Here is a 144,179-nt window from a genome sequence, read left to right as displayed (position 1 = left end):
AGCCCTCTGAGGTCTTCATAGTGTTTACAATCATAGACTATGTGGCTCCAGCTTTCACTTTCCCCACATATGCAGTTGGGGTCCTCAACGAGTCCAAAGCCAAACAGCTTCTCCTTGTAGGGTCCATGTCCGGTTAATAGTGTTGTCATATGGTACCCTGGAAAGTACCACGGTGGCTGCTTTGGGTATATTTTCCGGAGGTCTGGCAGAAATCTTTTTGTCACTTCGCCTTTTGTAGTCTCTGTCCACCTTCTCTGCCAAAGATCTAGGAAGTGAGTCTGTAGCCTAATTTTTTCATATTTTAGGTTGCCCCCCGAGTCAGTTGTGTATCCTTGGTGGGTAGCGACCACACCCCTGGCCAGCAAAAACAGTAGCCCCGCCCGAACTGCCTCCAGGTCCAGAGGGAGCGCTCCAGCAAGTACCTGCAATGCTGGGGTACTTACCGTGCTGCAAGCGCGCGTTGTTGATAGCAGTATGGTCCTTTGGGTCATTTCTAGTGTTCTTTTGTTGACTACCAGTGTCGTTTTTGGATACCACACCGCTGCTGCGTAGGTGATTGCTGGCAGGAAGGTTGTTTTATAGTAAAGCATCAGTGTTTTTTTCTTGAGTCCCCAATCTTTCCTTGTGATTCTGGTTACCAGTCCAGAGTATCCTCTGATTTTTCTTCTTATGTATTTCAGATGCTGCTGGAACGTCAGGTTTTTATCTAGGATAACGTCCAGATACTTCAGTTGGCTCACAAATTTGATTCTTGCATTGTTGATTTTAATTTGCGGGGGTCGTCGTAGTTGTAGAGTCCCCTTCAGGAGGATCGATGAGGTCTTGTCTGACGATATTTTCAGCTGGTTCTTTGATGCCCATTGCTGCAGCCGCTGCAGTGCCTGATTTGCCAGCGTTTCCAATTGGGCCCTTGGAGTCCGCCTCTACCGTCAATGTCAAGTCGTCCGCGAAGGCGTGTGCTGCCACACAACCCAGGTCCGTCGTCAGGAATTCATCGAGGACCATTGTCCACAGGAGCGGCCCGAGCACCAACCCCTGAGGTCATCCTCTGTGCACCTCTCTTGTTATTTTTTGATAGTGTACGTTGATTTCCACTCTTCTTTGCGTTAAATAGCTTCCAATTACTTTGTAAAGGTTAAGAGGCACCTCAGCCTCCCCCAACCTTGCCAGGACGCTTGGCCACCAAAGTGAATCAAACGCCCCAGCAAAGTCAACAGAGATGAGCAGCAGATACTTTCGTCTACAATCCTGGAATATCCTTAGCAAGTTTCCCAGTGCGTCCACAGTTGAGGATTCTGGTCTGAAGCCATACTGATTTCTGGCATGTAGGCCTGCCGCTTCATAGTGTTTTATAACTCTCACATGGAGTAATCTTTCAAACAATTTGCTTGCCACTGGGAGCAGTGCGATGGGTCGATATGAATCCGGGAATTCTGGATTTTTGGTAGGATTTTTCAGTATTAGTTTTAAATTTGCTGTTTTCCATGCAGTTGGGAAATGCCCTGTTTCCAAGCATCTATTGTATAGTGTGACGAGTAGGTGCGGCTGGTATTCCGCGGTTTCCTTGAGTATTTCAGGCTCAATAAGATCGAGGCCCGGGCATTTTCTATTTCTGACCCTACTAGCGGCCACGCTAAGTTCATCCAGGGTGAAGGGGGGGCTCAATCGCCTGGTTTCTGTAGTTATCGTTTCTTTCGCATATCTGTTGCTGAGCTGGCATAGTTAGCATATCTGGTTTTTGATATATTGTGTCCAGTATGTTATTCATCGACTGCTCCCAGGTTGTGGTGAGATCTCCCTGCCGAGTCCTAGTTGTAGCAATCACCTCCTCCCTAGGCAGTCTATTGGTTGTTACCTTGTAAACAATGCCCCAGGGGTCATTGTTCCCTGCTGTGGAGACCAAGGACTCCCAAGAGCTTCTTTTACTTGTCTTTATGGCGTCAGTGTACCGGTTTCTTATTTGTCTATATCTTTGCCTCAGGGCTTCAACCTCATTTGCTGGCCATGTTCTTCGGGCCCTCTGGAAGTCCTTCCTACTCTTGTTCATTTCTCGCCGGAGCATGGCAATGTCCCGTGTCCACCAGGGGACTGCGCCCAGCCGGGGGTGTTTCTTCCTGATAGTTTGGTTGCTGATGTCTATCATCAATTCAGTAGTTGCCTTCTGCAGTTCGTTCGGATTATTCTGTGGATCTAGGGACGGAGGTTTGTTGTTAACCGCTGTAGTTAGTAGCTCTTTGTATTGGGGCCAATCTGCCTTGGCAACTGCGTATCTGTGGGGTGTTTGTATATTTGCTGTTATTCTTGGCAGCGTTCTTGTTACTTTGTAGGTGATGACCCGATGGTCTGAGGTGGTCCAAGCGTCTTCCACCCTCCAGTCGGTCACGTGGTTCGCCAGGTTCCTAGTTGCTAGGGTGATATCGATGGTGGCCTCCCAAAGGGTGTTGCAGAATGTGAAATGGTGAATGTGTCATCCACGTATCTTTCCCCTTAAGCATAGGAAACTCCAATCCTTCAAAAATCCTGTACTCTAATTCCTCCATGGCTAGATTCGCCACAATAACGCTGATAGGAGAACCCATAGCTGTGCCGTGAACCTGTTTGTACATCACCCCTTGAAATAACATAGTAGTACTTGTAATTACTACAAGTACTAGTATTTGTAGTAATTCTATACCACAACAAATATCTTCAATATTTAAATGAGACCTGGCACTTAAAGTGTCATCTTTCTGTAGGGCCATTTTAACACATTGAACCCCATGTGTTATAGGAATACATGTAAACAATGACACCACATCCAACGACATCATAATCTCATTCACCCCTATAGTCTGACTCTTCACAAATCCCACGAATTCCTTACTATCTTTAACAACGAATACAGACTGTCCCACTATGGGGGCAATCAGCTTTGTCAAAAATCTATACATAGCATATGTAGGGCTACCAATAAAAGAAACAATGTGTCGTAAAGGGACCCCCTACTTTATGTGTTTTTGGTAGCCCATAAAACCTGGGAAGCTGGCACCCCGTTGCATGCATAGACCAAAACATTTCCTTAGAGATCTTCCCTGTCTTCAACCAGAGTTGCAAAACCTTGTTGACACGCCGTTATAGACCAGCTAATGGATTCCTCCGAATGATCTTATATGTGGCACTATCTTGTAACAAATCTAACGCTTTCTTATGATAATCTTTTCTTAATACTACTGTTGATCTAACTTTATCCGCCGGTACCACTATAATTTCATCATCTCGTTTAAGCTCCTTCAATGCTCTTCTCTGATTAATATTAAGGTTAGGAGCCACCGTTTTTGCCTGGCATAGAATGGCAGAAGTCTTTGTACGAATTTGATTAGCTATAGACTCCGGTAATTTATTAATTGCCCTTTCTATGCCCATAGCTATCTCAGCAAACGGTGGTTTGGAGGGTAAAAGGACAAACTTGGGTCCTAACTCCAAAACGCCCTCTTGTGTTTTAGTTTAAGGTTTGCCACTAAGATTATGTAAAAAGTTAGTACCACTGTCCCTGGATATAACTGCCTGTTCCTCTAATAATCTATTAAACTTACTAATATGTCTCTGCCTACAGATATAAGCGATCCTATTAACTCTATCCAAAACTAACCTCCTAACTAATAATAAGTGAGCAGGGAATAATCTACTACTAATATAGCCTAAAGATACACCAATAAATCTCCTTCTACACCTCAAATCGTCATGCAGCGTCTGTATCGAAACATCCAAAACCTTCTTCTGATACCATGCAATAACCCTCGCCATCCGAATGTCCTTGAACGGTGATTTAATCCTGAAACCCCGGGGTATAAGTCCATGCGTCCTGCAACGATATGCAAATCTTAGGTGTTGCTTTTGCTTGGTCTCTCCTATATTATACTTTTGAAACTGCCGGATATGCTGCAATACAGAATGGCCATAAACGTTACCCATGTCTTCAAAAAGGCCTCTGAGGTTGGAAAAGTTCATATTCACGATATTACATTAATACACCAACCGTTGAGTTAAAAAAATTTTAAAATATAAATACAGAGGATACTGTAACCTAATCTATTTACAATAACTGATTGTGAATAAATCCTAATAATAAAATAAAATATATAGGGTTAATAGCGTTAAAACTGTTAACCCTATATATTTTATTTTATTATTAGGATTTATTCACAATCAGTTATTGTAAATAGATTAGGTTACAGTATCCTCTGTATTTATATTTTTAAATTTTTTTAACTCAACGGTTGGTGTATTAATGTAATATCGTGAATATAATTACTAGCCCAACCAGAGGTAATAGCACACTCGGCATAATCTTGACAGCATCTCTATGATCACCTCTTTTAAATTCTACTCTGACCACAATCCTATCACATGTGAAATCGCCTTACAAAAAAATCACAATCGTCATTTGCCCAGGAAAGAAAACCAACCTGAGAGAGAACTAATCTTTTCCACAAATTTCCTGAAGCCACAAATCATCCTCAGACGACTCGGATATTCAACTGGACACATCTGTTTACTATTCCTCCTGAAGTAGCCCTAAACCACCTAGCCGAAGAGCTTTATGGAATAGCCAAAGAGCTGCAAAATAAATACGTATAACCTACAGAACTTCTGTATGGTCAAACCTTCAATATCACCCCTAACCATAACCCGAAGCCATCTGATGGAGATCGTCAAAAAACTACCACTGAAAGCTGTAGTGGGTCCGGACCGGTTTCCTCTCTTTCTAATCAAAATCTGTAGTCATTATTATTATTGTTGTTGCTCTTATATTATTTCTCCTTGATTGGAGGATTCCACTCCGTGTCGGGTACTGCTACCAAGTACACAGGGCAGTTGTAATTCTGATGTTAATGTTGGTCGAGAGATTCTCTGACTATCCTACAGGTGTTCACGATTGCGACTTTCTGGAGTTCCTTGTAGGTGTTCGCTGGGAGACCTATTGCTGCTAGGGTGTTATGTAAGGTCTTTGGCACGATGCCTGTGGTTGACACGATGATCGAGATGGTCGTTACTTGTTGCATATGCCACATCTCCTTGACCTTATGTCTCAGGTTCGTGTACTTCCTAATTTTTTCCTCATGGGTTTTCTGGACATTGCTAGTATTGGGCACCGCTATGGCAATCAGGTAGGTAGCATTTTCCATCTTGTCCACAAGGGTTATGTCTGGCATGTTGTGCGGGATGGTCTTATCCGTTATTATGGCGCGGTCCCAGTAGAGCTTGTGGGTTGGGGTCTCTAGTACTGCCTAGGGTTCGTACTTGTAGTATGGTACACTTTCTTTGGTCAACTGGTTTTCCCTCGATAGCTTCTGATGGTCGTGTCTATGAGTGTACTCAGTCTGGGTGATCACCTTGCATCCTCCTGTGTTGTGTTAGATTGTTTCTGAGGCCAGGTGGCATCGTCGACATGTGTCAGTCATCTGACATTCCGGGCTCCTTTGATGTATTTTCTATAGTTTCTAGTGTTGATTACCTGGTCTTGGATGGCCAAGCGGCCTATGACAAAATAGATATAACAGCTCTAAACACCATTCTCCAACATTACTTCAACATCACAGGAAGAACTCTTGGCATCATTAAATCAAACCTGCAGCATAGACATCTCATCATCTGACATTGCAGCTTTCGGACAACATGCATTACTAATAGGGGCGTCCCACAAGGGGGAGTCATATCATCAACCCTTTTTTCCGCAGCGTTGGAGCGCTTCCTGGCATCCTAAACTGACTTCCAATCATAGGCTGATGACCTGAAACTTTACATCACATCTGACCAAACTCAGCTTCTTAGCACTACCTTGAAGGCAAGTAAAAATATTCATAACCTTCAACAATATCTGGCCTCAATCGGATTGCAGATTAATCAAGCAAAGATAGCTCAAATGTCTTTCACCTGGAAGAAGTCACGCAATGATATCAATCTTACCATCAATGGATCACCCATTCAGAAAGTTAAAGCACACAAGGATCGCTGATTAGTATGGGATGAAGGGCTGACATTCCAGGTTCACCTCCTGAACACAAAAACCAAAATGTACTCCGCTATGTGGGCGATTCGCTAGGAACTAACGGGAATTGATGACGCCGAACTGGTAAAAAAATATGCTGTCCGATGTCTCTGTCCCATACCTCTCTATGCAGCAACTATTTGGTCCTCTGCTCCCACAACACACTTCAACAAATTCCTCAGCCTGGAATACTGGCTCCTGAAATGACTCAACTGCCAATACAACAGCAACCAATACACCATTTTTACGGTTCAAATGTACATAAATCTCGAAGTCACCCCATGGAAACAAATTGTCTAGCAAACCTTCTTACACTTACCAGACTAATCACAGGAAGATTCGACGCCTCTGACATCACTGATCTGATAAAATCTCCCCGCATTGCCGGAAGAAATCAAATGGACCCAAGGCTCCCACTCACAATCAGTTTCAACAACCCGAAAGGCTTGAGAAGCATGTTCCTAGGAAACACGGGCAACAATCGGTGATGGACTGCCTTAATCCTTTATCTTGTTGTAAATATTTCTCATGTTTTTGTAATTTACACACTTTTGATAAAATAATATCCTTTAATTTGGGACACTTCGGTATTGCACAACTTTCAAGTATGTAAAATAATTAACACTGTAAGCTCTGTACCTTTCAGGTTACGCATACATGTGCTCCATGTAACCGCCGAACACGTCCCTGCCTTAACCTCTGAATGTAAATATCACCCCCCCCCCTAGCTTACTGCTGTCCAGGGGGTGGCTCTTGAGTAGAGCAATAAACAGATTTAATAAATAAATAAATTAATTAATTAATTAAAGCAGGTGAAGAGGGAAAAACTTTGGACTAAATACAAGTTTATATATAAACTGAGATGAACGTTTCAGCAGTGCGCTGATGGGGTTGTATCTATGATAGTCAGAAATTTTTCCAGCAGACACAAAGAAGGCCTTACTCCCCCTTGTAAAGCGATGGCTAGGTGCAGTTAAGTACTGTTAAGGACTGACTGGAGAATCCAGTCAGTCCTTAACAGTACTTAACTGTTAAGAAGAAGCAGTGAAATCAGTAAATAAATAAATTAATTAATAATCTTTTATGGCACGACCAGATACATTCAAGATAACCTATCCTCACCATTCCCCTGAAGCCTATTCATGGTTGGGATTTTATTTATTTAAAGGTAACAAGATTTTAGAATTCAATTTTTGTTAATTAATTTGAAGCAAAAGATAATTTAAAACAGAACTCAACTCATTACGTAACTTAGCCTCGCTTGAGCAAAATTTTATTTCGATTTTAATCCATCAATCCTGATCAGGCGTGTTACCGTCCCTGCCACTAGGAGGCGGTACTCTACTAGCAAAGCTTGACGCGTCTTCTCTTAAACACTGAATTAATGTAATTATTAAAATATGCGAACAAACATCTGTCAGTGAATAGACCCCATAGTCTCTCTCTTTCTCAAGGGATTCCACAAATCTCTTGAGTTTTGATCTTAAGTCAACATAGTTGACACAGTTAAGCGTAGTATGTTCTGATGTTTCCACGACTCCACATAACCTTGCTCTCGTAACTAAAGTTCATACAATCGATAAGCCAGACCATGTCCGGTTATCAAGAAAGCGACATACAAGTGAAATTGCAGCCCTGGCTTCTTTTTAGTATCTATTACGTATTTCTTTTCAAGGTAGATACATATAAGTTTGTCTCCCTTTACTTGTTTCTTACCAATCTTTTTGCCACATGGTTATTATTTCACCTTTTCCTTTCTTCTTTGAGTTCTATCCTGGTATAAACTTTATCTCCATTTGGGCATGAAGTTAACCCCATATCTGCCTTTCTAATGTTACATTTTGTATAATTAAGAATATCATGCATTGCACAAGAATTCTACCGTATATTACCTGCAAGGCCTCTAAGGAAACGGTTCGATACGGACGGGTCACCCCAAGAAGAGCAAACCTCTGTGCTTGCATTAAATATTTTTGTATGGCTACATTATTTCTCTATGTATTCAAGCTCCAGAAGCATATGGGACAAACAAGCACTCATATAAAATGTTCAAATCTTCTCCTTAGGATTTATTCCGTTATTACAACGGTTCTCCTCAGCGTAACATCGAAAAGTCATTCCTTTATTTATTATTATTTTTTTTTCATTTTCTTCTGTCTTCCCAGTATCCGCCCACCAGTCTTCTATTCATAGCTGCTTTCACACCCTCTATCCACATCCTTCTTGGTCTTCCTCTCTTTTTCTTCTCCATGGCTCCTCTGGGCAATCTGTCGTCCTCCATTCTCTTCACATGACCAAACCACTCCACTCTTTTCTCCTCTGTTTTATCAGTGATGGATTTTTGGACATTCACTGTATTCCTTACGAAGTCATTTCTAACTTTTTCAGTCCTAGACTTTCTTGCCGATCTTCCCCAGAAATCCATCTGAAATATTGGTTGGGGTTGATGCAATGGGCCAGCTACTCATTCATCATAAAACATCCTTTCAATATTGAAGACCTAAAGGACCTAACAGAGAAAAAAAAAATTGGCCTAATCTGCTCTTATTACCCTCTGAAGCTTGGCGTACAGTGCTCTTACTTTATTTTTCAAATATTTCATATGTTCTCTGAAAGAGGCTCCCCCCCCCCACCCTCTAGTTGCAGCCCAAGATACTTAGTCATCTTTACATATCGAACTTAATCGCCACAGACACAATAGGAGTCAATCTACCTCTGAATAGCATTTGTACAGTTTTTTTTTCTCCACAGATCTGTAGTTTATAAGTTCCACTCCATTTATCCAAAGCTTCCATTGCTATTTCAGCTCTTTCCTTTATCCGGGATGGTGAATTTCCATGAATCAGGACCGTAAAGTCGTCTGCTTATGAAATATAATTAATATTTGTGTAGCTAAAAATTCATCAAGTACAATATTCCAAACAAAAGGGCCAATCATCGAACCTTGTGGACATCCTCTCCTCACATTTTTAGTTATTTGCGCATATACAGTTTTTATAATTAGCTTTTTCTATCACAAAAATAGTTTCTGAATACAACTTATTAGAACATTCTGTTTTTCTAATTCTAGCTAGGATGCCCTCTCACCATAGTCGGTCGAAAGCACCCTTGAAATCCACAAATACAGCTAGTACGTATCGAAAACAGCTGCACTTTGCAGTTTGGACCAATCTATATACAGCGTCCTCAGTACATAATCCATTTTTAAAACTATGTTGGCTTTCTGAGAACATACACCTTCAGTATATTTATGATTAAATATACTGAAAGTGCGTTATAAAAAGACACTATCTGTGCCTTTTTATTATCAATTTCAACCATGCTTCTTTCCAATCCTGTGGGAAGACACCTTCTTCTAAAAACTTATACATATTTAAACAAATCCTCGGTATCAACATATAAGATCTCTTTAATACTATTACTTCAGCTTTATCTAGGCCCGGCGATTTGCCATCTTTTGCCAGGTCTATTGCATCAGCTACTTCCTCCACAGTAAAATTTCCTTCAGTATTCTCAGAAGAATATTGGGCATTGCTAGACTCCATTTGCCTTTGTAAGGGAGTATCCTGTACTTCATCATCTCCTGGAAAGAGGTTGTCCAGAATTACTCAAACAACGTGATCATACTAACTGTGCTACCCACCGTCCTCCCACATCGGTGGAAAAGAACTGAGTTCGAATTCCGTCAACGCCGCGACAACATGGGCTATGTTACCGATGCGTCTGAAATCCCACAACAACCAATTTTCACAACAGTAAAAATAATAGTAACTGGGCACAACCCCACCTCTCCATACACTTGGTACGTGTCACGGCAACGCGAACGAGACATTTAAGTAACTCTGAACATGACCAGGAGACTTCGGAAACTGCAACCTTCCTGGGGTTTTTACGTACGATTGTGTATAGGATTGAGAGTAATCCGATAACCAAATAACATCCAGCCAACGGTGGTCCTGTAGTTGGAAAGAGCTGCTCGTTGATGCGAGAGGCTGACAAAGGTTGTGCAGGGTAGAAGGAGTATTTCTTCGTGGTTGCAGTGTGTCCATCTGCCAGTGGATTCTTTCAAAAAGCATAATGCGCCGAGTCAATAGGTCAGAGCTGCACAGAAGTTGTTCCAGGTATCAAGAACATGAGATTCAATTCGGCCTACTGCGGTGACACAGTTTTTCAGATCCCAATCCAATTGAGTTGAGATGGAACGAGCTCTTCGAAGTAGAAACCCATGATCAATGAAATTGCCAAACTGTGGAAAAAATTTTAGTCAGCCTTGGTCAGATCTCTGAGGCACGATTTAGACACCTCGTTGAGTCCACGCCTCAACGAATCCAGGGCTGGTCTCAGGAGGTACCTGACATTGAGCAAACGTTCTTGTCCTTCCGGTAGTGAATTTTGAATCGAAATTATGATCCGTAAAACGTGTCTGCTGTCTTCCTGAGAGTATTTGATCTTTAATTATGGCATCTGGTGTACATATAAAGCGAGAACCAGAATAGTTAATTAATTACTTACAATGATCTAATATGTATTATATCGATGGATAAAAAGCTGAGCATTTTGTTTAAAAAACTAAACGTGTAAGGATTTAAATGTGTTACACTTTGCTTTTTTTCTTTCAGGGTCGACGACCTCTGCATCCACATGGACGGGAATGAGATATCAACCACCGACCTATGACCGCAAAGCTTACCACAGTAGTCCCGCTAGTCGAACTCCCACCTTGCCCCCGGCGACCCCCGTGGACAGCGGGATGAATTCCGTGTCTCAGTTCCTGCCTTCCTACCACGACACTAAATACATACTCTGATCGTGAAAAGTGCTCGCGCCACCAGAGGGAGCTCTAAAAAACGGCCCTGCGGATGACTTTCCACTGTCAACTTCCGACAGCGCCTCCAATGTGATAAAAAAAAAAAAAAAGTTCAAGTGCCTGTCTAGGATTACCCAAAGACACGAACATTCTCAGTTTTTGAGGGGATGGTCTTCCCGAGAAGAAATTTCTGTGAGAACAAAGCCAAATAAAACCTCTCTTTCTCCAGTGATCTTTATTGCTCTGCAGACACACAAACGATGCTTTCAATTTGCACTCAACATTCATCTTTCTACACTGGCGGTACAAAAGTGCGTTTACACTGCGATTGATTCTCAAAAAGCAAAAGAAGGAATGGAGGACACCATTTTCTCTCTCTCCTATTCAGGGATGTCCACTAAGAGGACTGAAAGACAGACCAAATTCTTCATTTGAGACAATCCTCTCTCTCTCTCTCTCTCTCTCTCTCTCTCTCTCTCTCTCTCTCTCTCTCTCTGGATTGTCCTAAATTTATCAAAATAAACCTCCGGATAATTCAGTTTCTGTCAATGAGGGAGAATTGTCCATAGTGAAGGACAAACCAAAGATCCTGATGCAGGACAGCATGGAGGTGTGGGGGTGTCCTGAATGGAGATAAACCCACCGAGGACCTTCTGTTCTTTGTAACTATCCTCACCCCCCCCGTTACCCACGTCATCTACCTCATTCAAGTCGCTAATGTGCGTCGGGTCGAGGTCTCTCCAGTAGCGGGGTCGCATTTCGGTCCACCTGCTGTTAGCAATCACTTTGCGAAAACGAAACCCAACACGGAAACTCCGTGCTCTTTGAATTCGTCGTTTTTACTCTTCGTTCTGTTCTCGGTCGGACATAATTAATTACTAACGAGACGGCGATCACCCTCGTCCGTCTCTGCGTGTCCACGTCATTCGTAATGGGGGTATTGGATGACGGCGCCGAGACGCGCGAGTTTGCTGCTTCGCGTGGGCGGGATCGGACGTTCGTCTCACCTCCTCCGAACGAACAAAAGCGCCACTATCGCTCCCGCTCGATGGGGTTGTGAAAACGCTTTTGTGTGTTCCGCCTCACGTTACGGCGCGAAGTGTGGCAAAGCGGAGACAACGCGGGCACGGGCACAAGTGTTCGGTGAAAGCGCTTCAAAGTGCTGCCTTCATTATTCTCCGCTCAATGACACGTAGAGTGTTAGATTTATGACGGACGCCCCTCTCAGAGGGGGCTCCGTGTCGTCTACAACCGCGTGCTGCTCTTTTTCCCCGTTGGACAAACACTGACTCACGACTACAATGCCGCAACATACCCCCGAATAATTGTTCTGTGTCTAAGGGGACAGTCGCTTTTGTTCCCTGCAGCTGGAGAACAACGAACACATTTCTGCGGTTGTCGGGTTCGTGAAAAATGCCTTTGGCAAAAATACTTCAGCGAGTTGAGTTGGCTTTAGAATTTCAGCGTACAAGACCATGAAGGGTGAGTATGTCGTGTCTGTAAACTGCGTGTGACCTGTTTGCCTGTTTTGAGAAATGAAAAACACAAGCAATCCGAACTGGAACCAACTGCCTTCTCTACGAGTTAGTAATATCAAAGGAATTCCAGAAAAGTGGATTTTCTTTGATATCACTCTTTGAGTGGACCAGGATTGAAGCTCCTGACTGCTAAATACGGTCGATCTGCCAACCCTCACTGGATCAGCGTGGTAGATCATGGTCCAATTCTCTCAATGTGAATCATTGAGGAAGCTTCCTCAAAGATTGTTAATGACTGCAATTTACCTTCCTTTTTTTACCCACAAAAGTAATCCCTTCTACGGCGGGAAGAACAGTAATGTCACCCACTGCCGGCGAGTCGAGGATCTCTTTCAGATCGAGTTCGTCCCATAATGCTCACGTTGGACGGCGACGGAGTCTTCCAAGACGACAGTGCAACAGCCCTCAGAGCCCGCATAATCATCGAACATGAATCCCATCTAGTGCCTATGGGGACTGAGGGCTATGGTCGCGCATGGGAACATTGGCAAACACAATGCGAGATCGAATCTGTACACGGACATCGAAAAATGCACAGTCCATTGTACATTTCTGGAATAAATAAAGAATATTTATCCCCGAAATATACAAAAACAAAAGCAGCAAATCTAGGTCTATTGGTTCCTATTTGAAGAAAAGAAAAAAAAACAAAGAGATGATTCCTCTTGGCTCAATCCAATGCCGTGTCTTGATCACCTGGGACAACCCACAATTTCACAACCCGAAGCCGTAATCCTGTGTTATTATTTGGTAACCTCAGTTGCCAACTTCCGGGTCACTGCGGAGCTCTTTCTGTTCCAGTAGCACGTGCCTTTGTATCTTCCCACAGTGACGGTAAATTAGGCGTGTCTTGCCTCCGCGTCGGCTGTGACATGAGATGTCACATTCCTTTCTAATGGTAGCGACATCTGCCGTCTTTAAGGTTAATTAATCAGCGGATATACACGGCGTTCCCGGGGTGAGCGATGTGGCTTGCCGTGGCACGGGTGGTTATTCCTTCCTCTCAATCACGGTTGATTGAGAGGGCACCGCGCAGAAATTAAGGGTTTATAATTAGCCTTAGGGGAGGAGGAAACAGACGCTTTTTGTGCGCTTAAACAATGCTCATTTGTTGAGGTTACCTCCCACAACTCACTCCGGATTTCCGCGCAAAGTCTCACTTTAAAAATGGTTTAAAAATTGCATCTTCGCAGATCTTGACGGTGTCCTACAGCACCGGAAGTGATGTCACTGCGAGTTAATGACGTTAACTTCTTTCGATATTAAACCCGTTTCTGAAATCCCTTTGCAGCGTAGGAGGGGGAAGTCAAGAAACATGGCCGGATTTAAGATTTGGATGGCTGCCACGCAGAGTACTATTTGAATTGACCTACTGAACTGTTTGCAGTGTCACGCAAATGCTAAATCTACTGATGACGAAGTGGAAATGTTAGCGCTCGCGAGAATGTACTCACGAAATTCAACTTTTTTGGACGATTGGGTAAAACTAAACGAATGAAAAATTGCGAGTCCTGTTTAAGTCTACAGTTCATCGGTGGCACCGACCTCTAGCGTCATATTTCGAATCTTTCGCATAAAATCACAAGATGGCAGCACAATACACAACGATCTCGATGTTTACAAAACGATGTTTCCATGGGAACTAGGCCAGGATGAAACTTGATAAATTTCCTCTGCGGGCTTCCGAGAGGAAGATGGATTGGGGTTATATAGAGGAACTTCGCTACAGTAAACAGAGTTTGCGAAGAATTTTGTTTGTTTTATGAAGGAGGTGGAGGCGGTCAGTGGGCCAAAAGAAATTGAATCCAGCCATAATCATCCCACTCTCAGACCAAACAGATAAATCGTTTCTCGGCCCAAATGAAAAAGCTGTCACTGAAATGGGAATTAGCGTGGCTTGCGACAGTCACGCACGCCACCTTTCCAATTGTCCAATAAAAATTTTCTAGATTAAATCTTCAAGCCGAACGTAAACAAGTTTAACAACTGGAGAAACCCACCGCTAGGCGCGCGCGTGTCACTTGTTAAAAATGAAGCCGCGAACAGAAAAAATAAAATTGTTAAATGTTTATTTATTAAGAACAGAATTACTAAGAGGACATTTCTCCAACTTTATAATTATATTTACGCGCATAGACGACGCACTTGTCTTCAAAAGGACAGATGAACTTCGATCAACCCCGAAGACTCTTTGTACTTCGGGGTCGGTGTACTGAAAAGTTACTTTTAACTACGACGTCTCACACTGACTACTTTCGGATTTCTACTGCATCTGGAGATTCTTCTGTTTGATCCTTGGGAAAGCTACTCCAGTGGATTTTCCTTTTGGACTTGTTTTGTCTGGTGAACTGTTGAAGTCAACTTGGACTTGCTATTGATTGTACAGTGTGTATACATTTGTGAATACTGAATCTTGCTCTATTAATGGAGTGTGATGGGGTGAAATTAAGTCCATGAACTTTGGACTCTTTCCTCAAAGAAGACAGGAATGTGCCTGACGAGCTCTCTTTCTTTACTGATCCTCACATCAAGATGGAATTTTTGATAAGATGCCGGGTCACACGACATAACGGCAGAACAGAGCGGGGGGGAACCCTAGAGTCCGCGACAACTGCACTTAAATGCTTAACTTAACTTTACGTGCGTAGATTTCTAGTTTCCAGTTCAGGATCTCACCAACTCCACAGTTTAAAACAGAGGCAGTGAAATTGTTGATCGCAACGAAACAAAAATATAATTTTCTCGAGAACAAACCAGAAATTTCGTTAATTATTCTGCGAGTTCATTTCAGATTTCCTGATGTTACTTTATAATAAAAATTACAGTTGAAATTACAGTTGAAATAGGGAAAATACTCGCGTATTTTCCCTATTTCATAAACAATTGTGAGAGGTCGATCTCGTGACTCTGTTCATTTTTTAAAAAGTTCATATAGCGGGAAAGGTGGCTGGGTCCGGGTTTAAAATATTGTGACGCGAGATACAAGATACAAGATACTCTTTTTAGAATATATATACAGGATCATAGAGAAGTTTTTGCTGTTTTATTAACTTAAATTGGCTTGAATTGGTATATTAACTTATTTTCCAGAGTAGCTCTATATTCCTAGTTACGATACTTAGTTTAAATTTTAACGTAGATAAAGATTTTGTAGGTTATTAATTATTATCGGTGGGTAAGGGTATCCAATCCACGTGTTTTACAAATTTTGCAGAGCCGGCGAACTCTGTGGTACTACACTGACAATGGTAGAGAACGAAAAGAACCTGGGGGTAATTGTGCGGGCAGATATGAAGTTTTCTGAGCAGTGCAGACGGTCTGCAAGAGTAGCTCATGGTGTCTTGTCAATTTTTCTAGCAGTGATAAGGAGGTGATTATCCCTTGTACAGTATAAGTCAATGGTCAGGCCTCATTTTAAGAAGGATATAGAGCTGTTGGAACGAGTACAGAGAAGGGCAACAAGATTAGTGAATGGAACAAAGGGTTGCTCTGTAAGTGTTGCAAATTACAGAGTCTGGAGACTAGGCACCTGCAAGGTGATCTGATTGAGGAGTATAAAGCCTAGAATGGTTTCAGCATGCTCAGTGCTGATGGGATTCTTCCTCTTGCTCAAAATAATCATTGGAGAGGGCATAAATTCAAATTGAGGAAAGATAGATGTGCGGAATTTGTCCTTAGCCAGCAGGTGGTTGGTGGAACAAACTTCCATCCTTTGTTGTGGAAGTTGATAACCTAAATAAATTTAAAGTTGAGCTGGATAGGTAATTGGAACGAACGAAGGGGTGAAATGTGAGTTTTTTTTTTTTTTTTGGCTGATGCTGAATAAGCTTGCTTTCTTGCATCATATGGCTCTACTAATGCTAATGCTAATGCTAAAGTTGGTTCACGTGTATGCAGCCCAATAGTGCAGCATACGTTAAAAATATATTGACTTTAAATTTTTACTAAATTTAAAGTCAATATCTGACTTTACATTTAGATTCAGGTGTCCAAATTGCATGAGTTACATTATATTTCCGGCGAAAAAATTTAAAAGCTTAAAATTTGTTGTCCAGTGTAACCAGGGCAGAAACTGGAGCCTTACTCGTTGAATTCTTTTAGTCAAAATATCCAAAACTTGTGAACGTCGTACTTTTTATCCACTTCTTGCTCACCCCCAAAACAAATTCCTGGTGAATTGACGACGATTTGACTGTGTAAAGAACATTTAAGAGAAATGTGACAAAGAAATTTGTCACAGTCTTCGAATGCGTTTAAAAGAGGGTGGATTCATAAGTTAAGCTCATGGGAAAACATATAAAACTTGTTATAGGGGTTTAGGCACATCAGCAACGTAAGCCATATTCTGCTGTATATAATGGGCGTTCAAACAGTTTGGAAACATGATTGGTTTATTTGAAGCGTCTGGTAATCTGTGACTTTTCAACACAATCCCCTTTGGAATTAATACACTTTTACCACCGATGCTGCAATATGTTCATTCCAGCGGCGAAGAAAGTTCTCTTGGTCCTGCAGCAATGACGTTACTGTTCATGGGAAAATGGATGTCAGCCATGTATATTTTAAAATTTGGAAATTGATGAAAGTCCGATGGTACTAGATGTGATGGATATAGGCGATGGTCCAAGATTTCAAAGCGGCACTCATGCATTACAACAATGGCAATGACAGACCTGCCCTAGTTGTAATGCATATTACATAGAACTTTTGAGGTTGGGCGAAAACATCAAATGCTGAGGAAACTCAGCAGGGAAGCCTTGTTCCACTAGGACAGCGCCCCTGCCTGGAAATGTCTGGCCTTTCCGAAGGTATTCCGCTAAAAATGAGAGTTATATTATGGATGGATTTGGAAAAGTTCTCTGAACTGCGTAGCCACGTGACTAGGAAACCCATGGTATGCTATCAATGATTTATCAAGGCTATGTAAATTGGAAACGCCCTTCATATTATGTCTGTGTTCTTTGGTTAATTTGCTTGTTTGCATGGTTTTTTCTCCCAGAAAACTGATTTTTCGGGAGAAAAACCACGTTGAGCTCTCCCGAGACCGACTAACTTAGCCACGTTGTGAAAAAAGCCCATAAAAATTGCTCACATCATCCACGGGATTGGATTCGAACTCAGGTGTTTTCTAGCCGGTGTGAGTGTGGAGGGCAGCGATTCTATCAAATGTGCTACTCACAAGGGAGCATATAAATGATGACTACAATTTAAAACAAGAAAAAGATAAATGTTAGTGTAACAATTCAGTCACGGTCACACGAAATGTTATATAATTAATTTTAATAAAAATTTACATAACTCTTAAATTTATGAGAGCCGTCAAGAAGCTCTTGTATTTCACTGGCAGTGGATACGACGAGTTAATTTTCAATTAACTGACAAACATGACTTTCTACTCCACTCATTGAAACAAACCTCTCTCCCTCCCCCTAAAGCGCTAGAGACTCGATACTTGTAAATGAAGGCAATGAGAGCTTTGAGACTAACACTGTTGCTTGTCTGACCAGCAAATGTTTCGAGTGAAGTTTGTTGCTTCCAAAGTTCCACTTAGTGTTAGGTTCGTTCGACAAGTGTTCTTTTATATGAAGTGTGTTCTGTCGTGTGGTAAACGACACTAACAAGTGATTTAAGTAGCTCTCATCACGCGACTTAGCGCCTACTGCTCTTACAATAAATGACCTCGTTCCAAGGGACAAAAAAGGTAACAAAAGAACCAGATGGCGCCACCAGCCTGCAGAATTTGCAAATGCGATCTTATCAACGTCTACTGATTAGTAAGTGTATTTACCCTGTAATAAAGGGGATTTGTGGAATAACTGGTGACCCCCAGCAAATATTTCTTTATTTTTTTTGTAATCCTCGAGCAAATTGCATTTTCACGCTTCACTGCTTGTTGAAACAGTTAGGTTGGATTTTTAAGAATGTGCAGTGCGGCAACTAATGCCACGAGGTGTCAGTAAATCATGTATATAAACTGCACGTATTCAGTGGTCGGTTAGAATAATTTTCAGAATGAAAATCCTTTGTTGTAATGAATCGTTGCTTGAGACCAAATAAGTTTCCCATAGTGTGAAAAACAAAGTTCCTTCCTCTTCATAAATATTTCTCAATCTCAACCAACAAAGGCAAACACAAATAGCAAATACTTCCTTTGGAAACAACTTATTTGATTCTGATACTATCCAATCAAATACTTCTTGCAACTTATTCGATTCGGATACTCGACAAAGGCACAGTTGCTGAGCAGAGATGATACAGTGAAAACCAAGATATCCAGCATCTATAGGGAATGTGGGGTGCTGGTTGCATGAATTTGACAATTGGACGAGTAAATGCAAAATATGATTCTTATAGATGAATGAGTAAATGCAAAGTTAAACTTCTTAGTCATATCGATGCACAACATACACTTGGCGATTACTGAATTATGACCACCTACCTAATAGCATGTTGGGCTACTGTGCGCACGGATAACAGCTGCTATTCACCTAGTAGGCAGCGTGGAAAGCAATGCTGCCTGCATTTTCACAGTGTTGGAATAAATGATTGCATGTCCATAGGCCTCACTTCCCATTCCAAAACATCCCACAGGTGTTCAATAGGAATGAGGCCAAGCAAATTTGGAGGCAAATTAAGAGGTGATATCTTCACTTTGTTCCTTGTGTGTGGTGCATTTTCATCTGAAAGATCCCGTTTCTTAAAAAAAAAAAAAAAAAATGCAACATGGTCTCCTAAGAGCTGCTGGAAGATCTCACCAAAGAACATTGGTCTACATGCACCAGGGGATCCTAGTTCTCGCCAGACAAAACATGCCCCATATTAAACAACCACTGCCACTTTCCTGGATAGTGGGCGCCATGCATGATTGGTCCATGGACTCGTGTTGCTTGTGCCATACACGAAGGTGTCCATTGGTGTACCATGTATCATCCAACCAGCACACTCGTTTCAAGTCTGCTAATATTCAACCAGCATGCCATTGACTCCACAGCATTCACCATTGGCAATGATCAACAGTGAGGAAAGGGTCTCTTGGGTCATCTGCTGTGGAACCCTATACATCTTAGTGTACGACACATCATCATCATTTGGGATACTGTTCTTGCATACCCCATACTATATCGTGATGTCGACTGTCAAAGTGACCTGCCATTGAGCCTGTACAATGTACTGCACCCATCTCTCGCCATGAACATCCACATTGCATAATCCTCTGCAGTTCTGTTGGCGGGAGGTGATTTGACCCATTCAACAGCATTCGTTGTACACTTTAACTACAGTGGACTGTGAGAGACTGACAAGACATGCCGTTTCCAATATGGAAACACCCAACTCACGAGCTCTCCCAATCATGCCCTTTTGAAACTCCACAATGTGTTTACTACATCGTGTAATTGCTACTTTATCACTTTGATTTGCAAATTACCTAGCTGTAGTGCAGGAGGCTTTTTTGCTTTTTATACTGCGGGCTATGCAGATTAGTCGCTTGGGTTGGTCATAATTCAGTGATCATTGTGTGTATGGATTTTTTTAAATTAATTTTAAACTATTTATTGCTGTTTATCATAATTTTTCACAAATTAAACAGTATCTTTAATTTTATAAAATACATTAATATAAACATTCTATCATTTACTATAAAAAATCATTATCAAATAGTTTCTCACATTTCAGCCATTTCATTATGCTGACATATACAGAATTGGCAGCATCAGCTACGGGTTCAAAGACTTCCACATACAAGTCAATAAATTTTCTGATTTCCTGAGGCCCAAAATTAAGGGTCAAGCTGAGTATCCACAGACAGTATTAATCTTTGCTGTAACAAATTAAAAAGTAGAAATGCTTCTTAGGTTAATCAAAAAAAAAAATTCCTTAAAAATGCCTATTTGAACATCTTTGTCTTTCGTATTCAGCATAATCACCCCAAACCAACCCAATCATAATCACATACTATCTCCCTTTGTATATCGTCCATCACTAACATCAACCAGATTTGGTCTGAAAAAATCCAAATGAGATTCTGAATCCCATTTTGGAGTAAATACCATTTTTCTATAATTTTCAGTCAGCTAGTTGTTTGTAAATTTCACCCTTAATATTACCAAGAAATCATTCACTACAAGATAAAACAACTGCAGGCATCTCACTCAGCATCAATCATTTTATCTTCTAGTTCTTGTGAAGTCAACATCTTTTTAACTTGTAGACCAAGATTCACCACATTCACTTTTGCATTAGACATTTTATAAAATAGACTCCATATACACCTTGAGGATCTAATGCTTGAACAAATTGTTTGACCAGTGCTGGAATTATATGGAAAATGCAAGCCCTTCGTTTCTTCAAACCAAGGGATTTTTTGCTACATCGCGTGTGTCAGGTTGCAACTCAATTCTGGCAGGCCATTCTCTGAGACTATAGTGATGATCTACTGCCCCGCTATCCTGGAGCCAAAGGAAGCAAAGAAACTTACTGAAACCCAGCATCCTAAAGTTCTCACAGATATCCCATTTGTGCTGGTCACGCTTTATTTCCTCTGATATGTACTTCACATGAACAGAGTACACAACAAGAACTGATAGATGTATATTCCCACTACGAAACAAAGCAGCTTTCAAAGTTTTACTTAAACATTTTATGAAAAAAAACCCCCACTTTTCCGGATTATGATTATTACCAATTTCAATATAAAGACCAATCAAATCAAAACTATACTACGAGGATTCTGCAAAAGTAACATGTCTTTCTCTGTATATGGAAGTCTTGCAGTTGTGATCCCATAGATTCCAGTCTTTTAAACATAGATGTCAGGAACTCTGCACTGGATATTTCAATTTTTGCTGAATAAAAATATGGCACTCTACTTGGAGAGACTTTTATGGTGTAATCCCAGTTACCCTATTCACCAGATTCTGCATCTAGTTCTGAAAACCCTTCTATGAAAGCTGGATTGAGAATTGACAGGTATTCATGTGGCAGTGTAGCAACAGAGGATGATATGTTGGAGTGCATTACAGTTTTGATCCACAGCTTTTTAAACTTTGATATATCCACCATACAAAAGAAGCAGTCATGATGGTTTGTTGGCTCCTCTCTGTATCTGAGCTAATTACAATTACCATGACTATCCCTCCCTCTAACGTTGACCTGTGGCTACCACAGCAGGAAAGAGACCAACTTCTCTTGATCACTATGCATTCCGGTATAGGCATGCAAAATTTGGGGCAACCAACAATGTTATGCTTTGCCTGCTTTGGATTTATATGAAGTAAAGTGTAAAGTGTAAAGTGTATTCGTGTCAAACGGCACCAGGGGTTTTCCCCCATCTCCGCGTAGTATACATTGTCATGTGAAACAGAACACTGTTGAGCCCAGAGATTTAAAAGTGTGTGGATATTGTACATGTGTACTGTCGTGTACCGTTGTTCATCTGGTCATTTAGCCGCTGGACCCCTACTGAGGCCCAACGTTGCCCACACTTGGCCCCGTGGAGGCAGACCAGGTACACCAGTTTTACAATTATTTACTCTGGCAGGCCCTGCCACCTAATTTCCTGAGATTTCAGTGGCTAGGACCTATGTAAAAAAAAAAAAAAAAAAAAAAAAATGGGGTAGACGCTAGAGGTTTACGTAAGGTCGAGATAGGTTTTAAATGAAGGTTAGGTTAATTTTTTACATTGAAATTTAGCAGCATGCAGTGGGACATTCACGGTCGGTAAAGGTAGAGTGGGGGAAGACTGAAGATTGGGGGGAACAGGTAGAAGTATGGGAACGAAAGAGAAGGCGATCCCAGGAGTGTCAGTGGAGCAAGCCCCACCAGGGAGGAAAGGGGGGACAGGGGAGGGGATGAGACAGAGGCCTATCTCTTCCCCTTCCCTGCCTAGGGATGGGGTTTTAAAAGTGAACTGGGCAAAGGTGCCCAGTTCAGAACGCCAGGCGGTGTGCTGCAGCAGAGCTGCTGTGGTCATGTGGTCCAGTCATTGCGTCGCACATGGGAGAAAGAGTACCGTCCAGAGAGAGATCATTGTCTAGTAGGAGTCCGCATATATGGTGTCGGATCGTCTATCATTTGCAATGGATGTTCAATCCTAGGAGACAGGGAGAGTGAGGTCCCACCATAACGGCCATAGTCTGGTTCAGTTTGGATGCTCATGTGCAGGGAGCCCTGGGCTAATGGCATGCATTATTGATTGCAATTTGTGTTCTCCTTCTTGCAAATAAGTCTTGTGCAAATTTGGCGAGCGCACTATATTCATCGAAGCTGTCCAGGAGATGGTGTTCCTGGTCCTGAGGTAAGTAAGTTAGTCTGGTGATTAGGATTTCACGCAGGTCGTCCTACAGTGGACATTGGTGCATCAAATGTTGCCAGCTCTCGCGTTCCCCACATGGACAATGTGGGTCCTCCACAAGCCGAAAGGCTGCAAGTTTTTCATTGAAAGGTCCGTGACCCGTCAGGAGGTAAGTGGAGTGCAGTCCTGGGTGGAGCCAAGGCGGTGATTTAGGGTACACTTTGTGTATGTCCGGAAGAAATTTCCTTGTCACTTCTCCTTTGGTGCTGTTTGTTCAGCGGGTTTGCCATTCTTGCTTTAGATGCCCTAATAATCGGGTTTTTTCTGTCTTTCTGTCATTTGTAAGTTCGATGGTGTACCCGATGAATGTGACGGGCATCCCTTTAGATAGGTAGTATGACAGGCCACACCTGACAATCTCCAGGTCCAGCGGGAGAACCCCCGCCAGCACCTGGAGCGCATGCGTACTGACAGTCCTGCATGCGCGGGTTATTGTTAGAAGGATTGATCTCTGGATTGAATCAAGAATTCTTTTATTTACGGCCATGGCTGTCTTGTGGAACCAGATTGGAGCAGCATATGAGATTGCTGGTATAAATGTAGCCTTATAGTAGAGAGAGAGTGTTCGCTTTTTCAGGCCCCAGTCACGCCTTGTAACATGGGCTACCAGTGCAGAGTAGTTTCTAATTTTTATTCTTAGTTGCTTGAGATGAGGTTGGAAGGAGAGATTGTTGTCAAGGATGACACCTAGATATTTCATTTGGGTGGTAAACTTTATCGTTTTTCCTTTTATTTTAATTTGCGGGGGTCTTCTGATATTTAATGATCCATTGAGAAGAATCGACGTTGTTTTTGTCGGTTCAATTTGTAGGAAGTTTTCTTCCGCCCATTGTTGTAGGATCTCTAGGGCATGGTTTGCCTGTATCTCCAGTTGGGCCCTGAAGTCTGCAGCCACCATCAGTGCAAGGTCATCTGCGAAGGCTTGACACTTTACTTCTCCCAAGTTGGTGTCAAGGAAGTCGTCGAAGACTATATTCCAAAGCAGGGGGCCAAGAACGGACCCCTGCGGGCATCCTCTATGGATATTTCTTGTTATCCTTTGGAAGGGCGCTATGACTTCAATTCTTCTTTGGGACAGGTAAGCTTTGATAGTATTGTAAAGGTTTATGGGCGTATGCGCTTTGCGGAGTCTGCCAAGGACGCTTGGCCACCAGAGAGAGTCAAACGCCCTAGCAAAATCCACAGCGATCACCAGGAAATATTTACTTTGGCAATAATTGGCAGTATTTATAAGGTTCCTGATGGCTTCGATTGTTGACAGTCCCGGCCTGAAGCCATATTGGTTTGCTGCCTCTAGGTTTGCTATGGAGTAATACTGTTGAATCCGCTTGTATAAAAGTTTTTCATAGAGCTTGCTCAAGACCGACAGCAAAGCAATGGGCCGATAGGAGGTCGAAAGAGTTGGGTTTCTGTTAGGATTTTTTAGGATTAATTTTGTATTGGCAATTTTCCAGTCCTTGGGGAAGTACCCCTGTTTCAGACAACAGTTATAGAGTCGAAGTAGGAGTCCTGGTGTTAAATCCACAACACGCTTAATGATTTCCGGTTCAAGCATATCCTTGCCCGGGCATTTTCTAGTTTTTATCTGCGCAGCAGCGCTCTGAAGCTCTTCCTGAGTGAACGGCTGTTCCTGGTTGTCAGTGGCGTAGTCATCGTTTTCTTTACAAAGCTTGCATTGTGCTTGGGACTGCGGGTAAACCTGCTCCTTGAAGATCGAGTTGAGGATGTTTTCAATCGACTGCTCTCACGATGTTGTAAGCAGTCCCTGCGGTGTTCTGGTAGTAGTAAGGATTTCCCCCCTGGGGAGTTTGTTGGTGGTAACTTTATATACCACCCCCCAGGGATCTGTGTTTCCCATGTTGGAGACGAGTTGCTCCCAGGAGTTTCGTTTGCTTCTTCTGATCGAGTCCGTATACAAGTTTCTGGCAGCCTTGTAGCGCTGTCTCATGACTTCTACTTCAGCTTCTGGCCAAGAGCGCAGGGCTCTTTGAAATTCTTTCCTGCGCATGATGACCTCCTTCCGCAGTGACTGCAGATCCCGATTCCACCAAGGCACTGCCCCTGGGGATGGAATTTTCTTCTTAATTGCTATCTTGCTGACTTTGGTGATGAGTTCCGTAATCTTTCGTTGAAGGAGGTCCGGATCCTCTTCCAGCACCAGGTCCTGCTCTCCAGCATTTACTGCTGTGAGGAGCTTCTCAGCAAACAGATTCCAGTCTGCTTTGTTTATTGCATATCGGTTGTCCAGTTGTCTTGGGATCGGAGTTCTGGTTAGTGTCCTAGAGATTTTCAGCGTGATGACACGGTGATCGGAGGTTGTCCAGGAGTTTTCTACCCTCCAGTCAGAGACGTGGGCGGCCGTGTTGGTGGACGCAAGTGAGATATCAATTGTTGCTTCCCACAGTGTATTGCAAAAGGTGGGGAGTTGGTGCGGCTGGTTGAGTATGGCTAGGGGTGACCCCGCAAGGAAGTTTTCCAAGAGCTGGCCATTATTTGTTCCTCTTCTATCTTCGGTTGCACTATGCCAGGCAGGCGAGCGGATTTATATGAAGTGTGGCTATTAAATAACGAGACTGGGCATGCATAGTGGCATAGTATTTTGGGTCAGGCGCCACCGGTGGTTTCCCACATCTGCGCCATATGTACTCTGTGATGGAATGCAGAACAACTGCAAAGGCCAGAAAAAAGTGTAATGTCTGGTTTATGAAGTACTGTGTTTTGTTCTGTTGTCGTTGTTGTGTCTCTGGCTGCTTGGCCGCAGGGCCCCTAGTGGGATCCTACATTGCCCGTCACCACCACTGGGAGATGAGCCAGGCTGCCCGTTATACTCTGGCTGGTCTCTGGCAGGGTCGCCTGGCAGAGACAAGCCAGGGCATGCAGCCACTACACATACCAATTGTGAAACAAAGGCACAGCAGTTGACCAATAGCATTTCCCTAGTTGTCTTCCAAGTCAAATTCCAACGCGCTTATTTACTCTGCAGTGAGACAGGTTTTCATTACCTTGTGTTTTTGCAGTTTGCCTGAAAAATGATGGACAAAAGAATCGAACAACAAATCAACCACCGATTTTTAACAAAATTAAAGAAAACGCCAGCTGAAAGTTATGAGTTGTTAAGATTATGGGGAAGATACTACGCCAAGAGCTCCTGTGTGTGAATGGCAAAAAAGATTTTTAGAAGGAAGAGAGAATGTGGAAGCTGATGAACAACCAGGCCATCTGGTATCCATGAAAATTGATAAAAATGTGCACCGGATAAGGGCATTGATTAGAAGTGATTGTCTTTTAAGCATAAGAATGGTTGCATCAAAATTAAATATGGCCAAAAAAATTTTTCGACAAATTTTAACTGAAAATTTAGGCATAAGAAAAGTGTGTGATAAGATAATGCCAAAGATTTTCAATTAAGATCAAAGAATGAGAAGATTTCAAGTTTGTGAAGTTTGTGGGGGAAAAACTTAAGAACCAAACTTTCTGAGTACTATAATTACTTGCGATGAATTGGTTGGCTTTTCTGCATGACCCATAAATTAAAAGACAATCAATGCAATGGAAGACAAAACAATCCCACAGACCAGAAAAAAAAAAAAAAAAAAATCAGGATGACTCTGTTCCTTGTTATCGGGAAAGTAAGTAGGAACTTCTGTAGTTAGTTTAGCTTCATTTCTGCATTAGAGGTTTGACAGCGTTAGCATTAGCATTAGCATTAGTAGAGGCATTTGATGCAAGAAAGCAAGCTTATGCAGCATCAGCCAAAAAACAAAAAAAAAATTTAAAAAAAAATAAATAAATAAAAAATAACCACTTCCACTTCACCCCTCATTTATTTAGGCTATCAACTTCCACGACAAGGGATGGAAGTCTATTCCACCAACCAACCACCCGCTGGCTAAAGGCAAATTTCCTCACGTCTATCCTACATCTGTCTTTCCTCAATTTGAATTTATGCCCTCTCAGGTGATTATTCTGAGCAAGATGAAGAATCCCATCAGCATTGAGCATGCTCAAACCATTCAAGGCTTTATACACCTCTATCAGATCACCTCGCTGGTGCCTAGTCTCCAGACATTGTAATTTGCAAAACGTAAGCCTTTCTTCGTAAGAGCACCCCTTTGTTCCATTCACTAATCTTGTTGCCCTCCTCTGTACTCGTTCCAGCATCTCTACATCCTTCTTGAAATGAGGCCTCCAGACCTGTATACAGCACTCTAGGTGCGGTCTGACCATTGCCTTATACAAGGGAACAATCACCTCCTTATCCCTGCTAGAAAAATTCCTATATATCATCGACAATACACCATGAGCTACTCTTGCAGCCCGTCTGCACTGCTCAGAAAACTTCATATCTGCCTGCAAAACCACCCCCAGGTCCCTTTCATTCTCTACTACTGTCAGTGTAGTACCACAGAGTTGATACGTTGCTCTGGGGTTGCTGTTTCCCATATGTAGTACTTTACATTTGTCAATGTTAAACTTCATTTGCCACGTCTCAGCCCACCTGCTCAACCTTTCCAGATCCTGTTGCAGTAGCATAGTGTCAGTAGTGTCCTTGACAACCCTGCCAACCTTCGTATCGTCTGCAAACTTGGACATTAAGCTTGATATTTCATCATCAATATCATTTATAAATACAGAAAACAATAATGGACCCAATACTGAACCCTGAGGGACTCCACTAATAATATTAGTCCACGATGAGCAGTGTCCATTGATTACCACTCTCTGTCTTCTCCCCCCCCCAACTACCCCTTTATCCATAGCAGCAATTTGCCTCCAATGCCACACTGCTCCAATTTGTGCAGCAGTCTTCCATGTGCAACAGTATCAAAAGCCTTTCTAAGATCCAAGTATATAATATCAAAGTTATTCCCTGCATCCAGTTCTTTTGTGACTGCATCATAGTATCCAATCAAATTGGTCAGGCAAGACTTCCCCTTAACAAAACCATGCTGTGTCTGAGCTATAACTGAAGTCTTGTCTAGATGATCCTGCAGTGCTTCTTTAACCAGTGCCTCCATTAAATTTCCAGGAACAGAAGTTAAACTAACAGGTCTATAATTACTTGTGTCGCCCTTTGATCCTCCTTTGTGAATTGGGGTCACATTTGCACATCTCCAGTCCATGGGTACTTCCCCTGAGTCCAAGGAAGCTCTCATAATTATGGCTAAGGGTTTGCTTACTTCCTTTGCTGCTTCCTTTAATATAACTGGATAGGTCCCATCCACCCCAGGTGCCTTTCTTGTATTTATCTTCAACAATTTCTCCTCCACTTTACTCTCAGTTATTACAAGATTCTCTAGCTTACTGCCAGAGTTGAATACACCTCTGGCATTCCCCTCGCTGACTAACTCCTCATGTGTGAATGTCGATGCAAATTATTCATTTAGTTTGTTAGCTACCTGAGCAGGATCATCAACAGTTGACCCATCAATATCAAGTGGACCAATCTGATTCATCCCCTTCCTTCTAGAGTTTACATAAGTAAAGAACTCTTTGCTGTTTTTCTTTGCATCCCTTGCCAAAGATTTCTCGTAATCTGCCTTCGCCTGCCTAACCTCCTTTGTAACTTGGTTACAGATCAACTTGTATCTATCATAGGCTTCTGTGTCACGTGTTAATTTGTATGTATCCCATGCATTTTTCTTCTCTGCCATATGTCTCATTAGTTCATCTGACATCCACTTAGGAATACTTTGGAACAATGTGTACAAGAAATTTAAATGATTTATGAATAGTTGTTCACTGACTTGTTTACCAAGAGATGAATGAGGCTGTTATAGAGGTCTTAGCAGAATAAAATAAAACAAATGAAAATACAGAATTAACACTAACAGCATAAAAAACACTTTATTTTCTCCAAAAAGACTATTTTGTTTATAAAATGCAAGGAAGCCCATTTTTAATCACTTCATCAAACATAGAAAATGGAAAACTAGAATTCTAAAACTCATTAACAAAAAAATATTATAATTCACTTCAGTGAAGACATTTTAAAGATTATACAGGGTGGCCACTGAAAAACTGAAGGGTTTGAAAAAGTCATAACTTGTTCATTTTTAATCTTTTTTATTTTCTTTTTTTTACAGATTATAGAGCATCCCTTGGAGATTAAAATGGCTACGTATGACATCCAGCAACGAGTAAAACTCGTTGGCTTTTTCTATTCCAGTGAAAGATCAATTATTGCAACTCAGAGAAAATACCGGCAACATTTTAAAGTCCTCCTAGCGATAACATGATAACATAACCTAATCGCCCGGTTTGAAAGAGCTGGATCAGTCGGCGATCTTCCAGGAAGAGGTTCTAAGCGGACTGACACAGCGGTGGAAGCTGTATGGCAGAGTGCCCTTGAGGATCCATCTGCCTCTACCTGTCGTCGCTCTGCTCAACTAGGCATCGCCAGAACATAGCTTCAGAAGATTCTGAAAGGGTGGTCAGTCTTTCAGTGGCCACATTTTAATCCCCAAGGGATGCTCTATAACCTGCAAAAAAAGAAAATAAAAAAGATTAAAAATGAACAAGTTATGACTTTTTCAAACCCTTGTCTTTCAGTGGCCACCCTATACATATAACCAATAACACTATCCCTATACAGCAGGCCCCGTTATAACGCGGTTCGCTTTACGCTGTTCTTATATTATAACCGTATCTGACTATAACGCTGTCACAGATCACTATAACGCTCTTTTACATATTGCATTTTTGGCATATTTAACGAAATCATTTCATTTGATGGAGTCGATAGCTTGAAAATGGCCGATAAGAATGAAAGAGCAACAACGTCTGGGCGCAGTACGAAGACTATAAATGTAAGAAAAAGACTGAATTTGAAAATTAAATTAGACATTTTGAAGCGAATCGATTCCGGTCAAAGGCAAGCGGATGTGTGCCATAATTTAGGATTTGCAAGTTTAACTGTAAGAACAATTATAAAAAAATAAAGAATTAATTTTAGCAGCGGGAAAGATAGCTGTTCCACTGTAGGCAATTAGGGCTAAGCCAACTATTAGGATTGAAATGGAAAGACATTAACTAATTTTATTGAAGATAATATCCAATGCAGAATTCAGTTAAGTTAAATATTATAAAAGAGAGAGAGAGATTAGCCAATATGATGATCTGAAGAAAACTCACCTAAAAAAAAAAAAAAAATGTGGAACCATTTAAAACTGGTAAGGGCTGGCTGGTTGAATAGATTTAAAATCGAGAGAGAAGCCGCAAGTGTAGATCAAGGAGCTGAAACTTTCAAAAAAGAACTTGTTAAAATTATTGAAGAGGGGTATTGTGATTTATACTTCTCAACAAGTTTTTAACATAGATGAAGCAGGACTTTTGTGGAAACGAATGTCTAAAAGAAGTTTCATATTGAAAGAACAAAAAAAAAAAAAAAAAAAAACATGCCAGGTTTCAAAGCGGTCAAGGATCGGTGACTTTACTGTTGGGTGGTAACGCTGCGGGGGATTTAAAATTAATACTCCTTTTAGTTTATTTAGAAGAGGACCAACCCAAAATCGACACATTTTTCATGATTACATTCATCAATTAAATTAAATCAATTTAGATCAATTCAATTCAATTCATGATTTTAATTGGAATTTTAAGTTTTTGATACGTAAGTAGTTACCACATAATTATATACGTATGTAATGCAGAATATTTTATATGTACAAATATTTGAATATTAAATATTTTGACCGACATTTGTGCATCTTTTCACTACCGTTTATTATTGATTAGGAAATATCCTATGGTACCGACCGCAACTTACAAATACATACGTTACCTTATGGGAATGTGGCGCTCGCTTAGCGCGGATTTTTCCAGAACGAATTATCAGCGTTAAGCGGGGGTCACCTGTACATGTAACCATCTGAGCCTGCTAAAAATGCCTTGCCAGTTTCATATAAGCAATACTCATAGTTTTAATTACAAGCAGATGCACATAATTTTCAGATTATGCATCAGTAATCAATATTCATTAACATTTTACATTGCTTTTGAAGAATGGTCTTCCATTCTGTTATCTATTTATTCCTTCCCCTTCCAGCATTCATTGTCCATTCTCCTTTCACCCATTCTGGTTTTTCATTGTCAAAAGTGGAGTATATTCAAATACTGTAGGTTAATATGTGAAAGAAAAAAGGAGAGTTTAGGAACAATAAAAACATTAAAAAAATATATCAACTTCACTAAAGCTTTTAATGCACCCTTGCATAATCAATGAAAAGCATTATATGACATCTTATGGCAGTAATTAAAAAAGGAGAAAACAATTTTTAATACTTTGTCATTCTATGGCTAACATTACACGGGAGTGAAACAGTTATATACATTTGAGATGACTATGGTTTCAGCCATGTGAGAGTTAAATATAGTATAATGATAAGTAAACATTTCTGACCTATGTGGATGTGCAAGAGTATAAACAATTTTTTTTTTTAATAGTTTTCAGCCTTTTTTGGCCTGATGCATGAGTTGAATGGAAAATTTTGCGAAACTGAATTGCTCATTAATATATTCAGCTGATTTCTAATAATCAAGTATATATGTAACGTTACTGATGCATGCAATAAACAGGTATGGTATTCTACTGTGCTCAATCCATTTCAATCCCCGAAATGAATAGAGTTCTTGTGATCTTTTGTGATGGTGATATTGCAAAGACAGTTGTTACTGAATAAATGGTAAGAAAAATATATCTAAACATTTGCCTCCATGTGTACATATTTCCAAATTGGAAACAAACATAATTAATTTCATTCTGTCAATCATATACAGGATTTTTGCAAGCAGCAATAAGGAGGTGATTATTCCTTGTATAAGGCAATGGTTAGGCCACCCCTTGAGTACTTAGTACAGGTCTGGAAGCCTCATTTTAGGAAGGATGTGTAATTGCTAGAATGAGTACAGAGAAGGGCAACAAGACTGGTGAGGGGAACAAAGGGGTGTTCTTACAAAGAAAGGCTTACAAGACAATCTGATTGAGGTGTATAAGGCCTTGAATGAACTGAGCAGGCTCAATGCTGATAGGATTCTTCCTCTTGCTCAGATTACAAACCTGAGGAGGCATAAACCGAAATTGAGGAAAGACAGTTGTCGAATAATGTGTGGAAATTTGCCTTTAGCCAGCAGGCATTTGATTGCTGGAACAAACTTCCATCTGTTGTTGTTGTGAAAGTTTATAACTTAAATAAATTCAAGGCAGAACTAGACAAGCATTTGGAATGAATGGATGGGTGAAATGGGTTTTTTTTTTTTTTTTTTTTGGATGATGCTGTAAAAGCTTGCTTTCTTGCATGATATGCTTCTACTAATGCTAAAAAAGAACAATTCTTTTAAAATTTTGGTTAAAATAAAAACTCTCACCATGTTTTTGGATGTAAGAAACCAACGTGCAATGAAAAGAAAATATGTCTGATGGACAGGAAAACAAATGGTATCTGTTTTCTATTCTTTCTAATTGGGCCAACATTTGACAGTCTAATTATACACTAAATCAGTTGCAAGATCACATCCAGTAAAGCAAATGCAGCTGTTGTTGCTGCAGGACACTTATTAATTTGGGAAGGACCATCTGGTTGCTTCCCTGCATATATTTTCAGATCAGTGGCATAAAATATTTTTATCTCTGCCAATGCATAAGTTTTAAAATCCATATGTCCCAGATTTGCTGGGTGATATATTGTCAGTTCTCTGTCTCATTAATGGTGCATAGCATATTTGCTGATACTGAACAATTCTGCAGTTTTCAAACGTATCCTGAAATGTACAAACTTGACTGCCATTTTCACCTTTCTCTTGTTGCTATTTTTCACTATTCCTGCAATCTCTGTAATGAATATTTACTAATTTGTGCAGTCAACAATAATTTTCAGAATATTATCAGTGAAGCAACTGCTCCAATGTTCTAAATGCACCCTTATTTTTTTTTTCTTTTTGTTTAGCCCTAAACACCTGGTAAGTGAGTGACTAGAGTATGATACAAATTTATGGTATTTGCTTTTGGCAACTCTGACATCCACTTTGTGTTCATATCTTTTCTGAGAGAGATAATTATGCAGGAAGTAGTTCGTTACATTCTTCAATACAGGAAATTTCTTCAGTATTTGTTTTTTCTTAGCTGGTAAGCACTGAGTTACCAAATAACTATAAGTTCCTCAAAGTATGGCAGTTACACTAACTGAACAGTTGTTCATTTGTGTTAGCCCTTATCCCAGCTTTTGGGCTCATGCCCATATGCAATTAATCTCAGCTGTTAGTGTATCTTAACCATTTCAAGCTTAGTATGTTAGTAGTGTTATACCAAATACAGCAAATCAATTTAAAATGACAATATATAGATAGAATGACCATTTAGCCTGATCAAAGGACAGTGTCTCCACCCTACCATGAGGAGGTAGTTGCCCTATCTAGCATATAAGACTATTTCGACCAGTGCTGAATCCAGGCGGGTGAGTTTCATCCCCAGTGGAATAAACCCCCCCCAAGTGAAAAATAGTAATTTTTATTTTATAAAACACAATTCAATAAATTTATGTCAAATAAACATAACAAGAAAAATCACATCAACTAATGTGGTATTTGTTAGGTGGCAGCAAAAATAAATCAGTAAAATTCAAAAGACATGAAAATTTCCAAATAATTAAATGGGAACTATTTCTGACTGAACAAGTAACTAAAAGCCACTATTTCAAGTGTCCACATTTTCGTTTTATGGTTTTCAGGTTCCCTTTATTTTCACATGAATCATCTCTTGATAGCGTTTTACCCAAACGGTCTACTTGTGACTAATTTGTTTGTATATCACAAACAAGAATGCAGGTGGCAAATAGGTGCGCCTGAATTGGTTCTTGACAGATGCTACTGTAATTGTAATTATAAAGTGTCCCACAGCTTTCAGGGAAGTCTGCAGCCACTAATTCAATCATCAGCAGTTTCGTTTTATGGTTTTCACATTCCCTTTGTTTTTTTCACAGCAAGGGTCTACTTGTGGTTAATTCTTCCTTTGTATACCACAAACAAGACAGTTTGGTTGCAGCCTATAAACAATACATTTTATATCCTTTTTATTATATATTCATCTGTACTGTAATATTGAAAGATTGCATGTAGATAAGCTTAGAGGGCCCAAATGAGTTATCAGAAAAATTAATAAAAGAAGTGATTGATACACATGCAAAGAAAAAAGCAAAGAAGAATGATTATTACAATACAGTACTTGAATGTTTGATTATAATTTGTATAATTTTTTTTTTTGCAAATTTTAATTGATTTTCATATTATTAAACTGTGATTATTGTCAGTAATGTGGTTTTTTTGTGAACTGACTATTAGCATTTAGATTTTAAATAATAAATATTTGCTTTTGATTCGTATTTTGTTTTCTCATATTCTCTTATTAAATAATAATAAAAAATATACTACATGTACCCCCCGAAGTTCACGTTGTCCCCCTGGCACAAACGCTCTGGATTCAACACTGATTTTGATGTACAAATACGCCTTTAATGTACTAGCCAAATCTGCTGAACAGTACCTTTTCTAAACAGAGCTCCACTAATGTGAAGTGGGAGAAAGAGCAAACATACCTCCCTCCAACTTCACTTGGAGATCCAGGTAGTTGGGACAGCTCACCATAATGTGAAGGCCAGTCTCTGACTCCCCACAAAAGCATAGGTCTGAAGTCATTAAACCCTGCTGTAGCAACCTCAACTTCAAGCCATGTCCAATCAGCACACAGCAGACAGCCAAACCAAATCAGAGCTTGAACACTAATTTAACAGGAAACTATGGGCAGGAACACCTCAGATGCAACTAATTAAGCTTGTAATTAAAGTTATGGCCAAATCATCCAAAAATTGTTATTAGTTTATGCAGTGAGAGTTTCTTATAACACTTTCACTGTTATCTCACTAACACCACATGAGTGAGACTGGATTGGAGTACAAGAAACATGTACATGACCACTCACATGGCATCTCTCATAATAAATTGAAACAAAAAAAAAATAAATAATAAATAAATACTGCAACACAATTTTGAAAATTAGTTGGGAAAGGTACATGGGAGGACTTGATCTGATTCTCAAATAAAAAAAATAAAAACATTGTGTGTGGGGGAGTGGTATTGGTCAGACATCATATGACTGATTTGTTAAAAAAAAAAACAAGTAGTCTGGAAAACAGAATGCCAAGGAATGGTAATATATTTTACCTTCATCTTGAATCTCTTTTTGTTGTGGTTGAAGTTATTAAAGAATGAACTTGTTGGTGCTCACCAATTCAGATGTATGATGCAGATAGCACCAATATTCAGGGTTCAGGGGCAGATGCCCCAAGAATCTATTAATCAGTGTAAACATGAAAGCCTCAGGCAGCAATGGGCAGAGCAAGTTGCCTATGTTGAGCCCCAGCCTCAGCATGTAGAAGGAATCCAAGAACTTAAAGTAAGATTCCCTTGGTTATACAACTTATAAGGTGAACTAACATCTCAAGCTATTATTGACTAAAATCATGTAAACTGGAGGCATTTTGGTTCAAGAGTAAGCCTAATGCAATCAGTACTGCAGTGGTTCATAACTAATTATTTGGTTGTATAATTTGGTTGAAAAGAGGAATAATGTTCTTTACAAATCTAATTTTAATAATTTATTTCATATAAATTTATATTTACAAACCTTTGTGTTTTTTTTAATATAATTAAAATTTTTTTAAATTTAAATTTCAAAGATAATTTGTGGAACTGCTGAATACAAGGTCTTACACTTGGAGAATAGCCACTCCAAAATAAATTATACACTTGGTGGGGTTGAATTAAAAACTGTAGAGAAAGGGAGGGATCTGGGAGTTATGAAATAGGCAGACATTTGAGTTTTCTGAGCAGTGTAAACAGGCAGCTAGGAAAGCCCATGGTATCTACTACTCTTGATGATTTATTGAACATTATCTTGAAGATACAGGGAGGTCATAATTCCACTGTATAAGGCAATTATAATACCACATTTGGAATACTGTGTCCATATATGGAGACCTCAAAAAGACATTTAGCTTCTTGAAAGGGTCAAAAGAAGGGCAACTTGCATGGTGCAACTGACAAAAGAGTGATCGTATGAGGAATGACTGATTATGTGGACTACAGAGTTTGGCAATCAGGCACCTTAGATGGGGACCTGATTGAGGTTTATAAGGCTGTCAGAGGGGTTAATAAAATGAATGAAGGCATAATTTTCACTGTTATAAAGAATTCCAGAATAAGGGGCTACAAATTTAAATTACAGGAGAAGAGGTTTAGACTAGGTTGTAGGAAGTTTTCTTTTAGCCAGCAAGTTGTTGACTACTGGAACAAGTTGTCTCTGCAGGTAGTTGAGGCTGACAGTTTGAAGAAATTTAAAGATTTTAAAGAAATTACCTTCATGAGGAAGTACATAATTTTTTTCTTATCTACTTTTTTTTTTAATTTCCTGGTGTAGCAAAATCTCTGTCCTTGTGGCTTCTTTGCACTAAAGGCTATATTAATACTGCTAAGTACCTGTGCAGATTCATTTTTAGAAATGCAACCCTAAGCCAACTTACAATCATATACATAAAAAATCTTAGCAATCAAACTGGAATAAGTAGGCCACATAAGTGAGCTAGTTCTTCCAGTTTGCTAGCATAAGCTTGAAACCAGTAAAAAAAAAAAAAAAAAATACTTTCAGAAAAATTGGCAATACTCTTACAAAAGCCAGTCAGTCAGTTCAGAAAGAAAATGAATAACTAGAGTATCACCTCCAAACTAAATTTTGCAGGCTTTGCTGGATGCTGAAGCAGCAACTAATTCATTTTCAAGACTACTTGGTTGCAGATATATCATCGCTCATGTTTATTCATCAATTCTACATGCCACAGAGGTCTCAAAATACACCGCTCCATCCCACCTTAAGTGCATTTACGCTAGTGATTTAGATTTTATTGGCGCATTAGCAGCTTTGACTATAATGCGCCAAGACCAGGTTGCATTTACGCTAGATAACATTAGCTGTTGAAATAGGCAACTTGGAAATTTTGGCTACCACCAGCACTCACGACATCCAAATAGCATAGGCCTTTAGCATCAAATGCCTTCTAGCAGCTATTCTTGAGAGGAGACTGGTTTTCTCTGTAATGATGATGATGACAGGTATTTCCAAACCCAACTTCTGGGACCATTGTAGTTGGAGAATCCCTATCCCACATCTTAGATCCAATCCTACCTTGGTGACTATCCCCAACAAGGTGAGACTATCAGATAGGTTTCTGCCCATACAATTGGTGGAATTCATACAACTGCTAGATGATGACCTTCATAAATCTGCTGTCGACAAAAGGTACAGAAAAAATATGCTTCTGAGCAGTCCCACCATCAACCTCATTTAAAAGTTACTGTTCCACCAGTCTTTCCGTGATGTCTGGCCATAGCTTTTACCACATGTCTGTGGGTGTGCTGTTACTCATTCAAGGAAATTCTCCTGATACAAACCTTGATTCCATGCTATCTGGTTCCCATCAATTCCATGCTGTCTGGTTCCCATCACAGGGAAGAGGAACAATGAATCCTAAAAACTTTTTTGCTGTGTACTACTTGTTGCGTGCTGAATCATTATGAAGGGATACCCTATAAGAACTCTACATGAGCCTCTGTGAGATTTGAGACTAAGGATCCACATTAATTTTAGTTTAGCTTTGTATTTTGTATTGTTGTTTACTTCGTATTTCTTCATGTCATTTTATGTTCTCCCCTTAACTTTTTTTCTAATGTGAACCCCTGGCTTTTAGCTGTAATGGGATTGTATCATACATTCATGTATACAATAAAGAGTTATTTATTTAAATAAACATAGGAGCATAATATTTGGCCCTAATGACAACTCAAAAATTGCATCATGCTGTTATGAAACTGGCCCCTCCAACAGAAATAATCTTGAAATCTTAAACAGTGACTGCGAAAAAAACCAATAGGTAATAAAAGAATTAATTTCATACAAATGTATCAAATGGAAACAATGGCAAAAACATTAAAAAAGCAGCTGGACACAAATGACTAAGTAATGCACAATATCATCCCCCCACACCACAATCAAACTGGGCTAAAGAGAAACTTCAGGAGCTAATGATACAAAAATTTCATATCAGTGTGTTTTGAAATGACCTACTGTCATTATTCATCACTTACTGACTTTCTGCTTATAAATGACATCTACTGTTCGCACTGTGTGTAACCAGAAGACTGATAAAAATCCATAAATGAAGTGGTTTTGTGAAAGTAAATAATCGTTGTCATCAATCATGGTGGAAGTATTTAAATAAATTCAAGACAGAAATTTTTTGTTTCCTATGAATAGCAACCAGTATTCATATTCATTAATATCACTAAAAAAATGAAAATAAATAATAAATATGAAGAAAATTATGGCATGTTTCAGAACACAGAATTGTAAAGGAACTGGTCTTGCTCTTTATATTTATAATAACTGTCTCCATTACAACATAATTAAATCCTTTGAAAAATATTTTTTTTTATACAGCAAAAAAAAAAATAAATACATAACCTATGCTATTTTCATAAGTACAATGATAAAGACAATCAAACTTGTATGGCATTCTTTCTTAATATATAAAAGTAAATAAATATAACATTCATAAACTGAAATCAATGATTAAACATTGTAGCTATATTTTGGCTCTACCTTCAGTAATTTTTGATAAAAACAATGAGAACAATGGGAACTGAATCTCAAATGCACTTCCTTGATACGAAATAGTTTTCTCTAAACAGAAATTTATCTTAAAGTAACATTAAGAGAAACAGAACTTAAAACATAACTTGCCAGCAGTTTAAGTAGCTTTCTAGAAAGGCACTATGTTGACAGACATTCACTTGAAAGAGTAAAAGTAATAAAAACAACACAAACATGATCTCTTATATATTTCTTTTTATTGCAACAGAAATAAATTTGTGGTACCAAAATAAGTCAAAGACAAGACAAGACTAAAATGTAAATTACAAAAGAACTTATAAACAAATATCTTTGTAACAGTGATAAAAAGTACACAGGAAGCAGAAGTGAAGTGAAGTTTTACTGATAACAGATGTTACAAATATCACAAAAATTCCTAGTGAATTTCAGATTATAAGGAGTTCTGCATATTAGTTATTAAGTGATAACAGAAAGTGAATTGTTTCATTGTTTTTAATTTAAGAATATATCATCATCATCACTCAAATAATTATAAAACTTTCTGTTGTATGTTTTTCTATAACATCAAAATACAATAAATTGCTATTGATTAATCTGAAATTTAGATGTCAGAATCCAACAAATGTAAAGGATAAACCTGAAAGATAAATCTCCATCATCATCATCTGATAATGGTAAAACAAAACTGAAAATGATCATAAAGAAAAACATTTAATTTTGAAATATAAATTTAAATTAATTTCATTTAAATGTGTAATCCAAAAATGATTCGCCTATTTGAGAAATAAAATTATAATAACAGCAGTTAAAATTCAGGAAAATATTTAAAAAAGAATAGTAACAATAACCATATCTCTTATTTTCCAAACCCTTTTATAATTAATCATCTCATAATTAAAAATACTGAAACCTCAGAAATGTTCCCTTTGTTCTAAGGAAATGCAAAATTTCCTTAAATACATACATTATCTCAAATTCTGTTCTCACACCCAATATGGAAGGTAATAAAATTATGTTAGAAAGGCACATTTTCTTTGTTCTTTTGAAGATGACCAGCATCATTCATCTCTAAATTGAACATGGAATGGCAAAAAATAATCTTGTCTAACTGCAATGCAATGATCTATGCTGCAGGATTTTTCTTCATCAAGGCAATATCTGCATTTACCATGTCTTTCACTAATTTCTGAAATATGAAATTAAAAAAAATAATAAATAACAATTATTTAAATATCAGCTAATTGCATAGCCAGTAATAGCTAGGGATCTTAATTTCTTAAAATTAAATATAAAATGGCTTAGAATAGCATGGTAACCCATTAAAATTACCATAAAAAATGACATTCAACTCATCAATGTGCAGACGAGATAGCAGTATCACCTAGTGAAATAGCAGCTGTCGTGATAATTGTTCGACTATTTTTCTATAACACTAAATTAAAATATGTTGAGCAAACAGTTCTTTAGCCAAATCATCACTAGATGATATCAAAAGATATAATTAAAAACACTGAACAGTTCTGCTATGATCGATAGCCATAAAGATATCTATGGTCCTCTTTTTGGGAAGAGACACATGATATGATTAATGCTGGCAATACACCAGTTCATTACACTAATCAGTAGTTAAGTTTAGAAGATGCATTACTTTCCCATGGATATCTGTGGTAAATGGTAAATTTTATAAAAACAACTCATATAAAAGTGAAGAAGTAATAATGATATCAAATGAAAAATAGAGCAAGCAGAAAAAAAACTTTGGAATAGACGTTCATGGGAAACTAATGCACCAAACTTAACTACTTATTAATGAAATGAACCAGGTCCACTGCCAGACTAATTCTAATTGTCTTGAATGTAGTAGTAGTAGTAGTAGTAGTGGCATGTGATGCAAGAAAGCAAGTGTATGAGCTTATGCAGCATCAGCCAAAAAAAAAAAAAAAAAAAATCACACCATTCCCTCCAAATGCCTGTCCAGTTCGTCCTTAAATTTATTCAACTTATCAACTTCCACAACGACAGATGAAAGTTTGTTCCAGCAATTAACCACCCGCTGGCTAAAGGCAAATTTCCGTACATCTATCTTTTCTTAATTTGAATTTATGCTCCCTTAGGTTCGTAATCTGAACAAGTGGAAGGATCCCATCAGAATTCAGCGTGCTCAACCCATTCAAGGCCTTATACACCTCAATCAGATCACAGCGCAGGTGCCTAGTCTCCAGCCACTGCAATTTGCAGAACTTAAGCCTCTCTTGGTAAGAGGATCGCTTCATTCTCCTCACCAATCTTGTTGCCCTTCTCTGTACACGCTCAAGTAAATCTATATCCTTCCTAAAATGAGGCCTCCAGACCTGTACACAGTACTCAAGCCGTGGCCTGACCACTGCCTTATACAGAGGGGGGACACCTCCTCTTCCCTCCTTCTCCTCCTCCTTCTCCCTGCTAGCAAAATTTGTATATATATCATTGACAAAACCCCATGACCTGCCCTGGCAGCCTGTCTGCATTGCTCAGAAAACTTCATATCTGACTGCACAATTACTCCCAGGTCTTTTTCATTTTCTACCACCTTAAGTGTAGTACCACACAGTTGGTACGTTTCTCTGGGATTACTTCTACCCATATGCAGTATTTTGCATTTGTCAAGGTTAAACTTCAGTTGCCACTTCTTAGCCCATCTGCCCAAATTATCTAGATCCTGTTGCAGTAGCACACTGCCATTACTGTCATTAACAACCCTGCCAACCTTTGTATCATCTGCAAACTTCGACATTAAGCCTGATATACCTTCATCAATATCATTGATAAATATACGAAACAACAGTGGACCTAACACCGAACCCTGTGGGACACGACTAATAACATTAGTCCATGAAGAGCAGCACCCATTGATTACCACCCTGTCTTCTCCCACTTAACCATCCTTTTATCCATTGTAGCAACTTACCCTTAATACCATTCTGCTCCAATTTGTACAATAGTCTTCCATGCGCAACAGTATCAAAAGCTTTCCTGAAATCCAAATATATGATATCAAAATTATTTTTTGCATCCAGTTCCTTTGTAACCACATCATAATATCCTATCAAATTTGTCAGAGAAGACTTTCCCTTAACAAACCAATGCTGTGTCTGAATTATTGCTGCAGTCTTGTCTAGATGATCCTGCAATGCATCTTTAATCAGTGACTCCATTATTTTACCCGGAACAGAAGTTAAACTAACTGGTCTGTAATTACTCGTGTCACCCTTCGATCCCCCTTTGTGAATTGGGGATACATTTGCACTCTCCAGTCCGTGGGAACCTCCCCTGAGTCCAAGGATGCTCTCATAATTATGGCTAAGGGTTTGCTTAGTTGCTTTGCCGCCTCCTTTAATATAACTGGATAGATCCCATCCACCCCAGGTGCTTTTCTTATGTTTAACTTCAACAATTTCTCCTCCACTTTGCTTTCAGTTATTACAAAATCATTAAGTATCCTGCTACAATTTGATAACCTTCTGCCATTTTCAAACCTTAATAATTCCTCATGTGTGAATGTAGATGCAAAATACTCGTTCAGTTTGTTTGCTATCTGAGCAGGATCATCAACAGTCAAACCATCGATGTCAAGTGGACCAATCAGATTCCTCCCCTTCCTTTTAGAGTTTATATAAGTAAAGAAATCCTTGCTGTTTTTCTTAGCATCTTTTGCCAAGGATTTCTTGTAATCTGCCTTCGCCTGCCTAACCTCCTTTGTAACCTGATTACAGACTAGCTTATATCTGCCATAGGCTTCTGAGTCGCTTGATAATTTATATGCATCCCATGCATTTTTCTTCTCTATTACGAGTCTCATTAGTTCATTAGATAACCATTTAGGCCTAAACCTTGAACAATACTTCTTAATAGGTATGAAACTTTTAGTAGCATCCATCTTCTTCATGTCTTCTTCTGAGTCCTGAGGGGAGGACTATAGAAGAGCATAGCTCTTCAAACAATCATGGTTAACTCACTTCTCCAAGGGAAATGTGCACCCTACCTGGGTCCTTAGTGATTTTTATGTTTTAGAGATAACTTCAATATTCAATAGATAACCAGAGAAAATAGAATTGATGAAAACTGCATGTACTTATTTTTAAATCCATGCAGTGGAGTGGTGCATGATGTAGCAATTTACTGAAGTTAAAGAGATGACAGGGGTTGGGTTCTCCCTATGAACTACTAATGTACCAAGTACCAAATGCTAAAACATATCAAATAGCAGAAGGACCTACATAAGATGAAAGTCCTTATGATGAATATGTCAGTAATCTGGTTATTTTCTGAACTGAAGGTATGCTTATAACCACATTTACCACCCCTTAGTATATGACACTTTTTTGATGTTATATACTGAGGTCTATAAAACTTTTTGTCTTATATAATTATATTTTTACTGTATACTGATAATTGAATATGGTGGCTTGAAAGGCATGACTATGCAGGAAGGTGGACTGATGGTGTCAAGTAAGCATCAGAACAAAGACTGCTTATTCTGGCTGAGCTAAAAATGTAACAGGAAGTATGATAGCATGGAAGAAGGCTAACAGTAGAAGGACTGGTCTGTACTACTACTACTACAGTGACCTGTACACCTACTGAGTGTTCACAGGAAGTACAGTGGTTTTTATTACTCTCCATCCACATAGGACAAAAAAAGGTCCAGGTTCAAATTTTTTATAGGCTGTAGGACAAAAAAGGTCCAGGTTCAAATGCTGTCAATGATGCAAGGAATTTTTATAGGCTTTTTTCACTCTGTGGTTGAGTTAATAAGTCTCAGGAGAGGACAAGTAAATCCCCCACCACAGAGAAACTCGTTTTTTTTTTTTTTTTTTTTTTTTGTCCAGGAAAAGACACAAATGCAAACCGACCAGACACATGGAATTTAAAGACATAATACACATGGGAAGAACATGAGGTACTTCAAGGGTAGCACTAATAATGGAAGGTTCCTTCCCCCACCTGTACCAGATTTGGATTACAAAGGAATATTTCATTGGTGAGAAGCTACTACAGTATAAAAGGCTGGTTAAAAACAATAGAAGAAAAGGATGGTTATAAATGGCTGCTGCATTACATGTGATGGCCCTATAGGATTCAGTACTGGGTCACTTATTGTTTCTGATATTTGTTTAATAACATTGAAGAAGGTATAACTAGTTTAATGTTAATATTTGTTAAAAGTTATAATGATTGGAAGGGTGACAAACAACAATAGCAATAATATGCTGCTTCTAAAAGACCTTGATAAATTTGATTTTTTTTTTGAAAAAAGGCAGTTAAACAATAGTACAAGAAAATTTAAAGTTCTGCATTTAGATAACAGCAATCCTGGATTATTTTATTTTTGTATATAGATGCCAACTTTTGACTTTTGAAAAGATAGAGATTGGGTAACTAAGCAGGAGGGAAAACAGAAGATTTTTTGGCCAAAACAGGCAGAAACCAGGAGGAAATCAGGAGATTTAGCAGAAAAAGGTTTCTAAAGTTCACATTGCATTATAAATTAAATTCCACTGACAATATACACATTTTATATTAAAATTCATAGGCTTATTTACCAGCACAGTATATTTTTCAAGTCTTATCTTACCTAGGATTTTTTTGTCTGTCAATTTCTGTTTGGATCATCTGTTAGACATTAACTGATTATGACTGCTCCAAAATTCTGGGCCAAAGTTTAGTTTATAACAATGAACACTCCTGTTTATTTTTGTTTCTGAATATCTTCTCACATTCAGCACTTTTATGAGGAATTGTTAAAATGCCCAGCATGATGTGAGATAATTTGTTATATTTCAAACTTCCTTGTGCACCTGTCAGTTCTCCACCAAAGGACTACCCTACATCAGTTCTTCTTTCATGATAAGGTCTGATTGATTCTCATACTGAAACCAATAGAACTGATACTGCAAAAGGTTTTTTTTTTTATGTGAACCCCAAACACGAGAGGTATTAGAACCTATAGTACTTGGTACCGTGCTTGGAGTGGAGGTTGAGAAGACGAAAGAAGAAATTTATTGACATTGGACTTGAACTTCTGTAGGTTGTAATTTTCAGGAAATACGTATGAAGGAAGGTTGTTCCAGAAAACGGCAGTTGACTAAATAAATGAGGAAGATGAAAAGTTGGTTCTGTGGGTTTGAAGTTGGACAGTAAATGGATGTTGGCTGGTGGCAGCACGTGTTCGGACGGTTTTGAAAGAGAGAGCGGGAATTATAGAAGCCAATTCAGTAGAACAGTGCCCATGGAAGTATCTGTAGAAGAGGCATGCAGCAGAAACAGTATGTCTATGAGAAAGCAAGTGGAGAGACTCTGTTAGAGATGAATCATTAATTAACCTAACTGCCCTCTTCTGAATGGAATCAAGAAGCCTGAGAGAGGTTTTGGGGGCACCACCCCAGATGTGAGAACAATATTCCATGGCTGGGCAGATTTGCGATTTATACAGAGTGAGCAGTTGTTTGGAAGAAAAGTAACACCGAGAGAGAAACAGAAAACCAAGTTTTTTAGATGCAGAGGAAGCAATATTTGTAATGTGCTTGTGCCAAGAGAGATTAGAAGTCAGGGTAATCCCCAAAAGAGATATATCATTTTGCCTAGAAATCGGACTGTCACTAAAGATAAGCATAGGAGCAGAAGAATCCTTTTTGCGAGATATAAGACAAGACTGAGTTTTAGAAGGGTTGAAATCAACTAAACTGTCTTTGCCCCACTGGAGAATTACCTGAAGATCGGCATTTAAAGAATTGGTAGCAGATTTTCGAGAAATTGAAGCTGATTGAGCAGAACAAGGTTTCTCAAAATGGAAAGTGGAATGCAAAGTGCTATCATCGGCAAAACTATGGACAGGATTTCCAGTCAATGGAAGAAGGTCATTAATATACAAGAGGAAAAGAGTGGGGGAAAGAACTGAACCTTGGGGGACATCGGCATTAGTGGAGAAGTTAGAAGACAGAGAGCCATCTACCATCACCCTCAGTGAGTGATCAAAGAGAAAACTGGATAACCAATTACTAAAAACAGTTGGCAAACCATAAGATGGAAGCTTGTTTAGAAAACCTTTATGCCAAACACGATCAAAAGCCTTTGAGATGTCAAGAGCAACTACTTGTGTTTCACCGAACCTTTCCATTGAATTAGTCCATAAATGGGTAACATAAGCCAGAATATCACCAGTGGATCGACACTGACAGAATCTATACTGACGATCGTTGATCAGACGGAAGGTTTCTAGGTAGTTTAAGAGTTGGCGGTTAATTGATTTCTCCATTACTTTAGAAAGAGTAGAAGTAATTGCAATGGGACGATAACTGGATGGGAGGGATTTGTCACCCTTTTTAGGAACTGGCTGGATATGAGCAAATTTCCAAGCAGAAGGAAAAACACCTTTGGAATAAGAAAGTGAAAAAAGGCAGCAAAGAATGGGAGTAAGTTCAGGAGCACAGGTTTTGAGAACAAGTGGAGAAATACCATCAGGACCTGGAGCTTTCTTAGCATCAAGATTCATCAAAATCCTTCTGATATCCTTTTGACGGAAGACCACAAGAGGCATTGAATGGAGCGTGTTGGGAATGGTGGGAGGTGTTTTACCAAGATCATTAATACATGAGCTGGAAGAAAAATGGGATGCTAGCAGGTCAGCTTTATCCTTGGCTGAAGTGACAACAGAACCATCTAGTTTGGACAGAGGTGGGAGCAGAGATGGGGGAAAGTTGCAGCCAATAGCTTTGGCAAGAGACCAGAATGCTCGGCTACCATTAGGGCAAGAAGCAAGTTTTCTACTCTTAGCCTGTTCAATCTCTAGTTTGGACTGATTAATAACTGCTTTACAATTGTTGCGAGCTTTGGTGTAGGCAGAAAATGAAACTGAAAAGTTAGAAACAAGCCAATTACGATATGCAACATTCTTCTCTTGAACAGCCTTAGCACACATATTGGAAAACCAAGGTTTAGATAAAGGACGAGATTTTAAAGTTAAAGGACGAGATTTTAAAGTTAAAGGATGAGATTTTAAAGTGGAGTGTGGGATAAAGGATTCATACTGAAACCAATAGAACTGATACTGCAAAAGGTTTATTGCTTCATCTATTTCTTTATCTTTAACAACACCAAGTACTGGAAACCTGTTCACAAAGAATTTCGAATTTAAAAATGATTTATTGCCAATCGATACAATTTGTGCCATCTCAGCATTTATAAGAATATTATTTTTCAACGGCAACTTGTGCACCACATAGTCACATGCTTCAATAAAGTACTTCCTCACTGACTAAAGAACAGAATCTTCTCTTGTTTTAGGCTTTCCACAATACTTGAAGTAAAAACTTCAAATATCAAGCCACCAAAATAATCATTCCGTTTCTGTCTAGTTTTTTATTTTGTAATCTATTTCCAAAATGGAAGTGTTAGATTTAAAAACTGTTAGTATAACGTTTGCTCATAACAGTCAACAACATATCTAGGAATAATGACCTCAGTATATGATGTGAGCTATGTTCAATTGAAGAGCTAAACCTGGTTTTCAAATATTGGCATAACATTTAAAAGAAACAAACAAATTGCTTTACTCAAGCCTGATGAGAACCATGATGCCAGCATCTTGCCATATCAGTGAGGATAACATGTTTAGAGTTAGCTTATTTGGCCTGTTTACATTTGCTTTCACTAGAAGTTTGTAATTCATAAGTCTTTTTATTTGAGTTTGTTTGTTTGTAGGCTTTACAGCACAAGGGCAACATTGGAACATAGCTTCTACTGTAATAAGCAGCAGCCTGGAAAACAAGATGCAGGATATTTCAGAGACTGCTGGGAGTCACTGCGGTACAAGTAAACACATGGGTTGTGTTAGGGGAGCTAAGAATAGGAACATGTATACTTGCATGTACACCAATGCTAGGAGTTTGGTAAATAAATTTGATGAATTTGAGGTATTGCTCACAACATCAAAGGCAGATATTGTTGGGATATCAGAGACGTGGTGTCACACAGATATAAAGAACACAGAACTGAAATTTGGGGAGTACAATGTGTACAGAAAGGATAGACAGGATAGGAAGGGTGGAGGGGTTATGCTATTAGTTAAGAAACACATAAAATCCAAGGAAGTGAAGCCAGTCGACATCGCTGGACAGTGCAGTGTCGAGTCAGTTTGGTGTGACATACGCACTGGGAGATCAAAATTGAGAGTAGGAGTGTGCTATAGGCCTAATGACTCTGATGAGCATAATAAGAAACTGTACAGGGAAATAGAGTGGGCCAGTAAATCAGAGAATCTTATAATGGGGGATTTTAATTTCCCAGATATTGACTGGAATCTGTGGATTGGTCACTCACACACTAGCAAGGCTTTTGTGGATTTATTGGATGATTGTTTTCTACATCAGCATGTTTGGGAGGCAACTAGAGGGAGTAATACTCTTGATCTGATTATCAGTAGTGATTCTTCATGCAATAAGAATCTGCAGATAAAGGAACCACTTTATCTGCTCTCTCTGTCTTCTCCCACTCAACCTTCCCTTTATCCATAGCAGCAATTTGCCTGCAATGCAACACTGCTCCAATTTGTTCAGCAGTCTTCCATGTGCAACAGTATCAAAAGCCTTTCTAAGGTCCAAATATATGATATCAAAGTTATTCCCTATATCCAGTTCCTTTGTGACCACATCATAGTATCCAATCAAATTGGTCAGGCAAGACTTTCCCTTAACAAAACCATGCTGTGTCCGAGCTATAACTGAAGTCTTGTCTAGATGATCCTGCAGTGCTTCCATCCATTTAGGCCTAAACCTTGAACAATATTTCTTAGTTGGTATGTAAAGCCTAGCAGCTTCCAAGATAAGTTTTTTGAATGCTTCCCATTTTGAATTTGCTGTTGGTAACATCATCAGTTGGTCCCACTGTATAGAATTTAAATACTGTGTCAGACCATCGTAGTCGCCTTTACGAAAGTAATAACCCTTCCCTTCACCCCTGATGGTAGTTACCTCTTTGTAAATCTCACTTCAGCACACTGTGATCACTGCCACCTAGTGATTCCTTTATCTGCAGATTCTTAATGCATGAAGAATCACTACTGATAATCAAATCAAGAGTATTACTCCCTCTAGATGCCTCCCGAACATGCTGATGTAGAAAACAATCATACAATAAATCCACAAAAGGCTTGCTAGTGTGTGAGTGACCAACCCACAAATTCCAGTCAATATCTGGAAAATTAAAATCCCCCATTATAAGACTCTCTGATTTACTGGCCCACTCTATTTCCCTGTAAAGTTTCTTATTATACTCATCAGAGTCATTAGGCCTATAGCACACTCCTACTCTCAATTTTGATCTTCCAATGCTTAGGTCACACCAAACTGACTCGACACTGCACTGTCCAGCGATGTCGACTGGCTTCACTTCCTTGGATTTTATGTGTTTCTTAACTAATAGCATAACCCCTCCTCCCTTCCTATCCTGTCTATCCTTTCTGTACACATTGTACTCCCCAAATTCCAGTTCTGCATTCCTTATATCTGTGTGGCACCACGTCTCTGATATCCCAACAATATCTGCCTTTGATGCTTTGAACAATACCTCAAATTCATCTACCAAACTCCTAGCATTGGTGTACACACAAGTATACATGCACCTGTTCCTATTCTTAGCTAACCTAACACAACCCATGTGTTTACTTGTACCGCAATGACTCCCAGCAGTCTCTGAAATATCCTGCATCTTGTTTTCCAGGCTTCTGTTCATTCCAATAGAAGCAGTGCAAGAATCACTTTCACCTCTGCCAGTGGCTACTGTTAATCTATTAGTCCTTGTATCCTCCAAGCTAGCAGTTTTCATCCCACCTAACACTGCCTCGATAGCATCAGCAAATATTCTTGCACCCTTTCTATTTAAGTGTATCCCATCCCTGTAGAAGCAGTCTCTCCTGTTAACAAGTACAGACCAGGCTGAAAAAAATTCTACCCCTTGAGCCTTGCACAATCTTTCCAGGGCTGAATTGATCGACAAGGCTCTCCTCATATACTCCCTCCTATCATGTCTGGGCAGAATTGCAGACACTTTCAAATTCAACCCTAATTCATGGCTTTTTTTCAACAGTGACCTGTACTTGTTAAGTAATTCTGCTGGTCTCCTACTCTTAATATCATTAGTGCCAATGTGTACAACTATATCACCTTTTGTGCCCTTAAAAGATGATATCTGCTCTACAACGTCGTCAACCTTTGCCCCTGGCAGACATACCCTGGTCCTGTTCCACCTATCCTTTTTACAAAGCATGTTCCCCATTTCCCTGACAACAGAGTCACCAACAACTACTAGTTCCTGTGGGACCAGCGCATTCTGCCTTAGGGGTTGCCGCTGGGTTGCGTGATGACCAAGTGCAAGCTCTGGCGTTGATGTGGGCAGCTGAGAGTTTGATGGGCCCCTCAATTTAGATCCTTCGAGGACACCCACCCTGTCCTTCAAGCTCTGAAATAGGCCCATAACAACGCTGACTTGTCGCCTGATTTCCTTACACTCAATTGTTTCCACTGAATACCTAAAACCTATCAAAATTTCACCTTAATACATTATAATCAATACCTTCTAATGATTCCTCAAGTTTCCTCAGTAAAATTTCCTCAAAGCAAAAATTTTCAGTAACTAAATTATCAATTGATAGTCAGGAGAGTCACCTCCTGATTTCACAAGGGATGTTTCCCAGTATCATTCTTCTGGGTAACATCTCCAATATGCTGATAAGAGAGAAGTCATCTAATTGATTTAGACAGCACCTATGATGCAAGTGACCTACTTCAAGCCTCCAGTATATATCTCTAGAAAATTAGTCTCCAAATGATAATATATATTCATATCTCATCCACTACACATTCATCAATATCAACTCGAGGGTTTAGTGTCAGACAATTTAAATACAAAATCATTTTGTAATTAACCAATAAAAAGTAATTTGATATTTTCTTGGTGTACCAGAAATGTGCTTATAGCCCAAGCTAACTTGTAAACTACTAGAGAAATAAATTTATGTGACATGATATACATTGTTATTTGTATAAAGTTAAACTAAAGTTGTCTCAAAACAAAAATGCAATTCTGTAGTTAATGTTGTCTGATACTAAGTTCTCTTGAACTATTTATAGAATATATGAAATAATTGTTATGTCTAATGGCTTTATGCACCATTAATGCAATGACATAGAATTTAAATTTATTTTTAAGTAATCTTATTTAATTATTTTAATAGCTTGTAAATATTCCAAAATTGTACTTCGTCTTTCAAAATCATCAATGTAACATGCTGGTGATTCCACTTTTGACATGAAGCAGCACAATTCGTGCAATCACATATCTTCAAAATGTGTCAAAAGATATTAAAAAAAAACTCAATTCAGTTCAATGAAAATCACTCTTTACATGCGTGTGAATATAATGTATCTGTCTTTTAACTACAAGTGTGTCTCAGGTGATAACAATTTTAGAGCCAAGTAGCATATGATATTATTGTGTAATGATATGTTAAGCATTGTTAGGCTATTATATGATACAACTAACTTTTTCTATTTTGCAATTATTCAATGTGTAAATACAATTATTTTTCCAAGTTATTGTTTGAAACCAACTTGTATCGTTTTAGAGGCCAATGTAGAAAGTGTCAATATATCCTTTCCTTGGCATTTCACTTATTGAGCACGTGTAAATATTGTCTAATAATATTTTAAGTTAAGTAATATAATTTAACATAGTGGTTTCAAAAGTATTGATGGTTTAATAAACAGTTCTTAAATTGCAAATATTAAATACCCTCAAAGACAATTACAGTCAAGTCCTTAGCTTATTTACAATAATTATGTCAAATAAGTTATTAACTATGACAGAACTTTGCAGATCCTGGGAATTATAGACTATTTTATTTAATTCATGTAATTAATTCCACCATCATTCTTCTATTTAATTTTCTTTTGTTTTTATTATTTATAATTTTTATATAATATTTTTTTATTTAAAATTTATTTTCTTTTTAATCCCCCCCACCCTTCCCAATAAACTGCTCTTCTCTACACCTTTTCTAACTGATCTACATTCTTCTTAAATGGGGTTGACAAACATGGAACATATAGTATTCTTGATGTGGACCAACCTGCTTTATACAATGGGAAAATTACTTCTTTGTGTTATGATTTATGTTTTATGATTTAATAGTATTTAATGATTTATGTTTCCCACTGAAACTTAATATATAACCTATTTTATACATGCACTGAACTGGGTGTGCTATTGTACAGTTGTGTTCTAACAAAATTAAATGCATTTTTAATTTCAAAACAACCAAAAGTTTGTTTTTATCAGTCATTTAGTACATATACACAAATATTCCCATTGAAAATCAAATTAAGACTGATTTTACTGTTTCTGTTCCCTTGCTAAACAAAATAGAATTTTTTTTTTCTTTGTTAGGTAACTTTTACTTACCTCAAAAGAAATTTTTGGGCTCCATCCCAATTTTTTTTGTGCTTTTGATGCATCACCCAACAAGAAATCCTACAAAAATTAAGAAAAATTCAACCAATGAATTCTGTATAACAGAGAAAAAAATAGAGAAAAGAAACTAAGAAATTATAGTAACATTTATCTAAGGCATTAACTCAGTACTGAAAAACTGAACTGAAAACTTATTTTATTTTTAATGAGAATAAAACTTCTATTATAACCAAAAAGAAACAAGTGGGAAACACACACCAAAAATCAATATTTAATGTACTTCCTCCGGAATAACAATGGTCAGCCTCGAAATAACTTCATTCTGCAACTTGTCAACATCTCCAATGGCATTTCCAGTCATTAAAACAAGTCTGGTAGTGTTTATTTGTCAGCTCCTTTATAGTATTGGTTACAGCCTTTTGAATTGTCTCTATTGACTCATAATGATTTCCTTTTAGTTTCTTTTTCAGTTTTGGGAACAAAATGTAATCACATGGAGCAAGGTCCAGTGAATACAGTGAATTTGATTTGGAGAGAGGGCGCTGACTCTATTTAAAAGTTACAGCTGACAGTTACAGGCTCCGCAAAAACGATAAGTGTTTGCCTTTTATTTACATGATTGTTGTTTTATATTGTACTTAATACGTAGTCATATAGTTATAGTTACGCTGGTTATTTTTTATTTTAATTTAGATAAAGAGTTTTTGTGGATTTTACTTACGATAGGTAAAACCGTTATTTTTGTTCGATTTTTGTAGCCATTGTTTTTGTATATAGGGAATTCAAAGTTTTTGTAGGGAATTCAAATTTTTTAATTGAGGTAGCTCTAACGCATAATTATATAGTAATACGCTTCACTGTTTCTATTTCATAGTTTCTATTCAAATACTACTGACATTTAATTTATTGATTTTACTAATTTAAACTACCATGCCCCGAACTAGAGCAGCAAAGCAACGGGCACAAAGTGGCAGGAGTGTTGTGACTCGGGGGAGAACTGAGGGGGGCGATTCTCCAACGCGTCACAGCCTAAAAAAATGTGTAACTTGTGAAATGTTTGCCGAACTCTCTGGAACGGAACATGATATTGCCATTGGGGATGTCTTTGTGTGTGCGCGATGTAAGGAGTGTAAGGAAATCAGGCGACAACTCAGCGTTGTTATGGGCCTATATGAGAGTTTGAAGGACAGGGTGGATGCCCTCGAAGGAAATAAATTGAGGGGCCCATCAAGCTCTCAGCTGCCCACATCAACGCCAGAGCTTGCACTTGGTCATCACGCAACACAGCGGCAACCCCCAAGGCAGAATGCGCTGGTCCCACAGGAACTATTAGTTGTTGGTGACTCTATTGTCAGGGAAACGGGGAACATGCTATGTAAAAAGGATAGGTGGAACAGGACCAGGGTATGTCTGCCAGGGGCAAAGGTTGATGACGTTGTAGAGCGGATATCATCTTTCAAGGGCACAAAAGGTGATATAGTTGTACACGTTGGCACTAATGATATTAAGAATAGGAGACCGGCAGAATTACTCAACAAGTACAGGTCACTGTTGAAAAAAAGCCGAGAATTAGGGTTGAATTTGAAAGTGTCTGCAATTCTGCCCAGACACGATAGGAGGGAGTATATGACGAGAGCCTTGTCGATCAATTCGGCCCTGGAAAGATTGTGCAAGGCTCAAGGGGTAGAATTTTTTTCAGCCTGGACTGTACTTGTTAACAGGAGAGATTGCTTCTACAGGGATGGGATACACTTAAATAGAAAGGGTGCAAGAATATTTGCTGATGCTATCGAGGCAGTGTTAGGTGGGTCGGAAAACTGCTAGCTTGGGGGGGATACAAAGACTAATAGTTTAACAGTAACCGCAGGCAGAGGTGAAGGTGATTCTTGCACAACTTCTATTAGAATAAGAAGCGACCTGGAGCGAGGGGTGTTGGGGGTTTCAGGGACGGATGGCAGTCATCCTGGAATAGTTGGGTATATGGGATGTGTTAGGGTGACAAGGAATAGGCATAGGAGCATGTATGCTTGCATGTATACCAATGCTAGAAGTATAGTAAATAAATTTGATGAATTTGAAGTGTTGGTCAAGACATCAAAGGCGGATATTGTTGGGATATCAGAGACGTGGTGTCACAAAGATATAAGGAATGCAGAACTGGAATTTGGGGAGTACAATGTGTACAGAAAGGATAGACAGGACAGAAAGGGAGGAGGTGTTATGCTGTTAATTAAGAAAAACATAAAATCAAAAGAAGTGCATCCAGTTGATATAGATGGACAGTGCACTGTTGAGTCAGTTTGGTGTGACATAAGCACTGCAAAAGCAAAAATAAGAGTAGGAGTGTGTTATAGGCCTAATGACTCGAATGAGTACAATGAACAATTGTACAGAGAAATAGAGTGGGCCAGTAAATCAGAATGTCTTATAATGGGGGATTTTAACTTCCCAGATATTGACTGGAACTTGTGGGTTGGTCACTCACACACTAGTCAGACTTTTGTGGATTTATTGGATGATTGTTTTCTGCAGCAGCATGTTCGAGAGGCAACCAGAGAAAGTAATACTCTTGATCTGGTTATCAGCAGTGATCATTCGTGTATTAAGAATTTGCAGATAAAGGAACCACTAGGTGGCAGTGATCACAGTGTGCTGAAGTGGGATTTACTCAAAGAGGTAACTACCGTCAGGGGTAAAGGAAAGGGTTTTTGCTTCCGTAAAGGGGAGTACAGTGGTCTCAGACAGTTTTTAAATTCTGTACAGTGGGATCGACTGACGATGTTACAAACAGTAAATTCTAAGTGGGAAGCATTCAAGGAATTAATCGTGGAAGCTACTAGACTTTTCATACCGATGAAGAAATATTGTTCAAGGTTTAGGCCTAAATGGTTATCAAATGAACTAATGAGACTCGTGACAGAGAAGAAAAATGCATGGGATGCATATAAATTATCAGGCGACGCAGAAGCCTGTAGCAGATATAAGCTAGTCTGTAATCAGGTCACAAAGGAGGTTCGGCAGGCAAAGGCGGATTACGAGAAATCTTTGGCAAAAGATGCTAAGAAAAACAGCAAGGATTTCTTTACTTATATAAACTCTAAAAGGAAGGGGCTGAATATGATTGGTCCACTTGACATCGATGGTTCGACTGTTGATGATCCTGCTCAGATAGCAAACAAACTGAATGAGTATTTTGCATCTACATTCACACGTGAGGAATCATTACAGTTTGAAAATGGAAGAAGGTTATCAAATTGTAGCAGTGTGCTTAATGATTTTGTAATAACTGAGAGCAAAGTGGAGGAGAAATTGTTGAAGTTAAACATAAGAAAGGCACCTGGGGCGGATGGGATCTATCCAGTTATATTAAAGGAGGCGGCAAAGCAACTAAGCAAACCCTTAGCCATAATTATGAGAGCATCCTTGGATTCAGGGGAGGTTCCCACGGACTGGAGATGTGCAAATGTATCCCCAATTCACAAAGGAGGTTCGAAGGGTGACACGAATAATTACAGACCAGTTAGTTTAACTTCTGTTCCGGGTAAAATAATGGAGTCACTGGTTAAAGATGCATTGCAGGATCATCTAGACAAGACTGCAGCAATAATTCAGACACAGCATGGGTTTGTTAAGGGAAAGTCTTGTCTGACAAATTTGATTGGTTATTATGATGTGGTCACAAAGGAACTGGAGATGCAAAAAATAATTTTGATATCATATACTTGGATTTCAGGAAAGCTTTTGACACTGTTGCGCATGGAAGACTACTGTACAAATTGGAGCAGAATGGTATTAAGGGTAAGTTGCTACAATGGATAAAAGGATGGTTAAGTGGGAGAAGACAGAGGGTGGTAATCAATGGGTGCTGCTCTTCGTGGACTAATGTTATTAGTGGAGTCCCACAGGGTTCGGTGTTGGGTCCACTGTTGTTTTGTATATTTATCAATGATATTGATGAAGGTATATCAGGCTTAATGTCGAAGTTTGCAGATGACACGAAGGTTGGCAGGGTTGTTAATGACAGTAATGGCAGTGTGCTACTGCAACAGGATCTAGATAATTTGGGCAGATGGGCTAAGAAGTGGCAACTGAAGTTTAACCTTGACAAATGCAAAGTACTGCATATGGGTAGAAGTAACCCCAGAGAAACGTACCAACTGTGTGGTACTACACTTAAGGTGGTAGAAAATGAAAAAGACCTGGGAGTAATTGTGCAGTCAGATATGAAGTTTTCTGAGCAATGTAGACAGGCTGCTAGGGCAGGTCATGGGGTTTTGTCAATGATATATAGGAATTTTGCTAGCACGGAAAAGGAGGTGATTGTCCCTCTGTATAAGGCAATGGTCAGGCCACGCCTTGAGTACTGCGTACAGGTCTGGAGGCCTCATTTTAGGAAGGATGTAGATTTGCTTGAGCGTGTACAGAGAAGAGCAACACGATTGGTGAGGGGAATGAAGGGATCCTCTTACCAAGAGAGGCTTAAGTTCTGCAAATTGCAGTGGCTGGAGACTAGGCACCTGCGCGGTGATCTGATTGAGGTCTATAAGGCCTTGAATGGGTTGAGCACGCTGAATTCTGATGGGATCCTCCCACTTGTTCAGAATACGAACCTACGGGGACATAAGTTCAAATTAAGAAAGGATAGATGTAGAATAGATGTGCGGAAATTTGCCTTTAGCCAGCGGGTGGTTAATTGGTGGAACAAACTTCCATCTGTCGTTGTGGAAGTTGATAGGTTAAATAAATTTAAGGAGGAACTGGACAGGCAATTGGAGGGTATGGTGTGATTTTTTTTTTTTTTTTTTTTTGGCTGATGCTGCATAAGCTCCTACACTTGCTTTCTTGCATCAAGTGCCACTACTACTACTACTACTACTACTACTACAGTGGTTGTGAGAGGACTGGAATGCTCTTCTGCACCAGAAATTCTGTAATGGAGAAGGCAGAATGGGATGGTGCATTATTGTGGCGGAGGACCCAATTTTGATTGATCTCCAGTTACACCTGAAGGATTCTTTTCTGTAACTGCTTGAGAATTTATCTATAGTAATTTTGGTTCAATTTTTGTTCCTGTGGCAGTAACTCCTTGTGAACTATGCCTCAATGATTAAAAAAAATACATCATTTTCTCTTTTGATTTGGTCATTCGAGATTTCTTCAGATGTGGAGATTTTTCGTGTGCCACTCCACAATTTGGCACTTAGTTTGTAGATCATACTGGAAAAACTAGCTTTTGTCTCCAGTAACAACTTGTTTCAACATGTCTGGATTGATTTCTAACCTTTCTAGCAAATTAAGACACATTCGTGTGGTTTTGTTTTTGTCCATCACTCAAACCCCATGGAACCACTTTTGCTGATGAGCACGGGAGTATCAGACTTTTTTTGTGAACAAGACATGAGTGGGTTTAGAAGAATCCCACAACCACTTTCACTACCAAATGTAACATATAATATACCTACAATGCCGATACATTCACAAACACAAATTAGTCAATCATAATGCCGATACATTCACAAATAGAAATTAGTCAATCATAATGCCTCACTGTGTACTTGAGGTGACTTTAGTATATTAATATCAAGGTTGGACTAGAAAGAAAATAAGTATGTTTGTTTGGATCCAGGCATAAATCTACAGATGAGTTTAGTGAACTATCCAGAGGTTTTCCATGGCATCTTTCTTTAGTCCAACTCTAATTAGATAGCAAGAAACTTGTAGCCTTTATTAGCCAGTGTTTGCAGAGAAGCAATATGGTCAGGCTGGAAACAAACAGTCCATGATTTTTCTCAGTATCTGTCCAATTTGGTACAACCTTAACTGAGACCAGTGAAAAACTTAAGGGCATTGTTCAGTGGTGTCTCTGAATTAATAGCAATAATATAGACTGCTATCTGGTAGTGACTATGAATACTTTCTCACTATGAATACTTTAGTATATTAATATCAGGGTTGGACTAGAAAGAAAATAAGTATGTTTGTTTGGATCCAGGCATAAATCTACAGATGAGTTTAGTGAACTATCCAGAGATTTTCCATGGCATCTTTCTTTAGTTCAACTCTAAGCTAGCAAGAAACTTGTAGCCTTTATTAGCCAGTGTTTGCAGAGAAGCAATATGGTCAGGCTGGAAACAAACAGCCTCAGAGAAAACAAATATTTTGTTTTAATCAATAAGTGCACTGATGACATTAGGAAGAGGCCGTTCATGATTTTTCTCAATATCTGTCCAATTTGGTACAACCTTAACTGAGACCAGTGAAAAACTTAAGGGCATTGTTCAGTGGTGTCTCTGAATTAATAGCAATAATATAGACTGCTATCTGGCAGTGACTATGAATACTTTCTCACACTGAATTTAGGAGAATCAATTATTTTTCCGATCTTCTAACAGTCATCCAGTTCAATTATTTTTCTGATCTTCAAGCAAAGCCATCCAGTTCAATTATTTTTCTGATTTTCAAGCAAAGTCATCCAGTTCTTCATTTCCAAGTTTTGTGTTTTCCACATATTTCTTCGTTTTAGATGTTGACAGCATGCAGCATCCATTTTTCTTGTAAACACATGATAGTTTAGCAAAAAATAATTTAATTACAAATGGTAAATTACTTTTCTTATTACCTTTAATTGGTAACCGAAGGGGGGAAAAATCCCTCTCGACCATGGCAGAATTACACCTTCAGCATGGCAGAGTTAAACACAGGCTGATATATATGATGGTGTTCATAATGAAATAGTAAAAAAAAAAAAAAAAATTTTTAAAATATTTCTGGCAAGTAAAGCTGCAAATATCATTAGTGTAACAATTTTCAAGTGGACAAAAAAAAAAAAAAAAAGAAAAAGTTATTAATAGTACTCACCACTTCAGCAGGACGGAAATATTTTGGGTTCACTTTAACACGAACTAATCCAGTAGCTTTCTCTTTGCCTACTTCTTCCAGACCTGTACCTTCCCATCTTTAAAGCAAATTAATCATTGTTTTAACAAGAATTATATCTGATCTGTTAATCATAAAAAAAAAAAAAAATTATAGAGGTAAAATTAAAAATTTCGTTAAAATCTATAAAGACAATCTTCTGATCGTAACGAAATAAACTCACTGGTTAGCAAAATTAAAGGAGCAGGTAGAGTTTGTGGTTATTTTACTCGTACAATAAATCACATCAGAAATTACCAAATTACTTTTTACATATGCAACTAGGGGCATATTCTGGGGGGTACGGAGGGAGAAGGCGCCTCCGTAGCCAGGTGGGAAGGAGCAGCAGTGCGTAGCACACGCTTCTTGATTAGACCGGGGTTCGAGCCCGTCACCACCAAATACGGAGGATGCGGAAAGGTCAGGGAATGACCACCGCATATCCCGGAGCAATATGGCCTTAGTTGCTAATGCTCCTAAAAACCAAATAACAACAACAACAACAACGGAGGGAGAATATGCCCTCCCTTAACTAAAAATTCGAAATTAAAGAAAAAGAATGCAGTAGGCATTTCACTTCTTTTCTATTTTCTCCAGGGGTTTTCAGTGTACAAAGAGTAAATGAAAAATAATCTCCAGAAAAACCAATGATTTTGTTCAGTGGTGTAACTATTCCAATGCAGCTGCATTTGGGTCCGATCTTGAAAGGGAACCATTAAATTTAGAAGACAGATTCATTTCTCAAAACAATTAACAAATTTCATTAATAAACGAGAATTTTTTTTTTTTCTTTAAATAAAATGCAACACATTTTATCAGCACAGTGACTGGTCATCCGAGTATTGTTTAGACTATGCCACGCTTATAGAAATAGATAGTCGTGAAAACAAAATAAAATTCAATAAAAGATAGTCGTGAAATATTCAGCAAAACCAGTGCCAAATATACATATACACGGTGTGTACACCATATCTGATTTTATTCTAGTGTTGAATTTATTTTACACTTTGTGTGTGTGTGAATACACTGATTGTTGTCGCAGGGCAATATGTTTTATTTTACAATACACAAATTTGTCACATAACAGTCGAGCTATGGCCATTTTTGTCGTTTTAGTGCCTTAGATTTGGGTTTTGTTTTTTTTTCTTTCCTTTTTTTTGTTTATTTGAAATGAAAACTACAGGGCTATGAATGAGTTATTGCTATGCTAACCAGAGACATCTAAATTACCAGATCCTTTGATCTTCACCTATGTTCAAGACGTTCTGTAAGTGACCGATGCAGTGGAGGAACCCTTTGTGTAATTAGCATTTATCTCGTGGTGTTCAAAGAGCGAATTAAACAATGACAAGGAAGAATATAAAAAATCTGTTTCAATCATCCCAAAATTAGCAGGTTTCGATCACACAAGTTATTTGTCCAACATGTCACTCCAAAGCATGCAGTTTCATTAAATTTATGGTTTTGAGGTCATTTGCTATTTTCAAAACAACAACAACATTGGTAGCCTTGTCTATTGCTTTCATTCTATACAGCTAACAAGACTGGACTTTGCCGCTTTTAATACATTTTATATGTATCTGTTCTGTTTTCGCTTGGGGTGGGAAAATTTGTTGCAGTTACTTGAAGAAGAAACTGGGGAAATGAGAGTGGGAAATGAAACAAAAAAAATTCAGCCAATCAGATATTTTCATTTTGCTTTATTGGCACAGAAAAAAAAATTTTTCTGCAGCTCTTATTATGTACTGTTCTGTGATTCTGCATTGTCAAGTGTAGTGATTTTACATTTCCGAGTTTCTCAGAGGAAAGAGCACGAAAAAAATTCACCCATTCAAGCATTCTTTTCTAAACTGTGATAGAAAGGCTGAAAATATTAAGTAAATTTATTATTCCAGTTTTCATTAGTTTACATGATGGAGCACTCACAGAGACAGACTGACCATAAGACTTTTCTGCGGAAATCCCGGTGGGCCAAAGGCTGGACACCCATGTGCAATTGCATGGCCATAAACACTGTTGTGAGACACCTAAAAGTTTTCCCTGGTAAGAATTGTTGACCCAGTCCGCCTCTGTTCACAATTGTTGAATGATCTATGATGTCCGCGATAGTCAAAAAGTTGTCCAGTTTTGATAATAATATTACTCATTGCTGTAGATTTTTTTTACTATTCTTTGCATTTTGTTACAACTTGACAGAACGATCTGTAATTCTGTTACTCTGGTGTCAGTATTTTTTTTTTTTTTTTTTTATTGAAAACCTGTTGCTGGATCATTTACAGATTATAGAAAGACGTAATATGAATTTCAAAAAGTTATTTTTCGTGTCCTCACCTTTTTTCCCCTTTTGCACATAGTAAACGATGAATGCGCAGCTCTGAAAAGAGAAGTGTGCATTGATTTGCTTTATGTGCACAATGCAATGCCAACTTTGTAGTGATTTTGTAATAAGTGATTTTATGAATGAATTTCCTCTTCATGCTCTGGAAGACCACATGGTCAGAGGAGTTCACAAGATAGGGAGAATAGAAGAAACGGCACTGTGTTTAACAGGCATGGGCACTGGCAAAATATTTTGAAAGGTGGTGCATGTGGAAATAAATTTTTTGCTCACAAAATTTTTGAATACATGCAATATTTAAATTGTAAAATTTGACTGATTTACATGTACAGTTGAGCCAACATTTCATGATTGGTGGGAGAAAGGACTTTTATTTCGAAAGAATTCGTATTGTTTTAACGTTTCAATAAATTAATGAAAATCGTGTATTATTTTGAAATCCAAAGGGAAATTCATGGGTGCCAGCAGCGTGGTGGAAGTGCACCATGCTGCCGGCACCCATGGTCATAGGCTTGAACCTCGGTCAAGGTACCTGTACTTATGCACCCTCGTGCTTGATCACTCGACTTTGAAGGCCTTCAGGTAAGCATATTTATAATTCCAGTTTTCATAAGTTTACATTCACAAATTATGAATGGTCCATGACATCTCAAACAATTTGAGAGAATGGTTTGTAATTTTATTACTCTGATGTCAGTAATTTTTTTTTTTAATTGAAAATTCATTGCTGGATCATTTACAGATCAGAGAAAAATATTATAATAGGAATTTCCACCATCACTCAGAACTCTTCAACTTCCTTTCTTTAAAATTCGATGGTCTAATTTTCCTAATATGGAGGGTCACTTTATGCTGGTTCACTTTTCAAATTACTCGAGTGGACTGCCCATAACAAAGATTCAGTAACTTAAACCGTTTCTGCATGCAAACCACTGTTCTGAATAGGTTTAACAGTGTTGACAAAAACTTGCCCTTTTTCATTTGTGATGATTCAATTACTTTAAGTAGGTAACTAATTTTTTTTTTTTGTTTATGAATTTTCATATTAAACTATAGTGTGTAATTTTGCCCCTTTTTGAAAATGAGCAAAATATATAGTCAACATGAAAGTGTTGACTATATATTAATCAATGGCTGAAAGATGTTAAATCTAAGAACTGGCTCTGCAAATTAGCCAATGATTATTTAAAATGTTTTTGTAAATATTATAAATGCACGCTGACAGCCAAATTAAGTGATATTGAAAGGCATCATAATACAAACGAATCACAAGAAAGTCAAAGAGACCTTTAGTTTTCAGCATCAGAGTATCGCCGTTCAAGAAAATTGGCAATACAGAACGTGCACTGGCAAAAAGCAGCACAGCATTTTTCATACCTGTGCAGAGGGATGGAGGTTTTGTGGGCCCTCTTTAAGAAAAAGACTGCAAAATTTTTTTGCATATTTTTTAAAGCTGATGGTCACTCAGACCACGGGTGCCAGCAGCATGGTCTGAGTGACCATCTTGCACCATAGACATTCGAAGTCCAAAGGTGGTGCAATCGTACATTGTATATCATTGTATAGCATTGTATATCAAAGCAATTTATTGAAACATTAAAACAATAATCCTTTCTCCCACCAATCACAATCCTTTCTCCCGCCAATCACAACATTGGCTTAGCTGTATACAGAAATCAGTCAAACTTAACTTAATTAAAATAATGCATTTTTCCCCCAGAACAAAAATTTATTCCCACATGCACCACCTTGCAAAATATCCTGTCGGCACCCATGACTCCACCACCACTCAACATTACAGTGTGACGGAGGGGAAGTCAGAATGGAAAGAGACAGCGGTGGTTAAAATATCTTACTTTTTCAAATCTTAGAAAAACATATGACCATGAGAACATATTGATAGGGTCCCTGCCAGGGCCTTGAATGGGCCCGTGCAAGTGAGGGGCACCCTTAAACTGTAAATCTGCCTCTGCACATACTTCTATTATTCTTTCCTTTTATAATTTTCTTATATACAAATGTGTATTTCATAAACTTGTTTGTTCAGTGTGTTCTATTGCCAAATGTTTGGAAATAATATATTATTGTCATTTTTTGTGATTAATATTATTATTCACATGCTTTCCTAATATTCAAAAAAAGATAATAATCAATAAAACATTGATAAATCAATAAAACATGTGCATGTATAAGTGTTCCTAGGTCTATCTAAAAAAAAAAAAAAAAAAAAAAATTCAAACATCTGTCGTTGTAGAAGTTGATAGCTTAAACAGATTCAAGGCAGAACTAGACAAACATTTGGAGTGAGTGGATGGGTGAAATAAGAAGGGTCTGTGGTTTTTTTGGCTGATTCTATATAACGCTTGCTTTCTTGCATCATGTGCCCTGCCAATGCTAATGCTAGTAGTGTACATTTAAATATAATGCATGGAAAAAGAAATCCTGTACTCCAACTTGTGTAATTCATTCTATTTAATATGTACAGCAGGGTACACATTAAACAGAATGTATTATGTCACTGATTCATTCCACTATCCTTCTAGCTGATAAACTAAAGAATGTCTAGTGCCTAGTTTTTCATTTAGGTTTATGATGCTTACTTTATGAAAGTTTTATTGGGCTGGTCATGGTTCAGTGGTTAGCATGCATAACCAAATAAGGAGCAACCAGAAAATTTTGGTTGCCCTAATTCCAAATGTTAGTATTAGAAGTAGCAAATTATGTAAGAAAGAAAGCTTGTATAGCATCGGCCAAAAAAAATCCAACAATTCCCTGATAATTTGCCTAGTTGCAATTCCCTAACAATTCCCTAATAATTTGCCTAGTTGCTCCTTAAATTTATTCAAACTAGTCACTCCACAGAATCAGATGGAAATTTGTTCCAACTATCAAATATCTGCTGCAGAAAGCAAATTTTCATCCTGCAATGTACTTCCTTAGTCAGAATTTAGGGCCCTCATGTTTATCATGTTTACAGTCTCAGCAAGGGGAAGCATGCCACCAGCATTGAGCTTACTCAATAGATTCAAACACCTTGCACTCATCTCAATCAGATTTCCTTGTAGGTGCCCAGTTTCCAGATGCTGTAATTTGCAGAACTGAAGACTTTCTTGCTAAGAGTACCCTCATTAATCTCATTGCCCTTCTCTGAAACTACTCCAAAAGATCCACATCCTTCCTAAAATGAAGCTTCTAGACCTGTATGTAGTACTCAAGATGTGACCAATTGTCTCCACAACCTTGCTGACAGAACTTTTGTATATCATTGAAAAAACCCCATGATATATCCTAGCAGCATGTAAGTACTATTCACAGAACTTCATGTCTGACTGCACAACTGTCCCCATGTCTTTCATTTTCCATTACCCTCAGTGTTGTACCACACAGTTGGTACATTAATCTGGGATTACTGCTATTCATACTTGCATTTTCCAATGTTAAACTTCAATTGCTACTTCTCAGCCAATCTGCCTATTTTGTCAAGATTTTATTGTAGTAGCATACCCTGATTATTGTGATTAACCTCACTGCCAGCCTTTGTATCATCTGCAAACTTAGACATTAAGCCTAATATACCTTCATCAATATCATTAATAAACACAGAAAACAATAATGGATCCAGCACCGAACCCTTGGGGGACACCAATGATAACTTTAGTCCAAAGAGGGCAGTGCCCATTGATAACCTCTCTCTTTCTCTCTCTCTCTCTCTCTCTCTCACACAACTCTATGCATACAGTCACAATGAATACATTACTCTTCTGGCCTTGAGCTCTTTCAAGAATAAACAGAAATGAATTAATTTAATGGAAATTTTTTTTCTAAGTTGATATCACCAGATACAAATATAATTTACCAGGAAAACTTTGTATTAGCTGTGTAGTACAAAATTGCAATTAAATGCAGTAAATACACAGCACTAAGACTACAGCTGTCTAAGGGATCAAAAAAAAAATAATAAAAAATAGTAAGCATATAGAACAAATAAGAGTATAAAGCAATAATAGTAAAATAGTATATCTTTATTCCCTCTCTCACATCTTTTAATTTTATATTTCTTATATCATATATAGCATAAATTATTTACATTAGAATACTGTATTGGAGCATTTTTTAAAAATAATTAAAATGAAACATACACAATCTCTTTATCTATATGGTGAAAAGCAGCTTCAACAAATTCTCGAACGCTGTGGGACTCTCCTGTTGCTATAACAAAATCTTCTGGTTCTTCCTGCTGAAGCATCAACCACATGGCCTAGCAACATAAAATTTAAAACTTTAAATTATTTCAATTAATAATAAATTTTGACATTATTAAAACTCTTAATCAGATGCTTTCAAAGGAGCATTTACTAATTTTAAATCCTTGCTCTAAATAATCATGAATACTTTATCAATTACCAAAATAATCAATAATCACGAATATAGCATATTAACTGCAATTCCTTAATGCAAGCCCTGACCAGAGGCCATCAAAGATAAATATACAGTCAAACTCGGTTATAATGAGCACGGAAATGACGAGATCACGGCTGTAACAAGCAAAAAGCCATAATGATTTTAATTTACGCCTATTCCCATAAAATCGCTCACTGTTATAACGAGCATACTGCATGGAAGTACCGTACAAATTTTGGTAACTATGCAAACATTCTTAATTGCTCGGGATCGGAAAAAACCCAATTCTTGGAATAGACAAAAATGAAAAGGGCAACTTAGCTTTTATGACCACCTGCATTGCATCAGATTAGTGACTGGTTTATGACCTTGTCCTTTCGGGGATGGGGCTATACAATAGTGCATTGGCATTCTGCTTGTCACATTACCCTATTTACAAATTGTCTTGCATTCACTGAACCATAAATAATGTATAAATTTTGGGACTTCTAAGAACTTTGCATGCAGATCACTTTACTGTCATTTAAAATAAAATCAGTTAGAAACAAACAACTCCTTCGAAAACATGTCTACTAACAAAAGAAAGTCTCTCGATTCGCAAAAAAGTCGAAATTATTCGGGAGTTAGAACGTGGTGCAAAAAATGTTGAAGTGTGTAAAAAGTTTTTGTCCTCTTCAACAGTAATGACATTGTGGAAGAATAAATATATTTACATATCCGCACTGATAAAGAACATAACCGATAAAAATAAAATAAATTAGAAATTGCGAGGCTACAAACACCGATCAAGCATTGCATCAATGGTTCACTACACAAAGAAGTGCAGGATTTTCAATAGATGATCAGATCTTGGAGGCCCAAGCGGAAAAATTTGCTAAAAAATTTGGAAGCAACTATTTTGTATGTAACAACGCTTGACTAGATCGATTTAAAAACTGAATACAAAATAAAAACCACATATTAATACAAATAATATGTAGATATATACTAATACTGTATTATTTTTTCTCTCTAATATTTTTTTGGTTTTTGTATCTATCTTTTTATCAAGTTATTGAGAATAAAAAAAAAATAGGAGGCAGATTTAACTCATCACGGATATAGTGAGTAGCAATTATAATAAGGAAATTTTGTCGATCCCTTAATGCTTGTTATAACCAAGTTCGACTGTATTTGTATAACCACATTAAGTATATATGTTATTAAGTAAATAATATATAAAAGAAAAGAGGTCTGTGGTACTGGGTTCCATGACTTAGAAATAAATTCAGTACGACCAGTAAATGTAGCAGCTAAGTGTATTTAATGACAGTAGATAAGTATAATTAGTGACAGTAGCTTTTGGGATAATGTATCCCTTCATCAGCTGTAGAAATAGTACTGCATACATGAAAATATAAATATAACATAAAAAAGTTAGGAATGGAATCAGCAGTGGGTGCTCATTCTATTCAAGATAAAGATACAGGTCTGAGACCCATGCAAATTCCATCAATTCATATATAAAAGAAAAGAGGCCTGTGGCACTGGGTTCCACGACTTAGAAATAAATTCAGTTCGACCAGTAAATGCAGCAGCTAAGCGTATTTAATGACAGTAGATAAGTATAATTAGTGACAGTAGCTTTCGGGATAACGTATAGAAATACAGCTGTAGAAATAGTACTGCATACATGAAAATATAAATATAACATAAAAAAGTTAGGAATGGAATGACCAGAGCATGCTCATTCTATTCAAGATAAAGATACAGGTCTGAGACGCATGCAAATTCCATTCAATTCACACCCTTTGTTCCCAGGCTATCCACGTATCTGATACTTACTGCTCATTCATGCCAGCAGCATAAGTTCATTGGCCTACTCTGAGAGGTTCACTTTTCCAGAACCTGCACGGATCCCCCAGCAGACAACGCTAACTTTGTCTTAAACCTCAGCAGCAAGCAATTATCTACCGACCAGATCAAACTTCTCAGTTTCGGTATGAAGTTTGCCATTCTACTGCCTAGACCACCCATCATGCAAATCGCCATGGGGGTAGAGGCATCCTTGGCCCACCTCCCTGAAGAGATTGCTAATGACATTCGCATCAAGACAGCTTCCATTCTTCAGTGTGTATGCCCTGCTAACCTTAACCTCAACTGTCACCCACATGCAGCCCTTAATTCTATCAAGAATGACAATACCATCGTCATTCTACCGGCCGAAGGGATGCTGTACGGTTGGGATGGATTGTTCTGAATATCTAAGTAAGGCTCTCTATCCCTTCTACTAACATCTATGAACCGGTGCAGGACCCTCCCATCAGAATCTTGCGACGATTAGAGTCAAAGGTAAATAAATTAATCAATGATTGGTTCAAGTCAGAGAAGATTTCCAAGTCCACACGTTGGAAATTGCATGCCACGGGCTGCCAGCTCTCACAATTCTATGGCCTACCAAAAGTGCACAAGCCAGGTGTCCCTCAGACCCATTGTCTCTTGTTGCAATTCTCCAACATACGAACTGTCAAAACAAGTCACCGTTTGCTAACACCCCTAATAGTAAATACCAGTCATACCATCTCAAACAATGAGGAATTCCTATACCTCATTTTTTTTTTTTTTTTTGATTTGGTAGTTATTGGCGCATCGGCTTCTGTGGCCATATTGCACCTCCCAAGGTTTTTGCAGTACTTTGATCCAAGCCCGAGGCGGGAATCGAACCCGCGACCTTTGGGTTGCCGGGCAGGTACTTTACCCACTCGGCTAGCCCGGTCGGCTCCTATACCTCATCAAGCACCTCACTGTTCCTGAAGACAAGATCACGGCATCCTTTGACGTTGCCTCTTTATTTACTTCCATACCTGTTCAGCAGGCTGTCATATGTGCCAGGCAACGTTTGGGGAACGACACCAGCTTACCAGACAGAACATCTCTATCTACAGAAGATATCTGTGCCACTCTTGATTTGTGCTTGTCCAGCAGTGTCGTCATGTTTGGTGACTCTCTCTATAGACAAATACACGAAACGGCTATGGGCACCTCTGTCAGCTCTGTCATTGCCAACATCGTGATGGAGGAGTTGGAGGAACACATATTCCTGAACCTGCTGGTACCGGTCACCATCTAGTGCCATTATGTGGCTCATATCTTCACCATCATCTCCGAGGTTCAGAAGCACAGCTACTGAAACACCTCAATTCCCTATCCCCCTTCATCCAGTTCACATTAGAATTAGAGTTGAACAGTACCCTTTCTTTCCTTGATATCTTAGTGAGGCACATGAGCTCATTATCCGGAAACTTTGGTAGAGCGACACTGCGATCATGGAGGTGAAAGGATGCAGCACGAGGCTCCGCTTGATGTAAATGGTGGATGGCGACCGACAGTGGAAGTGAGGTTTCCTTGGATTTTCCAGCTTCAAAAACCATGGATCTTGGATTCTTCAAGTTGTGTACAAATGAAAACAACTAGTATTAAGCTTGTTAGTTATAGTTGTTTTTAGCTATTGTTGGTTTTTTGAAAGCGTTTACTTGCAGTATGATTGTTACAGCTAGGGTAACCAACTCTTGATTAACCAATTTTGGGATATCGGCCTTAAAAAATTGGGATTTTTTCATTGGTACATCAGAGTACAAAATACCTTGTAATACTAATGTATGCACATGTCCCTTCTTGGTTATTATACATATATAGGTATATCTTGACATATTAATTTTTAAAATAAGTAGGTTGAATAAATTAGATATACACAGGTAGGTAAGTAAAATGTTTATTCATTATTAGGTCAACATCAAACAATCAACAGAACGTAAACTTCTATTATTTTTTAATATAAATAATAATTAGTCTAAAACAAACTGATAAAATTCTTAAAATAAAATCAAAGAATCATCAATGGAACATAAAAGCAATTAAAAAACAACATAAAATGCACTTTTTTTCTCATCACACAAATAATACATAATAATAAAATTCTAGAGGTAATTATACCAATACCAAATTAAATTTAGCATTAGCATTAGTTGAGACATATGATGCAAGAAAGCAAGCTTATGCAGTATCAGCCAAAAAACACCCTCCCATTTCACTCATGCATTCACTCCAAATGCCTGTCTAGCTCAGCCTTAAATTTATTTAAGCTATCAATATGGTGTGATTTTTTTTTTTTTTTTTTTTTGGCTGATGCTGCATAAGCTCCTACACTTGCTTTCTTGCATCATGTGCCACTACTACTACTACTACTACTACTCTGGGGTTACTGCTACCCAAACTTCAGTTGCCACCACTCAGCCCATCTGCTCAACTTTTTTAGATCCTGTTGCAGTAGCACACTGCCATTACTGTCATTAACAACCCTGCCAACCTTCGTATCATGTGAAAACTTTGACATCGACCCTGATATACTTTCATCAATATCGTTGATAAATATAGAAAACAACAAGGAGCCCAACACCGAGTCCTGGGGGGATTCCACTAATAATATTGGTCCACAAAGAGCAGTGTCCAATAACTCCCACTCTCTGTGTTCTCCCACTCAACCCTTCCTTTATCCATAGCAGCCAAAATAACCAAAAGTTAATGAATGAGGAATTTTTAATTTGAAGATTTAAAATCTCTCTCTCTCTCTCTCTCTCTCTCTCTCTCTCTCTCTCTCTCTCAGGGTAACTTGGGAATTTTTTTTTAGCTGGTGCAGCATAAGCCTCAGGCTTCCTTGCATCATATAGATAATAATAATAATAATAAAAAAAAAAAAATCAACTTCCACAACAAGAGATGGAAGTCTGTTCCAGCAATCAACTACCTGCTGGCTAAAGGCAAATTTCCCCATATCTATTCTACAACTGTCATTCCTCAATTTGAAATCTATCCCCCCTCAGGTTTGTAATCTGAGCAAGAGGAAGAATCCCATCAGCACTGAGGTTGCTCAAACTATTCAAGGCCTTATACACCCAAATTTGGCCATGCAACATTAAAAAAATATGTAATTGTGTTTAGAAACTTAAACAATTTCAATAAAAGAAACTAAAATTTTTTAAATTAATACAAACTAAAGTAATCAGTTCTTTAATCAAATAGTAACTATAAAAATAAGTATGTGAAATATTTCAAAGCTTGAAATTAATTTTCTATTTCTTTTAATCACTCCAGACATTATTACAGAGTGAAAATACACGCTCTACTGAAGCATTTTAAGCTGGAATCAAGCTACAAATACAGATTGAAGCTACAAATTGAAGCCAAATTTTACATTTGTATAATAGCTTGAAACGTCCTTTAAATCTAGTCAAAGTTGTTCCAAGTGAGTTTTCAAATCTAAATGGATTGCTGTGGTGGTTTCATCAGGATCTTCATAGAAATCCAAAAGACAAATTTGTAATCCACAATCTGGCAAATAATACCTTGCTAACATCGGAAAAACTTTGACACATCCGTGATTTATTATATCAGACAATATGCTAAAATATACACTGTTTCTCAAGCAGCTAATATGTTGTTCTAAAGAATTTGGTCCCAACATGTTGTGTGCAATAGTAATTTTCATAGCAACCTTTGAATCCGAGAATAAAATAGATGATAAATTTGCATGGCAGTCAAGAGATCTGCATGAAATCGTATGTTTCACAGCGTGATAAACTTGGACAATTTCACCAACCATTACCTTTTCTTCTTCTTCGAAAGTCAAAATATCTTTGTTCAAAAATTGCTGTTGTTTTTTTTTTTTTTTTTTTTTTTGAAGTTCAGCTCACAGCTCTGATCCAACACAATGCTTTTTAACAGCATTTAGGGAAATACCGACTTACGTAGAGTTCTGCGGAACGTAACCCTTACGTAAGTTGGGGAGTGGTTGTACTATTAATAACCATAAATAAATATGCAAAACAAATTGGTGAGAAAGACCTCGCTGTAATTGGATGATGGAAACAAAACATTTGTAGATTCCATGCATTGGAAGCTAATGATCATTCTGATTTCTCATGTCAGATTAAAATGATTTCATCTTTCTTTTCTATGATTGTTATAAGATGTGCATGGCTTAATGACAAAAAAAAAAAAAAGGAAAAATCAATTTACAATATATTTATCTTTATTTTTTTCCCTCATTCTTTTAAACTTAGCAGAAAATACTGAGGTAAGTTACTAATGAAGAAGCATGGTTATAATTTCCCTAGTATTTTCAAATAATGACAAAAAAAAAAAAGAAAAAAAAAAGGAAAATCAATTTCCAATATATGTCTTACTTCCACATAATCTTTTGCATGTCCCCAGTCTCTTCTAGAATCAAGGTTTCCAAGTTCAAAATACTGTAGTTCATTGAGGTAAATCTTAGCTACTGAACGAGTAATCTTCCTAGTAACAAACGTCTCTCCTAAAATTGACACAATAATACTAACATTAATCCCAATGAATGCAATTACACATTTTTAAAATAATAATTTTATTTCAAAAACCAGATGATGAATAACCTTTATAAATGCAAATCAAAAACAACTTTCTCATGAGGTATATTTGCAAGAATATTTGCTGATGCTATCGAGGCAATGTTATGTGGGTCAGAAAACTGCTAGCGTGGGGAGATACACAGACTAGAAAGGTTAACAGTGGCCACAGGCAGAGGCAAAAGTGATTCTTACACTGCTTCTATTAGAATGGGCAGCAGACCGGAAAGTAAGGTAATGGAGATTCCAGGACTGCTGGGAGTCATAGTGGAACAAGTAAATATATGGGCTGTGTTAGGGTGGATAGGAGCAGGAACAGGTGCATGTATACTTGCATGTACACCAATGCTAGGAGTATGGTTAATAAATTTGATGAGCTTAAAGTGCTAGTCAAGACATCAAAGGCAGATATTGTTGGGATATCAGAGACGTGGTGTCACACAGATATAGGCAGTGCAGAGTTGGAATTTGGAGAATACAATGTGTATAGGAAGGATAGACAGGATAGGAAGGGAGGAGGAGTTATGCTGTTAGTTAAGAAACACACAAAATCTAAGGAAGTGCACCCAGTTGATGCTGGTGGACAATGCATTGTTGAGGCTGTTTGGTGTAAAATAAGCACCGGGAAAGGAAAAATGAGAGTAGGTGTGTGTTATAGGCCTAATGAATCTGATGAGTATAATGAGCAATTGTGCAGAGAAATAGAGTGGGCCAGTAAATCAGAATGTCTTATAATAGGAGATTTTAACTTTCCAGATATTGACTGGAACTCATGGGTTGGTCACTTGCATACTAGCAAGACTTTTGGGGATTTATTGGATGACTGTTTTCTACAGCAACATGTTTGAGAGGCAACCAGAGGGAGTAATACTCTTGATCTGATTATCAGTAGTGATTCTTCATGCATTAAGACTCTGCAGATAAAGAAACCACTGGGCGACAATGATCACAATGTATTGATGTGGGAATTATTTAAAGATGTAACTACCATCAAGGCTAAAGGGAAGGGCTTTTGCTTTAGCAAAGGTGAGTACAGAGGTCTCAGATAGTTTTTAAATTCTGTACAGTGGGATCAACTGATGATGTTACCAACAGTAAATTCTAAATTGGAAGCCTTCAAGGACTTAATTTTGGAGCTAATAGGCTTTTCATTCCAACTAAGAAATACTGTTCAAAGTTTAGGCCTAAATGGATGTCAAATGAATTAATGAGGCTAGTGGCAGAGAAGAAGAATGTATGGGATGCATATAAAGTATCTGGCGACACAGAAGCCTATGGCAGGTATAAACTACTCTGTAAACAAGTCATAAAGGAGGTTAGGCAAGCGAAGGCAGATTATGAGAAATCTTTGGCAAAGGATGCAAAGAAAAACAGCAAGGAGTTCTTTACTTATGTAAACTCTAGAAGGAAAGGGATGAATCAGATTGGACCACTTAACATAGATAGGTTGACTACTGATGATCATACTCAGGTAGCTGATAAACTGAATGAGTATTTTGCATCTACATTCACACATGAAGAGTTATTAAATGAGAGGGGGGAGGTGCAGGAAGTTTATCAAACACTATCAGGGAGTTAAGTGATTTTGTAATAACTGAGAACAAAGTGGAGGAGGCACCTGGGGTGGACGGGTTCTATCCAGTTATATTAAAGGAGGCAGCAAAGGAAGTAAGCACACCCTTAGCCATAATTATGAGAGCTTCCTTGGACTCAGGGAAGGTCGCCATGGACTGGAGGTCTGCAAATGTATCACCAATTCACAAAGGTTCAAAAGGTGACACAAGTAACTACAGACCTGTTAGTTTAACTTGTGTTCTGGGAAAAAGAATGGAATCACTGATTAAAGAAGCATTGCCGGATCATCTAGACAAGACTGCAGTAATAGTCAAGACATAGCATGGGTTTGTCAAAGAGAGGTCTTGTCTGAAAAATTTTTGGTTACTATGATGTGGTCACAATGCCAAAAATAATTTTGATATCATATAGTTGGATTTCAAGAAAACTTTTGATACTGTTGCACATGGAAGACTGCTGTACAAATTGGAGAGGTATGGCATCAAGGGTAAGCTACTACAATGGTTAAAGGGATGGTTGAGTGGGAGACAACAGAGAGTGGTACTGCTCTTCATGGACAAATGTTATTAGTGGAGTTCCCCATTGTTGTTTTGCATATATATCAATGCTTTTGATGAAGGTACAGCAGGTTTAATGTCCAAGTTTGCAGATGATACAAAGGTTGGCAGGATTGTTAACGACAGTAATAACAGTATGCTACTCCAACTGGATCTAGGTAAGTTGGGAAAATGGGCTGAGAAGTGGCAACTGGAGTTTAACATTGACAAATGCAAAGTACTGCATATGGGTAGCAATAATCGATGAGAAACGTACCAACTGGGTGGTACTACACTCAGGGAAGTGGAAAGTGAAAAATACCTGGGGTAATTGTGCAGCCAAATATGAAGTTTGCTGAGCAGTGCAGATGGGCTGCCGGGGCAGGCCATGGAGTCTTGTCAGTGATATATAGGAATTTTGCTAGCAGGGACAGGGAGGTGATAATCCCGTTATACAAGGCATTGGTCAGGCTACACCTACAGTACTGTGTACAGGTCTGGAGGCCTCATTTTAGGAAGGATGTAGAGTTGCTAGAACAAGTACAAAGAATGGCAACAAGACTGGTGAGGAGAACAAAGGGGTGCTCTTACCAAGAAAGGCTTAAGTTCTGCAAATTGCAGTGCCTGGAGAGTAGGTACCAGAGAGGTGATCTGATTGAGGTGTATAAGGCCATGAATGGGTTGAGCAAGCTGAATGCTGATGGGATTCTTAGTCTTGCTCAGACTAAGAACCTGAGGGGGCACAGTTTCAAACTGAGGAAAGATAGTTGTAGAATAGATGGGTGGAAATTTGCTTTAGCCAGCGGGTAGTTGATTGGTGGGACAGGCTTCCATCTTTTGTTGTGGAAGCTAATAGCCTAAATAAATTTAAGGCTGAGCTGGACAGGTATTTGGAACGAATGAGGGATGAAATGGGAGGGTTTTTTTTTTTTTTTTTTTTTTGGCTGAGGCTGCATAAGCTTGCTTTCTTGCATCGTATGCCAATGCTAATATCTCTGATTTATATTTATAATTAAAAAAAATATTCTTAAAAATTAAAAAATGCTATATATAGTAAATTCCTAGATGAATGGATCAAGATCGGAGGTAGCCTTTTTAGTGCTGATCGTCAAGAAATATATTATGGTGTAATTAAATAAGATTATTCTTCTGAAGTCAGTTGAATTTAGCACTCATGAACACCTCTCACTCATTTGAAGAGTTCTGAGTTTACAGCCAGTCCAGGTTTACACTACATAGCCATTGAGGACTGAGCATCATTATTATAACCACCAGATCACCAGTTGCTGTTTGTCTAATAATAATTAAACTAACAATAAATTTTCATACCAACTAAAAAACACTGTTCAGGGTTTAGGCCTAAATGCATGTCAGATGAACTAATGAGACTCATGGCAGAGAATAAAAATGCATGGGATGCATATAAATTATCAGGTGACACAGAAGCCTACGGTAAGTATAGGCTAGTCTGTAATTAAGTCACAAGGGAGGTTAGCAAGTGAAGGCAGATTACGAGAAATCTTTGGCAAAGGATGCAAATAAAAACAGCAAAGACTTCTTATATAAACTACAGAAGGAAGAGAATGAATCAGATTGGCCCACTTGATATCGATGGTTTGACTGTTGATGATCCTGCTCAAATAGCTAACAAACTGAACAAGTATTTTGCATCTACATTCACACATGATGAATTCAGTAGAGAAGTGGAGGGCAGAAGCTTATTAAACTCTAACAGGGAGCTTAATGATTTTGTAATCATCATCATCATCAGCCATTTTCAATCCACTGCAGGATGAAGGCCTCTCCAGCCACTTTCCAGTTCCTTCTGTTTTGAGCACTGGCCATCCATTTACTACCCACAAACTCATGAATTTCATCTATCCATCTCCGCCTTTGTCTTCCAGGTTTTCTTCTAGCTCCTCTTGGATACCATTCTGTTATTTTCTTAGTCCATCTGTCATCATGTCTTCGAGCTATGTGTCCTGCCCAGGCCCATTTTAGTTCTTTAGTTTTGATAAGAATGTCCTTTACTTGAGTTTGTTGCCTAATCCATGTGTTTCTCTTCTTATCTAACAGTCTGATTCCCAATATGATTCGTTCCATTCTTCGCTGTGTAGTTCTCAGCTTCTCTTCCATTCTTTTGGTGAGTGCCCAAGTTTCACTTCCATAAGTCATGGTGGGGAGTATACATTGGTTCATTATTTTACGTTTCAGACCAACTGGGATATTGCTCTTCAGTATGTGACTATATTTCCTGAATGCTATCCATCCAAAATTTATTCTTCTCTTGACTTCCAGCCATTTATCATTATTACAACTAATAACTTGTCGCAGATAAGTATATGACTCCACCTTTTCAATTACTGCTCCTTCAATCTTTATTTCCCTTTCTGTGGCATACTTGTTCATCATTACTTTGGTTTTAGCCATATTCATCTTTAGTCCAAAATCCTTACTAGCTGTGCATAACTGATTAAGATTTTCCTCTAATTCGTTGGGATTGTGGCTAATGACCACAATGTCATCTGCAAATCGTAAATGGTTTAGGTACTCTCCGTTCACATTGACTCCTTTCTGCGACCAGTCTAATCTTCTGAAAGCTTCCTCAAGGGCAGCAGTAAACAGCTTCGGAGATATTGTGTCTCCTTGTCGAACTCCTTTCTCAATTTTAAATTTCCTACTGTCTTTATCTAGTCTAATAAAGGAGGTAGCACTCTCATATATTTTCTTCAAAATCATAATATATGGGGTATCAATGCCTTGTCTTTCCAGTGCCCGAAACATTGCCTTATGCTGTATGGAGTCAAATGCCTTTTCATAATCCACAAATGCCAGGCATAATGGTGTTTTATATTCATTTGCTTTCTCCATTAGCTGTGATATTACATGAAGGTGATCCATAGTTGAGAATCCTGTCCTAAAGCCAGCTTGCTCTTTCGGTTGATTCTCATCAAGTATTCTGTCTAATCTGTTAGTAATGACCCTTGTGAACAACTTGTAGATGTGGGATAGCAAGCTAATTGGTCTATAATTTCCAATTTCTGATTTATCTCCTTTCTTATGCAGCAAAACTATGATTGCATTATTCCACTGCTTAGGTGTCACACCTTTTCTAATGCACTTTGTGAAGAGCCTTGCCAGTTTTTGTGTTATGTCTCTTCCTCCCAATTTTAACAACTCTACAGTAACTTCATCTTCCCCCGGGGCTTTCTGATTCTTCATTTTCTTCAATGCATGTTCTACCTCATCAGGAAGAATATTGGGTATGTCGTATGTGTTGCTACTTTGCAATCCATCTTCCCCACTGCTGGCATCATTCCCCTGCTCCTTGTATAATTCTCTATAGTAGTCTTCTGCTATTTGAATTATGCCTTCTCTGCTGTTTATAAGTACACCCTCGCTATTCTTCAGTTTCAGTATCATTTGTCTTTCTGTATTACTGCTCATGGCTGCTGATTTAATTCCTTTGTTTTCCCTTAATGCTTGTTCTACTTTTCTTGCGTTAAATCTTCTTATGTCCTCTCTGAGTCTCTTTCTAATGGCTTTGCATAACTCAGTATACTCAATTTTCTCCCTGTCAGTGTTTTTCTTGCTTTTCATTTGTCGTCTTCGGTTCATCATGACAAGTGTTTCTTGACTAATTTTTTCTTCTTTGGATTTCTTTTTCCCTATAGGTTTCTTGGGCTTTATCACTTTCAAAAAGTTGTAATATTCCTCGTCGATATCTTGGTCCTCAGCAGTCTGCAGAAGCTCATACTTGTTCTTAAGTTCCAGTACATACCGCTTTTTCTCCTCTTCTGTTATCTCAAAGACCTTTATATTATTTACTCGGGTCAGTTTTTTCCTTTCCTTTCCTACATCTATATCAAGTGTACATCTTACCATTCTGTGATCACTTCCAACATTTACCTTATTCAGGACAGTAACATCATTCACAATATATCTTCTGTTAGTGAGGATGAAGTCGATTTCATTAGTAGTTAATCCATTTGGACTCTTCCATGTCCACTTTCTGCTCACCCTTTTCTTGAAAAAAGTGTTCATTACTGACAATCCTTGAGATTCTGCAAATTCCACAAGTCTTTCACCTCTTTCATTTCTTTCACCAATTCCAAAATTTCCTATTGTTCTCCTTTCTGCGCTGTTTTGTCTTTTTCCAACCTTAGCATTGAAGTCTCCCATAATAATAGTGTAGTGGGTTTTCTGCTCATCTAGAAGACTCTCCATTTCTGTATACATTTCTTCAACCTCTTCATCATCATGGCTCGATGTTGGTGCATAAATCATTATAATCTTTAGCTTGTATCTCTTAGAAATCTTGAGTATTAGTCTTGACACTCTTGGTGATGTACTTTTGAATTCCAAAATGTTGTTTTTAAAATCTTTATGGACCAGAAACCCAACTCCACCTTCACTTCTTTCACTGTTTCCATTGGTGTACAGCAGATTTCCACTTGGTAAACTTATAAGTGATTCATTTCTTCTTCTTGTTTCAGCCAAACCGATGATATTCCAATTCACATTTTCCAATTCCTTTTCCAGCTCTAATATCCTGTCTTCACCGATGAGTGTTCTTACGTTATAACAGGCCAAGTTCATTTTCCGTGCATGGCAGCCTGGTCGTACCCAGAGATTCTTAGCACCCTCTAGATTTTGTAATAACTGAGAGCAAATCATATGAGAAACTTTTGAAGTTTCTCATCCAATAAGAAAGGCACCTAGGGTGGATGGGATCTGTCCAGTTATATTAAAGGAGGCGGCAAAGGATGTAAGCAAACCCTTAGCCATAATTATGAGAGCATCCTTGGACTCAGGGGATGGCCCTCACAGATCAGAGAGTGCAAACTTATCCCCAATTTACAATGTTCGACCAAAGGGTAACATGAGTAATTAGAAACCTGTTAGTTTAACTACTGTTTTGGGGAAAATAATGAAGTCACTGGTTAAAGAAGCAGTGCAGGATCATCTAGGCAAGACTGCAGTAATAATTCAGACACAGCATGGGCTTGTTAAGGGGAAGTTTTGTCTGACTTCTAATACTGTTGCACAAGGAAGACTACTGTAGAAATTGGAGCAGTATGGCATTAAGGGCAATTTGCTACAATGGATAAAAGGATGGTTGAATGAGAGAAGACAGAAAGTGGCAATCAATGGATACTGCTCTAAGTTGACTAATGTTATTAGTGGTGTCCCTAAGGTTCGGTGTTGAGCCCATTGTTGTTTTGCATATTTATCAATGTATTGATGAAGGTATATCAAGCTTAATGTCAAAGTTTGCAGATGATACAAAGGTTGGCAGGGTTGTCAATAACAGTAATAATAGTATGCTGCAGCAACAGGATCTGGAAAAGTTGGGCAGATGGGCTGAGAAGTGGCAACTGAAGTTTAACGTTAACAAATGCAAAGTACTGCGCATGGATAGAAGTAACCACAGAGAAACGTACCAACTGTGTGGTACTGCACTCGGGGTGGTAGAGAATGAAAAAAGGGCTGGGGGTAATTGTGAAGCCAGATATGAAGTTTTCTTAGAAGTGCAGACAGGCTGTCACAGCCAGTCATGGGGTCTTGTTAATGATATACAGGAATTTTGCTAGTAGGGATGAGGATGTTATGTTGTTGTTGTTATTTGGTTTTTAGGAGCATTAGCAACTAAGGCCATATTGCTCCGGGGATATGCAGTGGTCATTCCCTGACCTTTCCGCATCCTACGTATTTGGTGGTCACGGGCTCGAATAGGGATGAGGAGGTGATTATCGGTTTGTATAAGGCAATGGTCAAGCCATGCCTTGAGTAGTGTATACAGGTCTGGAGACCTCATTTTAGGAAGGATGTAGAATTGCTAGAATGAGTACAGAGAAGGGCAACAAGATTAGTGAATGGAACAAAAGGTTTCTCTTATGAAGAAAGGCTTAAGTTTTGCAATTACAGTGTCTGAAGACTAGGCAAGGTGATCTGATTGAGGTATATAAGGCTTTGAATTATTTGAGCAAATGCCATGTTGATGGGATTCTTCCTCTTGCTCAGATTATGAACCTGAGGGGGCATAAATTCAAATTGAGTAAAGACAGTTGTAGAATAGATATGTAGAAATTTGCCTTTAGCCAGCGGGTAGTTGATTGTGGGAACAAACTTCCATCTGTCATTGTGGAAGTCAATAGCTTAAAAAATTCAAGGAAGAACTGGACAAACTTTTGGAGCAAATGGATGTGTGAAATAATAATAAATTTATAGAAGAACAATTAAAGATATTTATTATTAGGATATAACAAGAAAGTTGGAATTAAACTGTATTTTTTATATGTAACAAAAATAAAATATCATAGACACATTCACTTCTACCTATATTTGAGAGAGTGCATTCAATGTGCTGTAATTTTCAGAATACTGAGGGACAACAACATTCTGAAAATTCATAAACAATGGAAAAGTAAAAGTCTGGAATTCATAGCTAAAAGAAAACACTTACTTTTGGACTGAGCTGTAAATTAGAACAAAATCCAAAACTTTATCAAAAGTTTATTTCATGAATATAAACTAATCTGAATACAAGAAAAGAAGATAAAAATTAAAATGTGTACAAAAATGAAGCATTGCTTCTAATAGCCCAGAGTTCAAACAGTGTGTTGACAGAACTGCAGTTAATCGCATGCGTTAATCTTTACACCACTCAGATAGCAACCACTTAAGAATGGCCACCATTTATTTGCATTTTGAATGCTTGTATGCATAATGGCATGTCACTTGCAGTGCCATTCACTGCTTCTGACAAAAGCAGCAAATATGTTAAATAACATGACACTAGCAAAATGGTGAATTATCAAAAGTTTGAAGCAAAGTGAGAAATACAAAAATTCTTAATTCAGTTAGTGAAGCTGAATCAAAAGTTTTAAACAAAGTGGGAAATATAAAAAATCTTAATTCAGTTAGTGAAGCAATCATTTTAATTTGTGGTGAGCTATTCATGTAATCCATATGGCATACACCTAATGCTGAGTTACTGTATATCTGGCTAACATTCATCCAATGATATGTACATTCTATATTGATATAATTTGGCCAATATAAGTACATAGATTCAGAGCTACATACAGTTTCACACCTTTGATGCACTATGATGTTATCTTTGTAAACAACTGCTGTAATTGTACACCTCTCTTATGCTTGTGACCATCCCAAAGTATTAACAGAAAATTAAATTTATTTATACATTTATGAGATTAGAAATTAATATATCTTATATATCTGAAAGCAAAACTAAAATGAAAGTTACGGTTTTGCTTTCACTATTATTTCAACAGTCTCAAGCATGCTCTGTTGTGGTTACTAACTCCATATATGTGGGCTACAGAGCTTGGCAACCAAGCACCTCAGAGATGACCAAATCCAGGTTTATAGGCTCTGAGAGTGATTAGTAAAATGAATGAAGGCAGAATTCTCAATGTTAGCATTAGTAGAGGCATAAGATGCAAGAAAGCAAGCTTATGAAGCATCAGCCAAAAAAAAAAAAAAAATCCTCCCATTTCATCCCTCCTCCATTCAGTCCAAATGCCTGTCTAGCTCAGCCTTAAATTTATTTAGGCTATTAACTTCCACAACAAAAGATGGAAGTCTTTTGTTGTGGAAGTTTGCACCAATCAACTACCTGATGGCTAAAGGCAAATTTCCACACATTATTCTACAACTGTCTTTCCTCAATTTGAATCTATGCCCCCCTCAAGTTCTTCATCTGAGCAAGAGGAAGAATCCCATCAGCATTCAGCTTGCTCATCCCATTCAAGGCCTTATACACCTCAATCAGATCACCTCGCAGGTGCCTACTCTCCAGGTGCTGCAATTTGCAGAACTTAAGCCTTTCTTGGTAAGCGCATGTGTGTTTCCCCTAACCAATCTTGTTGTCCTTCTCTGTACATGCTCAAGCAAATCTACATCCTTCCTAAAATAAGGCCTCCAGACCTGTATGCAGTACTCTAGGTGTGGTCTGACCATTGCCTTGTATAATGGGATATTCACCTCCCTGTCCCTGCTAGCAAAATTCCTATACATCATTAACAAGACTCCATGACCTGCCCTGGCAGACCATCTGTACTTCCCAGTGAACTTCATATTTGACTGTACAATTGCCCCAGTTCTTTTTCACTTTCCTAAGTGTAGTACCACACAGTTGGTACATTTTTCTTGGGTTATTGCTACCCATATACAGTACTTTGCATTTGTCAATGTTAAACTTCAGTTGCCACTTCTCAGCCCATTTTCCCAACTTATTTAGATCCAGTTGGGGTAGCATACTGTCTTTACTGTCGCATACTGTCGTTAACAACCCTGTCAACCTTCGTATCATCTGCAAATTTGGACATTAAACCTGATATACCTTCATCAATATCATTCATAAATATACAAAACAACAATGGGACCAACACTGAACCCTGGGGAACTCCACTAATAACATTTGACCACAAAGAGGAGCAGTGTCCATTAATTACCACTCTCTGTCATCTCTCTCACTCATCCATCCCTTTATCCAAATTACCCTTAATGCCATACCTCTCCAATTTGTACAGCAGTCTTCCATGTGCAACAGTATCAAAAGCTTTCCTGAAATCCCTGAAGGTCTCATAATTATGGCTAAGGGTTTGCTTACTTCCTTTGCTGCCTCCTTTAATATAACTGGTTAGATCCCATCCACCCCAGGTGCCTTTCTTATGTTTATCTTCAACAATTTCTCTTCTACTTTACTCTCAGTTATTATAAGATTATCTAGCTTACTGCCAGAGTTTAATACACCTCTGGCATTCCCCCTCCCTGAATAACTCCTCGTGTGTGAATGTAGATGCAAAATATTTGTTTAGTTTATTAGCTGCCCGAGCAGTATCATCAACAGTTGAACCTTCAATATCAAGTGGATCATTCTGATTCATCCCCTTCCTTCTAGAGTTTACATAAGTTAAGAACTCTTTGCTGTTTTTCTTTGCATCCGTTGCCAAAGATTTCTCGTAATCTGCCTTCGCCTGCCTAACCTCCTTTGCGACTTGATTACAGACTAGCTTATATTTGCCATAGGCTTCTGTGTCACCTGATACTTTATATGCATCCCATACATTTTCTTCTCTGCCACAAGCCTCATTAATTCATCTGACATCCATTTAGGCCTAAACCTTGAACGGTATTTCTTAGTTGGAATGAAAAGACTAGTAGCCTCCAAAATTAAGTCCCTGAAGGCTTCCCATTTAGAATTCATCATTGGTAACATTATCAATTGATCCCACTGTATAGAATTTAAAAACTGTCTGAGACCCTTTTAGTCACCTTTACAAAAGCAAAAGCCCTTCTCTTTAGCCTTGATGGTAGTCATCTTTAAGTAATTCCAGTACATTTCGGTGTTTATGAATGATATTGATGATGGGATATCAAGTTTAATGTCCAAGTTTGCAGATGATACAAAGGTTGGCAGGGTTGTTAAGGACACTACTGATGCTATGCTGCTGCAACAGGATCTGGAAAGGTTGAACAGATGGGCTGAGAGGTGGCAAATGAAGTTTAACATTGACAAATGTAAAGTACTACATATGGGAAACAGTAACCCCAGAGCAACGTATCAACTCTGCGGTACTACACTGACAGTGGTGGAGAATGAAAAGGACCTGGGGATAATTGTGCAGGCAGATATGAAGTTCTCTGAGCAGTGCAGACGAGCTGAAGAGTAGCTCATGGTCTCTTGTCAATGATATACAGGAATTTTTCTAGCAGGGATAAGGAGGTGATTATTCCCTTGTATAAGGCAATGGTTAGGCCACATCTTGAGTACTGTATACAGGTCTGGAGGCCTCATTTCAGGAAGGATGTGGAGCTGCTGGAACGGGTACAGAGAAGGGCAACAAGATTAGTGAATGGAACAAAGGGTTGCTCTTACGAAGAAAGGCTTAAGTTTTGCAAATTACAGAGTCTGGAGACTAGGCACCGGAGAGGTGATCTGATAGAGGTGTATAAGGCTTTGAATGGTTTGAGCATGCTCAATGCCAATGGGATTCTTCATCTTGCTCAGAATAATCAGCTCAGAGGGCATAAATTCAAATTGAGGAAGGACGGATGTCGGATAGATGTGCGGAAATTTGCCTTTGGCCAGCGGGTGGTTGGTTGGTGGAACCGACTTCCATCACTTGTTGTTGAAGTTGATAGCCTAAACAAATTTAAAGCTCAACTGGACAGGTATTTCGAACGAACGGAGGAGTGAAATGGGAGTGGTGTGTGTTTTTTTTTTTTTTTTTTTTTTTTTTGCTGATGCTGAATAAGCTTGCTTTCTTGCATCATATGCCTCTACTAATGCTAATGCTAATGCTTAACATTGTGATCACTGTCACCCAGTGGTTCCTTTATCTGCAAATTCTTTATGCAAGAATAATCACTGCTGATAATGAGGTCAAGAGTATTACTCCCTCTGGTTGCCTCTCGAACATGTTGCTGTAGAAAACAGGCATCCAATAAATCCACAAAAGTCCTGCTAGTGTGCGAGTGACCAATCCACAAGTGCCAGTCAAAAATCACCCATAAGACATTCTTATTTACTAGTCCACTCTATTTCTCTGCACAATTGCTCATTATACTCATCAGATTCATTAGGCCTATAACACACACCTACTTTCATTTTTCCTTTCCCAGTGCTTATGTCAACACCAAACTGACTCAACGTTGCACTGTCCATCTATGGAACACATAAAATCTAAGGAAGTGCAACTGGATGCACTTCCTTAGATTTTGTGTGTTTCTTAACTAATAGCAGAATCCCTCTTCCCTTCCTATCCTGTCTATCCTTTCTGTACACATTGTATTCCCCAAATTCCACTTCTGCACTGCTTATGTCTGTGTGACACCACGTCTCTGATATCCCAACAATATCTGCCTTTGATGTCTTGACTAGCAGTTCAAGCACATCAAATTTATTAACTATACTCCTAGCAAATTATTACAGGGAATTCCAGAACTCGTGGGTATAAATTCCAATTACATGGGGAAGAGGTTCAGACTAGGTTGTAAGATTAGACAGATTAGACTAGATTTAAGTTTTCTTTTAGCCAGCAAGTCTTTGATTGCTGGAACAGGTAGCCTTCATAGGTAGTTGAGGCTAACAGTTTGGCCTCAACTGAATTCAAAGGTCAACTGAATAGTTACCTATGTGAGGAGTGAAGCAAATAATTTGTATTTCCTTATTGACTCTTTTTTAACCCAGTCTGTGCAGCAAAAGCCTGTGGCTTCCTTGCACTGTATGGCTATTAGTATAATTATTATTACTCTGAGTTTTCCTAAATTATAAGATCTGAAGTAGCCGAGTGATCAAGAGCGAGAGTGCAATAGCATGCGCTCCTTGAGTGGACAGGGGTTGAAGCCCGTGACTGCTAAATACGATTAACATTTGTATTGATGATTTATTGTAAACTCCACTGACCTGGTGGTTGTGGCGGAGTATAAACAAGAACATATAAGTTTACGTGGGAAATTTAAAGCCACTTTTAGTGAATCACAGTGAGAATCCAGAGGCTTACAAAAATGCGTTTAGAGTCTTTACTGCCAGTGATTTTGAAATCAAATAAGAAAGCATGGATTACTGCAACACTTTCCCTGGACCAGTTTCTGCACTATTTTGTACCAGAAGTATAAAAATATTTGTTTGAAAAAGAGCATGGCATTTAAGGAATATGTTAATCCTTGACAATGCTCCTGGTCATTCTTCTCATTGTGGTTTCTCACACTCAAGTCTTGTTCCTTCCCCCAAACACTAATTCCTATGACTTTCATCAACCGGTGAAATACCACCACTTTGCTTATTGGAGGCTTGAAGTGGTGAAACCCATGTTTAGTCTCTAGAGCAAAGTTTCCAGCATCCCCCTCCCCTCTCCCCATACTTCTCCTTCAACCCATGCACGGTACTAAGTACTATAGGTTTTGATACCTTTCGTGTTTGGGGTTCTCATAAAAAAAAAAAATTTAAGTTGCAGGTTTAGCCTGATTCGGTAATTTTCATTCCTGTGATCACGACAGTCGGTCGAAAAGCATTGTCAGCTTCAGGAAGGAAAATCGTTTTGAATATTTTCGTTAGATTCTTTTAATTGCGTTAATTTGAATTTTAATTGTTTTGAATTGATTTTGAATTGTGTTAAATTGATTATTTAATTATTTATATTTTACTTTAATTATTTATATTTTACTTTAATGGACCGGTAAGTTGTCGATTTTTTCGTTTTTTCCGTTTTAATTTCTGGAGGGTATCATACGGAAGTGTTCCACGTACTATATTGAGGTAAACTCCTCTTATTAATTTACTAATTCATATTTAATTTAAAAAAAAAAAAAATTACTTTAAAATCTTCAGGAATGTATCACAGCAAATCACACGAGTTTATAGGGAAAATTAATATTCAGTTAGCGTACATTCAATTAATGTACAACTTCCAAGAATGCATTCCATAAATTAACTTAGCATTAGTGTACTTGTATGTTTGAATGCTAGAATTAATTTTGTCAGTTTTTTTTTTTTTTTTTTATTGGTGTATTCAGTGCATACATGGGGCTGGATTTGTAAAACGATACATGATTACCAAGATATAAAGCAGTTCAATTTTTGTTGACATTTCTCTTTCAGTTAAAATCATTTCCATTCCATTTTCAGAGCTTCTCATTGTAGATTTGAAAGTTCTACTGACTGTAAGAAATTCTTAGGAGCTAAATTATTTTTCTGTGAAAAGAGCTAGGAAATTTCTCTTACACTTGAAATCAGCTGCATTCCAGTGGAAGATATATTTTTTCCTACTCACGTGGCCTAACAATTTTGTCTCAAATATCTTTAAAATTTCATCAGGCCTAGCATTATACAAAATTTAGTGCAGTTAAGAACTGCAAAGAAATCTAAATACCTCAACAGAATTACATCCTCAGAAAAAAGTCAGTAATCATTTACAAATTTTGTAGTGCACAGAAGAATTGGCTCAGTTTAAAACTCATATAAAATTTAGAAAGCTGAAGCAACAATTTCTGTCACTGCAAATATAATGGCCTTCACTCTTATAAGAGATACTAACCTATGATAAAAATTCATTGAAATAAAGAAGTAATTTGATGTATATGCTCATTATATTTACCTCTTCTTTCACTTTCATGGTTAAAGAGAATTCCATTGACAGCATACATGTTATATGCTTCCCTATAGTTAACAACTATCCAATATGCATACAACTTGGCTACTCCTGAAGATGGGGGAAAAAAATTCATAAATAATATGATTAAAACAGCAAATGACTTAAGAATGATAAAGAATATGCTTTAATTTATTTTTAGAAGTTTGTCTATCATAAACTATCCTACCCTTTTAAAATTATTATTTGTATTTTAGTTTTCAGTTGTAATTTTAATTACACAACACTTTCTTTGAGAAAAATGCTACATGTTCACCTTGCAAATGAATTGTAATTCTATGTTTCAAGATAATGAAGTCAATGTAGTGCCCCAAATAATCTTTCTTTACTTTCTACATATTCCCTACATGTTCTCAATCACATACACACACACACGTGCACCTACATGCACACAAACACACATGTGCACTAAAGGAAGAAAGGGGAGGAAAGAAATAGAAATATTTTTTCTGTTCATCCATATCTTATAGCATCTAACAGGTTAGATGCTATAAGATATGAATGGTTTTCCAACTAAAGGAAGAAAGGGGAGGAAAGAAATAGAAATATTTTTTCTGTTCATTCATATCTTATAGCATCTAACCTGTTAGATGCTATAAGATATGAATGGTTTTCCGACCTCATGGTAATTTAGACTGGGTTAGACACAATTTATCCCTAGCGAAATCATTCTGTGACTCCCTTATAATTTTGTTCCTGTGTGGGTGATCCACTAAGTTAACAGACTCCACACTTTTCCATGACACAGAAGTCAGTTTTACAGGTCTGTGGTTACTTATTACCTTCTCAAAATTACTTCATGAACTAAAAAGATATTTGCATATCACAAATCTTTTATTACATTATTGGAGCAGCTTTGAAGTTGGGTCACTTGTTTTACTCTCCTCTTTCATTATAACTGGATAAATCACACAACTGTTGCTGCAGTGCTCATTTTTAAACAACATTGTGTATTAGTATTAATACAGGCAAATTGTTGCAAGGAAGCCAGGCTTATTTATTATTAGCCTTAAAAAAAAACACAATAATTAGTTTCATCCAACTATCAGTTTAAATTTCCATGTGTCTTTTGTTCATATTTCGATCATCCTAAAGCCAACTAATATTTAACAATAATTCAAATTCATTAAATTTGATTACTATAGTCCTGGCATTGGTATATATACACCTAAAGATCATATTACCATTGTACCAAAAGTTATTAATTCCTAAATTCGATATTCCTATAAATATCACAAACTAGTAATGAAGATATAATTGATACCATGTTGGACCTTGACAATTAATGTGGCTATTAAATGCGTGTTAAATGCCAGGTGTGACTATTAAATAATGAGACAGCATGTGCAACCACTATACATGAAGTGCCACCTGTGAAACAAAGGCACAGCAGCTGACCTTTAACCTCTTCTTAGTTATCTGCCAAGTCACATTTTAACAAGCTCATTCACTTTATAGTGAGACAGGTTTTCATTACCTTCTGTTTTTGTAGTTTGCTGGAAAAATAACAGACAAAAGAATCAAACAAATCAACCTCCAATTAACAAAACTACAGAAAATGCCAACTGAAAGCTATGAGTTATATGTCAAGTTTAAGGGGAAGATACTAAGTCAAGAGTTTGTGTTTAAATGGCATAAAAGATTTTTAGAAGGAAGAGGGAATGTAGAAGATGTTGTACAACCAGGCCATCTGGTATCCATAAAAACTGATTAAAATGTGGATCAGGTAAGGACATTGATTAGAAATGATCATCATTTAAGCATTACAATGGTTGCATCAGAACTCAATATGGACAAAGAAACAGAAAAATTTTAACTAAAAATTTAGGAATGAGAAAAGTGTGTGCCAAGATGTGCCAAAAATTTGAATGAAGATTAGAAAATAAGAAGACTCCAAGTTTGTGAAGGTGTTCTGAAAAAAATTGAAGATGATCCAGACTTTCTGAGTACTGTAATTACCTGTGATGAAAGTTGGCTGTTCCAATACAACCCAGAAACTAAAAGACAGTCAATGTAATGGAAGACAACAATCTCCCACATAAAAAAAAAAAAAAAAAAAAAAAAGCAGCAAGAATATCAAAAATGAAAACCATGCTTCTTGTTTTCTTCAATATTAAAGGATTTATTATGGCTGAATACATCCCACCCAACTCAATAAAACATAGTACACTGAAGTTATGACAGAGCTGCATGAAAAAATTCAAAGGAAGAGACCTGAATTGTGGAAGGATGGTTGGATGTTCCATCAAGACAATACTCCAGCACACAACATGCTCTGTTAACCAGTTTCTGGTCAGAAAGAAAATCTGAGTGTGAACATGCCCTACTTGTCAGATTTAGCCCCTTGTGATTTTTTTTTATCTTCTCCAACTTGAAAGCGTACTTAAGGAAACCCACTTTCAGAACACTGAATACATTCAGAAAAAAATGACTGAAGTGTTAAAAGGGCATACAGAAGATAACTTCCAGAAATGTTTCTGTGCTTGAAAGAAATGCATGGAACAGTGTGTGTGCAAGCCCAAGGCAATTATTTTTAAGGGGATAACTTATAAGGTATGAAACACTCATTATATTTATTTTATTGCAACAGTCTCATTATTTAATAGCCACATCTTGTAAGCTGAAAATGGATTAATCAAAATTTACACACACATTTAACTAAAATATGCGGATATAAATATATATAAAACTGATTGCCATCTTTACACATTGATAGGTACTTTGAAAGAGACCAACCCTTATCAATGCATAAAGTAAAAATCTATCATTTTTAAATTCTTTGTAATATGATATTGAGACTATGGTATAGCCTTTTAGCCAAATGAAGGAAGGTGCATGGCAGTAAGGCAAACTTACTTTCAGTAATGCTTCATGACGTGTAAATCAACACATGTATATAATTAGTTAATCATGAATTCAACTTAATCATGGGTATGGTAATGTTTAGTATACAATGATTAGTTAGGCCTGCGTAGCTCAGTGGTCAGGAGCAAGAGTGCATAGCACACGTTCCTTGAGTGGACCGGGGTTCAAGCCCGTGACTACTAAATACGATAAATATTTGTATTGACGATTTTTTGTAAACTCTACTGACTTGGTTGTCGTGCCGGAGTATAAACAGAAAATTTATTTATTTAATTAATCTTGGTTTAACTAAATCATGAATTTTTCTAATTGTGCAATAATTAACAGACATTTCTGAAATTTTCTGTGGAAGAATTCAAAGAAAACATTTGAAACAATTATTAGGAGTTTCAGGTGTATGGACATAGGGTTGATGAAGAACAAATTGCTAAAAAAAATTGTGGGTGTCAAAATGATCCCTACTTGACTAACACCAGGTTAAAGATCCTGCGAAGATATTCAACAATCTGCAGCGGGAGGGGGGGGTAAAATTCATAGTTTTTATCTCTACCACAGAAATAAAAGAAAGGACAAAATTTTTCTCCTAATATCATAAATTAGCTATTTTTTTATAATTTTTAAATTCCACAATCTGCAGGGCAGATCCAATAGAATGTTGGTATTTGGTTAATTGGATCCAATACAATGTTCATATTTGTGAGTTATGATGTTGATGATGATTTAGCACTATCTGTTTTTGACAAAAGACATTTTAGAATTCTCCACTAATATTGTCTGGCCACTATGACAGCAACAAAGGAACTGGATGCGAAAAATAATTTTGATATCATATACTTTGATTTCAGAAAAGCTTTTGATACTGTTGCACATAAAAGACTTCTATACAAGTTGGAGCAGTGTGGCATTAAGGGCAATTTACTGCTATGGATAAAGGGATGGATGAGTGGGAGGACACAGTGGGTGGTTATCAATGCCCACTGATCTTCTTGGACAAATGTTATTAGCAGAGTCCTCCTCGGGTTCAGTGCTGGGCCCATTGTTGTTTTCTGTATTTATTCATTCACTGATGAGGGCATAAGGCCAGAAGGGTGGTTAATCACAGTAATCTACTAGGTGGTAGATGACTCTCATCAACTGGTGCAATACCACCACTTTGCTTATTGGAGGCTTGAAACAGTGAAACCCATGTTTAGTCTCTAGAACAAAGTTTCCAGCATCCCCCCCCCCCCACACACTTCTCTTTCAACACATGCACAGTACTAAGCACTATAGGTTTTGATACCTTTTTGTTTGCGGTTTTCGTAAAAAAAAAAAAAAATTAGGGTAAGCTATTATAACAAGAATTAGACAAATTAGGCAGACAGCTGATGAGAAGTGGCAATTAAAGTTGAATATTCACAAATGAAAGATACTTAATACTATATAATAGTAGTAATCCCAGATTATCATACCATGCTGTTTGTTATTTTGTTATTTGGTTGTTTTTTTTTTTTTAGGAGCATTAGCAACTAAGGCCATATTGCTCCGGGATATGCGGTGGTCATTCCCTGACCTTTCTGCATCCTCCATATTTGGTGGTGAGAGGCTCGAACCCCGGTCTAATCAAGAAGCGTGTGCTACGCACTGCTGCTCCTTCCCACCTGGCTACGGAGGCACCTATCATACCATGCAGCATCACCCACAGGGTAGTAGAAATTGAAAAAGATCTAGGGTAAATGTGAAATCAAATGGGTGACCACCCAGGTGTGAACCAACGTAAGCAGGGGTCAAGGTGTGGCACCCACACCACATGGAGAAATGCCACTCCTCTGTGTTACCAGGCAATACTAGTTGGTAGATGATTCTCATCAACCGGTGCAATACCACCACTTTACTTATTGGAGGCTTGAAGTGGTGGAACCCATGTTTAGTCTCCAGAGCTAAGTTCAGGTCAACCATTCCCCATCTCTTCCATCATGAACTAGGACTGATGACTTTTCAGATTATGATGACATCATGGTGAGATCCAATCTTCCTTACATTTTGAGGGTACAGCTCTAAAACAGTATTCGCAGGCCGGTAGCGAATACTTTGGTTAGCAAACAAAAAAAAAAAAAAAAGTAACAAATAGAGGTAAAATTAATTATTTCAGTTTTTTCAAATTTAATTGTTATTTATTTATTTTTTTAATGCCCTGTATATAATACTAGTTACATGTCCCAAAATTCTGAAAAGGATATGTAATATCCCCTATGTCCCCAACCTCACACAGGATGTTTATATAAAACTTACCATAAGGAGAGCGGGGATAAAATGGGGTAGTTTCTTTCTGTGGTATTTCTTGTACTTTTCCAAATAACTCACTTGTAGAAGCTTGATAAAATCTCACAGTCTTATCCAATCTACATGTGCGCAGAGCATCTAAAACTCGTAGAGTACCCAGAGCATCAACATTAGCTGTATATTCACTAAGATCAAAGGAAACCTATAAAAAGCCAAAATATACACAAATAAATTTTATTATTATTTTTTTCTAAATCAAAAAAATACCATGACATAAAGCACTTCTAGAGAAGAAATGCTGATTACAATACAAATGTTTCATTTTTCGACTCTTGTATAACCTACTTTCTGGCTTCTGAAAGTTATTGATGTATTGAACCACAATGAGAATAATTATTATCAAAGATATATTACGACTGGATTTCAATTTATTATTTAATTATGTAATGTTGTCAGCTGGTTAGTGTTAACCAGCTGACAACTCATCAGGCTATATGCCGTGATCAGTTGTCAGCTGCTACACAATCAGGGTACTTACCCAGCCACCGATGAAAGCCCAAATAGTCCTGAAACAGCTATCTGATTGGTGGTATACACTGATAATAAGTAACAATAATATTCTCTAGTAACAATAACCAAATAGGCAACTTGTTGTGAAGGCATCCACAATATGAATTGTAATGAAAGAATGCTGCTATAATAACTTCAGTTAATTTACTGCATATAGACACAGTGCAATTGCACTAAACTTATATGTTATATGTATTAGAAGTGCTGGTTAAGATATTCAAGGTGGATATTGTTGGGATATCAGAGACGTGGTGTCACACAGATATAAGGAATGCAAAATTGGAATTTAAGGAGTACAATGTGTACAGCAAGGATAGACAGGGAGGAGGGGTTATGCTGTTAGTTAAGAAACACATAATCTAATGAAGTGCATCCAGTTGACATAGATGGACAGTGCACTGTTCAGTCAGTTTGGTGTGACATAAACACTAAGAAAGCAAAAATGAAGGTAGGAGTTTGTTATAGGCCTGTCTTATAATGGGGGGATTTTAACTTCCCAGTTATAGACTGGAACTTGTGGATTGGTCACTCGCACACTAGCAAGGCTTTTGTGGATTTATTGGATGATTATTTTCTACAGCAGCATTTTAGAAAGGCAACAAGAGGAAATAAAATTCTTGATATGATTACCAGCAGTGATTATTCATGCATTAAGTATTTGCAAATAAAGGAACCACTAGGTGGCAGTGATCATAGCGTGCTGATTAGCATTAGCAAGGACACATGATGCAAGAAAGCAAGTTTATATAGCATCAGCCAAAAAAAAAAAAAAAAAAAAAACACACACCACCTTCTCACTTCACTCATCCTCCCGCTCCAAATGTTTGTTTAGCTCTGCCTTGAATCTGTTTAAGCTATCAACTTCTACAATGGCAGATGGAAGTTTGTTCCAGCAATAAACCACCCACTGGCTAAAGGCAAACTTCTGCACATCTATCCTACAACTGTCTTTCCTCAATTTGAATTTATGCCCTCTCAGGCGATTATTCCAAGGTGGTTATTAATCCCACATTCTGATGTGGGAGTTATTCAAAGATGTAACTACCATTGAGGATAAAGGGAAGGGTTTTTGCTTTCATAAAGGTGACTACAGTAGTCTCAGACAGTTTTTAAATTCAATACGATAGGACCAACTGATAATGTTAGCAATGACAAATTCTAAGTGGGAAGCATTCAAGGAAGTAAATTTGGAAGCAAACTAGGCTTTTTGTTCAACTAAGAAATACTGTTCTAAGTTTAGGCCCAAATGGATGTCATATGAACTAATGAGACTTGTGGCAGAGAAGAAAAATACATAGGATGCACAAATTGTCAGGCAACACAGAAGCCAATGGTAGATAGACACTAATCTGTAATCAAGTCGAAAAACGAGGTTAGGCAAGCAAAGGCAGATTATGAGAAATCTTTGGCAAAGTATGCAAAGAAAAACAGCAAAGACTTCTTTACTTATATAAACTCTAAAAGGAATGGGATGAATCAGATTGGTCAGCTTGATATCAATGGTTTGGCTGCAGATGATCAATCTCAGATAGCCGCCAAACTAAATGATTATTTTGCATCTACATTCACACATAAGGAGGAGGGCCAGATGTATATTAAACTCTAACAGGGAGTTAAATGATTTTGTCAAAACTGATAGCAAAGTGGAGGAGAAATTGTTGAAGTTAAACATAAGGAAGGCACCTGGGGTGGGTGAGATCTATCCAGTTATATTAAAGGAGGCAGCGAAGAAAGCATTTAGCCTTAGCCATAATTATGAGAGCTTCCTTGGACTCAGGAGAGGACCCCAATGAATGGAGGTGTGCAAATGTATCCCCAATTCACAAAGATGGGTTCAAAAGGTGACACAAGTATATATATAACTGTTAGGTTAACTTGTGTTCTGGGGAAAATAACAAAGTCACTGGTTAAAAAAGCATTGCAGGCCAAGACTGTAGTAATAGTTAAGACACAGCATGGGTTTGTTAAATGGAGGTCTTGTGTAACCAATTTAATTGGATACTATGATGTGGTCACAAAGGAAATGGATGAAAAAAATAATTCTGATTTTTATCATATACTTGGATTTCAGGAAAGCTTTTGACACTGTTGCACATGGAAAACTACTGTACAAATTGCAGCAGTATGGTATTAAGGGGAAGTTGCTTCAATGGATAAAAGGATGGTTGAGTGGGAGAAGACAGAAAGTGGTAGTTAATGGATGCTGCTCTAAATGGACTAATGTTATTAGTGGCGTTTCTCATGGTTCGGTTTTGTGCCCATTTCTGTTTTGTATATTTATCAATGATATTGATGAAGGTAAATCAAGCTTAATATCAAAGTCTGCAGATGATACAAATTTTGGTAGGGTTGTTAATAACAGTAATGACAGTATGCTGCTGCAACAGGATCTGGAAAAGTTGGGCAGATGGGCTGAGCAGTAACAACTGAAGTTTAACATTGAAAAATGCAAAGTACTGCATATGGATAGCAGTAACCCCCAGAAAAATGTACCACCTGGGTGGTGTTACACTCAGGGTAGTGGAGAATGAAAGAGACCTGCGGGATAACTGTGCAGTCAGATATGAAGTTTTCTGAGCAGTGCAGACAGGCTGCCAGAGTAGGTCATCTGGTCTTGTCAATAATATACAAGAATTTTGCAAGCAGAGATAAGGAGGTGATTATCCCCTTCTATAAGGCAATGGTCAGGCCACACCTTGAGTAATGCGTACAGGTCTGGAAGCCTCATTTTAGGAAGGATGTGGAGTTGCTAGAACAATTACAGAGAAGGGCAACAAGACTGGTGAGGGGAACAAAGTGGTACGAAGAAAGGATTAAGTTCTGCAAATTGCGGGTTCTGGTGACTAAGCACCTGCAAGGCAATCTGACTGAGGTGTATAATGCCTTGAATGGATTGAGCAGGCTCAATGCTGATGGGATTTTTCCCCTTGCTCAGATTAGAAACCTGAGGGGACATAGATTCAAACTGAGGAAAGACAGTTGTAGAATAAATGTGCAGAAATCTGCCTTTAGCCAGTGGGTAGTTGATTTCTGGAATAAACTTCCATCTTGTTGTGGAAGTTGATAGCTTAAATAAATTTAAGGCAGAACTAGAGAAACATTTGGAAAGAATGGATCAGTGAAATGAGAAGGGTTTTTTTTTTGGCTGATGCTGTATAAGCTTGCTTTCTTGCATCATATAGCTCTACTAATGCTAATGTCTGCAAATTTTCTTGCAGTCTAACATTTTTGTCCTGAATTTTTAAGTATGTACTGAAAGATTAAGTTTTCACAGAGTTTACCAGAATATTAACAAAAGATATATGAAATAAAATGAAGCTTCTATAACAAAAATGGTAAGCAAATTGAACAAAAGAGTTAAATACAAAATGATTATAATTCATAACTTACAGTGAAAAACTAATAATCAGAGATTTCCTGCATGGCAAAGTTTTGTCCATGTTCTCATTTGTGGCTACACTAGAACATTTTTCGGGCACCTCCGTAGTCAGGTGGGAAGGAGCAGCAGTGCGTAGCACACGCTTCTTGATTATACTGGGGTTCGAGCCCCTCACCACCAAATATGGAGGATGGGGAAAGGTCAGGGAATGACCACCACATATCCTGGAGCAATATGGCCTTAGTTGCTAATGCTCCTAAAAACCAAATAACTAACTAACTAACTAGAACATTTTTATCATTACAACAGATGATAAGTTTACATATGCCAACAATATAAACTTATTTATGAAATGACGAGACTTGTCAAATCTACCATATATCCACCTTGAAAATTCAGTGCAAAGGCATATGAAAGAACTGATTTAAAATTAAAGCCTGAAAAAAAAAAAAAAAAAAACCAGCACTCAACAGTTTCAAAAAGGAGAGTGATAAATAAAATTAATTATTATGCCAGGGATACAGACATGGACTCAGTTTCATATCATTGTGAATTTAGGGTTCTTCTGGGATCGTCACTTACCAATGTGGGCTATTAGGAGACACTAGTGGATACTGAAAGTATGCACGTTACATTATGTTCAAAAATACCAATCGGCAATTCCATCATATATTGCTATAGTCTGGTCCTCTGCCACATAACCAGTTTTAAAAATTATATAACATCACTTCGACAGTTATCCCTTCAAGATTTCTATATCAATACTTCACACCAACCTTTATACTATACCACAGACTTTGGCTGAGAACCATTACTTCTACCTAAGTTAATAATAATAATAAAAAGTCTGACACTCATATATATTCCGAATGTTTTCAAATTTCAACAATATTAAAAGTACTGATATTGTTGTTGCGGTGGTAGGGTTTTAGAAGCATTAACGACAAGGCTTGATTGCTGGAACAGACTTCTAATTGTTGTTGTGGAAGTTGATAACTTAAATAAATTTAGGGCTGAAGTAGACAAACATTTGGAGTGACTGGATGGGTGAAATGGAAAGGAGTTTTTTTTTTTTTTGGCTGATGCTGAATAAGCTTGCTTTCGTGCATCATATTCCTCAACTAATGCTAAGGCCATATTGTTCCGTGTATACTGTCTGTAAATTGCATGTGTTTTGTGGTCAATTTTCTGTTTACTGGATGAAAAAATGCATTTCCGGGAGAAAAACCACGCTACTCTCACCTGAGACTGACAAACTCAGCCATGTTGTGAAAAAGGCCAATAAAAAATCCTTGAGTCATCAACAGGACTCGAACACTGGTCTTTTCCACCCAGTGTGGGGAGGATGGCAATTCTACCAACTGTGCTACCCACGAGCAGGGACGTTCCTAGGGTATGTGGCAGCCCGGGTGCCAATCGCAATTTGGCATCCCCCTCAAAATTTTCTTTATATGTGTATGTAAGTTTCAGGTTTTCGGGCATCCCTTGAACGTTGCCACCCGGGTGCAGTGTACCCTTTGCGCACTTGGGATGGCCTGCCCCTGTCCACATTGGCTTGTTATTATTAATGAACTGTAATGAAAATGCCCTAATCTGCTAAGGTCAATTATATATAGTATCATCTCCAAAATTAGATATTACATAATAATATAGAAACTAAACTAGCCTATAACATACATAGGTTAGTCTCCTATTTGGCTGACCTATATATATGCAAAAGTTAGGTATTGATACTAAATAACAAGTTTGTTGTTTTGTAGTAGGATTTTAGGAGCATCAGCGACTAAGGCCATATTGCTCCGTATACTATCTGTAAATTACATCTGCTTTGTGGTCGATTTTCTGTTTGCTGGATGGAAAACCTAAGTTCCAGGAGTTAAAAACCATGCTACCCTCATCTGAGACTGATTATCTCAGCCACATTGTGAAAAATGCCTATAAAAATTCCTCATGTCATTGACAGGACTTGAACTCAGCTCTTTTCCACCGGGTGTGGGGAGAACAGCGATTCTACCAACTGTGCTACCCACGAGGGCAACAAGTTTGTGTTGTGGGTCAAAGTGAATTGAATTCCTTTGTGACCAATTTACTTCCAATCAGTTGAGAACAAGACATTCTTCAAAATGCAAGTAAATGAAGTCTGAACATAATTCTAAAATAACATTTTTATTAACTGCCTAAACATTCTTTAAGCAGTGTGCAATATGTAATTCACTATAAGTATTCTAAATCTCTTTCTGAATGTAATATTACATTCAGATTGTAGCATAAAAAAAAGTAGTATGGCTGTTCAGGAGTACACCTAATATCAGTTGTAACTTGTTAAAAAAATAAAATAAAAATAATAAAATAACATTATGCAAGATGTTTCATTTACCTTTACATGACTCTGAGCTCCAAGATTATATACTTCAGTAGGTTGGATCTTGCTGATAAGTTTTACAAGGCACGTACTATCAGTCAGATCTCCATAATGTAATTTCATAGCTAAAAAAGAAAAAATAAATAATTCAGCATATATTACATTGAAACCGTATGCTATTTTTAAAGAGCAACCAGTTCAACTTTCTTAAGCAGGAAAATATCTTAAAAGGATGGATCTAATTTTGAACTAATCCTTAAGTAAGTACACCAGTTAATTTCCATCCTATTCAATGGAGATTTCTTTCATTTTTAATTGAAAATTGAGGTAAAAACTTTTCTTGAAAAGTCAAGTTATAAAGAGAGCAGTTCAGAATGAAAAAATTGAAAAAAATTAGGTTAATGGATACTCCAAATATCATGGGCTACTCAAGAACCAAATCATTTCCAAAATTATTTTATTAAAACTGAAAACTGTTCTGAGTGTGTTTGCCATGGTTCTTTAACAAACAAATTCAAGGAAAGGAAAAAGGAACTTCTCATTGTACTGAATTCGTTAATTCCATAAACCCTGTGGAGCAATTCCCTTCCAAGGGTGAAACACCACACTGTGTTAGTTTTATCAGACTGATCAATATGAAGGTAGTGCTCCATCTTACATATTTTACATCTGGTTATCAGCAGTGATCACTTATGTATTAAGAATTTGCAGATAAAGGAACCACTAGGTAGCAGTGATCACAGTGTACTGATATGGGATTTACTTAAAAGATATAATTACCATCAGGGGTAAAGGAAAGGGTTTTTGCTTCCATAAAGGTGAGTACAGTGGTCTCACAGTTTTTAAATTCTGTACAGTGAGATCAACTGATGATGTTACCAACAGCAAATTCTAAGTGTGAAGCATGGAAGCTACTAAAAGTTTCATACCTATTAAGAAATATTGTTCAAGGTTTAGAACTAAATGGTTATCAAATGAACTAATGAGACTCGTGACAGAGAAGAAAAATGCATGGGATACATATAAATCAGGCGATACAGAAGCCTATGGCAGATATAAGCTAGTTTGTAATCAAGTCACAAAGGAGGTTAGGCAGGCAAAGGCAGATTACTAGAAATGTTTGGCAAAGGATGCTAAGAAAACCAGCAAGGATTTCTTTACTTATATAAACTCTAAAAGGAAGGGAATGAATCTAATTGGTTCACTTGATATCGATGGTTCGACTGTTAATGATCCTGCTCAGATAGCAAACAAACTGAATGAGTATTATGCATCTACATTCACACATGAGGAGTTATTAAGGTTTCAAAAGGGCAGAAGGTTATCAAATTGTAGAAGGCTGCTTAATGATTTTGTATTAACTGAGAGCACAGTGGAGGAGAAATTGTTGAAGTTAAACATACGAAAGGCACCTGGGGTGGATGGGATCTATCCAGTTATATTAAAAGAGGTGGCAAAGGAAGTAAGCAAACCTTTAGCCATAATTATGAGAGCATCCTTGGACTCAGGGGAGGTCCCCACGGACTGGACAGGTGCAAATGTATCCCCAATTCACAAAGGGGATCAAAGGGTGACACAAGTAATTACAGACCAGTTAGTTTAACTTCTGTTCCAGGTAAAATAATGGAATCACTAGTTAAAGATGCATTGCAGGATCATCTAGACAAGACTGCAGCAATAATTCAGACACAGCATGGGTTTGTTAAGGGAAAACCTTGTCTGACAAATCTGATTGGTTATTATGATGTGGTTACAAAGGAATTGGATGCAAAAAATAATTTTGATATCATATACTTGGATTTCAGGAAAGCTTTTGACACTGTTGTACATGGAAGACTACTGTACAAATTGGAACAGAATGGTATTAAGGGTAAGTTGCTACAATGGATAAAAGGATGGTTGAGTGGGAGAAGACAGAGGGTGGTAATCAATGGGTGCTGCTCTTTGTGGACTAATGTTATTAGTGGAGTCCCACAGGATTTGGTGTTGGTCCACTGTTGTTTTGTATATTTATCAATGATATTGATGAAGGTATATCTGACTTAGTGTTGAAGTTTGCAGATGATACAAATGTTGGCAGGGTTGTTAATAACAGTAATGGCAGTGTGCTACTGTAACAGGATCTAGATAATTTGGGAAGATGGGCTGAGAAGTGGCAAATGAAGTTTAACATTGACAAATACAAGGTACTCTATATGGGTAGAAGTAACCCCAGAGGAACGTACCAACTGTGTGGTACTACACTTAAGGTGATAGAAAATGAAAAAGACCTGGGAGTACCGTATTTTCCGGCTTATAAGACGCACGGGCATACATACCCTAGTTTTGGCCACATATTTTGGAAAAAATAATAACCATTATGTTATCCTTCGATACTGTTTACGGTGAAACTAAGAAGTGATCTTTTACCGACTGATGTAAACAAATATGGCGACATGGCATGATACAGGACGTATTCAGGGGGGAGGTATTAAAAATAAATTAAATGGAGTTAGATTTAATTATTGCAAATTCTATTACTTGTAATTTAAAGGCAATTGTGTAGCAATGCCTTCTCAACAACTCCATCATAACAGGATGTCCTGAAATTTATAAAAAAATTATTGATAAAGAAAATAATAATAATAAAATTAAATACGGTAATATATTTTTCTCAAAATAATGGTATACGCTTGGGTAAATGTTCAACCAATAATGAAATGTTTGTTCCTGAAAAAAGCTGACAGAAGTAACGTAACAGAAATTCTTACTCACCCTAAGACAAATACGGGCGTCACTTTATAAAAGACAGTTGGAACTGAAAAATCCCGATCCAGTCTAATTAGCCCGCCATACCATAAAAGCGCGATCATAGAGGAATACCATAAAAGCGCGAGATCCTTTTATAGAGGAAGCAAACACATGGGAAAATGAAACAAGTTTTTACTTATGTCTGATTGTGAGATTCATATTACACAGATTTCAACAAAAATTTTTTCCACGAAAAAAAGATTACTGGTATGTATTGTTGCCATAGATTGTAACTAGGGCTTGCATAAAACCGAGAAATTTCAAAACCGAGCTTAACCGAAGTTTACTCATAAAACCGGTTTTAAAACTGATTTTCTCAGACTTAGAGAAAATAATTAAAAGCTTATAACACAGGTATTTATTTTATCTTGGGTAGATTTTACAAATCATAATCAAATCTTTTAAACAAAATCTATCACCTCATAAAGTAAAAAAAAATAAAAATAAATTAAAATGCTCCAAAAAAGTAACTAGCTTGAGATTAAACAAAATTACAAATTGTATTCAAATCCTTTGAATAAAAACTATCTTTTCGTATAGTAAACAAAAAAATAATAAGCCCTATAATAATAATAATAATAATAAATAAATAAAAATAATGTGAAAAAAAACAGCTTAAAGTATTTGTAAAATACTTTACAAATAGTAAAGTATTTAAAAATAAATACTTTACTATTTATTGCTCAGCTTTTTTCTGAAAATGATCTTTAAAAAAACAGTATATTAATCATTTTTCCTGATAGACTTGACCTTATTTTTGTGTTAAAGAGACCAGTGATCGAAAACACTCTCTCAGATTGGACACTTGTTGGTTTAATGGTCAGTAGTGCTCTATAAACTTTCTCCAGCTTTTCACTTCTACTGCTAGTTGCCTTCAAAATTTTAAATTCTTTGCCGATTTCCAATTCACTCAGATATTTTGAAGGCTCTTCAGTTAATCTCTTTATTACACTATCATACTCTCGCATGAGTGTATCTCCAACATCGGAACTAGACAAGTCTTTGTTTTCTTCTAAAAGAACAGTTCGTTTATTTTCAGTTTCTTCATTCAACGCTAAGACTCCTTCGGAATGTTTTGCAAATAATCTCTGATAAATCTCTTCAGCATGCTTTTTCAAAACTTGCTTACTTGGAAAATCAAAAGTTCTTGAACCTGAATCTTCTTTCCTAAACTTTTTGGGGTTGTGTAGATAGCTCAGCAAAGCCACAGTTGGGCAATTTCGTCTTGCATTGTAACGCTGCAAAAGGCTTTGGTGAAACTTTAAAGCAAATGGGTTTTCTGCTGTATCAAGCTTAGCCAGCAGAAATTCTATTGAAGACTCTGCTTTAAGTAAGTCTGTATCTTCTAAGGTTATAGCCTTCAGAATCATTTCAACTGGTCGCAAAGTTTCACATAGCAATTCAAGTGTTTTACAGTCATCGTCAGACAGCTTCAGTTGATAGTACTGCACATAGAGCATTTGGAATGCAATTTTTCAATTTCAAAAATCTCTCAATCATATAGAATGTGCTATCCCATCTAGTCTTGCAATCTAATATAAGTTTATATTCTTTCTTATTAAATTTTGCTTTAACAAAATTTTGTAATATGTCATTTTTGGTAGGCGATTTTCGAAAAAGCTTGCAACTTTTTCCGACTTTGTTAATAGTTTGTGCAATATTGGCCATTGGATTGAATAAATAAATGAGCTCATCGGTAAAGTCGGTTTGATAAAGCATGCCTTGCTGTCTTTCTTCAACTTCATCATCACTACTTTCTTCATTATTTTCATTTTCTTCATTGTCTTTGGGAGACTCAGAGACTGTGGCACCACAATTGATTGCTTTTTCATAAAGTACATCTATAACTGACAGATGTATACAATGGGCTATACATTGTTGATGATTAGGCGTAATTTACTTGCCAAACTTAATCATCATTGCTGCTCCATCGGTGGTGCAGGCAACAATATCCTCATCCAAATTCAAACCAAATTCCTTCAAGTGTCCATTCACAATTTGCTCAGTTCTTCTGCTATCAAGTGAACCATTAATCTCAATAAGACCTAACGACCAATGATTGTCTTTTGAATGCACATTTATATTCATATACCTTTTATTTTGTATAGACGTATATTCGTCTAGAGTCAATGAATACCGTGCACCCAAAACCAATGAATTTTTGAAATGCTGAATGAGTTCTTCTTTCTTAGTTTTATAATAATTCAGAACCATATTTTTAATGCCATTCACTGAGACTGGTGGTAATTTATCATATTTATTTCTCTGAAGGTGAAGGCTTGATTGTATAAACTCACTCTTGGCAATTGAATTAAAAGAAAATCCATCTAAAGCAACTAATTTTGAAATCTCTTCTTCCATAGATTTTTTAACAATAAAGTTTTTTTAATGTTCTTACCATTTTTACGGGAGGTTCACTGTTATCTTGTTTAATGTCAATCTGATGCATTTTCTTTAAATGCAACATCAAAGATGATGTAGATCCTCCAGACGACTTCATTATCTTCTAACATTTCGAACATTGTGCTTCATCTTTGCTTTTTCGAGCAAAATAATTCCATACATTTGATTTCATCTTAGACATATTAAGAGTAATAAATATTAATTAGTAGGAATTTATATCTCCGACAATTTTAAATAAAAATATTGAAGATAACACAATACTATGAGTCACTCCCGCAAGCACTGAATGAAGGTCTAAACGAGGCAAGTTTCAAAATTTTCACGAGAGAAATTTTTTTTATTTATTTACTCGCAATTTTTTTTTCCCCAATTAAATCTATTGTATTTTCAAAATTACATAAAAGCTAAATTTGGTGAAGCTGCTTTTTGGAGAACATTTGATCACAAATTTAATAGGAATAAAGAAGAAAAAACTTTTTACGATTGAAATTTGATGCAATATTCAGCGAATCTGTTCCTAGTGGGTAACCATCAATAAGGTGCGTTCCATAACTTGCCTGGCGAACAAGATAGATGGAACGGAGAAATGTTGAGCATTTTCTTTTACGCTATCGGTCCGACTCAGTCGTAAATGAGTACACCTGCATCGTGCCATGATACAGGTGGGAAGATAAAAGGTACCGCTCCTAGATTTGGGCCACTTGCCCATGAGATTCGTACCTAAACATAAAATAAAATAAAAAACATGTTTAAAACATAAAGCAGTTGAACGATCCAGACAAACGAACAAACAAAAGAAAATGTGCGCAACAAAAAACTATATTCGAGGGCTAACTAAAAAAATATTCGAATCCGGTTTTAGAAGCTCGGTTTCAGTTTTAACAACTCAATATGAAAACCGGGTTTAACCGGTTTATAAAACCGGTTTGCAAGCCCTAATTGTAACCACTGATAATTGTTAAAAATATATTTCAACAGATAAATCTTAAGTAAAATTGGTGTGAATTTCAAAGGGAAGTTTTCTGAACTCAGTTTACCGGCACTGCGTCATCGAAAATGCATTGGCGGTAGTCTTTAGGCCTAATCTGATATTGACCATATAAGACACAGGGTGATTTTCCCGAGTATTTCTTCGCGAAAAAAACCGCGTCTTACAAGCCGGAAAATACGGTAATTGTGAAGTCAGATATGAAGTTTTCTGAGCAATGCAGACAGGCTGCCAGGGCAGGTCATGGGGTTTTGTCAATGATATATAGGAATTTTGCTAGCAGGGAAAAGGACCTGATTGTCCCTCTGTATAAAGCAATAGCCAGGCCACGCCTTGAGTACTGTGTACAGGTGAGGCCTCATTTTAGGAAGGATGTAGATTTGCTTGAGCGTGTACAGAGAAGGGCAACAAGATTGGTAAGGGGAATGAAGGGATCCTCTTACCAAGAGAGGTTAAGTTCTGCAAATTGCAGCGGCCAGAGACTAGGCACCTGCGAGGTGATCTGATTGAGGTGTATAAGGCCTTGAATAGGTTGGGCACGCTAATTCTGATGGAAGTCTTCCACTTGTTCAGATTACGAACCTAAGGGGGCATAAATTCAAATTGAGGAAAGACAGATGTAGAATGGATGTGCGGAAATTTGCCTTTAGCCAGCGGGTGGTCAATTGCTGGAACAAACTACCATCTGTTGTTGAGGAAGTTGATAGGTTAAATAAATTTAAGGAGGAACTGGACAAACATTTAGAGGGAATTGTTGCGTAATTTTTCTTTTTTTGGCTGATGCTGCAAAAGCTCATATGCTTGCTTTCTTGCATTACTTGCTCATATGCCACTATTACTTGCCATTCACTTTTTAGATGATCTCTGAAGTCTTTTGGTCTCAGGTGCCCTGAAAGCTTTTCATAATGCACAGACCTGATATAACATTACACTGCACAGAATTCATAAATTTTATAATGCTAGAGTTTTGTTATCATTATTCCATCAGTAACGTTTAATGAGTAATTTTCAATCAATTCATTAACATGTTTAGTTCAGTTCAGGGAAATGATTTGTGCTTCATTTTTATTATGGCAAATCTGAACTGAAAGTATCTAATTAATATGGATCAATAAATTCCTGATCACCTCAAAAAAAAAAAAAAAAAAAAAAATGTTTAGCCAGTATAGGTTGGAATATAAGCAGGATGTGAAAAACATTACACAAGTTGGTTGGTTTGGGAATTTTTTGGCACATTTTTTACTTTGGTTATAGAATGCACCAATTACTAAAGGCCAAAAGATAGGAGGCCAGAGTTAATGTATTAAAAAAAAGGGGGGAAAATACTCATTCATACAACTATATCCACTCTAATACTCTTCCCACCTTCAGAAGGTACTGGTTTAGTTTTTCGTCACACCATCAACTATGTTCCAGGGATTGAAAATATACTGATCAAACAAATTTGCTGACATGCAGCCCATGCCAATTCATGTGTGTTGTGTACATTATATCTGTACAAGTGTGTTCAATGGTCAATTCCAAAGTTGTGCAGGCTGAAAAGCACAAAATACAGGGGAAATTCTCCTCCTGTCCAACTGATATTGGCTAACTATGGCTCTGAATGAAGAGCCCTTTAGGAATTCCTCAAGTCTCTCCAAACAAATGACAAGTGGTGAATCCACCTATACTGCTATGTACACTGTGATCAACAGGTTGTTGATCACAGCATTTTATTCACATTTCTTAATTCAGTACAAATGGTTAGGTTACAGCTGTTGCTGAGAATCCCAACTCATTACAAAAAAGTGAAGTCAAAACCATTTTTAATTCTCTTATTGTCTAGTAATGTTGTCCTGTTGCATTCACTGCCACAGGTGTACCATATGGTAATTCCCATTCAAGTATATACCTTTAAAAAATATTGTCCCAGTGACTCTAGAAGAGGAAGTCCAAGCTTTGTGAGCAAGCCAATTGTGTTGCAATTTCCACATGTTCACCCTGAAAAGTGCTGGTTGCATCACATATGGTTGTCAAGACTTAAATGTAATGATCATCTATCAGTTGTAACCTACCTATATGCTCACATGGTAAATGGGACATTTTCTAGGAGTCAAATGGAGAAAGTGCATGTAGAGCCAGTCTGTATGATGAGAAAGCACAATTAGTAGGAACTAATCAGATAACCATTGAAGAGATCAGCCATATACTGATGTCAAACTGCTGTTAGCATCATAATCCTTTAGGTGAGCATATAATTTCATTGAGGCTATCTAGCATGAAAATAAAAGCAGGCTAGATAGCAGAACACTTCCAAGTTGAATAAAGCAAGTCATTATTTGTTTAAGCTTACTGAGAAAAATTTTTCAAGATATCTTCCCCTCTGTTCCACCAAGCATATGATTACAATCAGCAAATATATTCACTTATATCCACTTAAGGTGTGAATATTATGATATTTCTTTTCTAAAATTTACTTTGTCAACAAACAGAACTCTAGTCAGAAACTAAGTTATTGCAGTAAAAAGCACCAACCAGCTAAAAGCACCAACGGCCACAACTTTTGCACATGGATGGGCTCCATCTGTTCTTGAAGAAGGTTCACAATGTATAAGACGAGGACACCTCAATGTATGTACTTCCTCCTAGCAACTGAGAATAATTTGGAAGTTTCTCTATCACCCGCCACATCTGCAGTGCATATAGACAGTCACAACTAACAGTTTCTGAAATAGCAGCTCTCGCTCACATATGAGGTGTGATCAAAGAGTTCAGGGACCAACTTTGTTTTTTTTTTTAAATTGCAGCATTGTAGTAAGTTGTGAATTGTTGCAACATGTTTGCTGATTCATCTAGACAGTCACATATGAATCACCTGTTTATCTGCAGCCAGTATGAATAAGCATGCATTGAATAAGATGTTTCGTGTATTTCACTGCATTTAAAAATGAATGATTTCACTGAGCAATGAATTTGCATCAAATTTTGTTTCAAATTAGAGAAAGGTGCAACAAAAACCCAAAAAATGTTAAAAACAGTTTTTGGAGAAGATGCCACATATTGTTTGAAGACTTTGCAGCAGTTTGCAAAGTTTAAAGAGTGGCACTTGTTTCTGCTGAAGACAATTTGCACTGTGCCCAACTCAAACTTCAAAACCCAATTATTTAATTTCTTGTATTTTTGATCATACCAAGTGTGACTGACTTTAGCATTAGTAATGCCATATGATGCAAGAAAGCAAGCTTATACAGCATCAGCCAAAAAAAAAAAAAAAAAACACTTCCCATTTCACCTAGCCATTTGCTCCAAAAATCTGCCAGTTTTTCCTTGAATCTATTTAAACTATCAATTTCACACGACAGATGAAAGTTTGTTCCATTAATTAACCACTCACTGGCTAAATTCAAATTTCCATACATCTATTCTGCAACTGTCTTTCCTCAATTTGAATCTATGCCCCCTCAAGTGCGTGATCTGAGCAAGAGGAAGAATCCCATCGACACTGAACTTGCTCAAACTATTTAAAGCCTTATACATCTCAATCAGATCACCTCACAGGTGCCTAGTCTCCAGATGCTGCATTTGTAGAACTTAAGCCTTTCTTGGTAAGAGCACCCCTTTGTTCCCCCTCATCAATCTCGTTGCCCTTCTCTGTACTCATTCCTGTGGCTCTATATCCTTCCAAAAATGGGGCCTCCAGGACTGTATGCAGTACTCAAGGTGTGGCTTGACCATTGCCTTATACAAGAGGATAAGGCAATGGTCAGGTCACATCTTGACATTTAGCTGTCCACAAAGTTGACATCGAAATTTATATTTCTCATGGAGCATGTCAATCAATTTTAACAAAAGATTTAAGAATACAATGCATTTCAGCCAAATTTGTGCCTTGCACCCTCACTAATAATCACAGAGAGCAGTGAGTCCTTGCATGTCGGGATATTCATGCAAGAACTACATTTTATTACTTAAATCATTACCAATGATGAACAGTGAGTATATGACTGTAACTCAGAAACAAAGGTTCATTCTTATGATGGAATATGCAATCTTCTCCAGGAGCAAAAATAAATAAAATAAAATAAAACAATCTTAAGCAAATGTGAAGATCATACTCATTGCAGTTTTTTTACTCACAGGACATTGTTCATTATAAATTTGTCCTGAGTGATCAAACACTAGAATAGTACAAAGCAGTTCTACAGCAATTGCAAGATGCCATTTGGTGATAATGTCTCAAAAAGTAAGACTAAGAAAATTCATACTTGCTTCATTAACCCACCCCAGGGGCTCACATCTGGTGAGTATGGGCTTGGCACACCCAGGGTCCTGCTATCATCATTCTTCTCCTTCTTGGCGATTCCCTTCTCTCTCTCTCTCTCTCTCTCTCTCTCTCTCTCTCTCTCTCTCTCTCTCTCTCTCTCTCTCTCTCTCTCACAGGGTAACTCGGGAATTTTTTTTTTGGCTGGTGCAGCATAAGCCTCAGGGTTCCTTGCACCACATAGCTAATAATAATAATGACAATGCAATAGATCCAAATAAATTTGAAGGGGAAAAAAGCATATAAAAGCCAAATTACGGACCAAATCACCAGAACTACCATAAGAACTGAACTTTTAATTTAATTCAGAAATGTATAGTATGTAAAAAATTTAATACAATAATATAATGTAAAATCTAAGAAAATAGTTTTGACAGTTCTGATGAACAGATATATAAATCAACCCATCTATACATTTCTATTTTAATTTATTTAAAGCCAATTTAATATTAAAGTGAATTGTTACCTTCTATTAAATAAATATAACTCTCTAATTAATTCCATTAATTTGAATACTTTGAAAATATGTATTTAATTGTATGCTGTTTTTACCAAATATTTGTACACCCTCCTAGCCTGCTGGCTGTTCAGGGCAGGGGGGGGAGAACCTTTGGTGTGCAAAAATGGATGATGATAATAATAATAATAATGCAATTGCAGATTTGATGCTTTCCATTTCTTGAGAAATGATCATTGTGGTTCTCCTCCACTTGCCATAGTGAGTAGACTTAGTAACCTGTGATTTTTTTTTTCTTTTTGTTTCCAAGTTTAAAGTCCCGTTGAATGATCACAGATTTGTGATTTGCAACAACCGAGGAAATTATTCCAAATGTGACACAAGAACTATTAGCACTTCTAAAAGAAGCTTGTCAGAACTGCTTCCAGAAGTTGCAGAATTGTTGGAATCAGTATATAGAGTGAGAAGGAGATTACTTTGAAGAGATTCACCCGAATAGCTGACAAGCTTCATTTTCCAAATGAAGTAGAAGCGTAACATCTATGAAACAGAAAGTGAAGATATAAAAGATTTGTAAAAGTTGGGTCATTTTGTCCCCTAGCTGCAAAACCTTATATTTCAAAGCATTAAACTCTGGTTGCTATTTTTCAGACCATTTTGTGCAACCAATTTAAGTCATACTGAAGTAAAATGGGCTGATTCTGGTCGTTAAACTCCCTTTAAATCATCAGCAAACTTTGACAACTTCCTCTGCCCTCCCTCATTCATGTCATTAAGGAAGATAAGAAACAGAAGCAGTCCTAATAATGATCACTGAAAGACTCTGCTGCAGTGCTCAACTCTGAGGAATATCCATTTATGATTTGCTTTCGTAAAGGCAGACAGTATTTAAATTCTATACAGTGGGACCAACTGATGATGTTACCAACAGCAAATTCAAAATGGGAAGCATTCAAAGAACTTATCTTGGAAGCTACTAGGCTTCCAACTAAGAAATATTGTTCAAAGTTTAGGCCTAAATGGATGTCAGATGAACTAATGAGACATATGGCAGAGAAGAAAAATGCATGGGATACATACAAATTAATGGGTGACATGGAAGCCTATGATAGATATAAGCTGGTCTTGATAGATATAACAAAGGAGATTAGGCAGGCAAAGGCAGATTATGAGAAATCCTTGGCAAAGGATGCAAAGAAAAACAGAAAAGAGTTCTTTACCTATGTAAACTCTAGAAGGAAAGGGATTAATCAGATTGGTCCACTGGATATTGATGGTTCAACAGTTGAGGATCCTGCTCAGGTGGCTAACAAACTAAATGAGTATTTTGCATCTACATTCACACATGAGGAGTTATTCAGGAAGGGGAATGCCAGAGGTGAAGTAAACTCTGGCAGTGAGCTAGATGATTTTGTAATAACTGAGAGGAAAGTGGAGGAGATAAACGTAAAAATGGCACCCGGGGTGGATGGGATCTATCCAGTTATATTAAAGGAGGCAGCAAAGGAAGTAAGCAAACCCTTAGCCATAATTATGAGAGCTTCTTTGGACTCAGGGGAGGTACCGATAGACTGGAGATGTGCAAATGTGACCCCAATTCACAAAGGAGGATCAAAGGCTGACACAAGTAATTATAGACCTGTGAGTTTAACTTCTGTTCCAGGAAAATTAATGGAGGTACTGGTTAAAGAAGCACTGCAGGATTATCTAGACAAGACTTCAGTTATAACTCGGACACAGCATGGTTTTGTTAAGGGAAAGTCTTGCCTGACCAATTTGATTGGATACTATGATGCAGTCACAAAAGAACTTGATGCTTTTTGATACTGGATACTGGAAAGTTTTTGATACTGGATACTGGAAGGTTTTTGATACTGTTGCACATGGAAGACTGCTGCACAAATTGGAGCAGTGTGGCACTGGAGGCAAATTGCTGCTATGGATAAAGGGATGGTTGAGGGGGAGAAGACAGAGTGGTAATCAATGGACACTGCTCATCGTGGACTAAAGTTATTAGTGGAGTCCATCAGGGTTCAGTGTTGGGTCCATTGTTGTTTTCTGTATTTATAAATGATATTGATGATGGTATATCAAGCTTAATGTCCAAGTATGCAGACGATACAAAGGTTGGCAGGGTTGTTAAGGACACTACTGACGCTATGCTGCTGCAACAGGATCTGGAAAGGTTGAGCAGATGGGCTGAGAGGTGGCAAATGAAGTTTAACATTGACAAATGTAAAGTACTACATATGGGAAACAGTAACCCCACAGCAACATATTAACTCTATGGTACTACACTGACAGTGGTAGAGAATGAAAAGAACTTGGGGGTAATTGTGCAGGCAGACATGAAGTTCTTTGAGCAGTGCAGATGGGGCTGCAAGAGTAGCTCATGGTGTCTTGTCAATGATATACAGGAATTTTTCTACCAGGGATAAGGAGGTGATTATTCCCTTATATAAGGCAATGGTTAGGCCACACCTTGAGTACTGTATACAGGTCTGGAGGCCTCATTTCAAGAAGGATGTAGAGCTGCTGGAACAAGTACAGAGAAGGGCAACAAGATTAGTGAATGGAACAAAGGGTTGCTCTTACGAAGAAAGGCTTAAGTTTTGCAAATTACAGCGTCTGGAGACTAGGCACCGGCAAGATGATCTGATAGAGATGTATAAAGCCTTGAATGGTTTGAGCATGCTCAATGCTGATGGGATTCTTCCTCTTGCTCAGAATAATCACCTGAGAGGGCATAAATTCAAATTGAGGAAAGACACATGTGCGAAAATTTGCCTTTAGCCAACGGGTAGTTGGTTGGTGGAACAGACTTCCATCCCTTGTTGTGGAAGTTGATAGCCTAAATAAATTTAAGGCTCAGCTGGACAGGTATTTCGAACGAACGGAGGGGTGAAATGGGAGTGGTTTTTTTTTTTTTTTTTTGGCTGATGCTGCATAAGCTTGCTTTATTTCATCATATGCCTCTACTAATGCTAATGCTAATGATCATTGGCTGTCTCCAATCTTTTAGCCAGCCCTTGAGAGAGGGAAGGATCTTACCATTAATCCAAATTTTCTACGGTTCACATAATAATCTTTTATAAGGAACAATACTAAAAGCTTAAATGAAGGTAAATAATGTCAAAGTTGTTCGTGCATCCAACTGTTTCATGACTTCATCATAATAATTAACTAGACCAGTCAGGCAAGACTTCTCCTTCATGAATTCATGCTGTGATCAAGGATACTATTTTTACTGAGATGGCCTGTATGGTATCTTTAACCACAGACTTCATGATCATTCCTAATACTGGCATCAAACTTACTGGTCAGTAGTTTCCCATCACATCTTTTGAACCTTTTTTTGTGGATGGGAGTCTATGGTTAAGGCTTCTCCAGTCAGGGGAAGGCACCCAAGTGTCTAATGATCTCATTAATATTCTTATCAGGATGATGAACTCACATTCAGTTTTTTTTTAGTTTAGTAAGATGTATACCATCCACTCCTGTACCCTTGCCTTCACTCAGAATTAGTAGTTTCTCCTACAACTCTTCTCTGAGATAGATATATCACTTAATTTTCAGCAGCCTGACTCCTCATGATTAGAATAGTCTTTCAACTGTAAAGATCGTTATAAAGTACATATTCAGATCAACCAACACTTCTGCTATGCTTTCTACAACTTTTCCACTTCAATCAAGTAGGGGTACACAAAACAATGTCTCCATTTTTAGCTCTCTTTTCTGGAGATTTTTCATACTTTGCTTATCCCCTGTCTTTCACCCATATTCTTATTCCCTAAGGATTTGCTCTACCCACATTCCTAGCACAATTCAGTCTGACTGTATGAACTCACTCTCTGAAAGAAATTTCTCCTTCTTATGTATTCTAATTGCACTTCTCTATTGGCACTTTGATTATTATTAATATCATGGATCATACTCTAACTGAACTGTACTCAACTGTATTATACCCAACTTTATGGCAGTTTATTATTCCCTTCTTCTATCTATCACTTGTTAAATGATTTAGCTAGCAGTTTGTTACTAATTTTAATTTGTTTATTGAGATACATAATTTTAAAAGTTTAGCAAAAATTGACATAATTTACAAATATACTTCAATGTGACTTAACTGCTATTCAGACTTACATCCTTGTTTGTGAGTGAATGGATCAGTGTAAAGATGCTGAATACGTCCTGTATTAAAAGAACTGGAACGGCGTATGACACCATGAACTTCGTATCCTTTCTCCAGAAGAAACTCTGCTAAATATGAACCATCCTGAAATATTGAAGGAGTGGTATACATACACTACGTTATTAAAAATATTGGGATATCATAGAATAATCACATGATATATAAAATATTAACAATTCTAATGATGTAGAGGATATTACAATAACAAATGGGAATAAGCTGAACTGTAGAATGCAATATATTCAGTTTCATGAGAAATACCATGTAGGGTGTAGTTCAGTTGGTTCAAATTCAGACAAGTAGTTGGGACAAAATCCATCTTAGTGCCCCTACTGGAGTTAGATGGATTTTGAAGATTCTGAAGTTCCACAAACAATCGTGTAGAACTGTATAGAAGTGGAAGATGAAAGGAGATTTAAAAGCTGAATTACAGAAAAGCCACAACATATTTGATAGAAAGAGGCAACTGAATGGTCAAACATGTTGCCAAATAAGATCACCACTATAGTTACAGCAAAATCACTCAGAAGGTCCAGGAGAGATTAAAAGCATGATCCTTACATTGCATTGAAATGATTTGTATGGACAAGCATTGGCAGAAAAACTGACAATCACAAACGTCAATGCTCGATAACAATTACAATAGTACAATGACAATGGATATAAATTATTCTTTGGTTTTTGAAACAAAACAACTCAATCTATGAGGTATCACTGTACTGTGGCTCTAAAAATCAGATGTATTCTATAGTCAAGTCGCTTGTTTCACTGGATTAAAAAAAAAAAACCATTTCTTGAACTGGGAGGAGGGCAAGGAACCCTTGCCCAAGAAAAACTCAAAATGTGCAAAAACAAATCAACAAAAACTCTTCCTGGCTTGACAGGATGCAATCCCAGGCCTTTTAAATGGTGTAAAGAACAGCGATCATAACTATTGTACAATGTACAAAGGAAAATGTCATGGTGTGAAGATGCATTTAGTGGCATGGCACTGAACTACTGATTTTTGTAGATGATATGATGAATGAATGCCTTTTCATTATATTCTAGACAATTCTAACCATTCAACATGAATGCAATTTTAAGAGACAAATGTTTCAGCATGATAATGCTTCCAGCTATGAAGCAGGATGTGTAATGAGCTAGTGTGAAGAGAGCAACATGCTACCATCAAAATAATACAGGTCACTGTTGAAAAAGAGCTGTGAATTAGGATTGAATTTGAAAGTGTCTGCAATTCTGCCCAGGCAGGACAGGAGGGAGTATATGATGAAAGCCTTGTCGTTCAATTCGGCCCTGCAGAGATTGTGCAAGGCTCAAAGGGCAGAATTCTTCTCAGCCTGATCTATGCTTGTTAACAGGAGTGACTGGTTCTACATGAATGGGATACGCTTAAATATAAAGCGGGCAAGAATATTTGCTGATGCTATCGAGGCACTGTTAGGTGGGTCGGAAAACTTCTAGCTTGGGGGGGGGTACACGGACTAATAGATTAAAAGTAGCCGCTGGCAGAGGTGAAACTGATTCTTGCACTGCTTCTATTGGAATGAGCAGCAGCTTGGAAAACAAGATGCAGGGGATTTCAGAGACTGCAGGAAATCATTGCGGTACAAGAAAACACATGGGCTGTATTAGGGTAGCTAAGAATAGGAACAGGCGCATGTATACTTGTGTGTACACCAGTACTAGGAGTTCAGTATATAAATTTGACAAACTTCAGGTGTTGGTCAAAACATCAAAGGCAGATATTGTTGGGATATCAGAGACTTGGTTTCATACAGATATAAGGAGTGCAGAAATGGAATTTGAGGAGTACAATGTGTACAGGAAGGATAGACAGGATAGGAAGGGAGGAGGGGTTATTCTATTAGTTAAGAAACACATAAAAAAAATTCAAGGAAGTACAGCCAGTTGACATGGCTGGACAGTGCAGTTTCAAGTCAGTTTGGTGTGACATAAGCACTGAGAAATCAAAATTGAGAGTAGGAGTGTGTTATAGGCTTAATGACTATGATGAGTATAATAAACAACTGTACAGGGAGACAAGAGTAGGCCAGTAAATCAGAGAGTCTTATAATGGGAGATTTTAATTTCCCAGATATTGACTGGAATTTGTGGTTTGGTCACTCACACACTAGCAAGGGTTTTGTGGATTTATTGGATGATTGTTTTCTACAGCAGCATGTTCGGAAGGCAACTAGATGGAGTAATACTCTTGATCTGATTATCAGTAGTGATTCTTCATGCATTAAGAATCTGCAGATAAAGGAACCACTAGGTGACAGTGATCACGTGCTGAAATGGGATTTACTCAAAGAGGTAACTACCATCAGGGGTAAAGGTGACTACGGTGATCTGAGACACTACTAAAAATTCTATTCGGTGGGACCAACTGATGATGTTATCAACAGCAAATTCAAAATGGGAAGCATTCAAAGAATTAATCTTGGAAGCTAACAGGCTTTTCATACCAACTAAAAAATATTGTTCAAGGTTTAGGCCTAAATGGAAGTCTGATAAACTAATGAAACATATGGCAGAGAGGAAAATGCATGGGATAAATATAAATAAATGGGTGACCTGAAAGCCTATGATAGATATAAGTTGGTCTGTAACCAAGTCACAAAGGAGGTTAGGCAGGCAAAGGCAGATTACGAGAAATCTTTGGCAAAGGATGCAAAGAGTTCTTTACTTATATAAACTCTAGAAGGAAGGGGATGAATCAGATTGGTCCACTGGATATCGATGGTTCAACTGTTCATGATCCTGCTCAGGTAGCTAACAACCTAAATGAGTATTTTGCATCTACACTCACACATGAGGAGTTATTCGGGGAGGAGAAATGCCAGAGGTGAATTAAACTCTGGCAGTGAGCTAGATAATTTTGTAATAACTGAGAGCAAAGTGGAGAAGAAATTGTTGAATATAAACATAAGAAAGGCACCTGGGGTGGGGTTGATGGGATCTATCCAGTTATATTAAAGGAGGCAGCAACGGAAGTAAGCAAACCCTTAGTCATAATTACGAAAACTTCCTTGGACTCAGGGGAGGAACCCGTGGACTGGGGATGTGCAAATGTGACCCCAATTCAAAAAGGAGGATAAAAGGGCGACACAAGTAATTAAACCCTTGTTAGTTTAACCTCTGTTCCAGGGAAATTAATGGAGGCACTGGTTAAAGAAGCAGTGCAGGATCATCTAGACAAGACTTCAGTTATAGCTCCGGACACAGCATGGTTTTGTTAAGAGGAAGTCTTGTCTGACCAGAGTTACAGGAGGTCTTGTCAGGCAATTAGTTAGTACACCAGACCAAACCTATTGGTAACTGTCTAGGAGGCTTCCATATCAGCTAGTGTATAATCTTGCTACCTCTACTCTGTCAGATAGTGGCTGGATGGAATCCGAGTAGTGTGTATGTGGGGGGAATTTTCGAGGCCACGTTATGTCAAGGATCTGGGAATATTCTTACCATGTGTATGCCATAGACAAAAATTTCACTACTTCATACAGTTGGCGCCTCCGTAGCCAGGTGGGAAGGAGCAGCAGTGCATAGCACACGCTTCTTGATTAGACCGGGGTTCGAGCCCGTCACTACCAAATACGGAGGATGCGGAAAGGTCAGGGAATAACCACTGCATATCCCGGAGCAATATGGCCTTAGTTGCTAATGCTCCTAAAAACCAAATAACAAACATAACAAACTTCTTATAGCATATCCCACCCACTTTTGTTTACTATTGAATACACCATGAATTGTCAAACTAATAGAGAAAGCTTATCTGCGAAAAGACCTAAACCTCCCAAACACTTCCTAATTCATTTCACAAATATACGTGGTCTCAATTCTAATCTCAACGATGTCCATTTCCACTTGCAGTCTGCCAAACCCCACGTACTTTTTCTGACAGAATCTCAGTTATCGGTTGATTCAACTACTGCTCATCTCAGTTGCCCAAATTATTCGCTGTATTATTCCTTTCGCCTCAGAGGTGTTACTTGTGCATATATCCGTTCCAATATTCCTTGTTAGAGACTTGGTAATTTGGAATCTCCTCTTTTCAATCTTCTCTGGCTTAAAATCTCTCTACCTCATTCTGTCAAATTCATCTACTGTCTCTACCATTTTCCCAAATCCACTAATCACTTGGAGCTCTTTGACTTCCTCTCTTTGCAACTTGACTTTCTCCAGTCCAATTTTCCTAACGCTGAGGTAATATTCCTTGCTGATTTTAATGTTCACAACTCCAGCTAGCTCCGTTTTCTAGTCACATCGACCCAGCTGGTCGAGATGCTGAGGCTTTTGCAATTACTAATGACTTTGCACAGATTGTTCATTTACCTACAAGAATACCGGACAATCCTAACCATACAGCCAACACGCTTGATCTTTTTCTCACAAACAACCCTTCTAAGTACAAAGTCGAAGTGAGAGTTCCTTTAGGCACCTCAGATCAAACTTGGTGATTGTCTCTTCTCAAATTGAGCCTTTATCTCATGGCTATTCCCAACCTCGGATTGTTTGGCATTACAAGAATGCAAAATGGGATGAACTGCGAGATTTCTTTTCTTCTTTTCCTTGGTCGGATTACTGTTTCAAAACTTCTGATGTCAACGTTTGCTCAGATCGTTCCAGTAAAATTATTCTTGCAGGAATGGAATCCTTTATCCCACACTCCACTCTAAAATCTCGTTCTTTATCTAAACCTTGGTTTTCCAATAAATGTGCTAAGGCTGTCCAAGAGAAGAACATTGCATATCGTAATTGGCTTGTTTCTAATTCTTCAGTTTCATTTTCTGCCTACACCAAAGCTCGCAACAATTGTAAAGCAGTTATTAATGAGTCCAAACTAGAGTTTGAACAGGCAAACAGTAGAAAACTTGCTTCCTGCCCTAATGGTAGCCAAGCATTCTGGTCACTTGTCAAAGCTATTGGCCGCAACTTTTTCCCATTTCTGCACCCACCTCTGTCCAAACCAGATGGGTCTGTTGTCACTTCAGCCAAGGATAAAGCTGAACTACTAGCATCCCATTTTTCTTCCAACTCATGTATTAATGATCTTGGTAAAACACCTCCCACCATTACCAACAAGTTCCATTCAATGCCTCCTGTGGTCTTCCGTCAAAAGGATGTCAGAAGGATTTTGACGAATCTTGATGCTCAGAAAGCTCCAGGTCCTGATGATATTTCTCCACTTGTTCTCCAAACTTGTGCTCCTGAACTTACTCCTGTTCTTTGCCACCCTTTTTTACTTTCTTATTCCAAAGGTGTTTTTCCTTCTGCTTGGAAATTTGCTCATATTCAGCCAGTTCCTAAAAAGGGTGATGAATCCCTCCCATCCAATTGTCATCCCATTGCAATTTCTTCTACTCTTTCTAAAGTAATGGAGAAATCAATTAACCGCCAACTCTTAAACTACCTAGAAACCTTCCGTCTGATCAACGATCGCCAGTACGGATTCCGTCAGTGTCGATCCACTGGTGATATTCTGGCTTATGTCACCCATTTATGGACTAATTCAATGGAAAAGTTCGGTGAAACACAAGCAGTTGCTCTTGACAACTCAAAGGCTTTCGATCGTATTTGGCATAAAGGTCTTCTAAACAAGCTTCCATCTTATGGTTTGTCAACTGTTTTTTATTATTATTATTATTAGCCATATGGAGCAAGGAAGCCTGAGGCTTATGCTGCACCAGCCAAAAAAAAAAAAAAAAATTTCCCTATTACCCTGAGAGAGAGAGAGAGAAGTGGAAAGGAATCACCAAGAAAGAGAAGAATGATGATATCCAGCTCAGGACCCTGGGTGTGCCAAGCCCATACTCACCAGATGTGAGCCCCTGGGGGTATTGTAATTGTTATCCATTTTTCTCTCTGATCGCTCACTGAGGGTGATGGTAGATGGCTCTCTGTCTTCTAACTTCTCCACTAATGCCGGTGTCCCCCAATATTCAGTTTTTTCCCCCACTCTTTTCCTCTTGTATATTAATGACCTTCTTCCATTGACTGGAAATCCTATCCATAGTTTTGTCGATGATAGCACATTGCATTCCACTTTCCATTTTGAGAAACCTTGCCCTGCTCAATCAGCTTCAACTTCTCGAAAATCTGCTACCAATTCCTTAAATGCCTATCTCCAGGTAATTCTCCAGTGGGGCAAAGACAACTTCGTTAATTTCAATCCTTCTAAAACTGAGCCTTGTCTTATATCTTGCAAAAAGGATTCTTCTGCTCCTATGCTTATCTTTGATGACACTCCGATTTCTAGGCAAAATGATATATCTCTTTTGGGGATTACCCTGATTTCTAATCTCTCTTGGCACAAGCACATTACAAATATTGCTTTCTCTGCATCTAAAAAACTTGGTTTTCTCTTTCGCTCTCGGCGTTACTTTTCTTCCAAACAGCTGTTCACTCTGTACAAATCGCAAATCCACTCTACCATGGAATATTGTTCCCACATCACATCTGGGGTGGTGCCCCCAAAACCTCTCTCAGGCTTGTTGATTCTGTTCAGAAGAGGGCAGTTAGGTTAATTAATGATTCATCTCTAACAGAGTCTCTGCATTCGCTTTCTCATAAACGTACTGTTTCTGCTGCATGCCTCTTCTACTGATATTTCCATGAACACTGTTCTTCTGAATTGGCTTCTATAATTCCCGCTCTCTCTCTTTCAAAACAGTCCGAACACATGCCACCATCAGCCAACATCTATTTACTGTCCAACTTCAAACTCACAGAACCAACTTTTCATCTTCCTTGTTTATTCATTCAACTGCCGTTTTCTGGAACAACCTTCCTTCCTAGGTATTTCCTGAAAATTACAGTCTACAGAAGTTCAAGTCCAATGTCAACAAATATCTTCTTTCGTCTTCTCAACTTCCAACCCAAGCATGTTACTAAGTACTATAGGTTCTAATACCTATAGTACTTAGTACCATAGGTATTAGAGTTTTTGGGGTTTACATAAAAAAAAAAAATTCTGTTATTTTCTTAGTACATCTTTCATCATATCTTCGAGCTATGTGTCCTGCCCAAGACATTTTAGTTCTTTAGTTTTGATAAGAATGTCCTTTACTTCAGTTTGCTGCCTAATCCATGTGTTTCTCTTCATATCTAACAATCTGATTCCTAATATAATTTGTTTCATTCTTTGCTGTGTAGTTCTCAGCTTCTCTTCCATTCTTTTGGTGATTGCCTAAGTTTCACTTCCATAAGTCATGGTCGGGAGTATACACTGGTTCATTATTTTATGTTTCAGACAAATTGAGATATTGCTCCTCAGTATGTGACTATATACTGAGTGCTATCCATCCAAAATTTATTCTTCTCTTGACTTCCAGCCATTTATCATTATTACAGTTAATGACTTGTCCTAGATAAGTATATGAATCCACCTTTTCAATTACTGCTCCTTCAATGATTATATCCCTTTCTGTGACATACTTGTTTATCATTACTTTTGTTTTAGCCATATTCATCTTTAGTCTGAAATCCTTACTAATTCTAAATAACTGATTAAGATTTTCCCTCTAATTCTTTGCAGTCATGGCTTATGATCACAATGTCATCTGCAAATCATAAATGGTTTAGGTACTTTCCATTCATTTTGACTCCTTTCTGCGACCAGTCCAATCTTCTGAAAGCTTCCTCAAGGGCAGCAGTAAACAACTTCAGAGATATTGTCTCTCCTTGTCGAACTCCTTTCTCAATTTTAAATTTGCTACTGTCTTTGTCTAGTCTAATAAAAGAGGTAGCATTCTCATATATTTTCTTCAAAATCATAATATATGGGGTATCTATGCCTTGTCTTTCCAGTGCCTGAAACATTGCCTTATGCTGTATGGAGTCAAATGCCTTTTCATAATCCACAAATGCCAGGCATAACGGTGTTTTATTCATTTGCTTTCTCCAACTCCATGTGATATTATGTGAAGGTGATCCATAGTTGAGAATCCTGTCCTAAAGCCAGCTTGCTCTTTCGGTTGATTCTCATCAAGTATTCTTTCTAATCTGTTCGTAATGACCCTTGTGAACAACTTGTAGATGTGAGATAACAAGCTAATTAGTCTATAATTTCCAATTTCTGATTTATCTCCTTTCTTATGCAGCAAAACTATTATTGCACTATTCCACTCCTTAGGCATCACCCTTTTTCTAATGCATTTTGTGAAGAGTCTTGCCAGTTTTTGTGTTATGTCTCTTCCTCCCAAATTTAACAAGTCTACAGTAACTTCATCTTCCCCAGGGCGTTCTGATTTTTCATTTTCTTGAATGCATGTTCTACTACTACATCATCAGGAAAGGATATCGGGAATGTAGTATGTGTTACTAATTTGTGATCCATCTTCCTCTCACTGCTGGCATCCTTGTATAATTTTCTATAGTAGTCTTCTGCCATTTAAATTATGCCTTCTCTGCTATTTGTTTTTTTTTTTTTGGTAGTTCTTGGCGCATAGGCTTCTGTGGCCATAATGCACCTCCCAAGGTTTTTGCAGTACTTTGATCCAAGCCCGAGGCGGGAATCGAACCCGCAACCTTTGGGTTGCCAGGTAGGCTGCTATTTGTAAGAACGCCATCGCTATTCTTCAGTTTCAGTATCATTTGTCTTTCTGTATTCCTGCTCATGGCTGCTGATTTAAGTCCTTTGTTTTCCCTTAATGCTTCTACTTTTCTTGTGTTAAATCATCTTATGTCTTCTCTCAGTCTCTTTCTGACGGCTTTGCATAACTCAGTATACTCAAATTTATCCTTGTCGGTGTTTATCTTGCTCTTCATTTGTCGTCTTCGGTTTGCCATGACAAGTGTTTTTTTGACTTATTTTTTCTTCTTTGGATTTCTTTTTACCTATAAGTTTCTTGGGCTTTGTATCACTTTCAGAAAGTTGTAGTATTCGTTGTCAATATCTTGCTCCTGAGAAGTCTGCAGAAGCTCAAACTTGTTCTTAAATTCCATACTGCTTTTTTCTCCTCTTCTGGTATCTCAAAGAGCTTCGTATTATTTACTTGAATCAGTTGTTTCCTTTCTTTTCTTACATCTATATCAAGTGTGCATCTTACCATCCTGTGATCACTTCCAACATTTACCATGTTCAGGACGGTAACATCATTCACAATATATCTTCTTTTAGTGAGGATGAAGTCGATTTCATTAGTTGTTAATCCATTTGAGCTCTTCCATGTCCACTTTTCTTGAAAAACGTATTCATCACTGACATTCCTCGAGATTCTGCATATTCCACAAGTCTTTCACCAATTCCAAAATTTCCTATAGTTCCCCTTTCTGTGCTGTTTTGTCTCTTTCCAACCTTAGCATTGAAGTCACCCATAATAATAGTGTAGTGTGTTTTCTGCTCACATAGAAGACTCTCAATTTCGGTGTACATTCCTTCAACCTCTTCATCATCATGGCTCGATGTTGGTGCATAAATCATTAAAACCTTTAGCTTGTACCGCTTATAAATCCTGAGTAATAGTCTTGACACCCTTGGTGATGTACTTTTGAATTCCAAAATGTTGTTTTTAATATCTTTATGGTCCAGAAAGCCAACTCCACCTTCACTCCTTTTACTGTTTCCATTGGTGTACAGAAGATTTCCACATGATAAACTTATAAGTGATTCATTTCTTCTTCTTGTTTCAGCCAAAAATATGATATTCCAATTATGATATACCAAATATGATATATGGTATAATTAAAATATGGTATAATTATGATATACCAAATGTGATATTCCAGTAAACACATGGGTTATGTTAGGGTAGCTAAGAATAGAAACAGGTGCATGTATACTTGCGTGTACCCAATGCTAGGAGTTTAGTAAATAAATTTGATGAATTTGAGGCAGATATTGTTGGGATTTCAGAGACGTGGTGTCACACAGATATAAGGAATGCAGAACTGGAATTTGAGGAGTACAACGTCTACAGAAAGGATAGACAGGATAGGAAGGGAGGAGGGGTTATGCTATTAGTTAAGAAACACATAAAATCCAAGGAAGTGAAGCCAGTCGACATCGCTGGACAGTGTAGTGTCGAGTCAGTTTGGTGTGACATAAGCATTGGGAGATCAAAATTGAGAGGAGTGTGCTATAGGCCTAATGACTCTGATGAGTATACTTTACAGGGAAATAGAGTGGGCCAGTAAATCAGGGAGTCTTACAATGGGGGATTTTAAACAACAATCTCTCTCTCTCTCTCTCTCTCTCTCTCTGCACCAATGAGTAATCCAGTTACCTTAAGACCACCAACGACATTTCAAACAAAGTCAGGGTACATTATGATAACAGGATATATTTTCATGTTTCTTTCAAGCCAATAACATGGGGTAGAGGAACTGATGAAATGGAGTTCCACAATCAGCAAAACTGATTTTAAATTTAATTTTGAAGCATTAATAAATATATGCCATTCATTAGGATTGTATTCTATGCCCAATTCATTCAGAAGGCCACTAATATCTTTACAGAAACACAAAAGATATTCTAAAAACACTTTGTGAAAATACTGAAATACTCTAAATACTATTTTCGATATACTGCAATTTTAGATCCTGCTTTAAGTAACTTCGACCATTGTAACCTAGAACTAAGGAATTCTGCTTGTTCTTTTGATAAGTTTAAATCACAAACTAAGTCATTCAACTATTCTTGCAAAGTCAGCAAATGAAGAATCCTTTTTATGTTCATCACTTCTTCCCTTATCCCATGATTCTGGGGTATCAGGTATTAGCAGGGCTTCATTATGTGCAACAGGTCTTATTGTAGATGACATGTTAGGATATTTGATGCTGCTTGCTTTTGCTGGACATTGCTAATACTTGTCATGCAGAAGGAGCAATCATCAATGTGATTGCACAGTTTTTGCTACACACGGATGGCAAAAGGTATAGTCTTAATTTTTCCAATTAGATTTGTAATGCAGGTAATACCACATATGTGGAGCTCAAATTTTGTCCTGAACACTGATCTTGCAACCAAACTACAAAGGATATGCATGTTTAGTGACAGTGTGGATTTGTAGGTTTTCTTCCTCTGAGGTTTTGTTGTATAACTGTCTTTCTGTTACTGAAAGAGAGAAGTGGGAAGCAGTCAGACAAGTTGAACATGTTAACCCTCCAATATTACTCTACGAACACATACAATAATTTTTATTTGCAGGCAATACAACAGACTGATGTCATATCTACTTTCCTAAATTGTGGTGAGATACACATTATTGTTAGACACAAAAACTGTATATGCAGAAACTGTGATGTGATGTGATGTGACATTTTAAGTATTTCTGAATTCTACACATAAAAATTGAATGAAAACAGTTAATATATTAGTGGATATAAAGATTATGTTGGCTAGTATTATTAAAGGGGGGTAGACAGGTGATGTGGTAGTGTTTTTTTGTTGTTTATTTTATTTCATTTTTGATGATGCTGTATAACCTTGCTTCCTTGCATCACTTGCCAATACTAATATATTCGGGTCGATGACTACTAAGTACATATGAATTTTTAATCCCAAACGAAGGCAATCATATATTCACAGAAAAATATAAATGAACTGATCGCAGCACATAAATTATAAACGCACTGGTGAGCAAAACTTACCTGCCCTGTAATACCTGTTATGAAGGCAACTTTTCGATCGCCGCAGTTATTAACATCCGAGGCAGCCATATCTGAAATCAAATACAGTAAAAACAGTCCACGTAAACACTTATTTCAGTTTCCTCTACGTGCTATACCGATAGTGTTTTAATGAATAAAGACACGTTCGTAATACTACAAACACCTGCATCACACACAATTATCTTGATTGATTGACCGGCTTGTTTTCAAACTGTGCACGTACATGTTGATACGACATCCACGCCACTAGAAGGCGTGTAGTTTGTTAACGTCTCCTAACCGAGAAAATTTACAGTAACTACTGTCAATTTTCTCGATTTTCACTATCTACTTAACCTTCTTGGTCTAGTCCCCTGTTTCAGTGTAAATCAACATCCGCTAGAAGTAAAATCGGAATCCACTTCACTTAAAGCAGACGGAAAGTAGCAGCATGAATGATCAGTACGATCAACAGCACACGAGCGCTTACGCATCTGTGTATGAGGTTGTACCCTCGATTTCAAAAGGAATAAGGAACAGTCCTCGTGGTAACACAGTTGGTAGAATCGCCGTCCTCTCAATACCGGGTGGAAAGACCTGAATTCGAGTCCTGTCGATGACGGGAAGAATTTATATGGGTCCTTTTCACAACGTGGCTGAGTTAGTCGGTCTCAGACTTTTCGTCCAGCAAATAGAAAATCGACCTCAGAACACACGTAATTTACAGACAATATATAAAAAGCAATATGGTCTTCGTCTCTGATGCTCCTAAAACCTTACTACAATGAACAAGGAATATGCACAAAAACGCAAATACATTTATAAATACAAGCAAATAAAAATAATCGCATGAACCAAGTGTTTTCGGAAACCTCAATATTTTGTTTTAATCGTTCGCACTAATATAGAAAACACCGGAAACCTTATCCAATATGCATTTTCGCTGACTAATCTTTCTGGATTGCTATATACATGTAGTAAGAAGTGTTGAAAATCTATGTTTTAGTTTATAACTGTACCTAAAGTTCCCATTCTCTTATGATATAAGGACCGGATTAGGCCACATGCACACAAATTGTTTTCTAATTATTTTTCAGAGAAGGGACTCGTATGTTCCACATTACTAGCCCCTACACACACCAACACATGACATGGCAATTATACACTCAGTAATCACTAAACTAAACTACCGCCACCCCCAATCAGTAATGGACTATGCTGCATATCTAGCAGTATAAAAAGCCAAGCAGCTTCATACGCTAGAGCCAGGGCCGCTGAAACCATATTTGCCGCCAGTAAGCGAAATCAAATTTTTCCACCTCGAAACATTTAGATTGAAAAATAAAATAAGATGTAAATAATTATTATTCATTTATTTCCCCGGGGGCTCACATCTGGTGAGTATGGGCTTGGCACACCCAGGGTCCTGAGCTGGATATCATCATTCTTCTCTTTCTTGGTGATCCCCTTCTACTTTTGTCTCTCTCTCTCTCTCTCTCTCTCTCTCTCTCTCTCTCTCTCTCTCTCTCTCTCTCTCTCTCTCTCTCTCTCTCTCAGGGTAACTCGGGAGCTTTTTTTTTTTTTTTTCCTGGTGCAGCATAAGCCTCAGGCTTCCTTGCATCATATGGCTATTAATAATAATAATAATAATAATAATAATATTTAAAAAGAAAAGAATTACAACTTATATCACATATAAGATAATGAAACAACAAACAAAAATAACAAAATCATTTTGAAATTCTGGAAATAAACTTTAAATTCAAAATCACAGTAATCGTACTCTATCACAATAATAAAATAAAAGGAAAATTATAACGCTAAAAAAATACAGTACAGTATATACAAATTTATGTTTTCTTGTTTTAAGAAATTCTAATTTATTGATTATTTCATTTATGTTTATTTGTTCGAAAAGATCATTTTCTATTGAAATTATTGCCAAATTAGAGATCTGTTGTTGACACATTGTCGATTGTAAATAATTTTCGATTAATTTTAATTTTTAAAAACTCCTTTCACCCGTGGCAACTGAAACTGGTAAAGTTAGAAAAATTCTTAATGCAACTGCTCCATTTGGAAAAGTATATGTAAAATCAAATCGTTTTTAAAAATATATCGTAACACTTAAAATGGAGTAATATTGTCTTTAATATAAATTTAATTTTAATTATTCGAATAATCCTAAACCATCCATATCAGACTCATTACAATCAATGTCACTTAATTTAATATGTAAATATTTCTACATGTTTTGCAACCTTTCAGTTAACGAGAAAATTGTTTTGTCCATACTTTGAAAGGAAAAATTAATGTTGAAAATTTGTTTGGCATTGATGCCAATGATAGTAGCCATATTATTAGCCGAAACGAGAATTTTTTGGAACGCTTCATCTGTTCTATTTTCCTTAAAATATTCCGTAATATTTTGTAGACATTCAAAAGCTTCATGTATATCAAAATTCCTTTTTTGCAGCATTTTACTTACTGGATTAATTTTATTTAAAATATCATGCCAAATTATAATTGAATAAGGAAACATAAGATGTTATTTTTAAGACTATTGAATTAGCATGATTGCTTGTATCCATATTTATTTTCGTCTTCGGTGATTTCAAATAAAGCATCGTAAATTTCTTCTATTGGGTTTCTCAGCGGTTTTGGCCTCTATTTTACTTTCCCATTGGGTGTCAGACAACCAAAGGTTGAGGTGTTAAATTAGTTATATATTTTTGAAATACGTTCCAACGATGGGTTGATGATTATAAAAAAAAAAAACAATTCCTGAACAATTCCGAAAAAAATCAACTATTTCAAAGGAAGTTTCAGTGGCGTAGTCTACAAGATTTAGGATGTGAGCGGCACATGGAATGAAAAATGCCACGTAAATTGTGAATATTTAGATTTAATCAATGAGTAGATTTGATATACTGTCTATTCAAACAATTCCTGTCTGTTAGAATAACGCAGGACAAAATCCAAGGAAATGTTCGCTTATTTCAACATTCATAGTGCTTATTCTAAATACAAATCTATCTAAGTATCACAGTCATCTGTTGAACATGCATTACATCGGACGTTGTATCCAAAATCATAGCAAAATATCTAGTCATTTCTAGTATTTTATATCTATAATAATTTGTGAAATTATTTCAATAATTTCATTTTGGATTTGATCCCCCAAAATAATGCCGATATTTTTCGATTCAGATTTCTGAATACGGCGAATATGTTCTGCCATAACTGAATCAAATTGAGCAATTGTTTCAGTAAGATGTTACTGAACATTTGTAAAATCTTAGAAGTTTTAAAAAGTTGCCATTGTAATTTTCATATAAATCGTTTAAAGACCCCCATAACGCTATACACTGCCTTGCTAAAAATAGTATCATATATATTATTCTTTCAATTACCGAATACATTTTTTTTCTATATCATATAATCACTGTTCTCTAGCGTCGATTGTAACGTTTGTCTTCAGTGACTGTGCCAAATCTAACCACTTTTTATGATTTTCAATATATATTTTACCACTTGTTTCATGCTTATCTAAAATAACAGATAAATTTCTCCAATTACTGAATCCAAATTGATTACTTAGTTGGTTTTTACAATCGCCGAATATCTTGCAACAAAAGCAAAATACAGAATTTTGCGATGAAGAATAAAGTAACCTTTGTCCTTTTTTCTCCATTTTTTTTTCTTCAGAATTTTCATATAATAAACATCTGAAAATTTTCTTTGACTTTAATCGGATGGATATTTTCTATTTTTAATTTCAGTAGGATAATTTTGAGTTATGTAATCGCATTGTTTCATTGTGAGGTTTTCTGGCCAATTACCTGGATCAGTTGATAATGATATATTTAAGTCAAAATTTATTAAATATAATTGCTAAGCGGAAATTAAAAAAAAAAAAAAATCGCGAAATAGAAACTTTCGCTATTAATAAGTACGTTAAACAGAGGTCCGACTTGTATGTGTTTAAAAAAAAAAAAAATTGGCGCCCTCCTGAACTGCCGCCCGTAAGAGATGCTTACCTCTCCTACCCACTTGCGGCGGCCCTGGATAGAGCAGTTGTAATTTGGTAGTACAAGTCAAAGTGATAAAGTAGGAATTATGGGACGTAGTAAAGATCTTACGGAATTTCAAAAAGTCATGATTGCGGGAGCTCGTAGGTAGGGTGCTTCCATATCGGAAACGGCCCGTCTTGACACATAGTGGGGAGGCGGAATGGGGAAGGGGACCGGCCCTCCCCCTCCTCCCCGGGAAGTGGTAAAGAAAGCACAGGGCAAGCAAGAGAGCACTGGTGTAAGGTGCCAAAAGACCTTCGGTGTTGTCAGTCCAGTTGGTAATGTCCAAATCAGTGGTTGTCGATTTCAGCAGGTTTGTCTGGAGTGGGTCTAGAATTGTCCTTCTTACAGTTCTGTTATAACAAATGTTCTGTTTTACTAATGGGCATCTTGGTTCGATGGATATATCTTTTACCATTGTGGATCATCTTGTTCAAGTCTGCCTTTGTTGTGCCAGGAGGGTTCTTCGTCTTGTGAAAAGATCCTTTGTAAAGCAGGAGAAGGCACTTTATTCATCCTGGGTGTCTAAGAGATGAGATTTTTGATCATTTGGAATATATTTGATCTTCGTAATGAAGATACAACGAGGGTCCTCATATAGCTGGCAGTCGTAGGCAAGGTTTTCCCAGCTCTCAAGCCCCCACCCCTGCAGGTACATGTTGGGTCCTCTGTGATGCTGAGAGCGGCGAGTTTAGCACTTATAGAACCGTGACCAGTAAGTAAAAACGTTGTGTATAGGCCTGGCGAGAACCATGGTGGGGGTCTGGGGTAGGTTCTGTTGACATCTGGTAGGAATTTTCTGGTGATCTCTCCCTTAGTCGAGTCTGACCACCTGGTTTGCCACTCCTGCTGCAGAGGGGGGACTGAAGCGATGTGTTTCAGTTGTCTTGCCATTCCTGGAATAATTGTAAGGTTAAGGAAGGTTTGTGTGTTTCCCATAGAAAGGTGGTACAGTAGACCAGTTCTAATGACCTTGAGGTCGAGAGGTAAGGCACCAGCCAGGAGCTGGAGGGCGTGAGTGCTCACTGTGTGGCAGGCACTGGAGGTGACGAGCAGTATGGAGTGTTGGATGGCATCCAGCGTCTGATGGTGGCAATGCTAGCTTTGGTATACCAGATTCCAGAGGCATATGTTATTATCGGTGTGAAAGGTTTTGAAGAATAAAGATAAGGTCTTCCGGTTGAGTTCCCAGTCACGACGTGAGACCCTAGCAACCAGAGCTGCATAATTTCGTACCTTTTTCCACAGGTATTTCAGATAAGGTTGGAATGAGCGTTGTGTCGAGGATAACTTCCAGATATTTTAATTCTGTTGGAAACTTGATGGTTTTTTCCATTGATTCTGATCAGCGGGGGTCTTCTGATATCCAGCTTGCCTTTTCAAATTGGTGCGACTCCACCATCTCCTGCGCGGGTAGCGCAGTGGTATCGTCACCGTCCTCCCTACACCGGGTGGAAAAGGCCCAGGTTCGAATCCCGTCGATGACGCGAGGAACTTTAGTGGGCTTTTTTCGCTTCGTGACTGAGTTAGTCGGTCCTAATATAATAATTTCAAATAATATTTTTTTCCCGCCATCTCACCATATCACCCACAAAATCTCAATCCTTCCTGCTAAAAAGTTCCCTGATGCCAACAAGACCACCACAGATCAAAATACTTGGCACTACAGTCAAATCGTCACAGAACTGAAGCACGTAGGAATAATAACAGACAAGAACCTATCCTTCCTCTCACATCTGAACTATATACAAAGAAAGATCAGGAATTATGCTGCGATGGTGGCCAGGGTGACGCGCCGAGCCTGGGATTGAAAAAAACGCATGCTGAGTCTCTTTTATAAAGCAGTATTCATTTCCGCAATCCGCAATCACTTACGTCTCTGGAGTGTGATTTCATAAGGCCTTAAGTAGTCAATAAGAGAAAATTGGAATCCATTCAAAGGCCAATTCTTCTTAACATGACCCGGGCGTGCAGCACGGTAAGTACGCATGCATTGCAGGTACTGGCAGGGGTGTTGCCCCTTGGGCTGGAGGTCGTGCGTGTTGGAATGCTCTACGAACTTAGTAGGGACAAACCCACTACTAGGGCTCACAATACCGGTAAAAATCTTAATACCGGTATTTCGGTAATTTTTTAATTTATGAAACCGAGATACCGGTATTCCAAAAAAAAAAAACATTTTTCGCAATAAATTTTTATAATAGGTGCAATAAAGTAAGGAAAAAAACAAGTAATTACTTCAATTCACGTTTTAAATCAAACTTTTATTACAATAATAAATATTCTAGCAAAAATGATTAAACATACAGTTATTCTAAAAACAAAAAAACATAAGCATCCACACTACCTGGCTGAATAAAGTGAGCTTTTAAGAAACTCAATAACGTTATCTTTTAAACTGGATCTAATTTTGGTACATATTTAATTAGCGGCAGAAAACGTCCGTTTGGATTCTGTGCTGGTTGGTGCTTTGTGCTGAGATAGTAGTAGACGAGTTGCAATTTAACTTCCCCTTATTCCCTCATCTTCAAAAAATCTTATTTCCTTTTTATCAAAAATAATACTGTATTTCCTTTTTGACTTTTTATGGCACTATATACTGGTTTGCCACGCTAATGGTATACTTTCATTTCTTTTTATTGAAACATAATATTACAGTTAAATACATGCAACATGTGGTTGTTGCTTTTATGCTGCCACTTATGTCTGCTCTACTGTCCTTATTTTTTATTTTCACTTAATTTTGCTCTTATTTCTGCGGGCTAATTTTCGATTCATTTCGATTTAATTAGAATTATATATATATATATCCAATATTTTAAATTAAATAAAATAAAACATAAGCCAGTAGTACGGCAAAAACTGTAGAGCGAAAATTAACATAAAAATAACCCAAATAAACAAACGAACGAAAAAAGAATAGACATAATAGTAGCCCGATAACCCTTGTATAATTTCGAGTTTTAAATCTGATTAATAAAAACTATACAAATTTTAGGATAATGCCAATTATAATAATAATTTACTCCCCCGAGAGGTACCAGTTCCGAAAGACGTGAAATATCACCAAAAGAGGGTTAAAGGAACTACCAAACGATAACAAAATCAAAATAAATTAAAATAAAATAGACTGACCATCATGCCCCATATCGACAGAGGACCACGAGGCCAATAATGGTCATGGAATCGCTGCATTTCAATCGCTATACAAATCGTCGCCATTAATTTTCGCTCTACAGTTTTTGCCATACTACTGGCTTATGTTTTATTTTATTTAATTTAAAATATTGGATGTATTTCAGCTTCATATGGAGGAATTGCATGTCGCTGCCTCTAATGAACGCCTAATTATTTAATTATTTATTCACTTTATTATAATTTAATTTATGTTAATATTTAATATAATTCAATGATAGTATATATATATATATATACAGAGAAAGAGAATCGGATCTAACAGGCAGAAAATTGAGTAGGGGTGTCGCAAGATAAAATAAATGAGTTAGGAGTGCGGTTATTAAAAAAAGGTTGAAAACCACTGCACTAAGCCCTACAAGCTACTTTAATGCGTTAAAAAATGAGAATTTCCAGGAGCTGAGGAAAATTCCCGCCCTGCACACACGAGTATATATATATTATATATCGAATATATATTATATGTGGGCTGTCAGTTTCTCAAGAGAAATGACACAAATATGAAACAAAAGTCGTTTATCATACAAATCTACTTACAATACATAACTGGTGTTCATTTACATCAAATCTATTCATTTTTCTCATTTAATCTGTTAATACATGCTATCATTTCCATAAGAAATTTCTCTCAATTAACAATCTCAACTCTCTCTCTACAGCTTCAAACACTAAACTAATTCAATCTTAATCACTTCCTCATATTTCTCTCAATCAGCAATATCAATTCTCTTCACGGCTTACATCTGGTGAGTATGGGCTTGGCACACCCAGGGTCTTGAGCCGGATATCATTATTCTTCTCTTTCTTGGTGATTCCTTTCTACCACTCACTCCCTCTCTCAGGGTAACTCGGGAATTTTTTTTTTTTTTTTTTTGGCTGGTGCAGCATAAGCCTCAGACTTCCTTGCACCATATGGCTAATAATAATAATAATAATAATAATAATAATAATAATAATAATAATAATAATAATAATAAACAGCAATTCATAGCTGACTTAATACTAACAATTCCATATATATCTCTCTTAATTTAACAATATCAATTTTCTTTACAACTTCAACCAATAAACCAACTCAATACTACACATTTCCTTATTTCTCGTGTTTCTTCAACTTCAACCTTACTCTAAAATAATCTCCCACTTTATCTAAGTACCGTTTCCAAAACAACACAGTTCAGGAGACTTACTTTCCTTCTCTTTCACGGTGAGATTCCTTTTTGCGGGTTCCTTCCACAGAGTGCGGTCTCTCTCTCTCTCTCTCTCTCTCTCTCTCTGTCTCCTTAGTTGAACTCTGCATCTCTCTGCTGTATAGCTTTTCCAGTACTGTCTTATTTCGGGATTTCGAGAACAGTTCTCTGTTAATACTGAAGGAAATTACCACAGCAGTAGTAGAAACCAGGGCACTATCTGACTGGCTTGTTATTCAACTTCCCGATTAACTTCTAGCACAGGAACATGCCCGGCGGAACCCTTCACTATACGGCTGGACACTCCCAGAACAGGATCCGAACTGAACCCAGAACTACCACTGGAAGTCTGCAATCCCTCCGAAAAACAACCACAAACCCCTCTTTTGGTGCGAGCACCTTATTTATTTCCTTCTCATTTATTGAATTGATTGCAAGTTACAATGGCCCCTTGTACTACTTTTTTATACTCAAGCTTATGTGCAAACCACTCTGGGGTTTGCACATAAGCTTGCGTATATAAAAGTAATTTAAACCTGACCCAATCACGGTGTTATTCTTTAAACTCACTCTTCTTCCTTTGGTGGGAAAACAGAATATTTTCCGCACACAACGAAACGCTTTCATCTTTTATCTCAAGATCACCTTTGAATCCATACCGACACCCTTTCCCAAAATGCACTAAATGTCGCATCCCCAAGTAGCGGTGTAATAGAGGGATTAAAATATTGTTCAGAAGCTTTTAATTTTAACCCTTCCGCACCTGCCATATCACTGTTCACAATATTCCCTAATTGCACTCCCAGGCCTACTTCCACTAATGGAAATATTTCTGTAATGATGTTTTCGTTCATAAATTTCGTTCATGGGCATGCACCACTGAAAATTCTTGGGGCTGTCTTCTCTTTCATCTCCATACTTCTGACTTTTCCCTTTCTGACTTTGTGGAAGTGCTTTACTTCCACACACACACACACACTATACTTACTAAGAGAAATATATTTGTCAGATTTTGTCTTACAGTTTCATGATTTTTTCAGGTTTCCGTTGCATTTGTTCTGTGCATATCCCTCCTTTGCGAATTTAGCAGTATTAATGATTTATTGTTGTTGATTCTATAACCTTTATATGAATAAATCATGATAATTATTTTTTAAATTAATTAATTCCGGTATTTTTGTATCAATACCGGAAAAAAATGACCGGGATCCCGGAATCTCGCTATTGTAAGCCCTACCTACTACCTAAATCGACCATAAAATAGATCCCTTAAACAACAGACCCAGCGAGAAAAGAGACTTCTGACTGACATACATGCAACAAGTTCGGCGTTTGGCAGGAAAGGTGGACAAACTCCGCCAAAGGAGAAATAACTGGAAAATTTATACCGGGCATCGACAGAGTATTTCCCAAGCCCACGACCTGGTTTTCACTAGGACTACAAACTGCCTATCTCCTAATTGGACATGGCGCCATCCGCATCAAACTCACCATTCTAGGCATTGAAATTAATCCTCTATGTGCCTGTGGCTCCCAAGAAACCTGGGACCAATTGATGTTCTACTGCCATCTGTACGAAGACCTCCCTTTTCATCACTCAGCTCCAGTACAATCCCAAGAACCAGGAACACTGCCTACTCGATTATGAACAGAACTTCAAACCATTCACAAAATTTGGTCAAGACTTGTTCACGAGGCATACAATTCTGCTACAGCCAAAAAACTTGGCAACCACGTAGTAAGACCAGAACAACCTCATTACTAGGAACACCGCGCTGAACTTCAGCCTGTACAGCAACACTGGCAAAACTACTAAGAAACAACTACTACCCTGTGATCGAAAGAATCTGAACATAAAACAGAAGAAATTCATTGCTTCCTCTACAAAGATCCAACGTAACAGACCAAACTGGACACTCTCCCATCAGGACTAAAACTGCATGTGATTGATTGTGCTGGTTGAAGCCAAGACTGATGTCTCATCTTCTACTTATCACAATAAGCCAAGACAATCACCGAAACGGACACTCTCCAATCAGACTGTGACCGCAGGTATGCTGCTACCTCGTCAGGGGCGATCCGGGCTGGGCATATAGTCTCTCCCACTCTGCTGCAGACTGAAGCCAAGACTGAAGTCCCTCTTCTTCTTTCCACGACAAGACAAGACAACCTACCGAAACAGACACTTTCCAAACAAGATTGTGACTACAGTTATGCTACCACCTCGCCAGTTGGCGATCTGGACTTGAAAAATCGAAACAAATCAAATTATTATATTAGGGTCTCCCGTAAATGATTACATATACCCGTTTTTATATATTATGTCTGTAAATTGCCTGCGTTCTCTGGTCGATTTTCTGTTTTTCTGGACAAAAAAACCCCAGTTTCTGGGGGAGAACCTTGCTAACTATGCCTGAGACCAACTACCTCAGCCACGAAGCAAAAAAAAAAAAAAAAGCCCATTAGAGTTACTCGCGTCGTCGACGGGATTCGAATCCGGGTCTTTTCCATCCGGTGTGGGGAGGACGGTGACGATACCACTGTGCTACCCAAGCAGACAATCTGGGCTGGACATCTAGCCTCTCCCCCCCCCACTTTTCTCCTGGTGGGGCATGGGCATGCACCACTGAAAATCCATGGAACTGTCTTCTCTTTCATCTCCATACTTCTGACTTTTCCCCCCAGCCATCAGTCTCCCTCTCCTACTCTGTTTGTGCACTAGTGTACGCCCCACACGTCCAAATTTAATTATGACAATATATAACTGCGCTCTCCAAATTTGGCCTTTCCAATTCTAGCGTTATCTCCCATTTTTTTTTTTTTTTTACACATAGTCCCTAGCCACCGAAATATCAGGAAACTAGGTAGCAGGGCCTACCAGAGTAAAAAATTTCAAACTACTGGATACCTGGTCTGCCTTCACGAGGCGAAGTGTAGACAACGTTGGGCCCCAGCAGGGGTCTAGCGACTAAATGACTAGATGAACACTACACAACACTACGGAGTCGAGCTCCGTAGCCAAGTGGTCAGGAGCGGGAGTGCAGTAGCACACGCTCTTTGAGTAGACCGGGGTTCAAGCCCCTGAATACGGTCGATCTGCCAACCCGCACTGGACCAGTGTGGTAGATTATGGCCCAATTTCCCTCAGCATGAATTGTTGAGGAGGCTTCCATCCTGCAGTGGGTTGATAATGGCTGCACTTTACTTTTACACTTATACAATATCCATACACTTTTAAATCTCTGGCCTTCCCAGCGAACTGGTACACCTACAATAAAAGCAATGCGGAAATGGGGGAACCCCTGGTGCCATTTGACACTAAACACACTTTACATACACTTTACTGGAAGCTCTTAGGAGATGATGTGATCCTGCAATATTGCATATTTTTTCCCGACAGAAATGAGATCTTACAAGAGGACAATGTTCCATGTCATTTGAGCCGCACTATGGACGAGTGGTTCGAGGAACACAGTGAAGATTTGTCTGGAGACTAGGCACCGGCGAGGTGATCTGATAGAGGTGTACAAAACCTTGAATGGTTTGAGCATTCTCAATGCTGATGGGATTATTCTGAGCCTCTTGCTCAGAATAATCACCTGAGATGAAACCCCATAATGACAGCCAGTAGACTTGATTATGACCCCAAGATAATGACCAGTAAATAGGCCCCAAACCACATGCAGTCTGGAAGGATGACATCCCAGATTTAACTCCCTATTAGTGTCCCACCTAGATGAGACTCAATGGCCAGTTTTTTAGGGCCTGCAAACTGATGGAGACGACATACGGTGGCACTCTCCCGCCGGAACAGCCTATTGGCGACCCAAATCCGCACTCTCTTGAGCGGATCTTTCTTTCCAAACTCCTGGGGAGGAGAGGCTTGCCTCTCCTTGCCTCCCCAATTTTTTCACTCTGGTGGGGCACGGGCATGCCTCACTACCTGCAGGGGTCATCTACTCTGTCGGCCCCTTATTTCCAATTTCTTCCCCCCAGTCTTCATCCTCCCCCCCAAACTTTTGTCTTGCACAGCGTTTAGCCCTACATGTCAAAATCAAAAGAGAACATCAAAATTCTTGCCCGAACCTATTTGGTTTTTAAAACTCACTTTCACCGCACAGCCCCACGTCGCGCACTATTAATACTAACTTGTAAAGTATCACTAATATCAACCTCGATTTTTTTTTTTTTTTTTCTTGGTCCTAGCCACTAAAATCCCAGGAAAGTAAGTGGCAAGACCAGCCAGAGTACAAATATTGGTAACACCCGGCCGGCCTCCCTGTGGCGGGTATTGGTAACGTCGGGTCTCACTAGGGGCCCGGCGGCTAACAGGCCGGACGAACAATGGGCACAACAAACTACACAGTACATATCCCACACACTTTTAAATCTCTGGCTTGTCCGATACAGAGAACATACGCGGAGATGGGAGAAATCCCAGGTGCCGTCAGACCCCGAACATACCTAATACCTAATACCTAATAATAATCACCTGAGAGGGCATAAATTCAAATTGAGGAAAGACAGATGTAGGATAGATGTGCGGAAATTTGCCTTTAGCCAGCGGGTAGTTGGTTGGTGGAACAGACTTCCATCCCTTGTTGGTGGAAGTTGATAGCCTATATAAATTTAAGGCTCAGCTGGACAGGTATTTCGAACGAACGGAGGGGTGAAATGGGAGTGGTTTTTTTATTTTTTTATTGTATTTTTTTTTTTTTTTTTTTTTTTTTTTGGCTGATGCTGCAAAGCTTGCTTTCTTGCATCATATGCCTCTAATGCTATGATATCACCCATCAAGATTGGCCTTCAGATTCTCTTGACTTCAATACAATTGAACACCTGTGAGATGTTTCGGTACGGGAAGAGCGCCAAGCCTTGTAGGCAGCATGACTGCAGATCCCTACGGACGTCTTCAGTCGTCTAGTGGGGTAAATACCTAGGCGAATAGCTGCTGTTAACCGCGCGAACGTGGACCTAACGAGGTATTGGGTAGGTGGTCGTAATGCAGTGATCATTGAGTGTATAATGTAAAACTAAATATTCTTTGGGGGGAAGCGTTGTCCTCCTCCGTAATGTGCCTATGACCATCGCGACATTGACTGTGTTCTCCCTCCCTACTCATAGGTCTCAAGCAACAAGGCCTATTGAACTGCACAAATTTAAACTTTGTATTTTTATGTTATTCAAAAATATATTTTTAAAAATGCTGATAAAAAGAAATTTATCTTGATTGTTTATGTTTGGACAAGGATATTTTAGCTTATGTCGGATGACTGCTGAAAGTTTATTAAACTCCGCCGTGATGATATAGAACTCTGTAAAAGGCCTAGAATGTTTCTAGTACTTTGTTTGCGCAGTGTGCGTTGCTATGTTCTTTAATTGTTTCTGGCCACTTTGCTACTAGGAAGCAGCAATCACAGAGGTGACCGCTGCTTTCCAGCATCCGTCCATGACAACTATGGATGAACTACCCACGTGGACGAATGTCGGAAATGCGCGCGCTATTCCCCCTCCTCCCCAATGAACGCCGAAGCTAACATAGAGAATCGAGAAGTCCCACACCAAAGAAGGGAGAAAAAGATTTTAAAAAATAATAATAATAAAAAAAACAATGGAAAAATAAAAATAAATAAAAATAACACCTGTAGGACAAAAACGGCCTTTCGGGCTGAAAGCCTCAGACTAACGGGAAAAATTTACTAGTCGAACAAGTTAGTGCAAAGCATCATTTTAGTTCGTAGTAAATCACCGAAGTAGGTGAAATGGCATCGTTTTTGCACCTGTAGGACAGTAACACAGTTCCTGAACAACCAGTAACAACAATAATGATAATAGTAACTGGACACAATCTCCATGCACTTGGTACCAGTATTCGTCATGGGGCAGAAAAAATCCCACTTAAAAGGAGAAAGAGTTCTTGAAGTGAAACTTCGTTAGGGGGGCCCCAGACAGTTTTCACATGGGAGTAACTTGAGTCCATGGATTGACAAAAATCGCCACGAAATGATTCTGTGGCCCCACCATTCTGTCACACAGGAATATGGCCGTTCTACCAAGACACTTATTACCATACACTTCATTCATCTCTTTAACTGTTTTCGATGCATTTAAGCCCCGTATGACACAATAACGAATCACATATCGCTGCGATTCGTTACTGTGATTCAATCTGTTATCCGACATGATACTTGCTTCAAAACAATCGTCAGTGACACGTGGCTAAAAAAAACTCTCTTCACGCAACACTAGCTTAACAAGTACTGGCATGCGCACACAGAGTCTGCTCAGTAGCGATCAGGGAGACAGCCTGTAGAGGCAGTTATGGAAAGTTCGCGCGGTAAACATAAAATCTTGCACCAGACCGCGAATTAAATGACAACCCCTCGTATTTCTACTTTTCATCTGCATCCAGGCATGGAGGTGGATCAATTTAGCTTTGCCATCCAGTGGAGTGGTAGTTATAGGAGCGACACTACATGGCGCCGCTTTCTGCCTCAGCCGTCATTTCGAACTTGCAGTATGGAGATGAATCGCGCCTTTTTTATAATAATAATAATAATAATAATAATAATAGTGTTCTATTAAGAGGTACCAGTACTCTCCCACCACCACCAAAGAGGTCAGTCAAGTCACATACACGATCTCACAGAATCATACTCTTTCATACTAGGACAAAAAAAAAAAAAAAAAAAGGTTAAGAGACAAAAAGAAGATAAAAGAAAGTATAAAAAAGAGAATCAATAAGGGATTTAAATTTGCTAAGCTCTACGCTGACAAAAATTTCGCCCTCATTAAAGTAGTGCAATAGAAATGGAGACTGCAAAATTCATACCAATGGCACTGCAAGTAGGTAGAGGGTCTTTAAAACAGGTGATTTAGAAAAGCATGTAGGAACAAAGCCAGCTTGAGTTGACATGAAATCTCAGTTAAGAAGCTCCACAACGACGATCGATCACAAACAGAGAAAAATCTTAAAATGCTAAAATGAATTTTTATTAACGATAAATTAGTTTTATTTCCAGGAGAAAAGTTTGATACTTTAGCAGACAAAGTTTGACGATAACCAGCGCAGACAATTTGGGCTAGACATCTATCCTCGCCCTTCCCCCCCCCCCACTTTTCTCCTGGTGCCCATGCCGCACCACTTTTCTCCTGGTGCGGCATGGACATGCACCACTGAGAATCCTTGGGGTCGTCTTCTCTTTCATCTCCATACTTCTGACTTTTCCCCCCAACCATCAGTCTCCCTCCCCTACTCTGTTTGTACGCTAGCGTACGCCCCACAAGTCCAAATTTAATTATGACAATATATAACCACGCTCACCAATTTTGGTCTTTCCAAAATTGCAGATAAAGTTTGACGATAACCCGGGAATAATGGACAGGTATAAAAGATATGTTTCCAGTCCTCAGTCACATCGCAGGAGCAGAAATCTGTTAATAAGATTCTAGTAGTGTACCTTTGCCTTTAGAGATCCATGGCTGTTATAATATACGATATGAAAAGACTTCGTTAAAACCTTTTATGATTGTTCTTATCGAGGACAAATGAAAAGTCTGGAATAAAATTTTGGTGAGAATTACCTGCTAGCTATTATTCCATATAGTTTGTCATCGTATAGCAAATTTTATCTAACATCAAACCTTTTCTTTGGTGGGATCAACAGTCTTATCAATTGTCATCTTTTGAAACTATAGTAGTATATTCTTTCTGATGTGATAACTGAAACCTTTAAAGATAACGTGAATGTCTAAAGGAAAGATATCTGCAATCACCTGAAGGTCTAAAGGAAGGATGTCTGCAATCACCTGAAGGGTCCAGGAAGGAACAGTTCTTCATGTCCCAAACATAACTAATAAGAAAATTGTTTGTAATGAAGCCAGCCACGCCTGAAGTGCAATAAGAGACAGGGCCAGATTAAGGATGAAATAAGATGATAAAAATGCAAACTAAGAGGTCAAAAATGTTTTATGTTTTTTGAATTGAAAAATAAAGTAATAATAAAAGCAATTTTAATAGAAACTTTTAACTTATTTATTGTACAATAAAAAGATATAAGAATAAAATTTAAACACTTAACAAGTTAAGTTTAAGAATGCCTTTATATTACCAGTTTTCTTGGTTTATTATTATTATTATTAGAAATTTTTATCACTGTTTTAGAAAATATTTACACTGAAAATGAGGCCCCTCTTCGCGTGACGCCTCTGATAAGAGATGCCCTTTTAAATCATAAGCATCCACTGAAAATTACAACTGGAATAAACACTGATTTGTAGAGTGTTCTTAAAGAGTGTTCTTTTAGCCCCAGTTATTCCTGTAATTTTCAAAGATCATTGCAAATATCTTTATTTGATTAGACAAATTTTGTTGATCAAGTAGAAAGGCGAGACGATCATCGATCAAAACATCAATATATTTAGGGTGTACCACTAAGGGAAAAAAGTTACCTTTGAAAGTTGGAGGTCTGGTATAACTAAATTTAGCGGCAAAAACCAACATTTCCGTTTTGAAAACAGAAACTGTAAGCTTCTTTTGTTCAGTCCAAATTTAATGTCTTTATTTCTTTCTTTCTTTCAAGGTTAATTCTTGTTTAGGAGATTCCCGACTGACTCATTGTTTTAGTCATAGCGCGATCAGTTATCGTGTATTATGTACGCACACGTGTGTGTTCACATGCCGATTTGCATGTTGTATTCAACTGCTGTGTCGGATTAAGGCCAAGTGATGCTCTAAGCACAGCCCAAAAATGGTGCCCTCCTCGGCCTCGGCTTCTCCATTGCTTAACTTAGAAGACATTAAGACTCAATAAGTGCTGAAGGTAAATAAATGCTGAACGCTAGTAAATAAATTTGATGAATTTGAGGTATTGCTCAAAACATCAAAGGCAGATATTGTTGGGATTTCAGAGACGTGGTGTCACACAGATATAAGGAATGCAGAACTGGAATTTGGGGAGTACAATGTCTACAGAAAGGATAGACAGGATAGGAAGGGAGGAGGGGTTATGCTATTAGTTAAGAAACACATAAAATCCAAGGAAGTGAAGCCAGTCGACATCGCTGGACAGTGCAGTGTCGAGTCAGTTTGGTGTGACATAAGCATTGGGAGATCAAAATTGAGAGTAGGAGTGTGCTATAGGCCTAATGACTATGATGAGTATAATAAGAAACTGTACAGAGAAATAGAGTGGGCCAGTAAATCAGAAAGTCTTATAATGGGAGATTTTAATTTCCCAGATATTGACTGGAATTTGAGGCTGGTCACTTACACACTAGCAAGACTTTTGTGGATTTATTGGATGATTGTTTTCTACATCAGCATGTTCGGTAGGCAACTAAAGGGAGTAATACTCTTGATTTGATTATCAGTAGTGATTCTTCATGCATTAAGAATCTGCAGATAAATGAATCACTAGGTGGCAGTGATCACAGTGTGCTGAAGTGGGATTTACTCAAAGAGGTAACTACCATTAGGGGTAAAGGGAAGGGGTATTGCTTTCTTAAAGGCGACTACGATGGACTGAGACAGTATTTAAATTCTATACAGTGGGATCAACTGATGATGTTACCAACAGCAAATTCAAAATGGGAAGCATTCAAAGAACTTATCTTGGAAGCTACTAGGCTTTACATACCAACTAAGAAATATTGTTCAAGGTTTAGGCCTAAATGGATGTCAGATGAACTAATGAGGCATATGGCAGAAAAGAAAAATGCATGGGATACATACAAATTAACACGTGACACAGAAGCCTATGATCAACGACAAGTTGATCTGTAACCAAGTTACAAAGGAGGTTAGGCAGGCGAAGTCAGATTACGAGAGATCCTTGGCAAGGGATGCGAAGAAAAACAGCAAAGAGTTCTTTACTTATGTAAACTCTAGAAGCAAGGGGATGAATCAGATTGGTCCACTTGATATCGATGGGTCAACTGTTGATGACCCTGCTCAGGTGGCTAACAAACTAAATTAATATTTTGCATCGACATTCACACATGAGGAGTTATTCAGCGAGGGGAATGCCAGAGGTGTATTCAACTAGAGAATTAAGCTAGAGAATCTTGTAATAACTGAAAGTAAAGTGGAGGAGAAATTGTTGAAGATAAACACAAGAAAGGCACCTGGCGTGGATGGGATCTATCCAGTTATATTAAAGGAGGCAGCAAAGGAAGTAAGCAAACCCTTAGCCATAATTATGAGAGCTTCCTTGGACTCAGGGGAGGTACCCATGGACTGGAGATGTGCAA

At 37.9% G+C, this 144,179-nt stretch overlaps 1 protein-coding gene across 1 annotated transcript; it reads right to left on the bottom strand.

The window, feature by feature from the left end:
* Nucleotides 1-39,475: 39,475 nt before the first annotated feature.
* On the bottom strand, nucleotides 39,476-125,702 carry Gmd (GDP-mannose 4,6 dehydratase). The gene is made up of 10 exons (XM_090378607.1): nucleotides 125,471-125,702; nucleotides 113,827-113,959; nucleotides 98,761-98,870; nucleotides 92,444-92,636; nucleotides 87,254-87,358; nucleotides 71,818-71,945; nucleotides 65,335-65,453; nucleotides 58,801-58,897; nucleotides 51,934-52,002; nucleotides 39,476-39,625 (listed from the first exon to the last, which is right to left on the bottom strand). The coding sequence occupies exons 1-10, from the start codon at nucleotides 125,537-125,539 to the stop codon at nucleotides 39,563-39,565; spliced, it is 1,086 nt and encodes a 361-aa protein (XP_090234733.1). The 5' UTR covers nucleotides 125,540-125,702; the 3' UTR covers nucleotides 39,476-39,562.
* Nucleotides 125,703-144,179: the final 18,477 nt, after the last annotated feature.

The sequence above is a fragment of the Mastigoproctus giganteus genome, chromosome 7 (assembly GCF_048544385.1).
Source record: "Mastigoproctus giganteus isolate SK-2022 chromosome 7, ASM4854438v1, whole genome shotgun sequence".
Lineage (NCBI taxonomy): Eukaryota > Metazoa > Arthropoda > Arachnida > Uropygi > Thelyphonidae > Mastigoproctus > Mastigoproctus giganteus.
This window is presented reverse-complemented; position numbering and strand designations above follow the sequence as displayed.

Coding starts and splice junctions, on each gene's coding strand:
- Gmd (XM_090378607.1), bottom strand. CDS start 125,539: ATGGCTGCCTCGGATGTTAATAACTGCGGCGATCGAAAAGTTGCCTTC. Junction 98,871..113,826: donor ATTCACTCACAAACAAGGAT/GTAAGTCTGAAT, acceptor TTTCTTTTTTAG/CTATGAAATTACATTATGGA. Junction 52,003..58,800: donor ATTTCCGTCCTGCTGAAGTG/GTGAGTACTATT, acceptor TAATTTTTGTAG/GATTTCTTGTTGGGTGATGC.